Consider the following 121896-nt stretch of genomic DNA (forward strand, 5'->3'; position numbering starts at 1 on the left):
AAAAACAATCAGGGCCTAACAAGGGGCAGCATATCAGAGACATATTATTGCAAAGGCTGGGAAAGAAGGATGTTTGGTGGCAGGTGTTTTTCCATATACTGTAGAAGGGCAGAGAAAGAGAGAATACATGTAAGAGGAGAATAATGAGATTAGTGCCTGGAGATCCTCAAGAACAGGAAACTATAGTAATAGTGTGAACTCGTTTTCACATTTAACTCTCCGAAAACCCTAAATGCCAAATTCTAATACTATCCCCATTTTATGGAGGAAAGAAACTGAGACGCAGAGAGGCCAGTTAACTTCCCCCAGACCACAAAGCAAAGTTAGCAGCAAGTCAGGAATTTGAATCTGGGTCTATTTAGTCAGAGTCTACATTCTTCTCCACCTTGCTGTACTACTCTTCTAGCTCTTGGTAATGCAAGGAAAGCAGGAGATTCAAAGGAATTTAGGAAAGCAATGAGGGAATGTGAAGAAAATGTACTGGCAAAACGTCAGGCTGGGTGCAGTGGCTCACGCCTGTAATCCCAGCACTTTGGGAGGCCAAGGCAGGCGGATCATGAGGTCAAGAGATCTAGACCATCCTGGCCAACATGGTGAAACCCGGTCTGTACTAAAAATACAAAAATTAGCTGGGCGTGGTGGTGGGTGCCTATAGTCCCAGCTACTCAGGAGGCTGAGGCAGGAGAATCACTTGAACCCAGGAGGCGGAGGTTGCAGTGAGCTGAGATTGCACCACTGCACTACAGCCTGGTGACAGAGCAAGACTCCATTAAAAAAAAAAAAAAAAAAAAAACTTCATCCCTCCAGTTCTTGAGTAAAAATTTATGTAAATGTTTCTTTGTGTTTGATTTTTTAAAGTCTTTCCAAAACTGTTATCTTATACCACAGTAATAAAGCATAAAGATTCTTGGCCTGGTACAGTGGCTCACACCTATAATCCCAGCACTTTGGGAGGCTAAGACAAGAGGATCACCTGAGGTCAGGAGTTCTAGACCAGCCTGGCCAAAATGGTGAAACCCCGTCTCTACTGAAAATACAAAAAGTAGCCAGGTGTAGTGGTGGGCACCTGTAATCCCAGCAACTCAGAGGCTGGGATTACAAGAATAGCTTGAACCTGGGAGGCAGAGGTTGCAGTGAGCCGAGATGGCGCCATTGCACTCCAGCCTGGGCAACATAGTGAGACTCTATCTCAAAAAAAAAAAAAAGAAAAGAAGCAAATAAATAAATAAAACAAAGATTCTTAAGTAATTTTATTTAAGGGGCTTATTTGCAAAAGTCAAACTTCAAGTACTAGTTTATACAGTCACTGAAATCTCTTTGGAGATGATGATTCCTATTTCCGCTTAAGAATTAGCTTTTGGGCCGGGCGCGGTGGCTCACGCCTATAATCCCAGCACTTTGGGAGGCTGAGGCGGGTGGATCACGAGGTCAAGAGATCGAGACCATCCCGGTCAACATGGTGAAACCTCGTCTCTACTAAATAATACAAAAAATTAGCTGGGCACGGTGGCGCGTGCCTGTAATCCCAGCTACTCAGGAGACTGAGGCAGGAGAATTGCCTGAACCCAGGAGGCGGAGGTTGCGGTGAGCCGAGATCGCGCCATTGCACTCCAGTCTGGGCAACAAGAGCGAAACTCCGTCTCAAAAAAAAAAAAAAAAAAAAAAAAAAAAAATAGAATTAGCTTTTGGTTTATTAATGAAGTATTTTTTTAATGAGCTTAATATAATCAGAAAATGTGTCTCTAAGTCTTTAGGAAGAGAGTCATGATTTTTCTAGAATTTTATATTTTCTGCGTTAACCATTTAAAACCACAGTTATTCAACTAAAATAAATTTCATCTGTGAAAACGTCCATATGGTATCATTGTATATGAAGTTGGACCCACACTGCCATCTGCTGTGTCAAGATTAGGTTTAAAATCACCCACGTAAACTGGGTTTAAGAAATCCAAAATATATATTTATATATGGAAAATTTGTATTACTTTGCTTCTTGGAAAATGAATGCAGGGGAAAATATGTACTTGCAGTTATTTATTTCAACTCATCTTAGCAGTGTGGGGAGGAATTGCATGTGTGTGCGTGTTTTAACATGAACTATTTCGGAGACACAAAAATGAATATAGTATAACAGAACTTATGTTTCCACCATCTTTAACAAAAAATGAATATTATCAATGCCATTGATACTTGCTGGCTTTGTCTCCCTGGTCTCATTGTCACCCAAGAAAATTATCCTCATGGTTGTCATGTTTATCACCAAGAAAGCCTTTCACAGGCAAATATGCCTATCTAATAGGTAAATGTGTCCACCTTTTATTTCTGTGTGCTTTATTAAGATTGACCAGTGAAGAAGTTTCCATGCTAACAACTTCACCCTGGAGAATTAGTGGAGAGAGCTCTATTCCAAAACAGTCCTGTTGTTCCCAGGAGGATATTTCGCAAATTTAAGATTCAGAGATCTCCACATAATCTCTCCTTGGTTGCCGCTTAGCCTTATATCAATCATGCTGTTCCCTTTCTTTGGTATGTCTATGATAATATGTAAATTATAAGCCCCCATTGTCCCATTACAGGTTCCTGTGGGGAGAAAAGTATTCTAGAGAGGGAAAGCTAAAGAAGAGGCACAGAAATGAGAGAGAATAGTAAGTATATTTGGGGAAGAGTAAGTAAACTGTCATAGCTGGAGCATCAGGGGTTAGGGGAAATAAAGATGGATTTCTAGGGGCTGGGAAAGCCACTGTGCCATTGACAGAATGAAGGGAAATGGGACCACAAGAGTCATGTTGGAAAAGGACAGTACATGTAGTATTGTCTCTGATGCATTCAAGGTGATGCCACACAGCCATGCGAGAACTGGCAACTGCAACGGGAGATTGCATAGGTGAGGAGAGAAGTAGAAACCGGGAGTTTCAGAGCCACCCTTAAAATCCTTACAGAAATCAGAGTTCAAAGAAGGTAAGAGAGAGGTTGAGCAGTCAGAAGTAGGGCCTGGGAGAAGAGCAGGGGCCACGGGTAGTAGAAAACAAAACTAGGGAGTCAGTCATGAGATGCTGCAGTATATCCCACTACAAATTACAAAAATGCACATACTACAATTCTCCCCAGCATCTGACCACTCTTGCTAACTATAACTGAAATCTCTTTCTTTTTGGTCTTATCTTATAAATGCCCTTCTAATCATGAACCTGAATAAAGACAATTCCAGGAAGAAAAATACTGAGCCAGAGACACCACACCATCTGCAATCCAGTTCCCCATCTCCTTCAACACTTTTATGTAAGAATAAACTCGTTTAAGGCCAGGCATGGTGGCTCACACCTGTAATCCCACCACTTTGGTAGGCTAGGGTGGGAGGATCACCTGACGTTAGGAGTTCAAGACCAGCCTGGCCAAAATGGTGAAATCCTGCCTTTACTAAAAATACAAAAATTAGCCAGGAGTGGTGGTGGTCACCTGCAATCTCAGCTACTGGGGAGGCTGAGGCAGGAGAATCACTTGAACCTCGGAGGTTGCAGTGAACAGAGGTCATGCCATTGCACTCCAGCCTGGGTGACAAGAGTGAAACTCTGTCTCAAATAAATAAATAAATAAATTAGTTTATTTATTTTATTCTTTTTTAAATTTTTCTTTCTTTGTGGCTCTGGCATAAACTAGTTTAAATGTATATCACTTAGGCTGGAAAGAAGACAGAGGATAGCACCAAAGAGGAGCCTACAAGGTCTAGGTTAAAGGGCTCCAGAGAAAGCCATCTCAGATGGTATTGCTAAACAGAAATCTTAGACATATTGGTGACAGACTGCATCTTTCTGAGTCAGGATTCTGTGCATGAGGTGGTGTGTGTGTGGGTGGGTGGTGCAAGGAATGGGAGACGAGGAAAGCTGGAGAACTCCAAGCCTTTCAAAACTCAAAAGCAAATCCCAAAATTTGTTCATCTCTATAGATTTCAGTTAGAGCTGGGGACTCAACTCTTATTGGGTACTGTACTGGAAAGGAGGGGTGCTTCCTGGAACAAGTACAGTCATGTATCCCTTAATGATGGAAACATTCTGAGAAATGCCTTTTATGCAATTTTGTCATTGTGTAAACATCATAGAGCATACACAAACTTAGATGACACAGCCTATTGCACACCTAGGTTATCTTGTATCGCTATCGCTCTGACCAGCATTGAATATGAGGACCATCATTGACTGAAATGTGGTTATGTGACACGACTGTATATGCATTAGTTTTGTTACTGCTTTAATAAATTACCACAAATTTAGTGGCTTAAAACAACACAACTTTATTATCTTATTGTTCTGTAAGTCAGAGGTCTGATGTGGGACTCACCAGGCTACAATCAAGGTATTGGCAGGGCTGAATGTCTTCTGGAAGCTCTAAAGGAGAATCCATTTCCTTGCTTTTTCCAATTCCTAGAAGCTACCCACTTTCCTTACCTTGTGGCCCCTTTCTCTATCTTCAAAGCCAACAATGTAGCATCACTTTGACCGTCTTTGCATTGTCATACTTCTTTCTCTGACCTTCTGTTTCCCTCTTTCACTTTTAAGGACACTTGTAATTACATTGGGCCTACCCAAATTATCCAGGATAATATCCCTATTTTAAAGTGGGTTGATTAGCAATCCTAAATTCATCTGCAACCTTAATTCCCCTTTGCCATGTAAGGTTAAATATTCACAGTTTCCAGGGATTAGGATGTAGACATTTTTGGGGGCATCATTATTCTGCGTGCTGCAAGGTGTTTCCATGTACGTTGACCTGTCATAAACACAATTAATTGGTGGCACAATTCATTTTCCTCATAGGTACATGTGTTCACCTTTTACTTCTATGTGTTTTATTAAGACTGACCAGAGAAGTCTCCAGGCAAGCCACACGTTATCCTGGAGAGTTCATGTAGCGTTCTATTACAACACCTTTGATCTCAAGAAGATTTTCCCCAAATTTAAGAGTCAGGATTGCCCAGCTAACCTCTCCTTCATTGCTGCTAAGTCTCATACCAACCATGGTGTTATCTTTTCTTTGGTATGTCTAAGTTAATATATAAATTATGAACTTCTGTTGCTGCATTACAGGTTCGAAAGTAGCATTTTTCCATTTTATATGATTTCTTTTCTAGCAGGCAGTTATTGGTTTATGGCAATTTTTAGGTATCTTCCTTTCAACAGATATTTATTTAGAGCTTCCCATGTGTTAGGCTTTGGGAGGAATACAGAGCAAGGGCAACATGTCCCTGCTCTCAGAGATTATACTCTAGTGGATATTCAGGGATAGTCGCACTGGACAACAAATGGTCTATGGAGGGAAGTGCAGAGTACTCCCTGGATTGGGGGAGGGGTCTAACCCAGAGAGGGAGACAGTACGGGAGGCTCCCAGGAAGATGTGACATCTCAGCAACGACCCTGCAGAACAAGTTGCTCAGGTGAGGGGCACCCTGAGGAACAGCATTTCAGCAAAGAGAAATAGCTCCGGGAGGGCAGGGATTTTGTCTGTTTTGGTTATAGATTTATCCCTTGTGCTGAAACAATTTTGGGGACACATTAGACACTCAATAAAATATGTAGAATAAATGACAATGCAAAGGTGGGAGATAGGAACAAGTGTGGCTACATTTGAGGAAATGAAAGATCAATGTGTTAAGGGGGCAGCGGTGAGAGGTGAAATTTAAAAGGTCAAGATGGGACTCATCAGCTTGTTAAGCCCTTTGTGCTTTGTATCAGGAGCAACAGGGTTTGTTTGTTTGTTGTTGTTGTTGTTGTTGTTTTTGAGACGGAGTCTTGCTCTGTCACCCAAGCTGGAATGCAGGGGCACGAGCTCAGCTCACTGCAATCTCCACCTGCCGGGTTCAAGCAATTCTCCTGCCTCAGCCTCCAGAGTAGCTGGGATTACAAGTGTGTACCACCACGCCTGGCTAATTTTTTGTATTTTTAGTGGAGATGAGGTGTTGGAAATAGATGCTTGTGCCACAAAGAAAAATTAGCACTGAGACAAAGGATCTTTCAGCAACGCAATTTTTACTTCCTGAACGGCAGGAAAGGTACTCTCACTGGCCGTTGTGCCACGTCATCGTGCCACAAACACAAAGAACAAAGGAAAATACATAAATTTATTTCTTATGCATTTGGCGTCATCCTTACTGCTGTGTCTGATCTCCGTTGGCTGGAGTCAGACCTCACAATCTAAACTAAACCCTGATTGGCTAACAACTTAAAACTTTTCTAAACAGGTTAAAGCAGTGGAGAGCTGGGACATGACTGTGAGCACACCCAACACAGATATCTTGGTTAAAGTACAGGGACATAAAGTGTACTATGTGCCTGTACACGTAGCATGTCTTTTAACAGCTACATAGGACAGGGCTTAACAAAGTTATTAGCATACTTATTCTTTAACAAGAAAAGAAACTTTAAAAAGGAATTTTTTACTTCCTACACGGGGTTTCACCATGTTAGCCAGGATGGTCTCAATCTCCTGACCTCATGATCCACCTGTCTCAGCCTCCCAAAGTGCTGGGATTACAGGTGTGAGCCACTGTGCAGCACACAGAATTTTTTAATTATTGGGAGTTTTTTCTTTTGATAGACTGTTTTGTAAGAGCAATTTTAGGTTCACAGCAAATTGAACGGGAAATACAGAGATTTTCCACATACTTTCTGCCACTTCTCCAACCTCCCTCTTTGTCAACATCCCCTACTAGAGTAGTACATTCACTACAATAGATGAACTTATACTGACAAACCATTCTTTCCCAAAGTTCATAGTTTCCATTAGAGTTCACTCTTGCTCTTATGCATTTTATGGGTTTGGGTGAATAATGACATGTTTATTAGTCCATTTTCATACTGCTGTAAAGAACTGCCCAACACTGGGTAATTTATTAAAAAGAGAGAGAGGAGGAGAGATTTCATTAACTCATAGTTCAGCATGGCTGGGGAGACCTCAGGAAACTTACAATCATGGTGGAAGGTGACAGGGAAGTAAGGCACTCTCTTCACAGGTGAGCAGGAAGGAGGAGTGCCGAGCAAAGGGGGCAGAGCCCCTTATAAAACCATCAGATCTCATGAGAACTCACTCACTATCACAAGAACAGCATGGGGGAAACTGCCTCCATGATTCAACTACCTCCACCTCGTCTCTCCCTTGACACATGGAAATTATGGGTATTATGGGGGTCACAATTCAAGATGAGCACCTAACCATATCAACATGTATCCATTCTTGTAGTATCACACAGAACAGTTTCGCTGCCCTAAAAATCCTCTGTGCTTTGGCAATTTATCCCTCCCTCTTCAAATCCCTGGCGATCACTGATCTTTTTACTGTCTCCATAGTTTTGGCTTTTCCAGAATGCCATATAATTGAACTTATACAGTTTGTAGCCTTTCCAAATTTGTTCTTTCACTTAGTAATATGCAATTTACATTTTCTCCATTGCCTTTTCATGGCTTAATATCAAGCTCATTTTTTCTTAGTTCTGAATAATATTTCATTGTCAGAATGTGCCACAGTTTATGCATTCACCTACTGAAGGATATCCTGGTTGCTTTCAAGTTTTGACAATTATGAATAAAGCTGCTATAAACATCCGTTTTGTAGGTTTTCCCATGGACATAAGTTTTCAACACCTTTGGATAAATACCAAAGAATGCAATTGCTGGGTCATGCACACAGTAAGAATATGTTTAGTTTTGTAAGAAACAACAAATGCCAGGTGCAGTGGCATATGCATGTAATCTCAGCACTTTGGGAGACTGACACAGGCAGATCTCTTGAGCTCAGGAGTTCAAGACTAGCTTGGGAAAAAATTTTTGTATTTTTTGTGGAGATGGCAAAAGCCCATCAGGAGGCTGAGGTGGGAGGATTTCTTTCTTAAGCCCTTAGGAGGCTGAGGTGGGAGGATTTCTCGAGCCCCGGAGGTCAAGGCTGCAGTGAGCCACGGCCGGGCGCGGTGGCTCACGCCTATAATCCCAGCACTTTGGGAGGCCAAGGCGGGTGGATCACGAGGTCAAGAGATTGAGACCATCCTGGTCAACAAGGTGAAACCCTGTCTCTACTAAAAACACAAAAATTAGCTGGGCATAGTGGTGCGTGCCTGTAGTCCCAGCTACTCGGGAGGCTGAGGCAGGAGAATTGCTTGAACCCAGGAGGTGGAGGTTGCGGTGAGCCGAGATTGTGCCATTGCACTCCAGTCTGGGTAACAACAGCGAAACTCCGTCTCAAAAAAAAAAAAAAAGACTGCAGTGAGCCAAAATCATGCTACTGCACTCCAGCCTGGACAACAAAGTGAGACCATATCTCAGAAACAAAAACAAAAAATGCAAAGAAAATCACCAAAATGTCTTCCAAAGTGGCTATACCATTTTGCATTCTCACCAGCAATGAATGAGATTGCAAACTCACCAGCACTTGGTGTTATCAGTGATCTACAGTTTGACCATTCTAATAGGTCTGTAATAGTATTTCACTGTTGTCTTATTTTTGCATTTCCTAATGACAGATGACATATAGCATCTTTCCATATGCTTATTTGCCATCTGTATTCAGCATAGTTTTTGGTGAGGCATTCAGCAAGTTCTTTGGCCCATTTTCAAAACTGGATTATGTTCTCATTGTTGAGTTTTAATATCTTTTTGTATATTTTGAATAACAGTCCTTTATCTGATATGTCTTTGGCAAATACTTTCTTTTAGAATGTGGCTTATCTTTTTATTCTCTTATTAGTGTCATATATAGAACAGAAAATTTTAATTTTAATGAAGCCCAGCTTATCAATTCTTTCTTTGATGGATCATGCCTTTGGTGTTGCACCTAAGCAGTTATCATCATATGATGTTAGCTGTAAGCTTGTAAAAAAAAAAAAAAGTTATCACTTTGGGAGGCCGAGGTGGGCAGATCATGAGGTCAAGAGATCAAGACCATCCTGGCCAACATGGTGAAACGCCACCTCTACTAAAATACAAAAATTAGCCAGGCATGGTGGCATGTGCCTGTAGTCCCAGCTACTCGGGAGGCTGAGGCAGGAGAATAGCTTGAAGCTGGGAGGCAGAGGTTGCAAGGAGCCAAGATCGCACCATTGCACTCCAGCCTGGCACCTGGAGAAAGAGGGAGACTCTGTCTCAAAAAAAAAAAAGTTATCATCAAACTCAAAGTCATCTAGATTTTCTCCTATGTTTTCTTCTAGGAGTTATACAGTTCTGCATTTTACATTTAAGTCTCTGTTCTATGTTGAGTTAATTTTTGTGAAGAGTGTAAGGTTTGGGTCAGACTCAAATTTTTGCATGTGGATATTCAGTTGTTCCAGCACCATCTGTTGAAAGGTAATCTTTTCTCCATTGTATTGCCTTTACTGCTTTGTCAAAAACCAGTTGACTGTATTTATGTGAGTCTATTTCTAGGTACTCTATTTTATTACTCTATTTGCCTACTCTTTCACTAATACCACACTGTCTTAATTACTGTAACTTTATAGTAAGTCTTGATGTTGGGTAGTGTCAGTCCTCTGACTTTGTTCATCTTCAATATTGTTTTGGCTATTCTGGGTCTTTTGTCTCTCCATATAAACTTTAGATTCAGTTTGTTGATAGCCACAAAATAACTTGCTGGGATTTGGATTGACATTGTGTTGAATCTATAGATCAAGTTGGGAAGAACTGATCTCTTGACAATATTGAGTCTTCCAATCTATAAACATGGAATATCTCTCCATTTATTTAGTTCTTTAATTTCTTTCACCAGAGTTTCATAATTTTCCTCATAGATATTTTATACATATTTTGTTAGATCTATACTAAGTATTTCATTTTTGGGGCTGCTAATGTGAATGGTATTGTGTTTTTAATTTCAGCTTCTATATATTCATTGCTGGCATACAGGAAAGCAATTGACTTTTGTGTATTAACCTTGCATTCTGCAATGCTTCTATCTATACTCACTTATTAATTCCAGAAGGACTTTTTGTGCCTTCTTTCAGATTTTCTACATAGACAATTAAGGCAACTGCAAAGTTTTATTTCTTCCGTCCCAGTCTGAATATTTATTTCCTTTTCTTGTTTTAGCTAGGACTAAGGCTAAGTCTTAGGATTGGCTCAGACTTCCAGTGTGATGTTGAAAAACAGTGATAAGAAGGGACATTCTTGTCTTGCTCTTGTTCCCGATCTCAGTGGAAAAGCTTCCATTTTTTCACTGTTAAGTGTGAATATTAGGCTCTAGAGGATTTAAAAAAAAAAAAAAATAGAGATGGAGTCTTACTATGTTGCCCAGGCTGGTTGCAAACTCCTAGACTCAAGCAATCCTCCTGCCTCAGCCTTCCAAAGTGCTGCGATTACAGGCGTGAGCCACCACACCCAGTCTCCAGGGGATTTTTTGTAGACATTGTTTATCAAGTTAAGGATGGTCTTCTATATTGAGAGATTTTAAGCAGCAGAGTGAATTAAGCAGATTCATATTTTAGAAATCATTCTAGCTACAGGCTCATGCCTATAGTCCCAGCAGCACTTTGGGTGCCTGAGGTGGGAGGATTGCTTGAGGCCAGGAGTCTGAGACCAGCCTGGGCAATATAAAGAAACTCTGTCTCTACCAAAAAATGTTTTAAAAAATTAACCAGGAATAGTGGTGCATGCCTGTAGCCCTAGCTGCTTGGGAGGCTGACACAGGAGGATAATTTAAGCCCAGGAGTTTGAGGTTACGGTGTTACGATTGTACCAATGCAGTCAGCCTGGGTAACGGAGAAAACCTGGTCTCTTAAAAAAAAAAAAAAAAGGAAAGAAAGAAAAAGCAAGTGTTGGGGTGAAGAAATTAGAACCCTCATATACATTGCTGGCAGAAATGTAAGATGCCTCAACCGCTATGGAAACAATTTGGTATTTTTCTCAAAAAGTTAACCATAGAATTACCATGTGACCCAGTAATTCCACTCTTAGGTGGATACCAAGAAAACTGAAAATAGAGATTCAAACAGATACTGTACACCACTGTTCACTACAGCATTATTCACAATAACTAAAAGATGGAAACAACCCAAATGTATATCAATGGATGAATGAGTAAACAAATTGTGCTATATACATAGAATGGAATACTATTCAATCATAAATAGATATGAAGCTCTGATACATACTACAACATGGATGTACCTTGAATAAATTATGCTACATGAGAGAAGCCAGACACAAAAGGACAAATATTGTATGATTCCACTTTTATGACATGAAATATCTGTAACAGGCAAATTCCTAGAGACAGAAATAAGATGAGAGGTTTCTTAGGACTGAGAGGAGAGGAGAATGGGAAGTTATTGCTTAATGGGTACAGAATTTTTATTTGGGGGTATTAAAGAGGTTTTGGAAAAATATGCTGGTGATGTTCCACCACATTTTACCATGGAACTGTCTCTTAAAAATGGCAAAAAATATGAATCAAGGACCAGAGATCCAAAAAAAAATTTTTTAATAAAAAAATTTTAAAAATTAAAAATTAGAAAGAAAATGGCAAAAAATAGCCAATTTTAACACATATATTACAATAAAAAATAAGTTTGTCAAGCATTTAATAATTAATGCCTTTTTTTTTCTGAGAAGAGTGTGTGTAAAGATACTTAACCAAATGTAATGTGTGATCCTTGACTGGCTCTTAATTTCTAAATAAAAAGCCTATAAAGTATTCTTAGGACAAGTGGGGAAAATTAAATAGGTAAGGGAGGATACTATCACGAAATTAATTATTTTAGGCATAATAATGATACTGTGGTTATACAGGAGAACTTCTATTCTTAGGGATACATGCTGCAATGTTAAGGGGTTATTACAATGTCTGTAACTTGCAAATGGTGACCCAAAAAAGGGTGTGTGTGTGTGTGTGCGCGTGTTTAAGTGTTATGTCTGTAACTTACTTGCAAATGGTGACCGAAAAAAGGGTGTGTGTGTGTGTGTGTGTGCGCCCGCGCGTGTGTATGTGTGTGCGCGCGGTCTCCGCCACCAAAGCCTTAGACTCGTAAGCCAGGTCAGGCCAAATTCCGCTGTGCGCAAGGTTGGGGGCTAACTCAGCCTTCGCCCCTGGAGCCCCGGGCCAACTCAGCGGACGCGCCAGCATGCCCCATCCTGATTGGTCCACTTGCCAAGGTCGCCGGCATCCCTGTATCCAATCGGCGTAGCGCTTGCTGAGCGGCGGCGGCGGCAACCGACGTACACAAGGAGCTTTAGCTTTCTGTGGAGAGTGTGCGCGGTTGGGCCATGAACTTGGGGTAAGCTGGGGAAAGGAAAGTGGTCGTCAGCGGAAAGTGGGGCGTGTGTGCATGGGTTGTCCCTTGGAGTCTTTAGCGGAGAGCGTTCCTGACCTGCGCCGCCGAAGAGGGGCAGAGCCCAGTTCTCGGGTGGAAGAGCGAGGCAGACCTTACGTTTTCACTTAATGACTCGCGCATTAAAACTGCCTGTGATCCCCTTTTCGGCCTCTTATTTACCTCAGGATGGGGAGGGAAAGGAGGTGTGGAGGAAAGGAGAGAAATGACAAGGTAGTTAAAGGAAGCGTGGCGGCTTTTGGGGAGTACTACTGACCAGGCCCCATGTTCTTTGCCACCCTGTTTTTGGCGTCTTGCAGAATGTTGGAGCGCCCAGATTAGTTTTAGGCCCACGAGGAGGGGAACCGAGGCTTCTCAAAAAATCGGTGTACTACCAGTGCCTAACACCTAGTAGGCGCTCTTTAAGTAGGATTGAATAAATATAAAGGACTGGTTCATGGTCTTCGTCACTTGGAAGTTTGGTATTTTAAGAAGATGAGAAGCCACCAGACTCAGACTTAACTACACATCGTTCAGCAAATGTTATGTTTTAGAATCTGGGGATATGGAAATAAATAAGATGGTGTGTCCCTTAAGTAGATTACAGTGCAGTGCGTCACAGAAGATACTTTGCCACTCAAGGTCTTTTATTTCTTGGTAACGTTTCACCAACGTAATCATGAACTGTTCGTAACCCTGCAATAGGGAAACCCGTAAAACCTATTCTTTCCAGTGTTTTATCTTTAATAGTTAAGTTGCGGTAAATTGATTTCCCCTACCTGAGCAACGCCGCAAATTTCGCGTTCCTAATCACACCTTTCCCAGCCTCTCTCTCCCTTGACTGGCTTGCTGGATTTAATTTTCTCTCTCTAAATTATGGACTGTATGTATGGACTGCCGTTTTTGTTTTCAGTGGAATTTTTATTTAGGACCTTAACAGATTGGTTCAAGTTTTGTTGGCAGTGCCTACTGTTACTTTATGCCTTTGCTTTTGACATGCATATATAAAGCATAATACTAAATGTCAATATGTATTATTTGAAACATTCAAAGTGGTACTCTTTGCTCAAGCATTTACTAACCTTGATGGTATTGCTAATAGACAGTTTCAATGCCTCAGCACTCCATAGAATGTGCTAGTCATGAGTTCATTATGAAACTAATGAATTGTGTTTAAATATATCTTGCTCCTTTAACTTATGTGAGGAGTTTTGGTAACAGCATTATTTTTTCCAGTCTAGAGTTATAATGTGTTAAATGGGATGATAACTGAATTTATTGTTTACCAATAACAAAATGAGGTTTGGGTTAATGATAACAATGCTTGTATTATTGAAGAGTTTAAAGAAGAATTTTCTTCCTGTAGTTGTTGGTTTTATCTTGGATTGCAAAACATTTTTTTTTTTTTTTTTTTTGAGACGGAGTCTCGCCTCCCAGGTTCAAGTGATTCTCCTGCCTCAGCCTCCCAAGTAGCTGGGACTACAGGCACGTGCCACCACGCCCGGCTAATTGTTCGTATTTTTAGTAGAGACGGAGTTTCACCGTGTTAGCCAGGATGGTCTGGATCTTCTGACCCGCCTCAGCCTCCTAAAGTGCTGGGATTACAGGCGTGAGCCACAGTGCCCGCCTTGCATAACGTTTTTAATTAAAAGACGGGTTCGACGTGTACAAGACTCCTGCATAAATTCAAAATAATGGATTTATTGTCAAGGTTCAATTAGACATTTCTGTCTATTTAAAATGTTGTGGTTAAAAATGACAGACAACTTTCCTTTTTTATTGCAGAGATGGTTTAAAGCTTGAAACTGAATTACTGGATGGAAAAACCAAGCTAATATTGTCTCCATATGGTATGTTTTGTTACAGAAATCTGAAATGTTAACTTTTAAATTCATACATTAAATTTATATTAGTTCAGCAGACTTTTTGCTTGTAATAGAGTGATATTTAAATATTTTGAAAAAAACTATTTCCCCAACCTCTTTCAATTTACTTCTAGCCAAATCAGATTACAACACTGCTTACTGCTGTCAGTATTCAGACTCATAATATTTAATGTGCCAGTATATTGTGTGTTCATTATATTTGCATATACCAAATATCCTTGTTGCCTGACGAGTAATACAAGTGAAATTTATTTAATCATGTTCTTTGCATCTAAAGAATGTATAATTTGAGAAAAGTTCATAGTAAGACCACAGTAAACTGCTAAAGTCACTTTTAGTATTCATTTTTAAAGTCTGTACTTTGGTAGCTTCTCCTTTGCATTTTTTCTGTTTATAGTTTTAGCTTGGAAGGATAAAAAACAAAATTGAAATAGAAGTAAATACTTGAACTGCATTATAAAAGAATACTCATGCAGGATCTAAAGGTAATGCTTTCGAGGATAATGTTGCTAGCTTAAAATCTTACAACAATATTAATTACAGTTTTCTTGCATGACCACCTTAGTATGTTTTTGGTGGATAGTTTAGTAATTTCTTTTTTCTTTTGTAGAACAGAAATCAAAAATTTCTGTGAAGGTAAGCCATATGACTTTGACCTGACCTGTTTTCAAATGTAAAATGCTGTTTTCTTTACAGTGGTTAGAAAATAATTCCTGGGAAATGTCAGGTGTTCTAAGGGATTTGGAATTTAGTGAGAAGTTATTATTTTCTTGTTTTCAGATTGTTCCTTTCACAGAAATGAATCATTTTAGGTTTTAAAGCCCAATAGAACCTCTTTCTCTAGATAAGTGTTATCCAGTAAAGCGTCTGTGTTAATGGAAGTGTTCATCGATAAAATCAATACCATCGAATATGGAAGCCACTAGTCTAGTCATGTGTAGTTATTGAGCACTTAAAATGTGGCTAGTGTGACTGAGCAACTGAATTTCTAATCTCCTTTAATTTTTAATTTAATTTAATGGACAATGGACTGTACTGGACAGTGCAGCTCCAGAGATCTTCAAAAAATAAATATTCAGACTTTAAACAAAAATGCTCTTTGTTTTCATATTCAGATTCCATTTGCCCACACCAAAGGGGAAATTCACAAATTCTAGCATACATTTAGCTTTTTCCTTTAAAAGGTTGCACTTGAGCTTAAGGATAATTTTCCTTTTAAGTTACTTTCCCTTATCAGGAATCTATTGTGCTTTTTTCCTACAAAATACATTATCACTTTGTTTATTTTAATTTTTGAGTCAGAGTCTCACTCTGTCACCCAGGTTGGAGTGTAGTGACATAATCATGGCTACAGATCTTCCTCCTTCAGCCTCCTGAGTAATTGGGACCATGTGCATGAGCCACCATGCCTGGCTAATTTTTAAAATTTTTAATAGCGATGAGGGTCTCACTATATTGCCCAGGCTGGAATTATCATTTAACAGCTTTTTTGAGGCTGGCTGTTGTGGCTCATGCCTATAATCCCAGCACTTTGGGAGGCTGAGGTGAGTGGATCACCTGAGGTCAGGAGTTCGAGACCATCCTGGCCAATATGGTGAAACCCTGTCTCTACTGAAAATATAAAAATTAGCCAGGCATGGTGGCACGTGCCAGTAGTCCCAGCTACTTGGGAGGCTGAGGCAGGAGAATCACTTGACCCTGGAGATGGAGGTTATAGTGAGCCAAGATCACGCCACTGTACTCCAGCCACAGAGCAAAATTTCTTCTCAAAAAAACAAACAAAAAAAAAACAACTTTTTTTGATACTTTTGCTTTTCTTGCTACCTTATTTCTTTTTTAATTTTTAGACTAATAGCAGTAGGAATTTCTCTTCTCCTCTTCCATAACTTACTACAGCACCCTTTTCTTTTATCTTTGCAATGTTTTAAAAAGTCTTTGCTTGTCTGTGGATAAAACCCAGTTTGAATGATATAGCACTTTGCCCTTCAACTCTGAGCCCTCAATGGCTTTACTTGCAGGTTTAATCAAGGTGAAGAAGTTGCTGGAATACCCAGCATATCACTCAATAAATGGGTGAAGATGATCAGAACAATTCCACAAGCTACATATAAAAACTGTTCTCTCTCTGTGTATATAGTTATATACCTTGTATGCTCCCCTAATCACAGACTACAGATTGTATGTTATTCCTAGCCCTTCCCTATTAAAAATTGCAACTAACTGCTGTCATATGAATCACATTCACAAATACAGTGGCCTTTATCAAGTTCCTAGATGAACAACTGTTTGTAATTGTTGATTTTTATCTTCTTCAGGCTGATTTGTTACAGAAGCCACATTTGTGAAGATATTTCATTTTCATTTTAACCAACTCAGAACATCTGAAGATCCCCTTTATAGGCCTATAATAAACAGAATTACTAGTCTTGGATTTTTGGTAGGGCTATAATAAAGTTACTAGTCTTGGAGTTGTGATTACTAGACTTAAAATTCTATCAGCTGTCTAGAGGTATTTTAGAATTTTTTTTTAGAGTAGCACATTCTCAACTGATGTTGAGCCTAAATTGTTTACTGCCTTAAAGAAAATTGTTTGGGTTTATCCCCATAGCATTTGGGACTTCAAAATACTGATGCAACCTAAGTTTCCCTTCTGTATTGATTGTTTTCAAGAAGTTTCTCTTCCCATATTTATAGAGGTTACAGAGATCCTCATTTCTTTTTTGTTCTTCATAGACTATAAACACCAGAATCAGTATTTTCTTCTTTTTTTGTTTTGTTTTTTAGTTTCCCAAATCTCACATTTCTGCAGTTATATGTTGAATTCTCTTTTCTGCAAGTTATTCATGAATTCTCTCTGCATGGTGCTTTTCTTTGTTCCTTCTAATGGGGGAAGCTCCTGAGTTACTAAAACACCCACAGGTCTCAGTTTTTTCTCATTTCCCACTGATTGAATTATTGTACTCTCCATAGTGCGTTCTTTAAACAGCTGAACTCTATCTCATCATCAAGTTTAACATATTTGTGATCAGAGTGCTTTCCTAATTCGGTCTAAATCTCTGCATTTTTTTTTTTTCTTTTTTGAGACAGGCTCTCTCTTTGCCCAGGCTGGAGTGCAGTGGCACAATTATGGCTCACTGTAGCCTCAACCTCCTGGGCTCAAGGAATCCTCCTGCTTCAGCCTCCCAAGTAGCTAGGACTACAAGCACATGCCTGCACCACCACACTCAGTTAATTTTTTTGTACAGACGGGAGTCTCCCTGTGTTGCCCACGATTGTCTCAAATTCCTGGGCTCAAGTGATCCTCCTGCCTCAGCCTCCCAGAGTGCTGGGATTGTAGGTGTGAGCCACTATGCCCAACCTTTCCTACATTTTTTCTTCAATCTGTGGTAATGAAGTAAACATGGTTACTAGCCTAATTTCTTAGGCGTATAGAAAGAGAAATGAAAAAAATGCAGATAATCCAGTGTCATAAGTAATTTATTAAAATAATGGATTCTAAAACTCTTACACTTAGTCTCAAAGACTAGAAATATAAAACAATAAAAAAAATTTATGAGTATGTCTACATGTGAGAATCAGTGACATTCTAAAAGGTATTTGTAATACTAGTGCTAGATAGCACACTTTATATATATGTCTTTTTTGAGATGGAGTTTCACTGTTGTTGCCCAGGCTGGAGTGCAGTGGCATGATCTTGGCATACTGCAGCCTCCGCCTCCTGGGTTCAAGTGATTCTCCTACCTCAGCCTCTCAAGTAGCTGGGATTACAGGTGCCCACCATCACACCTGGCTATTTTTTTGTATTTTTTTTTTTTAATAGAGATGGGGTTTCACCATGTTGGCCAGGCTAGTCTTGAACTCCTGACCTCAGGTGATCCACCTGCTTCAGCCTCCCAAAGTGCTGGGATTACAGGCATGAGCCACCGCACCCGGCCTACATTTTATATTTTAAAATGTTACTTTTCTCTGATCTGGCCTTGATATCTTGGTTCCATATAAATTGTGAAGTAGCTGATATTAAACAAATACATTGAACATTGGCTTTATAATGTGAAAAATGGCTGGGTGTTAAGGCTCACGCCTGTAATCCCACCACTTTGGGAGGCTGAGGCAGGCAGATCACCTGAGTTCAGGAATTCAAGACCATCTCGACCAACATGGTGAAACCCTGTTTCTACTAAAAATACAAAAATGAGCCAGGCATGGTAGTGGGCACCTGTAATCCCAGCCACTCAGGTGGCTAAGGTGGGAGAATGGCTTGAACCTGGGAGGTGGAGGTTGCAGTGAACCAAGATTGTGCTGGTGCACTCCAGCCTGGGCAACAGTGAAATGCTGTATCAAAAAAAAAGTTAAAAAAAATTTTTTAATTAAAAAAGAAAAGAGGTAATGTGGGTGGTATAATCTAATGGCATTAGATTCAAAGCTGGAGTATAATGGAGATGTCCTGTAACAACTATAAAGTTCTTCTGTATTTATTATCTTGAAGTAAGATAACTTCTAGTTGTTGATGAAGATTTGTAACTATTAAGAGTTAATTTCTTATGGTTATATTACTTAAATAGCAAAATGGAAAAAAGTTTAGAGGACTGATTTATCACAGATCATATTTGTGGACAGTTCTAAAGAATAACCTTCTGGTGTTTTAACAGATGGGAAATAAGACCAAGATTGCAAAGTGTCCTTTAAGAACAAAAACTGGACACATTCTAAAATCAATTGGGAGTGAAAAACTTTTGCAAAAGAAGACAGTTGGTTCAGAAACATCACAGGCAAAAGGTGAAAAAAATGGAATGACTTTTTCATCCACTAAGGATTTATGTAAACAACATATAGATAAAGATTGTCTTCATATCCAGAAAGATATTTCACCTGCAACTCCTAATATACAGAAGACTAGAAACACCATAAATACATCTCTAGTAGCAAAACAGAAGCCTCACAAAAAACACACCACGGCTGAAAATACGAAGAGCAGTTTGGTGTGTCTAACACAAGACCAACTACAACAGATTTTGATGACTGTAAACCAAGGAAACAGATCTCTTTCCCTGACTGAGAATGGAAAGGAGGCAAAAAGTAAGATTTTCCTAAAGTTTTAATGAATTTTAATTTTTTTCAATGTGTTTTAGAATATCAGATTCATTGGGTTTTATGTAACTTTGACTCTTAAATTCTAATTTAACATGTCAATCTATTAAAATAATTGTTCTTTTAGAGGACTTTTTCTAATATGCAAAATTATTTTTATAGTTGTGCCATATTTTAAGATTAGTGTTCAGAATAATTAAGAAACCCAGTTTCCGTGGACTTTAGAAAAAAATGTTAATACAAAAAACTATTATACATATTTTAGAATACAGGAGGCTTTACTCATATTTAAAATAGTTATAGGAAACATGCTTTAAAAAAAAAACCATTATGGTATTTCCAGTGAAAATTAAGGAAACCTTACTATGACTATTTGACTTGAGTTGCTGATAAACATTGCTTTCCTGGCCCCTGCAGTTACTCTTCCTGTCCCTCATTCCATGCTAAGGATTGGCAGTACTCTTTTTTTTTTTTTTTGAGACGGAGTTTCGCTCTTGATACCCAGGCTGGAGTGCAATGGCGCGATCTCGGCTCACCGCAACCTCCGCCTCCTGGGTTCAGGCAATTCTCCTGCCTCAGCCTCCTGGCAGTACTCTTTTTAAAAAACAAGGTTAACACAGATTTGGAAGGATCAGTAGAGTGTTTCATGCTTTCTCTTTCACAAGTCCTGGCATTGTATTGTGTTTTTAAAAGCCTTCTAATTTCCACTTTGGGATAAGGAATTGTGAATATTAGGACAATAGAAATAACTAAAATTTTATTAGGCAATAGTGAAATAAATAAAAAATTAACAGTTCACATGGAGAGGCCCTACAAGTGGTTTGGGGGCCCAGTAACTCCTGTGTATTCCCATGATACTCCAGATGGAATTATTTACTCTCTTGTTAAAGCTTATTCTTGGTAAAATGAGAGAGCTGGATTTTGTCTCTAAGGCTAAAATTCTAGCAACAACCTGCTTATCAGGCATAATGAGAGATCATATCAACAAAGTTAAAAGCAGAATTTGCCTAAGGAGGTAGACCTGCATATTAAGTCTTTATCTTCATTGTAAGAACTAGCACATTCAAAAGAAATCAGAACAGTTTTTGAGCCAGCATGTGAGCCCTCTATAAAACATTTGATTTAGATATAGCTAGGGCATAGAGACAGTTCATGAAAAGGTTTTCCACTGATTTCACAGCTAAATAAGAAAAATAACATCAAGGATAATGAGTATTTATCAAGATATTTATATTCTCCTCTATATTGTGATTTGTGTTATGATTTTTATTTTTAAAAGCATGTTGGCAAGAGGAAATAGAGATCTGTTTTCTGTTGTTGCTGCTTTTTTTCTTCCTTGATATAAGAAATTGTATGGCTGTGGTCATGAGCAAGCTGTTTAACCTCCGGACTTTAGTTTTCTGTCTCTCTTTTTTATTTTTATTTATTTATTTATTTTTTGAGACAGGGTCTGGCTCTGCTGCCCAGACTAGAGTGTAGTGGCACAATCTTGGCTCATTGAAACCTCTACCTCTTGGGATTAAGCCATCCTCCCACTTCAGCCTCCCGAGTAGGTAGGACTATAGGCTCATGCCACCACACCTACCTAATTTTTGTATTTTTTGTAAAGACAAGGTTTTGACATGTTGCCCAGGCTGATCTCGAACTCCTGAGCTCAGGCAGTCTGCCCGCATCAGCCTCCCAAAGTGCTGGGACTGCAGGTGTGAACCACTGCCCACCCCGCTTCCTTTTTTTTTTTTTTGACAGGAAGGTAAACTTAATACCCACCTCAAGGATTGTTGTGAGAGTTAATTTAAGTAATGTATAAGACATGTAAGAACTACATAGCAGTATGCCAAGTATTATAATGAATATAATTGAGTGTTAATTTTAAAACATGCATCTTACCTCCTAGGTCAATATAGTCTACATTTAAACAGTATTTCTAATCAGCCAAAGGATGAGAACATTATGGGATTATTCACAAAAACCGAGATGGTTTCATCTGTCCCAGCTGAAAATAAATCTATTTTAAATGAATATCAGGAGACATCTAAGCAGTGTGAGCAAAAAATTGCCATGTATGTAACTCATATCTGTTATTGTGTGGTCATCTTTGGAATATGGTTTTGCTTTTCCTTGACTTGCATGTGAAATAGTTACTCAAAATACTTAAAGGTACTTAAAAGCTTATTAATATTTATGGAGTCAATTGTGTAGAAATGTATGATATAATTTCTATTATCTTTTGTGTTTTGCCTTAGAGAGAGTGAATGGAAACCAGCTGATATATTCAGTACTCTGGGGGAAAGGGAACGTGATAGAAGTTTGTTAGAAGCAAAAAAAGCCCAGTGGAGGAAAGAGCTAGGTAGGTAACTCTTATGCCTTTTATTATAATTTTGTTATTGTTGTTGTTATACTTTTTATTATAGCTTTGTTGTTGTTTTTGAGACAGAGTCTTACTCTGTTGCCCAAGCTGGGGTGCGCGCCATCTCAGCTCACTGTAACCTCTGCGTCCCAAGTTCAAGCGATTCTCTTGCCTTAGCCTCCTGTGTAGCTGCGATTACAGGCACCTGCCACCATGCCCAGCTACTTTTTGTATTTTTAGTAGAGATGGGGTTTCACCATGTTGGCCAGGATGGTCTCAATCTCTTGACCTCATGATCCGCCCACCTTGGTCTCCCAAAATGCTGGGATTACAGGCATGAGCCACTGTGCCCGGCCTATAATAGTTTTATTAGCTTAAAGAATATGTATTGAGGCCAGGCACGGTGGCTCACACCTATAATCCCAGCACTTTAGGAGGCTGAGGCATTCAGATCATGAGGTCAAAAGATTGAGACCATCCTGGACAACATGGTGAAACCCCATCTCTACTAAAAATACAAAAACTAGCCAGGCATATTGGTGTGCCCATGTATTCCCAGCTACTCGGGAGGCTGAGGCAGGAGAATCACTTGAACCTGGGAGGTGGAGGTTGCAGTGAGCCAAGATCGTGCCACTGTACTCCAGCCTGGCAACAGAACAAGACTCCATCTCAAAAAAAAAGAAAAAAAGAATATGTTTTTGAGGATAAAGTTTCGAGGCCAAGGGAAAACTTCCCTTTTGCCCTCTGAAAGTTTTCTGAAAAATCAACTGAGAAAAGACAAATTAATAAGAGGGATACAAATTTATTAACATGCACGGAAGTTTTACAAAATTTAAAAACTAAAAGAAATGGCTAGGTGGCTGACACTTGTCCACCATGTTGAGGTTATAGAAAGAATGGGGGTTGGAGCGTGGCAAAACAGGTTATGGGAGGGGGAGAAGAGGCAACCTGGCCAGTAAAAGTGGTTTTATTATGTACATGAGACCTCAAAGGTAGTAGCCCTCAGAGAACAGGTGATAAATGTTTCTTTCAGACCTTTGAAGATGTCAGACTCAGTTAATTTATCCTAGATCTGGACGAGGGAGAAACCTGAGAAAGCCTGGCTGTATTGATGCAGGTTTTCTCTACAGATGCAAATCTTCCTTACAAAAGACAGCTTTGCATGGCTACTTCTGTTTGCAGGCCCTCTGAACAGCCATCTTGAAATATGTCAAATAAATATATTTTGGGGTAAAACATTGTAGTTTCCTTTAAAGTACAGTTATCCCTCAGTATCCATGAGAGATTGGTTCCAGGACTATTCTCCCACTTCAGGGTACCAAAATGGATGGATGCTCAAGTCCCTTATATAAGATGATGTAACATTTGCATATAATTTATGCACATCCTTTTATAGACTTCAAATCATCTCTAGATTACTTAATACAATGTAAATGCTGTTGTTCAGGAAATAATGACAAAGAAAAAAGTCTGTACATGTTCATTATAGACACTACCATCCTTTTTTCTCCCAAATGTTTTCAATTTGTGGTTGCTCGAATCCATGGATGTGGAATCCATGAATATGGAGGGTCTACTGTATATCTTTTAGTATGATTTTATCAAAAGTCTTGTTTTATAACATTTGACATCTAGAGTAGTTCTCTACAAATGCTTGAGATAACATTGTGGTTTCATAATGCCTTAAGTTGTGTCTTTTTGTTACCCTTAAGTTTGCACCAAAAACATTAATGTCATCAGTATCATTCTGCAGCCCCTGTAAGCTCAAAGATTTGTAAACTTTTTGCATTTCCTGGCAATCCTTTGTCATAATTTTCTATTGCAGAAATCCTATGCGTTTAAGGACAGTTTTACTAAAAACTAATTGATTTCATTTTTTAAAATAACCAAAATAATCTAATTAAGAATAATCATTGTGATATCAGACAGTATATTCTAGACAGAAATAAGCTTATTGCTTTCTTTCAGCTTTGAACCTTATAACAGAAAAATCTATAATTTCTATTAGAGTCTTGAAATTTACTTCCTCAACTAAACTTGGATATCACAATTTGCAAAATGTGTGACAGTAGTTGTATTTCTTAAGAATAGCTATGCTAAAGGCATGAGATGAGCTTCACCCTAGTGGAAAAACCAGGAAGTCTTGTGAGACCATCACTAACTTGGCTGGCATGGATGATTTAGAAAACAAATAAGCAAAGCCAGGTGCAGTGTCTCACATGTAATTCCAGCACTTTGGGAGGCCAAGGTGGGAGGATTGCTTGAGACCAGGGTTCAATATCAGCCTGCTGCAGCAACAGAGTGAGATGCCATCTCTACAAAAAAAGAAAAAGAGATAAGCAGCAGAAATAAGGAGTGAATTGATGCTGGAAGTCAAGTGTGTTAGTCTGTTTTGGGATGCTGAAAAGGAATACCAAAGACTGAGTAATTTATAAAGAAAAGAGATTTATTTGGCCCATAGTTTTGCAGACTGTGCAAGCATGGTATCAGCATCTGCTCAGCTTCTGGTGAGGCCTCAGGAAGCTTTTACTCATGGTGGAAGGCAGAGGGGGAGCAGGCATTGTACATGGCAAGAGAGATGCCAGGCCCTTTTAAACAACCAGCTCTCGTGTGAACTGACAGAGTGAGAACTCACTCATCACCCCAAGGGGATGGCACCAAGCCATTCATGAGGGATTCACCTCCTGTAACCCAAATACCTTGCCTTAGACCCCACCTCCAACATTGGGGATCATATTTCAACATGAGATTTGAAGGAGACAAATATCCTAACTGTGTCATCAAGGTAAAAGAAGAATGAGGAGATTAAACTTATGTTAGCAGTATCAGAAGGTTTGGCAGTCTGATGTGTGTTTATATCACAATTTCAGCTTTAAATATTTTCTTTTAGCACATTACACATCAAAATGCAATACCAAATGTCTGAAATAAGAGGGAACTACTTGAAAATGACTGGAGTATTTTATGCTTTAATCAGTTTTTTTGTTTTTTGTTTGTTTGTTTTGTTTTGAGACGGAGTTTTGTTCTTGTTGCCCAAGCTTGAGTGCAGTGGCGTGATCTCAGCTTACTGCAACCTCCACCTCTTTGGTTCAAGTGATTCTCCTGCCTCAGACTCCTAAATAGCTGGGATTACAGGCACCGGCCACCACACCCAACTAACTTTTTGTATTTTTAGTAGAGTCGGGGTTTCACCATGTTGGCCAGGCTGGTCTCGAACTCCTGACCTCAGGTGATCCATGTGCCTTGGCCTCCCAAAGTGCTGGGATTACAGGCGTGAGCTACCACGCCCAGCCTTATGCTTTAATTGTTTTAAAATCAGTTTACTTTTTTTTTTAACTTGTCTTAGTAGAGCACCTCTATTTAAGTCATGCTTCTAGTAACATTCTTGGAATTTAAATTTTTTTTTTTTTTTTAATTTTATTTATTTTTTTGAGATGTAGTTTCACACTGTCGCCCCTGCAGGAGTGCAGTGGCACAATCTCTGTTCACTGCAGCCTCTGCCTCTGGGATTCAAGTGATTCTCCTGCTTCAGTCTTCCGAGTAGCTGGGATTACAGGCGTCTGCCACCACGCCTGGCTAATTTTCTGTAATTTTAGTAGAGAGGGGGTTTTACTATGTTGGTCAGGCTGGTCTCAAACACCTGACCTCATGATCCACCCGCCTCGGCCTCCCAAAGTGCTGGGATTACAGGCATGAGCCACTGCGCCTGGCCCTGGAATTTAAATTTATACATCATTGAATTTTGTATTTAAAGAATTGTTGTTGATTGGGGGTTTAGTTTTTCGGGGTTTTTTTGTTTTTTGTTTTTTTTTTTTTGAGATGGAGTCTTGCTCTGTCATCAGGCTGGAGTGCAGTGTGCAATCTCAGCTGACTGCAACCTCTGCCTCCCAGGTTCAAGCAATTCTCCTGCCTCAGCCTCCCCAGTAGCTGGGACTGCAGGCATGTGCCACCGCACCCAGCTAATTTTTATATTTTGAGTAGAGACGGGGTTTCACCACGTTGGCCAGGATGGTCTTGATCTCTTGACCTCATGATTCACTCGCTTTGGTCTCCCAAAGTGCTGGAATTACAGCTGTGAGCCGCTACGCCCAGCCGGGGGTTTCTTTTTGACTGTATCTGTCAGATACAGGGTTTTATGTTTTTTACTTGTCAGCAATTAAGAAATAATAGCCAACATTTATTGAATATTTACTTTGTGCCAAGCCCTATATTGAGATAGGTACCATTATTATACCTAACTTATAGATGGAAGAACCAAGGCTTAGAAAGCTTACCAGCAGTTTGCTCATGATCACATAGCTAGGAAGTCGTTGAACTTGAATTTTAACCCATAGTTCTCTACTTCAGAATTCTAGCTTTTAATTCTCTTAATAATAATTGAATAAACATTACAGGAAATTAGAACCTAATGGTAATTAACAAAATATAAGTTATTCAATAAAACTACTCCTTATTGATAATTGTTATAATAAAATTGTACCATATTTAACTTTGGTTCTGATTAAATTTTTACTTATTCTATGTCCCTAAAAAGTTATTCTCTACTTTATAAGTTAATCTCCTTCCTAAAAAAGAGTTTTGATTAGATCTGTGTTGGTATCTACATTCTTTAAGAAGGTCATGATTTGTTTACATCATTCTTTTTTTACAGTTTTTGTATATTTTTTTAAAAAGGACATTATTTACAGATGAACAGGTTGCTTTAAAGAAGAAAGAAAAAGAAGTGTCTGAAAAATGGAATGATCCTTGGAAAAAATCTGAAAGTGATAAAATAATATGGGGGAAACTTCAAATTCTTGACCAATCTAGGGTAAGACATCTTAATTGCAGTTTTTAAAATGCTAAGCAGTGTTCATATTATAGAATTTATTTTTAAAGCTTATTTATTTAAAAAAAAAAAAAACAACTTTTTTTGATACGGAGTTTCTCTCTTATTGCCCAGGCTAGGGTGCAATGGCACAATCTCAGCTCGCTGTAACCTCCCTGGGCTCAAGCGATTCTCCTCCCTCAGCCTCCTGAGTAGTTGGGACTATAGGTGCTCGCCACCAGGCTGGCTAATTTTTTGTATTTTTAGTACAGATGGGGTTTCATAACATTACAGGCTGGTCTGAAACTTCTGGCCTCAAGTGATAACACCAAACTCGGCCTCCCAAAGTGCTGGAATTATAATGAGCCACCATGCCTGGCCTATTTTAAAAAAACATTTCATATTCTTGGGTTTTGCTTTTATTTTGTATGTGTGGTTTTTTTTATAAAAAGAAACAGGGTCTTGCTCTGTTACTCAGGCAGGAGTGCAGTGGTGCAATCATAGCTCCCACAGCCTTGAACTCATGGACTGAAGGGATCCTCCTGCCTGCCTTGCAAGTGGCTGGTACTACAGGTGTATGCCACCATGCCCAGCTAATTAAAAAAATTTTTTTAGAGACAGGGTATCACTGTTTGGCACAGGCTGCTGTTAAACTTTTGACCTCAAGCAGTCCTCCCACCTTGGCCTCCTGAGTAGCTGGGATTGTAGGTGTGAGCCACTGGGCTTGGCTCATATGTTATTTTAAAACAGTGTTATTTTTAATTTAATTATGACCTCAACTGGCCTCTAATTACATTCTGTATGTTGTTAGGTGAATGTAGAGGCTCCCAAGCACCTCCTTTATAGTCTTATAAAAGAGCTCTGCAATTTTTGAAATGAATACAAAACTCTGCCACTAACTATATGTAAGTGTTTAGTTATCAAATATACACCTATGCCAAGTGTTCCTGTATAGTGCTTAGGTGATTTTTAAGTTTTATCTGTAGTTAATTTTGGGTAAAGAATCAGTGTCACTGTTTTTCTATTTGTTTTTACTCTTCTGCTAGCTCTTCAAGCATTCTATCACAGTCTCCTAGTCAGGTTATGGTGGTCCAAGCTGATGAGCATTCACTACTTAGAGCTAGTCAGACTTTAGAGGTAAGTCCTAAGTGTCAGTACTGTGGATATTTAAACCTTTTAATATTTGACCTCTATATAGCCTGTTTTCCTTGAAGGGGCGAATCTTAAGTCTTCCTTATTTTTAGCCATCAGTTAATTTTTACTTGAGTGTATTATGCTTCATTCGCCTTCATTTCTTCTTTGCATTTATTATCCCTTTCTTCTTGTGAACATTTACATTTTAGCAAATGTATTCTGAAAATAATGCAGTAACTTAAAGGGCTGATTCTCCTAAAGGGATGATTCTGGTGGTAGAAATGTTTGGCATTGTGGCCTAATTAGGTAAATTTCTTATAGAACCCCTTCAAGTTAAATTTTTTGCACGGCTGTCTATTCTGCTTCATGTAGAGCTGAGTTGCCTACATTGATAATTTTGCATGAACAAAAGGACTGAAATCTGAATTGCATTTGCCCACAATCCCAAAAGCACTTTGACTGAAAAGGTAATAAGCTTGTCTTGAGAGAACTCATTTTGGAAAATTCTGTAGCTCTGGGTGATGATTTTAAGTGTGTAAAGTTTAGAAGTTGTATGCAGACACCACTAAAAGCTGTAGCTAAAACTAAGTTTTCATGAAGTTGGTGAGAATCAGTTTTTGGGTTATTTTCATTTCAACATCAGGATAAAATATCTTTAATGCTAAAAATGTTAAATATTTTCAGTTGCCAAATTTTCAGTTGAAATGTCAATATATAATTATTTCTTAATTTGCATGGATTTTTAGGTCATTTATTATCTGGGGGTAATCCATACCATAGTTGTTAATGCAAGTAAAGAGCCATTTGAGGTGACTTTTAGGTTTTAAAATATTTTGTATATATTTTTTAATGATGGTATTTGTCAGCTGAGGAAATGACGAGTCTCATGAATTTGGAAAGGAGAACTTTATTTCTCATCATCAGTTGCAACCTGCAGCATAGCCATTCTGATAGGCTGGGAAGCATAGCCTTTGGCCAGCTAGGAGCCAGAAACTTCAAGGAGCAGAGAAGGTAACAGGAATTTATGCTGAGTGAAGTGGCTGAATATAGTATTTAATAAGCTATAGGAGGAATCATGAATGCTTAGGAAAGGAGAAACACCCATGCACAATTGAGTTTTATGCCCCTTCATGGGTCCCATGTACAAAAAATGACAGCATTAGCATGATCCAAGGGTAGAGTTTTCAGCCCTCTAACATCAAAAAGTGAAGCAGAAGACACACAAACCTTTTGGCCAGAAGCATCTGGTGGTTAGCTGTCACATGAGAATAAGCCGTGTGCATTGGCTCTTTGGGAGGCTGAGGCAGGTGGATTTCTTGAGCCCAGAAGTTCAATACCAGCCTGGGCAACAACATGGTAAAATCCCGTCTGTAAAAAAAAATAAAAATAGCTGGGTGTGGTGGCATGCATCTGTAGTCCCAGCTACTTAGGAATCTGAGGCAGGAGGATCACTTGCGCCTGGGAGGTTGAGGCTGCAGTGAGCCGTGATTGTGCACTTCAGCCTGGGTGACAGTGAGACCCTGTCTCAAAAAAAAATTTGGGGGAGAGAGAATAGGCTCAAAACATATTTAGGAAACCAGTTTTTATGTAGGGGAAGTCTCAGGTCAATAATAGGGAGATAGAGTGAAAAAGTCAGTGAGCCTGGGAATAGAGGCTTCTTTCTTTAACTGTACATAGGACTTAGAGGGAATGCTAGAAGAAAGGTCAAAACACAGCACCTGTTACAGTGTCTTGTGTTATACACAAATATACCTTACTCTGCTTCGACTAAATGCACACAGTTAAAGTAAACCAAAAGAAATGCAATTGTACCTACTACCCTCTCCGTATCTCCCACTCCCATGTTTTGCATTCTTCTAACTGAATGCACGTTGGGAGAGATTTGTGAAAAAGAATATAAGAATAATTTAAAGGCTTTCCCAGTCAATGACAAAAATGAAATCCTGGTAAATGGTTGTGGCTTTATAAGATATCCTTGAGTAAGAAAGACTAACTTGAGAGATCTGATTGTTCAGTTAGCTTAGGGTTATAAATATATATAAAACATTTTGAGTGTTTTAGGAATTTTTAAGGGTAATTTGACTTTTGTCTAATACCTGAATAATTTGCAGTGCCACTACACTAAAATACGGAATCAGATCTGCTTACATCAAACTTAAACAGATACACAGCATTCTAAGACTATTGAGTTACCTTGTTGAAATTTTTCTTTAGGGAGTTCAAAGGGTCCATTTACAATTCAGGGGTGTCCAGTCTTTTGCTTCCCTGGGCCACACTGGAAGAAGAAAAATGGTCTTGGGTCACACATAAAATAAACTAACACTGTGATAGCTGATGAACTTAAAAATTGCAAAACAATTCATAATGTTTTAAGGAAGTTTACAGATTTATGTTGGGCCTCATTAAAAGCTGTCCGGGGCCATGGGTTGGACAATGCATGTTTTTCTTTTCCCATTTTGACCTCTGAAACATTTCTAGAGGTAGAAAAATTGTTAAATCATTTACCTAAAGGTAATGTTCCTTTTGAAGTGATTGTTTTAGGCTTAAGTAAGTTTGATGATTTTTAATCTATTTAGAATTTAGGAGGACTTGAGATATTAGGATCTTTCCTTTTTGTATAATTATTTCTTCTGATCAAACAGTTGGTTTTAAACTATGAGCTTTGTGATATTTTCTGGTAAAAGCAAGGGAAGAAAGTAACATTGTGAGGTATATTGCAATTGTAGGATTCTGTCAAACCATTTTTCTTATGTCCTGCAGTTATTTCATGTAACGAAGTGTTTTGTTGCTTGCCTCTCATTTCAGAACAATTTGAGTAGAATATGTTTTTCTTCCTTTTTTAAAAGAGTATCCTAAACTCATCAATTAAAGTGGGAGCAAGCTTTTATGCTGTTTTCATTCTTTATTTTTCCTTAAGATTCAAAGACTTATTCTGGACACAGTATATTTTTCTTACTGAAACATCATAGGCTGTGATAGAGCTGTAGTAGCAGAAACTGAGAAGACAGGGTCTCCTAGAGAGAGACATGATTCAATAGGGAAAGCCTCTTGCTCTCATACATCTTTCTATATTCTTGTTCTTGGTCCAGAGGCAATATTTGTTGTATTCCAAAGTCAAATGTAAAACAATATTCATCTGTTTTCAATTGTTAATAACTCTTTCAGCCTCTAAAGGAGACTTAGAATTTTGAGGAAAAAAAAAATTTTTTTTTTAAGACAGCATCTCACTCTGTTGCCCAGGCTGGAGTGCAGTGTCATGATCTCGGCTCACTACACCCTCTACTTCCCAGGTTCAGGTGATTCTTGTGCCTCAGCCTCCCAAGTAGCTGGGATTACAGTCATATACCACCATACCTGTCTAATTTTTATTTTTTTTAAGTAGAGATGGGGTTTTGCCGTGTTGGCCAGGCTGGTCTCAAACTCCTGGGCTTAAGTGATTTCCCCGTGTCAGCCTCCTAATAAGCTGGGATTACAGTCATAAGCCGCTGCGCCCAGTTGAATTTCAAAAGTCTTTTAATTGTTTTGGAGAAAGAATTTTCTGTTTTTCATTAGAAAATGTCCTTTCCTTACACTTAGATATCTTATTATATCTCTCTGCTAATATATTTAAAATATAGTTCTGAGAATCAGAATGTATCTACTTAATTCTTTGTTTGAGTTCAAATTTGTTTGAAGTTATTGCTCCTCTTACAGATATATGCCTTACTGGATTAAATCTATATGAATTACTTTGGCAAGATTTGCAAATATTAAGTGATTAGAAAAAGATAACTTTAGGTGGCTTTTATGACTGTTTTTTAGGAAACAGTACTGCTGGAGCACCCTTTCAGTGGTGTGAAACAAGAACTGCAGAGAAAATGGATTGAAGAGTTGAATAAGCAAATAGAAAGTGACCGTCAAAGAAAACTAGAGGAAAAACTTACATATTCAAAGGTAACTTACGAGGTTTTATGGCTATAAAAGAAAAAGATAATAATATTAAAGTCTTAAAATCAGAAGTATTCTGAAACTACTTGACAAGACCAGAATATTCAAGTTATTCCACATTTGCCCATGTGAGCCTGTTTTCATTGAATGCATTGTGTGACATTGCATAGATTCTTAAAACATTTTAGAAATTCCCTAATTCTTTGAATTGCTCCAATTTTTGAAGCTAGTTTTCTATATGTATATGGACTCTAAACAGAGTACAATTTTGTAAATTTTTATGATGCTTATTCTGCTCTAGGTGACTTTTAGAAATCACTTGGTTGTCATTTAGAATTATACATGAGAATAACTGGAAAAATTCTTAGCACTTCTTATTTGTCATCATTAGGGTGAGGAACATGACAGATGGGCATTGCACTTTGATTCATTAAAGAGTTATCCTGGTTCTCAATCTCAACTGTCCTCTCGGTCAACATACAAACAACCTGAGTACTTCTGTGTCTCTCCTGACACTCAGGAGCTGGCTGATGTCAGCAGTGTTTGTACACCTACAACCGGAAGCCAGGTTGAACCTTCAGAGGAGGAGCATATAGCAAAACCTATTAGGGATGTGGTTATGGCAAACAGTAAGAAAACAAAGTAAGTTCGTGCTTATGTATTTATTGATTTTTAAGAAAATCTGTATGCTTTAATAAGAGTGTTATGTCTAATTGGTTTCAGGTTTGGTATTTGTCTTTGAAATAGAAATGATTAGTAGATTTATCCCAAACAAAAATGATTTAGCTTGTTGAATCTACCTTTTTGGGGTTTTGAATAGCTAACATATGTATCTTGCCAGCTTTCTTCGTTCTATGACTGCCCTCTTGGACCCAGCTCAGATTGAGGAACGGGATAGACGACGACAAAAACAGTTAGAGCATCAGGTATGGCATTGTTAAACATTGTTCTTTACCTTAATAAGTAACAGTCATGTTGAACATATACCTAAGTAAGTGGAAATTTAAATTCTGATGTAAACTTTACAGCATAGGTACTGTCCAGTCGTGGCACAAATCCAATTCCTACCCCAAGTGGCATTGTAATATTAGAATTATGCTTATACTGAGAACCCAACAGTATCACATACTACAGCCACCTGCCTTCCAGTAGATAAGGTCTTGAATAAGTTGTATATGTGAATTTGTATTGTCTTAGGTTAGTATTGAGGTTTTTTTTTTTTTCATCAATTTACTTCTCCTGGGTTCTGTTTAAGATGATAATTCATTCTTTGAATAGGGATTGAACTAGAATTATGACTAAGAAATCTAAGCATAATATAAGAAAGGAGGCTAAAATTAAAATTTCCTCTCCTGATTTTAGCCTAGTGCTAAAGGGACTTTAATATCTGCATAATTCTTCAAATCCTTTGATATATGAATTTGGCATCATTACTATTACTCTTAGTGAGCAGACATTTGTAGAACATCTGCTATTTACCAGGCACTATGCTAAGCACTGAGATTATTTCTTCAATTGTTTTTTAATATCGTTTCCTCCAGTAGCCCTCCTAGCGTTGAAGAAAAGGCATGCAGAACTTGACAGTACAAGTGGGAGATGGGACAAGTGCATTGGAAACTTGACATTTCCACTTTACTTTATAAATAATACTTTCAGTATGCTGATAAAAATTCTACAGTCACCAAACATGCTTCTTGGATTTTAAAAATTGATATATGTTTTATATATTTATAGGAAACATATGATATTTTGTTATATGTGTAGAATGTGTAATGATTAAGCCAGAGTATTCTGGTATCTATCACCTTGAGTATCATCTCTGTTTTGGGAACATTTCAAGTTTACTAGCCAATTTGAAATATATAATACATTGTTGCTGACCATAGTTACCTTAGTATGCTATCAAACGTTAGAACTTAACTCCTTTCATCTAACCATATGTTTGTATCCATTAACCTACCTCTCTTGATCACCACCACCTCCATACACACCCTTCCCAGCCTTTGATACCTGTCATTCCACTCTTTAGCTCCTTGAGACCTTCTTTTTTAGCTCCAACATATGAGTGGGAACATGTTTCTTTCTATGCCTGGCTTATTTCACTTAACATAACGACCTCCAGTCCCATCTGTGTTGCTGTAAATGACAAGATTATATTCTTTTTTTAGGGCCAAATAGTATCCCATTGTGTATATACCACATTTTCTTTATCCATTTATTCACTCATGGACAGTTAGATTGTAAATAGTGCTACAATTGACATGAGAATGCAGATATCCTTTTGATACACAGATTTCATGTTCTTTGGATAAATATCCTGTACTGAGAGTGCTGGATCGTATGGTAGTTCCATTTTTAGTTTTTTGAGAAATCTCCGTACTGTTTTCTATAGTGACTGTATTTATTTACATTTCTACTAACAGTGTATCAGGATTACTTTTTCTCCACATCCTTGCCAGCATCTGTTATTTTTTTGTCTTTTTGTTTGTTTGTTTTTGAGACAGAGTCTTGCTCTGCTACCCAGTCTGGAGTGCAATGACATGATCATGGCCCACTGCAGCGTCATACTCCTGGGCTTAAGCAGTCCTGCTGCCCCAGTCTCCCCAGTAGCTGAGACTACAGGCATGTGCCACCGTGCCAGGCTAATTTTAGTTTTTCTCCTTTATAGAGACACAGTTTCACTATGTTGACCAGGATGGTTTCGAGTTCCTTGCCTCAAACAGTCCTCCAGTCTCAGCGTTCCAAAGTGCTGGGATTACAGGAATGAGCCACCGGGCCCAACGTTTTTGTCCTTTTAGTAATAGCCATTCTAACTGGAGTGATACGATATCTCATAGTGGGTTTGATTTGCATTTCTGTGATAAGTAATGTTGAGCATTTTTTCATATACCTGTTGGCCATTTATATGTCTTCTTTAGAAAAATGTTTATTAATGTCCTTTGCCCACTTTTTAATAGAATTATTTAGGTTTGGATGGGTGGGTGGGTCGTTGTGTGTGAGTTTCTTATGTATTCTGGATAGTAGCCCCTTGCTGGATGAATAGTTTGCAGATATTCAAACTACTGAATATGCAACCTACTGAGTATTCAAACTACTGAATATTCAGACTGGGGGACATACTGTCTCTTTACTCTGGTTATTGTTTGCTTTCCCATGCAGAAGCTTTTTAGTGTAATGTAGTCCCATTTGTTTGTTTTTGATGCCCATGTTTTTGAGGTCTCAGCCGTAAACTTTCCTTACACCAGTATCCTGAAGTGTTTTCCATATGTTTTCTTCTAGTAGGTTTACAGTTTTGGGTCATATATTTAACTATAATCCATCTTGAATTGTTTTTTGTTTTTGTTTTTGAGGTGGCATCTCACTCTGTTACCCTGGCTGGAATGCAGTGGGGTGAACTCGGCTCACTACAGCCTCTTCCTCCCAGGTTCAAGTGATTTTCCCTCCTCAGCCTCCTGAGTAGCTGGGATTAGAAATGCATGCTACCACACATGACTAATTTTTTTTTTTTTTTTTAAGTACAGATGAGGCCAGGCTGGTCTTGAACTCCTGACCTTAAATGATCCACCTGCCTCACCCTCTCAAAGTGCTGGGATTACAGGCATGAACCACCACACCGGCCCTTGAATTGTTTTTTGAATATGGTGAGAGATAAGGGTCCAGTTTCTTTCCTCTGCATATAGATATCCAATTTTCCCAGCATTATTTATTGAAGAGTGTGTGCTTTCTCCAAGTATGTTATTGACACTTTTGTTGAAAATCAGTTAGCTGTAAATACATGGATTTATTTCTGGATTCTCTATTCTGTTCCATTGATCTGTATGTCTGTTTTTATACCAATACCATGCTGTTGTGGTTACTATAGTCTTGTAATATATTTTGAAGTCAGGTATTATGATGCCTTCAGGTTTCTACTTTTGATCTAGCTTGATTTGGTTATTACACCTCCTTTTTTGTTTCATAGAAAATTGAGAATTTTTTTTGTATTTCTGTGAAAAATGAAGGTGGTATTTTAATAGAGATAGCATTGAATTTGTAGATTGCTTTGGGCATAATTCTTCTGATCCATGAACATGGGATGTCTTGCCATTTGTTTGTGTCCTCTTTAATTTCCTTCATCTGTTTTGTAGTTTTTTTGTGAAGAAATATATAATCCCCTTGGTTAAATTTATTCCTAGATATTTTAAATTTTTGTAGCTATTGTAGGTGGAATTGCCTTCTTTATTTCTCAGCTGGTGTATAGAAATGCTACCGATTTTTGTATATTGATTTTGTATTCTGCATCTTTACTGAATTTATTGATCAGATCTGAGTTTTTTTATGGAGTCTAGGTTTTGTTGTTGGGTTTTTGTTTTGTTTTGTTTTTTGTTTTTTGTTTTTTTTTAGATGGAGCCTTGTTCTGTCGCCCAGGCTGGAGTACAGTGGCATGATCTCTGCCCATTACAACCTTTGCCACATGGGTTCAAGCGATTCTCCTGCCTCAGCCTTCCAAGTAGCTGGGACTACAGGCGTGTGCCACCACACCTGGCTAATTTTTGTGTTTCTTTTTTTTTTTTTTTTCCGTAGAGATGGGGTTTTGCCATGTTGGCCAGGCTGGTCCTGAACTCCTGGCCTCAGGTGATCCACCCGCCTTGGCCTCCCAAAGTGCTGGGATTACAGGCATGAGGCACTGCGCCAGCAGAGTCTAGGTTTTTTAAGGTACAAGATCACAGCATCAGCAAAAGGGACATTTTGACTTTGTTTTTTGTTTTGTTTTGTTTTGTTTTGTTTTGTTTGTTTTGAGACAGCTCTGTCACCCAGGCTGGACTTCAGTGGCACAATCTTAGCTCACTGCAACCTCCACCTTCTAGATTAAAGAGATTTTCATGCCTCAGCCACCCAAGTAGCTGGAATTACAGGTGTGTGCCACCATGCCTGTGTAATTTTTGTATAGGGAACATTTTGATTTTGTCTTTTCTGATTTAGGTGCCTTTTATTTATCTTGACTGGTTGCTCTGGCTAGGACTTCTGTTGCTATGTTGAATAAGAATGGTGAAAGTAGGCATCCTTGTTTTTAGTTCTTTGGGGAAAGGCTTTCAGCTTTTCTCCATTAAGTATGATGTTAGCTATGGGTTTGTCATTTACAGTCTTTATTATGTTAAGGTATATTCCTTCTGTGCCTAGTTTGTTGAGAGCATTTATTATTAAGTGATGTTGAATTTTGTGAAATGTTTTTTCTTGTCTACTGAGATGATCATACAGTTTTTGTCTTTTATTCTGTTGATGTGATGTATCACATTGATTGATTTGTGTATGTTGAATTCTCCTTGCATCCCTGGGATAAATCTCACTTGATTATTGAGTATTAGTTTTCTCATGTGCTGTTGGATTGAGTTTGCTAGTATTTTGTTGAGAATTTTTGCATCTGTGTTCATCAAAAATATTGACCTGTAGTTTTCTTTGTTCTTATTTGTTGTGTCCTTCTCTGGCTTTGGTATCTGGGTAATGTTGGCCTCACAGAATGAGTTAGGGAAAATTCCCTCTTCTTTGACTACTTTGGAATAGCTTGAGAATAATTGGTTAGTTCTTTGATAGTTTGGTAGAGTTCGTTAGTGAAGTTGTCTGGTCCTGGACTTTCCTTTGTTGGGAGGCTCTTTACTACTGATTCAGTCTCATTACTCGTTATTGGTCTGTTCAAGTTTTCTTATTTCTTCCTGATTCAATCTTGATGGCTTGTGTGTGTCCAGGAATTTTTCCGTTTCTTCTAGGTTTTCCAGTTTGTATGTAGTTGTTCATAATAGTATCTGATGATCTCTAGTATTTCTGTGGTATCAGTTGTAATTTCTCCTTTTTTATTACTGATTTGATTTGTGTCTTCTCTCTTTGGTTCTTGGTTAGTCTAACAAGTCGCTTATTGGTTTTGTTTATCGCTTGTTTTTTGTTTTTTGAGACAGAGTCTTGCTCTGATGCCCAGCCTGGAGTGCAGGGCCACAATCTCGGCTCACTGCAACCTCCACCTTCTGGGTTCAAGTGATTCTCCTGCCTCAGCCTCTCAAGTAGCTGGGATTACAGGTATATGCCACCACACCTGGCTAACTCTTTGTATTTTTAGTAGAGACAGGGTTTCACCAAGTTAGCCAGGATGGTCTCAATCTCCTGACCTTGTGATCCACCCTCCTCGGCCTCCCAAAGTGCTGGGATTCCTGTATTTAGCCCACTTTTTTGATGGGATTGTTTTTTTCTTACTTGAGTTTGTTGTAGATTCTGGTTATTAGTCTTTTTCAGATGTATAGATTGTGAAGATTTTCACCCACTCTGAGTTTATTCTGCTGAGTGTTCATTTTGCCATGCAAAAGCTCTAATTAGATCCCAGCTATTTATCTTTGTTTTTACTGCATTGGCTTTTGGGTTTTTGGTCATGAAATCCTTGTCTAAGCCAACATCTAGAAGGGTTTTTCCAGTGTTACCTTCTAGAATTTTTATAGTTTCAGGTCTTACGTCTTTAAATCCATCATGAGTTGATTTTTGTATAAGGTGAGAGATGAGGATCCAGTTTCATTCTCCTATGTGTGGCTAGCCAATTATCCCAGCACCATTTGTTGAAAAGGGTGTTCTTTCCCCACTTTATGTTTTTGTTTGCTTTGTTGAAGATCAGTTGGCTATAAGTATTTGGTTTTATTTCTGGGTTCTCTATTCTGTTCCATAGGTCTGTGTGCCTATTTTTCTACCAGTACCACACTGTTTTGGTGACTATGGCCTTATAGTATCGTTTGAAATCAGGTAGTATGATGCCTCCAGATTTCTTCTTTTTGTTTAGTATTGCTTTGGCTATGTGCGCTCTTGGTTCCATATGAATTTTAGAATTGTTTTTTCTAACTCTGTGAAGAATGATGGTGGTATTTTGATGGGGATTGTGTTGAATTTGTAGATTGCTTTTGGCAGTGTGGTCATTTTCACAATATTGATTCTACTCATCCATGAGCATGGGGTATGTTTCCATTTTCATCTGTGATTTCTTTCAGCAGTGTTTTGTAGTTTTCCTTATGAGGGTCTTTCAGCTCCTTTGTTAGGTATATTCATAAGTATTTTATTTTTTACTTTTTGCAGCTATTGTAAAAGGGGTTGAGTTCTTGATTTGATTCTCCGCTTGGTCGCTGTTTGTGTATAGAAGAGCTACTGATTTGTGTACATTTATCTTGTATCCGGAAACTGCAGAATTCTTTTAACAGTTCTAGGAGCTTTCTGGAGGAGTCTTTAGGGACTCTGAAGATAAACAGTCATATCTTCAGCAAACAGGAACAGTTTCACTTCCTCTTTACTGATTTGGATGCCGTTTATTTCTTTCTCTTGTCTGATTGCTCTGGCTAGGACTTTCATTACTATGCTGAAGAGGAGTGGTGAGAGTGGGCATCACCTTGTCTTGTTCTTGTTCTCAGAGGGAATACTTCAACTTCCCCATTCAGTCTTATGTTGGCTGTGGATTTGTCATAGATTCCTTTTGTTACATTAAGATTTGTCCCTTGTATGCTGATTTTGCTGAGGGTTTTAATCATAAAGGATGCTGGATTTTGTCAAATGCTTTTTCTGCATATATTGAGATGATCATGTGATTTTTGTTTTTAATTCTATGTGATAATTACATTTATTGACTTGCCTATGTTAAACTATCCCTGCATCCCTGGTATGAAACCCACTTGATCATGGTGTGTTATCTTTTTGATATATTGTTGAATTAAGTTAGCTAGTATTTTGTTAAAGATTTTAGCATCTGTGTTAATCAAGGATATCGGTCTGTAGTTTTCCTTTTTGGTTGTGTCCTTTCCTGGTTTTGGTATTTGGGTGATGCTGGCTTCACAGAATTAATTAGGGAGAGTTCCTTCTTTCTCTATCTTGTGGAATCGTGTCAGAAGGATTGGTACCATTTCTTTTGACTGTCTGGTAGAATTCTGTGAATCCATCTGGTCCTGGACTTTTTTTTGTTGCTAATTTTTAAATTACCGTTTCAGTATCATTGCTTGCTATTGGTCTGTTCAGGGTATCTAATTCTTCCTGATTTAAGCTAGAAGGGTTGTATTTTTCCAGAACTTTATCCATTTCTTCTAGGTTTTCTAGGTGTTCATAGTAGCCTTGAATGAGCTTTTGTATTTCAGTGGTGTCAGTTGTCCCATTTCATTTCTTAGTGAGGTTATTTGGATTTTCTCTATTTTGGTTAATCTTGCTAATGGTCTATCAATTGTATTTATCTTTTCAAAGAACCAGCTTTTTGTTTCATTTATCTTTTATATTTTTTTGTTTCCATTTCATTTGGTTCTGCTCTGATCTTGGTTATTTCCTTTCTTCTGCTGGGTTTAGGTTTGGTTTGTTCTTGTTTCTCTAGTTCCTTGAGGTGTGACCTTAGATTGTCTTTTTGTACTTCTTCAGACTTTTTGATGTAAGTGTTTAGGGGTATAAACTTTGCTCTTAGCATCGCCTTAGCTGTATCCCAGAGGTTTTGATAGCTTGTGTCATTATTGTCATTCAGTTTGAATAATTTTTAAATTTCCATCTTTATTTCGTTTTTGGCCATTGCTTATTCAGGAGCAGGTTACTTAATTTCCATGCTTTTGTGTGGTTTTGAAGGTTCCTTTTGGAGTTCATTTCCGTTTTATTCCACTGTGGTCTGAGAGAGTGCTTGATATAATTTCAGTTTTCTTAAATTTATTGAGGTTCGTTTTATGGCCTATCATATGGTCCATCTTGGAGAAAGTTCATGTGCTGTTGAATAGAATGTGTATTCTGTGGTGGTTGGATGAAGTGTTCTGTATATATCTGTTAGGTCCATTTGTTCCAGGGTATAGTTTAAATCCATTGTTTCTTTGTTGACTTTCTGTCTTGATGACCTATCTAGTGCTGTCAGTGGAGTATTAAAGTCCCCCACTGTTATGGTATTGCTGTCTTTCTCATTTCTTAGGTCTATGGTAATTCTAAATTTGGGAGCTACAGCGTTAGGTGCATATATGTTTAGGATTGTGATGTTTTCCTGTTGGACCAGACCTTTTATTACCATTATATAATGTCCCTCTTTGTCTCTTTTTTTTTTTTTTTTTGAGACGGAGTTTCGCTCTTGTTACCCAGGCTGGAGTGCAATGGCGCGATCTCGGCTCACCGCAACCTCCGCCTCCTGGGTTCAGGCAATTCTCCTGCCTCAGCCTCCTGAGTAGCTAGGATTACAGGCACACGCCACCGTGCCCAGCTAATTTTTTATATTTTTAGTAGAGACGGGGTTTCACCATGTTGACCAGGATGGTCTCGATCTCATGACCTCGTGAACCACCCGCCTCGGCCTCCCAAAGTGCTGGGATTACAGGCACGAGCCACCGCGCCCGGCCTCCTCTTTGTCTCTTTTAACTGCTGTTGCTTTAAAGTTTGTTTTGTCTGATAATAGTTATCCCTGTTCGCTGTGAGTCCTTATGTGTTAGGTGAGTCTCCTGAAGAGGGCAGGTGGTTAATTGGTGAGTTATCCATTCTGCCATTCTGTATCTTTTAAGTGGAGTGTTTAGGCCATTTACATTCAATATTAGTATTGAAATGTGAGGTGCTGTTGCATTCATCATGCTCTTTGTTGCCTGTGTACTATGGTTTTGTTTTTTAACTTGTATTTTTGTTTATAGGTCCTGTGTGATTTATGCTTTAAAGAGATTCTGTTTTGATGTGTTTCCAGGATTTGCTTCAAGATTTAGAGCTCCTTTTAGCCATTCTTGCAGTGGTGGCTTTGTAATGGTGAATTCTCTTAGCATTTGTCTGAAAATGACTTTATCTTTCCTTCATATATGATGCTTAGTTTCGCTGGATACAAAATTCTTGGCTAATAATTATTTTGTTTGAGGAGGCTGAAGATAGGGCCCTAATCCCTTCTGGCTAGTAGGGTTTGTGCTGAGATATCTGCTGTTACTCTGATAGATTTTCCTTTATAGATTACCTGGTGCTTCTGTCTCACAGCTCTTTAGATTCTTTCTTCCATCTTAACTTTGGATAACCTGATGACAGTGTGCCTAGGCAGACTAGGCAGAGATTTTTTTGTGATGAATTTCCCAGATGTTCTTTGTGCTTCTTGTATATGCATGTCTAGGTCTCTAGCAAGACCAGGGAAGTTTTCCTTGATTATTCCCCCAAATATGTTTTCCAGGCTTTTAGAATTGTCTTCTTCCTTACTCTTTTGTCTTTGTCGGATTGGGTTAATTTGAAAACATTGTCTTCGAGCTCTGAATTTCTTTCTACTACTAACTCAGTTATATTGTTGAGACTTTCCAGAGCATTTTGCATTTCTAAAAGTGTGTCCAGTTTCTTGAATTTTTGTTTTTTCTTTAAGCTATCTATTTCATTGACTATTTCTCCCTTCACTTCTTGTATCATTTTTTGGATTTCATTGCATTGGGTTTTACCTTTCTCTGATCCCTCCCTGATACGCTTAATAACTAACTTCCCAAATTCTTTTTCAGGTAAACTTCTTCTTGGTTTAGATTCATTGCTGGTGAACTAGGATGATTTTGCGGGGAGTGTTGACAAGCCTTACTTTGTCATATTACCAGGGTTGGTTTTCTGGTTCCTTCTCATTTGGGTAGGCTCTGTCAGAGGGAAGGTCTAGGGCTGAAGGCTGTTGTTCAGATACTTTTGTCCCACAGTGTGTTCCCTTAATGTAGTACTCTACCCCTTTTCCTGTGGATGTGGCTTCCAGTGAGCCTGACTGCAGTGATTGTTGTCTCTCTTCTGGGTCTAGCCACCCAGTGAGTCTGCCTGGCTCTGGGCTGGTGCTGGGAGTTGTCTGCACAGAGTCCTGTGATGTGAACTACGAGTCTGTCAGCCATAGATACCAGCGCCTGTTCCGGTGGAGAGGGTGCAGTGGACTCCGTGAGAGTCCTTAGCTTTGGTGGTTTAATGCTCTATTTCTGTGCTGGTTGGCCTCCTGCCAGGAGGTAGCACTTTCCAGAAAGCATCAGCTGTACTAGTGTGGAGAGGGACCAGCCAAAGCAGGTACCCTAGAACTCCCAAGATTATATGTCTTTTGTCTTCTGCTACCAGGGTGGATAGGGAAGGACCATCTGGTGGGGGCAGGGCTAGGTGTGTCCGAGTTCAGGCTCTCCTTGGTTGGGTCTTGCTGCAGCTACTGTGGGGTATGGGGGTGAGATTCCCAGGTCACTGGAGTTTTGTACCTAGGAGGATTACGGCTGCCTCTGCTGAGTCATGCAGGTTGTCAGGGAAGTGGGGGAAAGCCGACAGTCACAGGCCTCACCCAGCTCCCACGCAAACTGAAGGGCCGGTCTCACTCCCACCGTGCCACTCTTCACCCCCAACAGCCCGAGTCTGTTTCCAGATGGGGAGGGAGTGTCGGACTTGGAAAACTTGCCCAAAGCTTTCCGCCTCCCAGCTAAGAAAGCCAAGGGCTTTAGTTCTTCCCCTGCCTATGAAGTTTGCAAGCTGGATTCATACCCTCCCCAGAGTTCTGGCCAGGAGGCTTCTCGCCTCATTCAAATTGTTACAGAGTTCAGCTAGAGAAGTCCTTCTCCCTGTGGAGTTTTACCCCCTGCTCCTCTGGCCACCCTCTTGATGGATCCCTGTGGTGCGAGGCAGGGATGGGCTGCTTGGGAATCCAGCGAGCTCCCAGTGTCTTTCTGCTACTTCCTCTACCCCTGTATCTCACTCGGCTCTCTAACTTGACCCAGCTCCAGGTAAAGTTGGGAACTTCTCCCACAAACAGACCTTCAGCTTCTCCAGTGAGGGTGTGTGTTCAGGAGAGAAGGGTCTCCCTTTCCAACTTCCACGGTTGGGGCACTCACAGTATTTAGGGTGCCTCCTGGGCCCTGTAGGAGCACTCTGCTTCCTTCAGAGGGTCTGTGGATGCTCATGATTGTTGATCTGTTCTTGCAGTTGATCTGGAGCTAAAATTCACAGTGCAACCTCCACATGCTGCTCTGTCTGGAGTGCAGTCTAGTCCTACCTCCCATCTGCCATAATCCTCAACTCCTGTTTCCTTGTTCTTTTATGTTTTCTGCATTCTTACATGTTGATAATCTGTGTGTCTGGTATAATGATCACTTCTTCTGATTTTTTGAATTTGCTTTCATAGGGGAGAACATTTTCCTGAAGGTTTATCTATGATGGTGGTTGGGTAGGCACTTTGGCTTTGATCCTGGGTACATGCAGGAGTGTAGTCTCTGTAGGCTTCTTTTGGCTGAAAACAGTATCCGTGGTATCTGTAATTTCCTTGATGGCTTAGGGTGCGGTTGTTAGTGGAGGCTGTGGTAAAGTTTTGCTGCGAACTGGGGCACCAAGTAGACCAGTCTTCAGGATGCAGGGTGGTAGCAGTAGGCTGAGTATGCCTGTCCTTGGGCCCCAGGGCTGTATACACTGGCACCAGTGGTAGCAGGTCCAGCCAGGCCAATTATTGGGCTTCTAGATGGCTGGCTCAGGTGCTGGGAATGGCAGGAGTAGGGTGGGTGAGTAGGTTTTCAAGCCACTGGGCAGGAAACATGGGCAATGGTAGTAGTAGTAGTGGGACAGCCTTCTGGGATCCTAGCAGTCAGCAGTGGGTGGTGGTGGCAGTGGCTATGATGGGCTGCTTGGGCCAGTCCCCAGACTTGCAGGTAGTATATGTGGGTGGGTGCCAACTATGGTGGTAATGGCAGGTTAATTGGGCCCAGACTCTGGGAGGAGTGCTCAGGTGCCAATGGTGGTGTCCTGAGTAGAGCAATCCCCAGATCCCTGGACCATGTGCTTGGTTACTGATGAAGATAAAGCAAGGCTGAGCAGGCCTGCCCCCAGGTTCACAAGGTGTTGTATGCAGGTGCTGGCTGTTGTAGGCAGGGGTGGGATGATTCCTAGGCCACCAGCAGAATGCTTAGGTTGAGGGTGGGTTTGCTTTCAGTGAGTTACTCTGGCAGATGGTGGATGTCAGTGGGGCTTTAGGGATGTGGAGATGCAGGGGCTGTTGGGCTCCAAGGCAAGATACTGTCCACTAGCGGCTGGGCTCACAAAATAGTGCCATGCTGCAGTTCCTTAGGTCTTCGGTGTTTGTGGGACCTAGTGTGAGCTCTCTTGAGCAGTGCTTTCATGTGGTCTACAGGTAGCAAGCACCTTGTTAGTCTTGGGACCCATGAGGGTCAAGGAGCTGTTCGGTGGTGGTTAGGATTATAGGAGTCCTTGGTGGGAATGTGGATTGCCAGGGAATGCTCACTTACCCTTTTCCGCTATTAGGCAGCCTCTGTAGACTCCCAGCTAATCCTATCAAGACAGGCGGCTGTGCCTCCTTCCTTGCTTATGATGCTTCCTGTCATTTTGAATTCCAGTGTTCTGTGTTAGATCTACGCGATATAGGATTGTCTACTCATTATTCTGGTTCCCCTCTGTGGAAGAGGTGAGCACCAAATGTATCTAGTCAGCTATCTTTAGGTCCTTCCTGCTTCACAGATTTTTATTTTTGACAGTAATTTATGTGATTGCTTATGACTAGAAAGCCATCACTGCCCAGGTAGAAGAGAAGCACAAGAAGAAGCAACTGGAAGAAGAGCAAAGAAAGAAGGAAGAACAAGAGGAGGAGCTTCGCTTAGCACGGGAGCGTGAAGAGATGCAGAAACAGTATGAAGAAGACATACTTAAGCAAAAACAAAAGGAAGTAGGTATTTACATTCTAATTGTAACTTTGGGGTTTTTTGTTTGTTTTCATTTTTGTTTTTGAGGCAGAGTCTGCCTGTTTTGCCCAGGCTGGAGTGCAGTGGTGCACTCATAGCTCACTGCAGCCTTGACCTCCAGGCACCTCAGTCTCCTCAGTAGCAGGGACTACAGGCATGTACGACCACATTTGGCTAATTTTTTTGTTGGTGTGTGGAGACAGGGTCTGACTATGTTGCCTAGGCTGGTCTCAAGCTTTTGGGCTCAAGCAACCCTGCCACCTCACCCTCCCAAAGTGTTGTGATCACAGGGGTGAGCTACCATGCTTGGCCTCCTGATTGTAACATTTTAGAATAAAAATGGATATATTTTTAAATGAAAAATAACCAGAAGTTGAACATTTCTATGTATTTTTAAATTATGAAGCAATGTATGGAAATGTCAGACCTTCACATAAAATTAGGAAAGAGGGAAGCTTGAGAAAGTTTTGTTATTTCACATGATGTAGTTCTCAAATGTTACATTGGTTTGGCTTTTTCTGTTGAGGATGTCAAGATGAATTATTACAGCACAAAGCAAGTTACCTATGTGCTTCATTTTTATCTACTCCTAGTTTCTATGCTTTATTTCTAAACAGTAATTACTATATCAATAATTATTCTAAGTATATTAAGAGAAATGATTGGCCATTCTATCAGTATCCACCTATGAACAGAAACATCTATTTGCAGAATAATTGGCTGGGATTGATAATAGAATTTGTGAATGTGTTAGGGATCTCTGTGTTAAATGGCCTTTTTAGAAAGTAGATACCTGGTTGGCTAGGGGAACCGTAAGTGGTACAGATAAGATAGGTATGTGTGTTGGTGATAAGTGCCATATTTGAGCTAACCTGACAAAAATATTCACTTGCTAAAGATTTAAAGGTTTAAAGTGTAGAACACTTTAAACATTTTCTTGCTTTTTGCTGCATTTTTCCCACTTGGCAACCTTCACTCCAAAATTGGCTGGTAAAGGGACACATGGTCTGGGTTCCAGTTTCGTTGAGTTGAATAGGCTGAGCCAGTTACCCCTATGTGATAACCATACATGAGGAAATCAGTGAAGCATTATTTGAATCGCAAGAAGTGGTCGTAAACCTTGTGTTTTACCTTTTAAAATTGATTTTTAAATTAACAGTACAGTTTTTAAAACTTTGAAAAATTTAGTTTAAATTTCAAATGGGTAAAAAGAGTTCTTTTATTTGTAATTGAATATAGCTGTAGAAAAAGATGTTAAAATGTAAGCCCTAAAAGGGCAGGAACTTTGCTTTGTTGACCATTCTACCCTTAGTGCCTGACACATAACCTAGCTTAGAAAGTGTTTACTGGGAGGGAATAGTCAAGTCTTTGTATGTTTAGTAATTGTAAAGCTTAGAAAGTGTTTACTGGGAGGGAATAGTCAAGTCTTTGTATGTTTAGTAATTGTATTTAATAACACATCAATATTGACAGGAAATCATGACTCTCAAGACAAATGAGCTGTTCCAGACAATGCAGCGAGCGCAGGAACTGGCACAGAGACTAAAACAAGAACAGAGAATCCGAGAATTGGCGCAAAAGGGACATGACACTTCTAGATTGATTAAAAATCTTGGTGGTAAGAGCTTAACCAGAATTTCGTAATATTTTTAGAAGGTGATTTTAAATCCCTTTTATCCTTGCTTGGAGACAAGGACTCATTCTGTTGTCCGGGCTAGAGTGCAGTAGTGTGATCACAGCTCACTACAACCTCATAATTTTTGTAGACATGGAATCTCACTTTATTGCCCAGGCTGATCTTGAACCCCTGCCTTCAGATGACCCTCTTACCTTGGCCTCCCAAAGTGTTGGGATTACAGGTGTGAGAGTCACTGCACCCAGCCTAAATGATTGTCTGTTTTTAGTACCTTTAATATACCTATTAACTAAGTATTTTTGTAGGAATTTCCAACCTTAAACTAGTGTAATTTTATAAAAAGGAATGCTTACTTGGAAAATTGCTATAAAAGCAGAACTAAATGTTAAGATGTGTTAAACAGTATTAAAATAATAGGTAAAATGTGTACTTTTTGTGTCTATTTTTACAGAGAACAATTATTACATTATCTCCCTAATCAGTAACTGATAGGGAGATCAGTTACTGATAGGAATTTGTAAATTCAGTAACAGATAGGAATGCGGGTAACTTTTTGTAAGAATATTTAGGCTAACTCTCCTAAATTTTTATTGCAGTATTCATTGTAATTAAGTGAAAAATAATATATTTAGTTGCTGCTATACTTTTATTACTATTCCTTAAATGCTGTTTTATCAGTCAGTTTCTCTTTGCCAGTTGATACAATACAAATGGAATATAATGCATCTACTAACATTTCAAGTTCAAGACATGATTCTGATGAAGTCAGTGGTAAAATGAATACATGTATGAATTCTTCGACGTCTCCTAAGAAGGATACTGGTGTGCAGACAGGTATTTGTGTAAAAATTGTGGTTTGATTTAAAATTTACTTAGTCATAATTAAAACTATTAGAATTAAGTTCAACTTAAAAGCTCAAAAATTAATGAAATTTGAGGTTTTCAGTAAGAGGTTACAAAATAAAGGGGTAACAGCTTTGTTGAAATATGTCAGCTAGGCGCCGTGGCTCATGCCTGTAACCCCAGCACTTTGGGAGGCCGAAGAGGGCAGATCACAAGGTCAGGAGTTCGAGACCAGTCTGACCAACATGGTGAAACCCTGTCTCTGCTAAGAAATATACAAAAAAATTAGCTGAGCATGGTGGTGTGTGCCTGTAAACCCAGCTACTCAGGAGGCTGAGGGAGGAGAATCTCCCTTGAACCCGGGAGACAGAGGTTGCAGTGAGCCGCGATCATGCCACTGCACTCCAGCCTGGGCAACAGAGCAAGACTCTGTCTCAAAAAAAAAAAAAAAAAAGTCACATACCACAAAATTTACCCTATAATTTGGTGTTTTTTGGTATTCAATTGTGCAACCATTACCACAATTCTAAAACATCACTTTAGAAGGAAACATTGTACCCATTACTTGTTACTTTCTATTTCCCCTTTCTCCTCCAGTTAAGGTTCTGTCTCTCAATATTTTTGCATGTTCTGGAGATTTCATGTAACTGGAATTAGACCACATACAGTCTTCTCTGTCTGGTGTTTCTCTTAGCATGTTTTAAGGTTCATCCCTGTTGTGGCATGGGTCAGTACTTCATTTTTGTCACTGAAAAAGTATTACATTTATAATACCACATTTTGTTTATTCATTCATGAATTGAACATTTGGGTTATTTCCACTTTTTGCTTTTATTAATATGTTGCTATGAACATTCATATATAGATTTTTGTACATGTACAATTTTAGTTCATTTGAGAGAAGAATTGCTGAGTCATGAATAACAGGTACTCTGTGTTTAGCATTTTTGAGGAAACACCAAACTCTTCTCCAAAGCACTGGGTACCATTTTACATTCCACCATCAGTGCATGTGGGTTCTGATTCTCTATATCCTTGCCAACCATTGTTATTCTACTGGTTGTGAAGTGGTATTTTATGTAGATGGTTTTGGTTTGCATTTCCCCAGTGACTGATGATATTGAGCATCTTTTCATGATTATCTAGAATGGTCAATTCATAGAAATGGAAATCAGAATGGTGGTTGCCATTGATGGGAAGAATGAATATAGAGTTTCAGTTTTGTTGAAAAATAATGAAAGAAAAAAGTCTTAAGAGGGCAATAACCTATAAAGTTATTTAATGTTTTGGGGGGAAATTATTTAAAATAGAAAATTTTGTTTATAACTTTTAAAAATCATTTGAAACCTTTTTTTAGATGACTTAAATCTAGGAATATTCACCAATGCAGAATCACGCTGTGGATCATTAACAGAGAGGGACATCACAAATGGTTCATCTCCTGAGATGTCGGTGGAACTTACTCGACAGCTTAGCACTAAGAAAAACAAGCAAGAACTAATTCAGGATAAAGGAGACAACTTAGAAAAAGAAAACAATCGATATAGTGACCAGTATAATCAGTTCACAAGAATAGAGAAACAAACAAAACACATGAAGAAATGTCTTAAAAGGCCCGAATGGAATATAAATAAGCCACCTAAAAGGTATATTCCAGCATCGGAAAAGTACCCTAAACAGCTTCAAAAGCAGAGAGAAGAAAAAAAAGTGAGGAGGCAGATGGAATTGCTTCATTTGGTAGAAAAAAAAAATCCTGAGCACCTCTCTCAAAACAGAGGCATTTCACCAGAAATTCTTCATTCATCTCATCAAGAAACTGAGTCAAAGTTCAGGTGGCATCTAGTCAAAAAGGTAAAAAGCTCTTCTATCTTAGAAGTGCTTTTAAACATGTGTTGATGTTTCTAGATTCAAAACAGTTTCTCACATGCATGCTTTAATAGGATGTTCTGATCGAATTTGTTTTAGTTTACATTAGGGAACAGCAAACTACATCCCATGGGTAAATCCAGTCTGCTTCCTGTTTTTGTAAATAAAAGTTTTATAGGAACATATCCACACTCATTCTTTTATGAATTGTCTGTGGCTGACTTCACACAACAGACTAGCAACAGAAACCATATGGCCCACAAAGCTGAAAAAGTTTATCAAATGCTTTACACTTACACACCTTCTATAGATGAATGCTATGTATTCAAATGCTCCTTTAAAATCCTTGTTTATAGTCCATATAGACAGAGGTCAGTTTGGGAGATTAGGAACTACTGGATTAGTCTGACTCTGGAAAAATACCTAAATCTCTCTATTCTATTCCCCAGTACCTGTTACTCAAATATTACCCTCAGATTACTGAAACAAGTAGCCCTAAAAATATTTGCGGGGACATGTTTTATCTGCATGTATCTGTCCATCTTTTAGGAAGAAGAGCCTCTGAATATTAACTCATTCAGCAAGGAAAGGTAGGTATGCATCAGATTAATTCCATAGCTATTCAGTGCTTTCTGTGTGGGACAAAAAAGGGTCTCAATATCTGGACAATATCAGGCATATAATAAGTAGGTATAGGTAGAGAACTGTAAGAAAGGGTGTGGCTTCCAGGTGACGGTTAGAGGTTTAAGAGATAGGGTGGCACTTTAGCTGGAGCTTGAAGGCCCTAGTTGGACTGGGCCTAGGCAGGAATGTAGATAACATTTACTTTTATCTCTAGACTTAGCTAAGTGATTTTGATATTCCAGGTATGTCAGAATAGGCATTCTGCTTTGATTGGGAGGAGGGATTGCAGGGGGCGGTGGCTGGGAAGAAATGACTGATAAGGACAATGAGAAATTCAGTCAGCTAATGAGACATTTAGAACCATTATTACAATCTTTATTTTGTCTTTGTGCATGAACCAGCTGGTTTAGTTGTCTCAGAATGGGGCTGTAAAAACAAGTTCCTTTCAGTAGGTGAGTACATTATCGTATGGTGAATTATCTAAGGAGAAACAGTAGGCTGAGATTAACCAAACCAGCAGTGATCCTCAGGATCTAGCAATTAAATTTCTCCCTTGTGCTATGGTACACATATCATAGCTAAAAACACAAATGATCCCATTCTGTTCCCATTTTACAGAACAGTATTATAGAACTCAGGCTTCTATGCATATATTCTCAAAGGTATTAGAGGTATATTAAGAATAAAGTGAAAGGAGCTGGGTATGCTGGCTCACGCTTGTAATCCCAGCACTCTGGGAGGTTAAGGCAGGTGGATCACCTGAGGTCAGGAGTTCAAGACCAGCCTGGCCAACATGGCAAAATCCCGTCTCTACTAAAAATACAAAAACTAGCCGGGCACAGTGGCATGCACCTGTAATTCCAGCTACTTGGGAGGCTGAGGCAGGAGATTTTGCTTGAACCCAGGAGGTGGAAGTTGCAGTGAGCCAAGATGGCGCCACTGCACTCCAGCCTGGGCAACAGAGTGAGACTTTTGTCGGGGGTGGGGGGGAGGAATAAAGTGAAATATGATTAAAGAGATGTGCTTGCACTTTGATTAAGGCTACTTTTTTTTTTAAAAATAGGTCTCAATCATCACCAGTTCCAACAGTGAAAAACATAAGCCAACAAACTCAGAATACTTTACACTTACCACTAAAAAACAGTAGCTATCAGAGAGAGAATTTGATCTCGGGAGGTAATCAAACAGAATTATCACCTGGGATTTCTGAATCGTTCCATTTTATTCCCTATGTTCGAACAAGTGAGATCTATTATCTTGATCCAGATGCACCATTGTCTAGACCTTCAACTCAGGACTCTCAGTACCAGCATTCACAAAGTAAGTAAATAGAAGCATTCTAACTGTAAAAATTGAAGACCCAGGTGAACCTCCAAGTTTAAATTCCAAATTAGTAATTCCTGCCCTTAGTTCTAGAAAGTTTTACAATGTTTGCCCCTGGAGAGATGGAAAGAACTTTCTCTTGAATATGTCTTAAATTTGCTTAGTACTTGCCTAGGATGCAAATTTACTAACTCCTTAGAATATAATAGCACAGGGCTATGTCATTTTACTAATGTATATTGACGGACTTGTTACCTTCATACTTTCATCTGGCTTTAGACTGTGGCCAAGAACAACAGCTACTTGATTCTGACTGTGTCAGGGATCCACTTCTTAATCCTAACTTGGTGAAAAACAGGGATCGACAGCAAGCAATCCTTAAGGGACTTTCAGAACTGAGACAGGTATGAGCTTTTTAAAGTGTAGATGTGACTGTTCTTTATGTGTGGCCTGAGCAGGCAGGAGGGGAACGTGTTGAATGGCTGTTTTAAGTTACTTTGGTGCACCCAGGTTTTAAGAAAAATATTTCAGTTCCTATACTTTAGGCACAAATAAAATGGGACTTTCCTTGGATTTGCTTTTAAATTGCCATCTTTGAATATTTCTTTTCAGTACAAAATCATGAGACAGTCCTAAAATTAAGCATTTTATTAAGTAAAAAAATGCATACATTGGAATGGCAAAACATCAATAAGGCCTAAAACAAAAAATACAGTTTATTAAAGCATTCTTAGCAATGTGGCCCACGCTTTTTAAAAAATTGACGTGTTGGCAGTGTTTAGAATAGATTGACATATATCCCAAATAATTCAGTATGAAATTATACATACAACCTTACTCACCAGACTACTTTTTCTCCCAAACTATTGTGACTTCTCATTATTTTGCTCTTATTAATAAAACAGGTAACATCCTTATTTGTTTGATTCACTATACTCTTTGTACTTGGAGAATAAGCTGTGTTATTTATTTCAGAAGTGCCCTTTTCCATGTCATCATATACCAATACTCTGTATTTCAAAATGCTGACTCAGATGTTTTCCCTCTACAGAACTAGTCCCCACTTTGGCCTGTTTACTCATTTGAAGACAAACAGGGTTACTAAGAGGAGTTTACAGAAGTTATTTCTTTAGAGTGACAAAATGTTAATTTACTTCATGCCTAGTGGAGACAAAACTTGTGGGACAAAGAGGAAGGACTATGATGTACCCATTTACCCACCAATATAGTGCCCAGTGTTTTTTCAGCAGGTCCCTTCTATTAACCTAAGATTAGGATAGTCAAGATAAACAGTGTTGTTAAGGAAGACTCCTTCAGTAGCTGAGAGCACTTGGGGGAGCTGGTGAGGGAGAGGGGATGACTTCATTTACCCCCATAGTTATGGAGACTTGATTTTAAGCTAAAAATATAATCTTCCAAGTATGTGGTAGCTATATCCAAATAAGGTGTTCTAGTACAAGCATTTCTGAAGAAATTTTTGAATGACAAAAAGAATTTTATCCTAAGCACTATGTTTTCCAAGTAAATAGAATTCTAGTTTAACACAATATTGTAAGTCATGTGTGCACATTTTACTAACATATATCAATGTGATTTCAGGGCCTTCTCCAGAAGCAAAAGGAGTTGGAAAGTAATCTCCTGCCTTTAACTGAAAATCAAGAAGAGCACTTTGGTTCTTCATTTTAAATGTAGAAAATCAAATCCTGCACATTTGATTTGTGTCTTCCAAATTAGAAAATGTGCTCACTGGCTCAACTGTATTTTTCAAATAATAGCCTAGATTTATTTATTTATTTAATGCTTATTAAAAAAACTTCTACATTATGTAGTAAAATGCTGTACTTGTTTTATACAATAAAACAGATACTTTTTTGTAAAAGCTTAGAGTTTAAAAAAAAAAAAAAGATTGTTCTGCTCTGTCACAACCTGGGTTTTGAAGCCCTATAAAAATACTTTCTACTTACCTTAATATAGTAGTCTGGAGTTCCTGACCTCCTAAAACAGTGTTCTTTCACACTTTTTAGGTAACTTATTAACTGAAATACCACTCATGCATTTGTTCTACAGTGCCAGAGTTCTAACTTATTAACATGTCTAGACCCATAATTTTTACTAAAATAACACAAATTCAGTTTAGGCTCCTGTGGAAATTTTCTTTCTTTTCTAAATCCTGCTTTTATGACATTTATAGATTTGCAATTTTCAAAAACATTTAACAAGTTAACATCATTAGTAACAAGTTAGTAATTTTAGTATTAGAGGCAGTAGTTAGGAATAGATAGGGGTTTGAAAGCTATCTCAACTGTATCTTTCTAGTATAGCACTAATGTGTTCAACAAATGGTAATTACCACTAAGACCACCTCAGATATATTTCCATTATACTTCCATTTTGCTAAATCTAATTTAAAAATCAAATTGTTCAATGCCTTTGATAAACAGAAGCCTATCTTTTGAAATATAAAATTTAATTAAATCAAGGATTGCACAAGTACTGAAAATTTTAATTATCCAGTACTCTCAGTTACCAGAATTATTTTAGCAATAGGCAGGTAGTTTTTACATGACATGACTAAGCCTAGAGATAAATAATGTGTCCTATGTACATAGTTTATTATCTAAATGAAACTGCATTGTTTGTTTGTTAGATAAATGAGGTATTGAGCCAAAATCCTGTAAATATTAACATTACTATTACTGGCTTATACCTGTGTAAAAACACAATACAAAAGCCTAATAACTTCAGTAAAAGTAGTTTGTATCAGGTGACATTAGAGGAAAAGAAGTAAAGCCTTTGCTGTTTACCATCCTCCTGCAAGCATCTGATTTTACACATAAAACGGGCTTCAATTTGAAGCCTAAATACAGGTAACATACAAAAGTAAAACTTAGAAGTGCCAACATGAGATAATTCAAGTACAATATATGTTAAAAATATATATTTATTTCAATTTTTAGATGCTTTAACTGTTACAGACCATCATGATTTAAATAAAAAAAAAAAATTTAAGAAAGAACAAGAACCTTTTGTTTAGAGAATGAAATATAAATTGTTAATAAACAAAAAAAGTCCACAACAATCTATTTAGGAAAAGTTACTATAGTTACTTCTCTTTTGAATACGGCCTGGAAGAATCACTTTTTCCCCAACTTAAGGGAGGTGGAGATTTATCTCTATCCAAGCTTTGAGTATAAGTAGTTAAGAAGTAATTTTCATTTTCTTGAGATTGACTTGATGAATGGGTATATGGTGTCCCCAAAAATGTCTGGTGAGTGAGAACATTAAAATAACTAAACTGATGGGACATATTTAATTGACTATGATAAACCTGAAAGTTACTATATGAATCTTGTTCTGTTGAATTGCTGTTCTCTCCTTCAGAGCATACTATATCAAAAGAAGTTCTCTCTTCAGAATCAAGATAAGTCTTATCTTCTAATAAACTGTTTTGCACGTCAGGAGACGATTGCAACTCAATTTGAATATTCTTTTTTTGATCTGTTCCACGTGATCCTTTGGTCTCTTTCGCCCATATTTCTGAATGAAAATTGCTGCATACTTCTATATGTGAGATTTCATCCCCTGAATCCAGAGACATATCCTCTTCATCCTTTTCATCGTTTTCTAAAAGAGCTACATTTAAAAAACAAAAAGTCCTCCTCTATTGAAATACACAGTTTGTTTAAGTTTTAAAATTATACACTACTCACACAATATAACGCGTCAGGGTCTGCAAGTCCACAATCCCTTAAAGCTTGGTCTTCTGCCACAAGTTCACTTAGTCACAACACTCACACTAGATGTGAATGTCCAGATAATCCGATGCTAAAAGCTTCTGCGAAATGTGTTCACGTTTAATGTTGGGAAATCCCAACTCCCAGCTCCAAAGGGGTTAATGTCAAAACAGCATCTAAAGTTATACGGTAATTCAGTATTTGACAAGACAAATATAAAATAAAATTTTTTGACATCTAGCTTCACTGGATTACTAAACTGGTTAGCACTACTGAATGATCATCTCTGCTTTTATTCATCAAAAATAAAAGTACATCTTTCATTTTACATAGAACCTGGAACCAAAGCAGAGGCCATTTCACGAAAGACTAAAGCTATGACAGCCCTACTATCTTGCAGTTAAATTGCTTTATACATGTGGGAGATCTAGTAGCTCAATGCTAAATCACCATATCTGGTTCCCTACCTTTTTAATATAACCACTTTGCTGACAATAGTAACCTAACCAATAATGCTTACAAACCCTCAAAGACAAAATGCATACTCCATAGTATGCATTGTCTACAATATAGATGGAAATGTATATTCTATAGTAACTAACAATTTACACTGACTACAGTATAATGAGCAGATCTTGTGCAAGCTAAGTATCAGAACAATAAATGTCTTGAAACTTTCCCTATGGCTGTTTATACTGAGGTGAGTGGTTTCAAAATAGTCATTTCATTATTTGATAACAGAGCAAAACCATTCCTCTTTTTCTGTCTGCCTAAAAGAAAATGAAAACCACTGAAAAGTTACCTGACTGCGACTCAAGATTCTCATTAGCACCAAGCAGTGGAAGGTTTTCTTCTGTGATTGAGTTGTGATACCCCACAAGATTTTTAAAGTTTTGCATGAAGTCTTCAGCAGTTGCAACCACTATTCCATTATCTGTATAACTGGAAAGCATCTTGATGTTCTTTTCTAAGAAAAAAAAGTTTCATGTATGAAACACTTAAAAATATAGACAGCCCCCAGCCCTCACAAAATCCTTTCCTTCACATTTTCAGAATCAGCTTAGCAATACCCACCATAGCCCCATAAAATCTTTTTATTCACATTCCTATATTCATAGTAGAAAGCTCAAGAGTGCTCTCTTTACCTGTTAAAAAGACTATGTGTCGTTGCTGTATGTTCTGAGCCTGGAGTCTGATAAGGCAATCCAATTCTGGAGCATTTCGAGTTTGTGAATCACAATTGTGGTATGACAAAATTTCAACCAGATGTTTCTTCTGATAGACATTCAGAAGCGTCAACAGACTTAGAGCTTTAGCATTCAATCTGTAAAATTAAGCAGTTCAGTATCTGGATCTGTACTTCTAAAATTTAGTATGGAAATTTCTGCTTTAGATTAAATTTCTTCATTGAGGCAACTAATGACAACTGCACTGCTTTAGCTCTCTCCCTGATGTAGGGGTGTGCTTCTTTGGAGAGAAGGAAATAAGTCCAAGGATTTATTGGTCACAAGGTCTCAGGGCCAGCTCTACAGCTTAGGCTAAAATCTCAGCAGATTATTCTACTTACTAAAGTATGATTACCTTTATTAATTTTGAACTTTAATGAAGGACTTAAAAGGACAAAGTATAAATCCTTCCTTCAAAAAATACAATCTATGGGCTGGGTGTGGTGGCTCACACCTATAATCCCAGCACTTTGGGAGGCCAAGGCAGGTGAACACCTGAGGTCTGGAGTTGGAGACCAGCCTGGCCAACATGGTGAAACTCCGTCTCTACTAAAAATACAAAATTAGCCGGGTGTAGTGGTGCATGCCTGTAATCCCAGCTACTTGGGAGGCTGAGACGGGAAAATAACTTGAACCTAGGAGGTGGAGGTTGCAGTGAGCTGACATTGCACCATTGCACTCCAGCCTGAGCAACAAGAAAAAATATACACACACACACTATTATGGTTCTAAGCTATTTTTTTTTTTTTTTGAAACAGAGCAATACTCTGTCACCAGGCTGGAGTGCAATGGCGCCATCTCGGCTCACTGCAACCTGTGCCTCCTGGGTTCAAGCAATTCTACCTCAGCTTCCTGAGTAGTAGCTGGGACTACAGGCGCATACCACCATGCCAGGCTAATTTTTGTATTTTTAGTAGGGACGGGGTTTCACCATGTTGGCCAGGCTCTATCTCCTAACCTCGTGATCCACCCACCTCAGCCTCCCAGTGTGCTGGGATTACAGGCGTAATCCACCGCACCCAGCTAAGTTACTTCTATATTGCAAGGCACAAGGCGACAAGTGGAGATAAACTTTTAAAAGTGAATTGCTACAAAGAGCTAAATACTAAAAAATTAAGCCTGAATTTTCTGAACATTGTACCATGAAACGTCATATTTTAAGAAATAAAATTTGGTGCTTAGTTTAAGAAAATAATGATTGACACAATGTAAAACAATTCTTTTAACTAGAATTCTTCATATCTTTTAATGTGTAAATACATTTTATAGACTCTACTAGTAGGACATAGTATCCCAAATGTGTTTAATTCCATAATCATTTATGGAATCTCTCAAGTGACTAGTGTTCCAAAGATCACAATTGGAGAAGTGACTTCCATGCATGTTAGAAATTACCTGTATTTACATGAATTGATATCCTAATCACAAATCACTTCACCAAGTCAAGATTAATCCTTGTCCAAATACGTGTAATTTTATTAGCTACCTGAAGTAGTCCTCAGCTGGGAGAGGGTCTGATCTAGTTGGCACATACAGTTCAGTTAAAAAAGAAAAATTGCTAGCCGGGATCAGTGGTTCATGCCTGCAATCCTAGCACTTTGGGAGGCCAAGGTGGGTAGATCACCTGAGGTCAGGAGTTCAAAACCAGCCTGGCCAACATGGTAAAACCCCATCTTTACTAAAAATAACAAAAATTAGCCAGGCATGATGGCGGGTGCCTCTCATCTCAGCTACCTGGGAGGCTAAGGCAGGAGAATCACTTGAACCCAGGAGGCAGAGATTGCAGTGAGCCCAGACTGTGCCATTGGCACAGTAGCCTGGGCTACTAGAGTGAAACTCCATCTCAAAAGAAAAAAGGAAAATGCTGATCATTCAATTTGGATCATTACTCTAAATCCACAAATGGTAAAGATTAAACCAATTTTACCTATACATATAACTACAACTTCCTCTAAAAGGCTAGAATAATTCAGTCTCTATACTCCATTATGGCTAGCTATGGACATCTGTTAAAAATGAGCAACATCCATAATCTACAATCATGGGAAGAGAGAAATGTGAGTACAATATTTGTTTCAAATCTTACCTGCCTAGTTCCTTTAGTTTTTTCTGAAATTTACAGTGGACTTTCCATTGCCATTTTCCTTCTGGAGTACTAAGTTCTTCAAGGAATGTCAAAAAATTTTTAAGGTTCTCTGTTAGAGATAATGAAGTTCATTTTTAATTCAGTAAATAACAATTGTTCCATAAGTGAATTATGAAAGAAATGCTTTTTCATATTATGTAGAAACACCTACTTTCCTATGTACTGTTTTCCTATGTACTAAACTTCTAAGAATATAATATCTACACATAAAAAAGAACATGTTGATGGCAATAATAGCAGAAGTGATTCAACTACAGCAGGAGCAGAGATCCCTGCTTTACACCAGATTTAGAGGAAATTACTGGTCAAGACTAAAGGAAGGGGAAAGAAATTTGAGGAACAAAAGCTCAGGAAAAGACTGAATGGCAGAATAAATGGACAGTACATTAAAAAGTATGAGTCAGAAGAGGAGTTACATGCTCAAAAGAACATCATCTTACCAACTGTGACAACCTCTGGATTTAGAATTGATTCATCAGATACGATAAAACCTCCAGATACAAATAGTTCATTGTATGTGTGATTTTTAACATCATCCAGGCTATCAACACCAGCAAAACTAACACAGGGGAGCTTCTTTAAAGTCACCAAGCCAGGTATCTGTTTAAATCCCAAAATAAAAAGAGAAAAGGATAGATGAGGGGATGAACTGATAGACTTTAAGTGTGAAGGACCCTACAAGAAGTCTAACAGAATGCACTGTGGCTCATCTGTATTAGTGGATTGCCTCTGGAAAGCCACACACACAAATAATATTTCCAACATAATTTCCCAATCTATAAATCAACATTTAGGTACTGGGACCTACCACTAAGGAAAAGGAGCTTACAATAGACCTGAAAACACAAAATGGACAAAAGCTGACCTGTCTGTAACCTCTGACTACAGTCAGAATTCAGATGAAGGCAAACTATCAGGAAAGGCATCAAAGGTGTAGGTTGTGAGACAGACTCCTAAGACTAGATGGGATACCTCGAAATTTAAGGGAAAGGGGGGCTGGTTTGGCAAAGATGGAGCACAAATAGGTTTTTCCTAAGACATACAAATGAAGGTAACATTTGTAGTCAGTCAGCAGACCCACTGATATTCAAGGATTCGTATTCTTATTAGTCTTGACTACTTGAGTGACAGGGAAGATCTGTGACGTGCAGCAATTTAAAATTTTGCAGAGGTACAAACGAATCCCACAAGCTGATTGATAGATGGGTCCTTAAATTTAATCTCCTTTAAAGCTTATTTTAAAAACACAAGTCTGGCAGATAGTAAGATTTTAAAATAAGAGAGTTTTTAAAACCAAAGTAAGTAATGAATTTGACTTAATAGTCTACCTTGTGAATGAAACCTGCAATGTCTTCATTTTGAATAATAATCAATAGTTTATCTAATTTTGATCTTCTTTCCAAAAACTGTTCTGGATGACATTCTGTATTACCTAATTTGATAAGATAGTCCTGTAAAGAAAACCAAATCAATATTAAAATGCTTTTTTGTAAACAACAATTTAACACCAGAAATGCAGGATAAACTGATAGCTAGCTAACTACTAATAGGACATTATTACAACGAACTTACACTCTAGGAGACCTTAGAGACCATCAAATCCAGTTTTTGTTTTGTTTTGTTTTTTTTGGAGACAGCATCTCACTGTTGCCCAGGCTGCAGGACAGTGGGATGATCAGTTCTTGCAGTCTTAACCTCCCAGGCTTAAGCAATCCTCCTGCCTCAGCCTCCTGAATACCTGACACTAGGCTCACAACACCATACCAGGCCAATTTTTTTTTTTTTTTTTTTTTTTGTAGAGACAGAGTCTCGCTGTGTTGCCCAAGCTGGTCTTGAATTCCTGGGCTCAAGTGATCCTCCTGCCTTGGCCTCTCAAAGTGCTGGGATTACAGGCATGAGCCACTGCACCTGGCCCAAATCCACTTTTCTCTTCTAGATGAGGATTCTAAAGGTCAAGAGCTTCACCAATCATAGTCACAATGTTACAGCATATGCAATCAAAGCCAGCCAAGTAACAGTGTGAGATAACAGAAAAAACAATTAAAGAACAATGGATTAGGCCAGGCTCTTAACCCGGCTCCTTTAGTTATTATAGAGGTTAATGATTAGACTCTAGGTTGCCTGTAGTATCCTATGAGAAACACTTTAAGGCAACCTAGAATTTAGATTATTATTAACCATCCCCTGCCTCCCATTTTCCTTTCCATTCTAAGCAGGCCCCTGGTTATTTGAAGCAGTATTAACTGGGATACTCCTTCAGAGTTTTTAAAAAAAAAAAAACAAAAAAAAACTTTCACGGCAACCATAGCTCCTTTAATTCACAACAGCTCAAAAAGCATTCATATAAAGCTTGAGTTTGTAAAATGGTATTCACATACTAATTAGCCATTTCTGTCAAGTTTGTGTCTTCAAAGTAGACTCTCCCAACTAACAACTCTTCCTCCATACTAGGGAACATGGTACTGCCTTTCACAGGACACAGGCAGACTTCCATGCAGAGTTCCCTTTGCTCTCTGCTTGCTGGTAGAATCCTGAACACTGAAGCAAACTGCAGGATCCTGGAGGTCACATTCCTTATTTCACAGATTACTACATTTTGTTTTTTGAGACAGAATCTCACTCTGTCGTTAGGTTGGAGTGCAGTGGTGCGATCCCAGCTCATGCAACCTCTGCCTCCCGGGTTCAAGCGATTCTCCTGCCTCAGTCTCCCCAGTAGCTGAGACTACAGGCACATGCCACCATACCCGCTGATTTGTGTATTTTTAGTAGAGACGGGGTTTTACCATGTTGGCCAGGATGGTCTCGTTCTCTTGACCTCGTGATCCACCCACCTTGGCCTCCCAAAGTGGTGGGATTACAGGCTTGAGCCACCGCGCCTGGCCCCACAGATTACTTTTAACGTCAACACAGCTGGTCAGACAGCCATAATCAAAACCCAGCTTGCCTGACAACCAGTCTAATGCTCTTTCAACAGCTGCCTAAAGTGTTATCCCAAAGAGGATGATGATGTGCTAAAGCAGCATCTTCTACACTGATTTTTATCTAAGCTCTGGAACTTTTGGGCAGATCTTAGACCAGCTTACAGTTAATGAAAACATAAATTACCACCTGACAGGCCTGCTAATTTTTAATCAGTCTTTTTACATTAAGAAGCTTTAAGTTTAGCCAGGGTCGGTGGCTCACGACTGTAATCCCAGCACTTTGGAAGGCCGAGGCAGACACATCACGAAATTAAATTATCGAGACCATCCTGGCCAATAGGGTGAAACCCCGTCTCTACTAAAAATACAAAAATTAGCTGGGCATGGTGGCATGTGCCTGTAGTCCCAGCTACTCCGGAGGCTGAGGCAGGAGAATTGCTTGAACCAGGAGGCAGAGGTTGCAGTGAGATGAGACTGCCCCACTGCACTTCAGCCTTGTGACAGAGCCAAATAATGCTCTTTTATGCTATATAAAGTAAATAACAGAAATATGACTTGTTCTATGCCAGAGTAAATTAAAAGCACTATTCATTAGGAAACGCATCTCCTGGGGCCAGGTGCAGTGGTTCACACCTGTATCCCGGTACTTTGGGAGGCTGAGGTGGACAGATCACAAGGTCAAGAGATCAAGACCATCCTGGCCAACATGGTGAAACCCTGTCTCTACTACAATACAACAAATTAGCCGGGCGTGGTGGTGTGTGCCTGTAGTGCCAGCTAGTTGGGAAGATGAAGCAGGAGAATTGCTTGAAATGGGTAAAAGTTGCAGTGAGCTGGGATCACACCACTATACTCCGGCCTGGCAATAGAGTGAGACTCTGTATTAAAAAAAAAGAAAAGAAAAGAAAAGAAAATGCATCTCCTATCCCCTTAATCTAAATGTTATGGTCGGGCACGGTGGCTCATGCCTGTAATTCCAGCACTTTGGTGGGGGCCGAGACAGGTGAATCACCTAAGGTCAGGAGTTCGAGACTCGAGACCAGCCTAGCCAACATGGAGAAACCCTGTCTCTACTAAAAATACAAAAAATTAGCTGAGCATAGTGGTGGGCACCTGTAATCCCAGCTACTCAGGAGGCTGAGGCAGAATTGCTTGAACCCAGGAGGTGGAGGTTGCAGTGAGACAAGACTATGCCATTGCACTCCAGCCTAGGCAACAAGAGCAAAACTCCGTCTCTAAATAAATAAAAATGTCACACAGGTGTGTGTTACAATCCTTTTAAAAAAAGGAGGGTGGTGTGGAGGGAGTTATAGTTATGCTAAGCGCACTGGAAACTGTGCCCAACCTATTCTCTCATCTAGCCCCAAACCAAGATGCAGCTATGCCCCCAAAGAGTACTGTGCTTGGGAACTTGTTGCTGGCCAGTGGGAAAAGTTGAGAAACTCTACATTCAGTCATATAGGGCAAAAATGGAACCAAGGAATTCCTAGAAATCTGATTTCATTTTCCCAAGAAACCATTAGGAATCAGTAAGGAAAGCCCAACTGAGTACTCTGACTCTTGTCATTTCCATGCTCTTCAGGTCTTGACCAAGTTAACGTCACACAAAACATGCTGACCTCAGAGATCTCCAAACTGACAAAAGGCTTAGGATATGTTAGCACAACTGAACTTCTAGGCCACTCTGGGCTATAAAGCTCATGGTCCCTCTGCTTCCTCTAATGAAATTCCAGTCATACTAAGTACATTCCATAAATGAAAGCAGGCATTTATTTAAAAATCCTAGGCATTCCCTTGAGAAATTAAAATGTTCTAATTTAGTATTAATTTTACTAATATTATACCACTAATATAAGTGCTCCAATGTGTTACCATGTACCTACCTACTGTTAACAAACTTACATATCTATGTCTAAATGTATAGACACACAAAAAGGCGTGTGTCTGTGTGTGTTTAAACCAAATATTTGAAATGTTAGTCTGTAGCTTTGGTAGAAAAAATATACCTCACAGTGAGAAATCTTTCATTACTGATGAGTCTTTCAAGATTATCAAGTTTCTTGATCAATAAAGGCTAAAGGGAATGTGACATGGACAGGGTATCAAGAAACACCGAAAGTATATCACTCGGCCAAGACTGGGTGGTTTTGTTTTTCTATGTGGTTGATCAAACACCATGAGATAAACCCTGGAAACTTAACTTTTCCTGTGTTTTTCCCTCCCTTTCATTAAAAATCCAAGGAACATTTAAAACCTTCAAACCAATATGTGCATAATGACACTATAAAACAAGATTCTAAATTCTAACATATTTAGATCACAGGTTCTGAATTTACTTGGACTTACCACTCTTTTTATTCCACCCTGAGTTGAATTATGAAAATATACAGTCAACTTTTATTTTGAGACAGCTTTGCTCTTGTTGCCCAGGCTGGAGTGCAATGGTGAGATCTGAGTTCACCGTAACCTCCACCTCCTAGGTTCAAGCAATTCTCCTGCCTCAGCCTCCCAAGTAACTGGGACTACAGGCACCCACCACCATGCCTGGATAATTTTTATGTGTTTTTAGTAGAGACAGGGTTTCTCCATGACGGTCAGGCTGGTCTCGAACTCCTGACCTCGTGATCCATCCACCTCGGCCTCCCACAGTACTGGCATTACAGGCGTGAGCCACCGCACCCAGCCTATTTTATTTTTAGAGACAGGATCTCACTCTGTCACACAGGCTGAGCACAATCATAGCTAACTCTAATCTCGAATGCCTGGGCTCAAGTGATCTCCCCACTTCAGCTTCCCAAGCAGCTGGGACTACAGCCAAGTGCCACCACGTCTAATTTTTGTTATTACTAAGAGACCAGGTCTTGTTATGTTGCCCAGGCTAGTCATAAACTCCTGGCCTCAAGCAATCCTCCTGCCTCAACCTCCCAAGTTTTGAGATTACAGGTATTAGCCACCATGCCTGGCCTATGGTAAACATTTAAACATAAAACACTTACATTTTAAACAGGTCATACCAACAAGAGAAGTTTGTACAGCATTACTATTACCTTCTCGTTTAGTTACCTTTATTTCTTTACAGAGCACACTCTCTTCTTCTTCATGAATATAAAATTTCACAGTATTTTTCTGGACATCTTTCATGATTTTAACCAAACTATTAAATACTTCAGGTTCTAACTGGCTTATAAAATTTGAAAGAGCTGGTTGAGCAGAAATGTTTACGTCACTGGGGGATTTTGTTGTTTCTTCTACCAGTTCCCGGGCCATATCACCAGGTACAGTATGATCACAAGTCACCATTAACTCTGTGGCATGTTGAGGCTGGTTTATTTCTACTTCAGTTAAACTCGAAGCGGAAGTGGAATGCTGCTCATTAGAGTTGGTGTCTTTCAAAGGATCACTACACAGTGGCTCAGGGAGATGTTTATTGTTGAAGTCACTTGAGGAAACTGGTATGACATGCCTTTCCAGAGGATTCAATGCTATCTTTGCACCAGAATCATTAGGACTGACTGGTGGCAAATTCCCACCCTTGGCTGATGCTTTAATAATAATAGTATTTAGCTTCTCATGCAAACCATCCACAAACTCCTGCACACCAGCTTTGGAAGTCTTAGAATATATGAACTCGGAAAGCCGTTTCATCTTCTCTTGTGTTGAAAAGACAGGTGTGGAAACTCTACTGATATATGAAACATTTTTTTGCTTCAAAATCTCTTCTATCTTCCTAGAAAAGATATTGTACTCTCCTAACACTGTCCTCTCTGTGGTTTCGCTCACTGCAGGCGGCTCTGCCTCTGCTGCTGGCACACACTGCTCCTCCACCTGACCTGTCAACACGTCATCCTCAGTGGTGCCCTTTAGTGTGTCTGTAAATGGAGAGGATGGAAACTGGTAATCAGAACTTCTCTGTCTATTTATTACCCGGGGGTCGTTAGGAAAGGCCTCCTGTGGTGGCAGACACACCAGTTGTTCTTCTGGTGATTTCATACCTATACAGGAAGAGTTCATTGTTATAACAGCAATCCAAAAAGACAACATATGAAAACACAAACTCAAATTGGGGGAAAAAAAGAGTTAACACACATTTAGAACTAATTATATATTGGAAGATAAAATAAAATCCTCAAATTCTAGTGTGAATTATATTCCCTATGTGCCCTACCGGGATGGCCCTTAGAGTTGTGGCTAATGTTAACAACTCTGCTATTTTCTTTGCTTTCTTTTGAAGTGCTCAAGCAAGCACCAATTTGGCATCAATATAAATTAAGTCATTGGCTTATTTCTGCTTCCCTACCATTCTGTAAATCCAAGTTTAATACACGTTTTAATCAAGATGGTCACCTGCATCAGTTTGCTTGATCCCTGTATTTATTCTCTGCAAAAATAATTACTACAGTAATGCCCCCTTAGTGAGAATTCTGAGTGTAAAGCAATTGTAAGAATATCAAACAGAAATGCTGTGGGAATAACTCCAAGTTAAAAGTTGCATCTAGAATCTAGAACAATTAATTTTATCGGCTTTCAGACTTGTTCTCACTTATGAGATTGCTAAGTAGATTTTCTGTAATGTCAGGGACTTCATTTTATCAGTAAATAAAAGGAGCAAAATTAGAAAAGAACATATTTCACTGCTGCACACTTTTGATAGTCCTTTCATAAATATTTTCCTTTTGTTTGGACATAATTCTAAAAGAAGATAGCTTTAATCTCATTTGAAACAAAGAGGTTAGATGATAGTAATGGGACTAAAACCTTTCACTCTTGACAAATAGCCCAATCTACAAGTTCATACTTTCCCCCAAGAAGTCCTAAATTCAAACAGTGTATTGTTGAAACTACATCTGAAAAAAGGACCCCTAATTCCATTTTTAAGAAACAAGGTAGGGCAGGGCTCGGTGGCTCACGCCTATAATCCCAGCACTTTGGGAGGCCGAGGCGGGCGGATCATAAGGTCAGGAGATGGAGACCATCCTGGCCAATATGGTGAAACCCCATCTCTAATAAAAATACAAAAAATTAGCTGGGTGTGGAGGCGCATGCCTGTAATCACAGCTACTCAGGAGACTTGAGGCAGGAGGATCACTTGAACCAGGGAGTTGGAGGTTGCAGCGAGCTAAGATCGTGCTACAGCACTCCAGCCTGGTGACAGAGCAAGACTCTGTCTCAAAAAAAAAAAAAGAAAGAAAGAAATAAGAGAAAAAGTATATTTAACTTCAATTTATAGTAGTGTTATATTTTAGGAAAAGACTAAAACTCATGATCTTTGCTTAAAAGACCTACACAATTTTACTCGCTAAAAAATTACTAATTTTCCTTAAGTCTTAGCCAACATTTCCTAACAAATTGCTGCTGTTGTATAGGAAATGGTTCCTCTAAATCACAAAGTCCAGGTATAGGTAGCTTTCAAACCTACAGTAAAGATTTTGCTTACACTCATCACACTTTTCTAAAGGTTTAAATAGTCTAATTAGCAGTCAGCTTATGACATTCTCTATCAATCCTGGTGGTTATCAGGAACCAGTACAACCATTAACTATTGCAAAGGAAATTTGTCAGCAGAGTAAAAAGACCCAAAGCAGGTCTATAGGCAGAAGTGAGAGGGGAACAAAATATCCAACATGCTAGGGTAAGAATTAGAACTGTATGAAATTGATAAATCAGAAAATCCAAGTTCCATAAGATAATTAGGAATACTAAATGTCCAGAATATCCTTCTTAAATCTGCAACATTAAAATGTGGTTTAGTACACATAAAGTGTCTGGAAGGATACACAAAAAATTGGTAACCATGGCTAATATATGGGTAAGAATCTTAAGTGTCCCAAGCTAGGGGTAGTGTTACTTTCTCAAATATTTTTGTACTTCTTGAATTATGTACCATGTCAAATATCTGATATATTCAAAGAAAAAAAATGTGAAGTGCATCCATAAAACATATGGGCTGGGGAGAACTACCTGTAATTTTTAAACTTCTGAATTATTTGTTAGCCTTGGGGCCTATGTTGCCCAGCCGGCGTTGAATTTCTGTGCACAATTCCTCCTGCCTCAGCCTCCCCAGTAGATGGGACTCAGGTGCATACCACTGCACCCAGCTATTTATTACTTTAAATGAAACAGTTGCTCCCAAAATGTGCAGCTAAATATCAAACCAGCAAGTTTATTCCTGAAGAGCTATAGATAATTTTTTTTTTTTTTTTTTTTGAGACGGAGGCTTGCTCTGTCACCAGGCTGGAGCGCAGTGGCACAATCTCTGCTCACTGCAACCTCTGCCTCCCAGGTTCAAGCGATTCTTCCGCCTCAGTCTCCTGAGTAGCTGGGACTACAGGCACGTGCCACCACGCCCACCTAATTTTTGTACTTTCAGGAGAGATGGGGTTTCATCATGTTGGCCAGGATGGTCTCAATCTCTTGACCTCATGATCCGCCTGTCTCGGTCTCCCAAAGTGCTGGGATTATAGGCGTAAGCCACTGCACCCAGCCTATAAAAAGAATATTTTTAGCCTGAAATATAACTTATATCCACATGGAGAATTTTCCATAATTAAAAACCTCTAAACCAAATAGATTCCTTTATAAACTATAAATAATCACAACCTAATTTTGTTTTGCACAAATTTCCCTGTATGATTTTATTAAGGATGTAACTGGTCAGATGCGGTGCTCATGCCTGTAATCCCAGCACTTTGGGAGGCTGAGGCAGGCAGATCACCTGACACCAGGATGGTCTCGATCTCCTGACTCCATGATCTGCCTGCCTCAGCCTACCAAAGTGCTGGGATTACAGGCATGAGCCACCTCGTTTTTTTTTTTTTAAACTTACTGTCATTAAATAATTGTAGTATTTTAACTTTTGAGTAGTGAGTTCTCTAAAGGCAGCATCATTCGGATGTCAACACTTACTAGCTTACAAAATATGAAAACAGTATCCTCAAATAAGACGAACGCAGGTGCTGATGTAGCATTCTGAAGCATAAGAAAGATAACTACTATTCTTAATGAGAAAAAGAATTACTGATAGATGCATAACATAGATGACTCCCTGACATAATATTGAGTGAAAGTACCAAACACGAGAGATGACATGAGTAGGCTCTACCCTAAGTTCAAGAGCAGGCAAAACTATGTATGGTAAAAGAAGTCAGATTAGCGGTTACTCAGGAACAGGGAGAGTACTAACTGGGAGAATGTGGAAGAAAATCTAGGGTGCTAGAAACATTCTATATCTTGATTTGGGTGGTGGTCGTACATATGTAAAATTTCAAAAAGCTATATAATCAAGAATTGTGGCTGGGTACAGTGGCTCACTTGAGGTCAGGAGTTCGAGACCAGCCGGCCAACATGGTGAAATCCTGTCTCTACTAAAAATACAAAAATTAGCCGGCATGGTGGCACATGCCTGTAATCCCAGCTACTCAGGAGGCTGAGGCAGGAGAATCTCTTGAACCCAGGAGGCAGACACTGCAGTAAGCCAAGATCATACCACTGCACTCCAACCTGGGCAACAGAGCAAGATTCTGTATTTAAAAAAAGAAGAAGAAGATTTATGAACTTTCCTTTATGTTATATATCTGTTGTTCATGATTTCTTTTTTTTAAACCATTTTTTTCCTAGAAGGAGCTGGTAAAGATTTTCTTGAAGGAAGCTAGTAATTAAAAAAACAAAACAAAACAAAAAAAACCTCCCAAAGGAGTTACTATAAAGATGTAGCAAAAAAGTCACTTAGCATTTCTTTCAAATAAAAAAACAACACTTTGATTTCTGAGTCAGATACAACAAAACTGAAAGAAAATATTAAAAAGATCACCACCAAACTCTAAGGAAGAAAACAATTCCTATGATCATCTGCAGAGAAGCTGAATCCACCAAGCTCAAAGATTATCTCCTAGGTACCCACTGCCAACTAGCTAATCAGTAATATCTGCAATTGTTTCTAGAATCCAAGTTTCTTAATCTGTTATATAAACTACCTGCAGATATTAGCTTTACAATCAAAAGAACTAGGTTAAAAGACTATGAATAGTATACCTAAAAGATAAATGGCTTCCCCTCCTATTTTTTTTTTTTTTTTAATTTAAAAAAAAGAAGGCCAGGTGTAAGGTCTCAAACCTGTAATCCCAGCACTTTGGGAAGCCAGGAGTTTGAGACCAGCCTGGCTAACATGGTAAAACCCCATCTCTACTAAAAATACAAAAATTAGCTGGGCATCGTGGCATGCACCTGTAATCCCAGCTACTTGGGAGGCTGAGGCAGAATCGCTTGAACCTGGGAGGCAGAGGCTGCAGTGAGCCAAGCTCACGCCACTGCACTCCAGCCTGGGTAACAGAGCAAAATTCCATCCCAAAAAAATATAAAAAATAAAAAAAGAAGAGTGTTTTTCATATGATATAAGATACCCTGCACAAATGGTTTAGGAATATATTCTGGTCTTCCCAAATTATAAGATAGACTCTACTATGGGTGAAGAAAACTTAATCTATGTAAATATTCAGTGACTTCTTTGAACACCTTTATAATAAGAATATTGGATACAAGTAATGATTTACATATATATATGGTATTGTCCAAATCTTCTGTAATTAAAAAAATTTAAGTCAATGCCCTATTGATGGATTACCAGAAATGCAAGTAGCAATTCTGAAGAAGGGCACACTGGGAAGAAAAGCAAAGCAAGCCTTCTCACCTGGTGTTTGTTTCTCACCATGTTTCCCCAGCTGGTCTTCTGGGCTTCTTGCATTCCCTCCTGAGGGAAAGCATCCATTAGACTCTCTTCAGACATCAGTGATACCTACTTTTTTTGTTTGTTTTTAACTGTGGTTCAGAAGGAAGTGATACCTACTAAGCACCTGTCAGACAACCCCAACTGGTAACAAACGGAAGCATTCCTTCTGCCTAAAATAAACTGAAGGGTCATACCACTGATGATGGAATATAAACCCTAATTAAAACACTGTTAACTTCAAATGACCCTCAACACCAAGTATGAAGGCATCTAAATAAGAAATGGTTAGGATAACCATCTTGTATCAACTACTTCCCTATTTTGTTTCTTTCACTCAAGCTTATGTTTCAAGCTCATAAAACAATACTAGGTTTAGGTTCCCTCTATCATCACCTACAGGCCTCTTGCCCTCTAGAAAGCTATTAAGTAGAAGATGGTGCTGAAGCCCATGGGAACTCATCGAGTTTTAGAAATTCTTCTCAGAGTCCTTGGAGGTTTCAGTAAGTTCTAGTCTAATTCATAGGCCAGTCTACTTTGTAACAAAAAGTTGTTTGTTGTTGCTGTTGTTTTTAAAAGGTTAAAGATGTAGGACTGGAAAAGATGTATGCCCTGAAAATATTCCCAAAAAATGTTTAGCTAAGGTAAGTGAATAAGAACTTGGAATATTAAGAGTATGTATTCCTTATGGAAAAGCCCTTTGCTGTTCTGAAAGAAAAAAAAGGAGTATGCATTTATATGTGTGTATGTGTGTGTATTTGCACAGAGAAATTAGAATGCTACCCCCAAAAAATGATAATCTTTCAACATTTGCTAAACTCTATTGGCCTCATAATTCAATAACATTTACATTTGGTCATTCAGATCATTCTCTAAGATAATCCAATTTATTTAAGATAATCCAATATTAAGAAATCAAATTTCTAAAAAATGAACCTTAACATTATCACTTATTAGATGACAGCCTGTTATGGTGAAGTTTAGTAAGTTTGAGAAGATGCATTTAATTGGTTGTTCAAAGAGCAGACCATTTTACCTCTGTAGCTATCTCACCTTATCAGAAACTCAGTTTCTGCCAACAGTCTTCATTAGGCAGTCTGCATGCTAACTCCACAGACAGTGTGTCTTAAATCCCTGTTTTTAATAAGCAGTTTTACAGGTGCTTGCTGACGCTTACCAAGAACAGCAACACTCAGTGATGAACATTGCATTACTCAAAATAAGACACTGAAGATGTCAGTGCCAAGTAAGATGAAGGAGCTAGTGACCCAAGAGTGAAATCCAGAAAAGATACAAACCTTCAGGAAACTGGTCTCTGAAGTAAAATGAAGCAAACCCAAGTCCAAGTATACTTTCCTTACCTGTAATTGGAATCAGTTTCCAATGTATTTCAGTCTCTTCAACATTATTTGACTTAGACTGTTGTCTACGAAATCCATGTTCAATGGGAACACTGGGACACAAACTGCAGTCTTCAAAATTATTCACGCTAATTAAATTTGGATCCTAAAAATCAAAGTACACACTCAATAGCTTTCTTTTCAATTTCTTTTAATGTCAAGAATAAACTATTTTTTTCACAGTAGATTCAAGTGCTTCAATCTAAACATTACAAAAGAGTAAAATAAACATGGTTAAGTTATAATACTCTAGTCTCAAAATTAAAACATAACTTTTCCCTCAAAACCTAACTTTATGTTTTTTTTTCTTTTTTTTTCTAACTTTATGTTAATTTAGAACAAGGATTGGTAAGCTTTTATGCTAAAGTGCCAAACAGTAAATATCTTAGGCTCTGCAGGCCAGACCCTCAAGCCTACCAAAGGCAATACCTAAACAAACAGACATAGTTGTGTTCCAATAAAACTTTAGTTATAAAAATGGGTAGTGTGGGCTGGGCGCAGTGGCTCATGCCTGTAATCCCAGCACTTTGGGAGGCTGAGACAGGTGAATCACAAGGTCAGGAGTTTGAGACCAGCCTGACCAACATGGTGAAACCCTGACTCTACGAAAAATAGAAGAAAACTGGTTAGCGTGGTGGCGCACGCCTGTAATCTCAGCTATTCGGGAGGCTGAGAATCACTTGAACACAGGAGGCAGAAGTTGCAGTAACCCAAGATCATGCCACTGCACTCCAGCCTGGGCAACAGAGCGAGACCCCATCTCCCAAAAAAAAAAAAAAAAAATGGGTAGTGTGCTAGGTTCGACCCATGCCCCACGCCTCATCAACTTTGATTTAGAGTACAAAAGATACCAGGAATACAGGTTGGTTCCTCAGTGCCTACCTTACATACCCCAATAAATAAGCCTCCTACTATTCCCCAGTGATGCAGCCACTACTTAGGGGAGATAAGGCTACTTCTCAGCTACAAATCAGCACTCTAAACACATCTTATAAATACACTGGAAACTCTAATAAGCAAGTCTGAGAGTCACTTCAGAGGTAATCCTAAAGGCTACTTAAGTTCCATTCCTATTTGCATAAGAAATACCAAGTACCTAACTTTGTTACACTGGTGTACTGAGATGATATCCTCATCTGTCTCATCTTTGGGTTCTCTGTTACTGCCAGCAGAAAGCCAATGCTTTGAGAATTCAACTTTATTATGAAACAATAAGGAATTAACTCCCAATAAGCCACTTCTGACAAATAAATTGTTCTGCCTTAGCTTTATCACAGCAAGTAAACTTTAGACAATATATTAAGCCTCTAAGCAGGAAGGAAAACAACTATTTCAGCATTTATCTCTTTGTAACAAGGAATAACTTAAGAAGTACCATCCTAGATAGGCAGCTTTACTCAAAAATGCATTTTATTTCTTTTTCAAAGAAAAAATAATTCCCTGAAGCATACTCCCAACACCTCTTTCACACACACACACACTCAAAGATAACCAACAGATGCATGCTTACTTCTTTCAAATGTAGCTTATGGTCAGTGCCCACTTCACTGGTAGAAACAGAATACTTAGATGCTGTATCAACTTCTAGTAACAAGCTCTGAGTACCCTTAAAATGAGCATTTTCAATTTTTGCACAAGTAGGCTTCTCATATTCTTTCTTATCTGGGGTAGAGTTCAACTCATACTCATGTTTTTGCCTCAGCTCTTCATAGGCATCATCAGTGCTCAATCCTAAGGCTTTGTTGACTGTGTCTGTCAGAGATGCATCAGAATGGCGCGCATTTGCTAGTGTTTCTGATAACCAATTAAACAGCCTATGGATGTCAGCAACGCCAGAGTTACAGGTATCCTGCTGCTGTCGCCTCAAGTCAGCATCATGTCCAAGTAAGCCAATAGGCTGTGGAGACGCTGAGAAAAAGAAAAGAAAAGGCATTGGTTGAAGTTAAGTTTAAAAGCCAGCATAAAATTTTTTAAATCAAATATACCTAAAAAAAATTATCATAAAGCATTTATGGTCAGGAACTCAATCAAACAATTTGCTTAGATTTTACAAATATTACCATCACTTACTTCATAAACATAATTGTAAAATTTTACACATAGGTCAAAATTCCTATTAAAGTTTAATTCTCATTATAATTTAAACATTCTATCATAGGAAAATAAGCTCATGTATCAAGTTTTAAATATGCGTAAGAATAACTCTACCATCAAAATCTCAAAGTCAACCAGGTACTTACCAAGAGATTAAACATTTGTACTTGCTATTTTGCCAATTGTTAAGATTATATGCATATTACACTACGCTACTAAAAAAAATTACTTAAATTTGATTTCTATCTTCTCCATACCTATTATATTTTATCCTAAAAGCATTGGCTGACATACTTAAAATCTACACCTTATCCTAAATGACAAGATTACTTAAATTCATAATGAAGCTAGGATATTATAGATATAAAATTATCCTGAAGAAATCTCCACCAAATTTACATCAAGAACAAAAAGCATTATGAGAGGAAACACGTTAAGACATAGTTTCATGCATGCACTATAAATGTGTATAATCTGTAATAACCAATATATTTTAAAACTTGCAAAGGGAGCAAACATTCAGAAAGTCACATGCTTTAACACTGGGGCAGGGTAGGGATTGGGTGAAGCCTGAGTTAAGATTTCTAATTTAAGAGTATAATGTACCACAACAAAAATAAATGTCACAAACAAAGGAGTGCATACTGTATGATTCTAGTTATATAAACTTATAGAGCCAGCAAAACTAATCGATAAAGACAAAAAGCAGATCAGTGGTGGAGTGGAGTGAGCTACATAACAAAGGAACACAAGACAACATATACAAATGTTCTATATATTGAAGTGGTGATTACACAGCTGTCAAAACTCATCAAACTGTGCACTTAAGTAGGTACACTGATATAAATTATACCTCAAAACAGTTTATATTAAAAGTTATAAGAGGTGGTGTGAATGGGTTAGGAGATTATCTCATAAAATGAATGGGTTCACCACCAAATCAAGATCAGAGTGTTTTAAAAGTTTGACTACAATCTTGAAATCTCTACCTTCAGAAACAAAGTATGCAAAATGACTTAAAAAGAAATAAGTGAGAAACACCTGGAAATGTAAGTCTGATAATCACTAGCTTTAGTTAACCTATATACCCTTCTTCCCCTGCCTCATTTCTCGTTTGGTGTACTATAATTAGTATGGCTTTCTCATCATTCTAATTATTGATGAAGCCTGAGTTTTACCCACAACTATGTTTTCACATACACAGAATTAGTCAGTTACCAACAAAACAAAAACAGTGCCAAAAAATAAGTATCTTATTTATTGAGTGCATACTATGTGCTCAGTGACAGGAAATACAGCAGTTTGTGAACAATGCTTTGGAGTTAGTCAGAACTGACTTCAGAATATGTGCCACTAACTTCATAACTTTTGGTAAAGTTACTTATCTGAGATGCTTTTCTCATCTGCAAAATTAGGATAATAATGCCTACCACTCAAGAACTATTAATATATGAGTTCATATACATAAAGCACCTAGCACACAGTAAACAAAACTTTCAAGACACATGTCAACAAGATAAGACAGTACGTGTTATCAAGTGCAAACAGGTTGAGCAAAGATTGCAAATCCAGCATAAGCTAAAGGAGGAGACCATTAAGGAGAACAGACAGAAAGCTGAGGAGAAATCTGAACTGCAAAGATACAAGGCTTGAAAGAAATGGAAGTTACTTAAGGAAAAAAAAAGAGGGAAATGAAAGACTGACCATGACATACTCTAGGCAAAGAGAGATGACCCTGAACCGAGATCTGTGAGAGAAGAGTGGAAAACAGAGCTGGACATGGCTGGTCTATAACAAAGCCTTAAAAGGCAGGTATGTAAGATGAGATTGGTAGCAAATTAGCAAAGCAATATTGAGACGAACATGATACTGAAATGGGTGCAAGAAAGTTTAAGTCAGGAAGGCCACCAAAGAGATAAAGAACACGGACAAGGAATAACAACATTGGAAGAAGAAAGAGATACACAGGTCAACTAAAGAAAAAACCATGACAGTTACTGCAGAGAACAGTAATGTCAAACAGAACTTTCTGTGATAATGAAAATGTTCTCTGTGCTAATACAATGGTGTGGCTGTTGAAATGTATTTTTATTTCATTTTAATTTAAACTTAAATAACACCACATGGCTAGTGGCTACCATTTTAAATACTGTAAGAATAAAAGAAGTAAAAGGAGAGCAGGGTAGGCGTGTTGGCTCACGACTGTAATCCCAGCACTTTGGGAGGCCGAGGCAGGCGAATCACTGTGGTCAGGAGTTCAAGACCAGCCTGGCCAATATCGCAAAACTCCATCTCTACTAAAAATACAAAAATTAGCCAGGGATGGTGGCACGTGCCTATAATTCCAGCTACTGGGGAGGCTCAGACAGGAGAATCATTTGAACACATGAGGCAGAGGTTGCAGTGAGCCGAGACTGCTCCACTGCACTACAGCCTGGGTGACGGAGTAAGATGGTCTCAAACAAAAAAAAGGAGAGCAGGAAAGTAAAAAGTGAGGATACAAATACAGATTGCTAAGAGACCAAAAGTGTAAAAAGACACTGATCTGACTAACCTAAACTATAACACACTGAATTTGAAGAGACAAGTATAGTTGCTCAGTAAAAAAACATAATACTCAGTTCTGCCATAATCACTCAGAGGAGCAACAGCAGCACAAAAAGTGGAGTGTTATGTCAGCTTTCCTTGAATGCAGAACTCCTTTTGTGCTTATGAACTAGTAGTGTTAAGATGTTAAAAATCTAGATAAGTGTCTTAGCTGACTTGCAATATTGACAAACACACTTAAAACAAGCGCTTTACATGTCTATCTTTCTCTGTCAACTTAAAACAACACAACACAAAGGTAATTAAAAAGAACAACAAAAAAAGAAAAACCAAAGATATTCCTGGATTGTTGGGGAAGAATATGTATATGCATATTTTATTTTCAAATTCAGAAGGTTCCTTTTCATTAAGCAACAGCCTAAAAGATACCAATATTCTAATATTACACTTTTTCAACTATAAAAATAAAGGAATATAAAAGGAGAAGACCTCTGATTAGCATTATTATGTTAACCTAAACCAAACAATTTAGAAATCTGATGTACCAGGGCAGGAGTTGGAAAGTATTTCCTGTACTGGGCCAGAGAGCAAATATTTTAGGCTTTGTGGGCCATATACTCTCAATGCCAACTCTGCCACTACAACATGAAAGCAGCTATATACACATAAATAAATGGGCATGGCTGTATTTCAATATAACTTTCTTTACAAAAATAGTGGACAGGCTGAATTTGGCCCCTCTACTATAGGAAAGAACAGAACTACTTTATTTTTGGTTGTTATAACAACAATCTGATATTTTACCTTCATACAGATGGCAGTTTTCAGATAAATGACTGGTTTTGGCGAGCTTTCCCATATTTTCAGGTAGATCCTCAAGCTTCCTCTTCAAGACAGTTTTGCTTCTCTTATCTTCTGTGTCTGAGTCCCCACCCACATTCTTTTTCCTACACTGAATTAAATTAATCAATTCTTTGACTCTATCCTTATCATAATCCAAAGAATGAGATGACCTTTGCTTTGCAGATATAACTGTTTCACCCCTTGAGTTATTTCGTTTTCCAAATTTCACTTTTGTACCATTCATTTCTTCTTCTTGACCTTCATAATCTGAAAGTGGACTAAACTGTTGAAGTTTTCTATTTTCTTCAAATAGTTCTTTTAATCTACAAATAGGTAACTGATATACTTCAGGCCGAAAAATATAGGCATGCAAACAGGTATCAATATGGGATTTATTTCTAGGAGCTGAGTATAAGAATTTTTTATCATCTAATCGTGAATCATATGGAAACATAATAAACTCTCGTTTACCTGAACCAAAACCTCGCTTAAAAAATTCACTTACATACTTTTCAACAGCAGAATGAAAATTTATAGTGCTTATATTTTTGAATTCCTTTCGACACTGAATCAAAGCAAACTGTAAAAACTGAGCTATTTTTAACACATCTGGCATGCTCTCATGCCTCTCCTGTGGTGCTGCATTGGTTGAACCTTTTTGTGCTGTAAATAAAACAAACAAAAAAAAGCAAACCATGTTAGCGATCAAGAAACTAATCAAATACAGATCTAAATATTGCCAAAGAAGTGTAAAAACATTTATACATTAATGTTGAACCAAACGCGTATATACCCTAATACATATATATAATATAGCAAATATATGAATAGCATGCTTCTCAAGTCCAGGATCCTAAAACAGCCCAGTAAGAAACTAAAACAAATCAAAGAGCAGAACACATTTTTAAAGGAAAAAAATCACCCACTCATTGAAGATCTCACTTCTATTGCCCCTAGGAAATTCAAATAGAGGCAAGCAACATGTAAGAAGACATAAAAAGACAGAACAAGATCTGAGGCTCCAAGCAAAACAGTCCTGCATTGTCATCCCTTCCTCTTATAAAGTAGTAACTAACTTCACATGAACAGATATTCAGAAGCTGAGTAGCCACAATTGAGAAACTCATCCTTGAATCCAACAGTGAAATCCATTAGTGGATACTTTATCTTAATACATAGTATTAAAAGTTCATTCTTAGAAAAGGTGAGTAACAAATCTTGTCTAACATCAGCACCAAAAATTTATATTAATTTTGGATGGCCTAATATTTAACCTTGCACATGATGTTTAGAGTCACTAAAATTTGAATGCAAAACTGAACAAAGCTAAAAAATAATCATATAAAACTCTCATAGGTTGAGCACAGTGGCTCATGCCTGTAATCACAGCACCTTGGGAGGCTGAGGTAGCTGGATTACTTCAGGCCAGGAGTTCAAGAACAACGTGGACAACATAGTGAGACCGTGTTTCCACAGGGAAAAAAAATAATAATAATAACTTAGCTAGGTGTGCTGCCACACGCCTATATCCCAAGCTACCAGACAGGCTGAGGCAGGAGGATCACTTGAGCCTAGGAGGGAAGGCAAGACTGTATGTAGTGAGCCATGATCACACTGCTGACTAGGAAATAGAATGAGACCTTATCTCTAAAATAAATAACCCTCATAACTAAGCTACAGTACTGTAACAATTATAATCAAACTTTATAAGAGCACTGATAAACACAACTTAATTTTTCATAGTTAAAAAAAAATCGTCAGCCAGGCACAGTGGCTCATGCCTGTAATCCCAACACTTTGGGAGGCCGAGGCAGGTGGATCACCTGAGATCAGGAGTTCAAGACCAGCCTGGCCAACATGGTGAAACCCCATCTCTATTAAAAATATAAAAAATTAGCCGGGCATGGTGGTGAACACCTGTAATCCCAGCTATTCAGGAGGCTGAGGCAAGGGAATCGCCTGAACCCAGGAGGAGGAGGTTGCAGTGAGCTGAGATCAGACCACTGCACTCCAGCCTAGGCAACAAGAGCAAAACTCTGTCTCGAAAAAAAAAACTGTCATATTGTTTGTGTTTTACATTGCTACTACCTCTTACCCCCCCAGTATTTCCTGAAACATAATATAAGAAAGACAAAATGTTTAGTGAGTTATCTGGAAAATTTCAATAAAATGTTAAGTGTCTATAAGCAACTAGATTTAGATATTCATAGAACTTACAAGTAACTATGCTTCTAGGTTCTTGAAATAGAAACAAAGCATGTAGGACTCGAGACTTGGCGGTCTGATATTCTAAAAAACAGAAGCCAAAGTCATTAGCAATGTGTCTTAACTAAATAAAGTTAAGAAAGAATTGTAAAAATTAAAGAGAGACCACCTACCATATGGAGAAACCATCTGACAAGGAGAGAGAAGAAAAAGGTATCCTCGGTCTCCCAAAGGTTTAACAAGAACCTGCATTTTGAGGGGAAGGAAGAAGTTGTATCTGCTTTATTATTACTTACCACAAGGCAGACACAGAGCATTTTCTACCGATTGTGAAAAAAAACGTTCTTAATCATCTTTTAAGGAAAAATATTGCTAACGAATTATGTAGCTCTTTCTACCAAGTCTGCTGATTAACAGGATTCCAATCAAATGAAAATTCCTTGGTTTTCATAACATTAATGTGAAAATGTTACTGAAAGAGCTCCCCTAACTGTAAAACCAATATGGTAATTTTTCCCTCAAGCTAAAATACAAGGACCAAACTAAAGACTTCAAATATTTTCTTCATCAATTCAAAAGACATATTTATTAATGGCCAAAGTAATGTGCTAGATGCTAGATATAAAACATGCTTTGAAATGCTGCATTGCAAGAGTTCAGACTAACTGCAAACCCAATATGTTGCCATAATCTAATTCCACGCATATTATATGAATGAAAACTTTTCACATGTAAGGCAATTTGCCCAGAGATAACCAAAAACAAGCAACACAAGATCCCTGATCATAAGAAGTTTATAATTAGGTAGAAAGGGTAACACAAGAAATATCAATAATTACATAAGACAGAAAAGTTCCCTAAGAGATTTACAAAATAATGGGAATGGAAAAATACAGTTTATGGTAGTAAAAGATGATCAAGAAAGGTTTACTCAAAGTGTATCAAAAGTGGATTTTGAAGGATGGGTACAATGACAAGAGCCTGAGATTGTGGGAAGGGCATTTCAGTAGAGGCAATATCATGAGCAAAGGTGAGTTATGATGGACAGTTTACGAACATCACAGTATTTATCACTGGCAGCAGGATGAGGACAGACTAGGATAAATGTATTAGACAAATCTGGAATGAAAGATCATGGGTTAGCTGTAAACAGACCAGAAGCCAGGTTAGCCAGGAATGTACTTTAGAGTATACCCCTTTGAGCTAGTCTTTCCTTAAAACAACAACAGTAACAAAAAAGACTTGACAGCACTGTGCATGAGGCGGAAAAACAATCCAACGCAAAGAATTTATTTTAGGGGCTACTGCAATAGTTCACAATGTTTTCGGTAAACGAGAAACTGAGCATGGCAACTGAACACAAAAGGATACCTAAGTTATGAAAGAAAACTTGTACTACTTAAATTCCTATTAAAATAATTCCAGTAAACAACATCTGTATAAAAATGAGTAATTCGGGGACAAAAAGTAACTGTGCTACTAACTCACATTTAATAAAAACATTGTTTGAACATTCAAAAATAAAGTGGTATTGTATTTGGGGGTTTCAGGTAGTCTTAGTTGACTGACTTCCCCAGGGTCAACTTCTCTCCTTCAGTTCAATCTATGCCAAACATGACTCTTTGATACCTGATGCTCACGGAGTTTATTTTAGTGGAAGCAGGCTGGTGGCATGGGCCAGATAAAGCAAGGGGGTCAGATGACCAAATGACTAGGAAGGTCTCCAACTGAAGACCATTCTAAACTTTGGGGCATCTTTGCCCATTTTTATTCCCAGTATTCCATGAGGGTCAGTTACCAGGTCTTTCTTTCATAAAGGAAGTTTAAATATTCTTCTAAGGGTAAACTTTGTTTTAACGTTTCTAAGAGTTACATCTGTGCTGAGACAGCCTTGTTTCCTAAAAATCCCAGCGCCAAGGTTGGAAATCCTCATGCCAGGTTATATCATACTGCCAACTGACATATAATATTGGCTCTGCAAGACATTTAACTGGGTCTTATGGCTACCATTTATAGCCATGCTAAGTCTCTTGCAGTATACTACAAATGGACATTGGTACCTGAAAAAATTTGTTTCAGACACAAACACTTTTATCCAAAATATTTTAGATAACATACTTCTTTTAATATTTTGCCCAAACTCCCAGTTGATGAAATAAAAAGTTAAGAAGCACAAGTAAAATTTTCATGTTTTGTGCTCACTGACGAAAACCAACTAGATGCCTTTAACCTCTCACTCCAAATACCAGGTTTTATAAATTCTACTAGTAACCTAAAGACTCCTTTGCTTTTAGGGGTCCCAATGTTTCCAGAAATCCATGGAGTAAAAACAATCTATAATCAGAAACAACACTAAGGCAAACAGAAACCTTTAGCAGTTATATCTGTGTGGCTTCAGCCCAACGAAATCCATTTAACTCTGAAGGAAAGAAAAATCCTGGAAATTGTGCTCCTCTTGGCTCTAATTTAGCTGTTTGGTTATTCTTACAAAAAAAAAAAAAGTATTAATCCAATCTGTGGATTTTTTAATTAGTTTATTCTACTATTTTAAATTTCCAGATAACATTAAAGGCATTATGGCACCCCTCACCCCTGCAAAAAAAAAAAGGCATAAACACAGGTACAGTGGGCCAGGCATAGTGGATCACACCTGTAATTTCAACACTTTGGGAGGCTTACGTGGGAGGATTGCTTGAGGCCAGGAGTTCAAGACCAGCCTGGGCAACACCACAGCAAGACCCCATCTCTATAAAAAAATTTTTTTAAGTAGCCATGTGTAGTGTCATGTGCATGCAGTCCTGGCTACTTGGAAAGCTAAGGAGAGAGGAGGATTAACTGATCCTGAGAGTTCAAGCTCCGACTGTGCCACTGAACTTCAGCACTTCAGCCTAGGCAACAGAGTAAGTCCTGTCTCAAAAAAAGCAGCAGCATAGAAGGAAATAAGCTATACTAAGTGAGATTCAGCAGGAAAAATAGATTCAAACACTCAAAGGCTGAAAATTGAAATTATCAAATGCAAAATGTAAAATATCCATTACGAAATGTTTAAAGACATAAAATAATTGGAAGAATTAAAAACATTTTCACACAATATAATGTTCATAGCACCATTATTCATAGTAGCCAATAAACAGAAACAACTGATAAAAGAACAAGCAAAATGTGGTATTATCTATACAATGAAAGAATACTGGGCCATAAAAAGGAATAAAGTTCTGATATATGCTACAACATCAATAAGCCTTGAACATTATGCTCAGTGAAAGAAGCCAGACACAGAAGGCCACATACTGCTTGATTCTATTTATATAAAATATCCAGAACAGATAAATTCATAGAGACAGAAGTAGATTAACGGCTGTTAGGAATTGGGAAAGGGGAATGTACAGTGAATTCTGAGATGAAAATGTTTCAGAATTAGAGTGTTGATGGTTGCACAAGAGTGTGAACCTACTTAAAAAAAAACATGGAATTATATATTTTAAAATGACTAAAATGGCTGGGCCTGGTGGTACACACCTGTAATCCTAGAACTTTTTGAGGCCGAGGTCAAGACCAGCCCAGGCAATATGGCAAAACCCCATCTCTACAAAAAAATACAAAAATTAGGCAGGTGTAGTGGTAAGCACCTGTAGCCCCAGCTACCCAGGAGGCTGATGTGAGGATCACTGGACCCCAGAAAGTCGAGACTGCAGTGAGCCAGAATCGCACCACTGCACTCCGGCCTACATGACAAAGCAAGACCCTGCCTATTAAAAAAAAAAAAAAAAAAAAAAAAAAGGCCAGGCATGGTGGCTCATGCTTGTAATCCCAGCACTTTGGAAGGCTGAGGCGGGCAGATCACAAGGTCAGGAGTTTGAGACCAGCGTGACCAACATGGTGAAACCCCATCTCTACTAAAAATATAAAAATTAGTCAGGCATGGTGGTGCGTGCCTGCAAGCCGAGCTACTTGGGAGGCTGAGGCAGGAGAATCACTTGAATCCAGGAAGCGGAAGTTGTGGTAAGCCATTATCACGCCACTGCACTCCAGCCTGGGTGACAGAGCTAGACTCCATCTCAAAAAAAAAAAGACTAAAATGGTGAATTTTATTTCACTTAAAAAATATTGGAAAAGAATACTAGAATATGCACCTCCTAGAACTGTGCCTGGCATATAATACTTACTCACTAAATACTTCTGAAAGAATTAACAAGAACCTGTTATAAAATATAAAGGCTGATCCAAAAAAATTCAAATATAACTTTTAAAAGTAAAAAAATCCCCTGTGAAATTAGAAACACAATAAATAAATAAAGCAACAAATGAGACACAGCCAAAGATGGGATTTTTAAACTAGAAGACAGTTATGATGAAGTTACTTAGAATGCAGCACAGGGAAACAAACATATGGAAAACGTAAGACAAGGTTAACAGACATGGAAATATGCCTCTTCACAGTCCTAAAAGACAGGCTAGGCCAGGTGTGGTAGCTCACGCCTGTAATTCCAGCACTTTGGGAGGCTGATGTCAGTGAATCAATCACCTGAGGTCAGGAGTTTGAGACCACTGGTCAACATGGTAAAACTCCGTCTCTACTAAATATACAAAAATTAGCCAGGCATAGTGGCACACATCTGTAATCCCTCCTACTCAGGAGGCTAAGACAGGAGAATTGCTTGAACCCAGGAGGTGGAGTTGCAGTGAGCCAAGATTGTGCCACTGCACACCAGCCTGGGCGACAGAGTAAAATTCCGTCTCAATAAAATAAAACAGGCTAAAGAAAATGAGGGAGAAGTACAATAAAAAAGATAACTAATTTTCCAGAAAAAAAGATACAAATCCACAGATATGAAAGGAAAATATATACAAAGCTGGATAAACAGAAATCTACACCTAGATAATTGCTAAACATCAAAGACCAAAAAAGAAAAAATTTTAAAAGCAGCTAGGGGGTGAAGGACCCACAAAGGAACAATTAGACTGAGAGTTGACCCCTGACCCCTAAACAAAAATAGGAGCCAGAAGACATCGCAGCATAGTCCAAGTGCAAGAAAATAGCTGTCAACCCAGAACTGTGTACCCAGCATCCAAAATCATAGATTATAAATTTTTCTCAAACACAGAAGGAGCATGTGCAAAACCTGACCACATAGATCTTAAAGTCTCAACAAATTTCAAATAATCACCACCTGTTCTGATTACAATGCAATTAGAAATAAAAAAAAAAAAAAGAGGGGTGGCGAGCGTGGAGCCAGGCGCTTTGGAGCCGACCCCGAGGCTCTGTGGCACTCAGTCGGACCCAGTCGCCCAGGCACCGCCCGCGCCCCGCGGTCGGCCACCACTGTCTCCTGGGCTGCCCAGAGGAGCCAGCTCCGAGCATTCCCCACGGAGGCCACTCCTCGGGGCCAGGAGCGGGGAAGAGAAGTGCAAGTGCGAGAGACCCGGGATCCCAGCGCAGCCTCTTCCCGCAGCCCAAACCACCATGACCCTGAACACTTCAACAAGGGCCCTTCCTACGGGCTCTCAGCCAAGGTCAAGAAGAAGATTGCTTCCAAGTATGATCATTAGGCAGAAGAAGATCTTCACAATTATAGAAGAGGTGACAGGCATGAGCACTGGCCCCAACTTCCAGCTGGGCTTAAAGGATGGCATCATACTCTGCAAACTCATAAACAAGCTACAGTCAGGCTCAGTGAAGAAGGTCAACGAGTCCTCATTGAACTGGCCTTAGTTGGAGAATACTGGCAACTTTATTAAAGCTATTGAGGCTTATGGAATGAAGCCACATGACATATTTGAAGCAAATCATCTTTTTGAGTATGGAAACATGACCCAGGTTCAGAGACTATAGTGGCTGTAGCAGGTCTGGCTAAAACAGAAGGATTCCATACAACCATTGACATTGGAGTTAAGTATGCAGAAAAACAAACAAGATGTTTTGATGTAGGAAAATTAAAAGCTGGCCAAAGTGTAATTGGTCTGCAGATGGGAACCAACAAATGTGCCAGCCAGGCAGGTATGACAGCTTATGGGACTAGGAGGCATCTTTATGATCCCAAAATGGAAACTGACAAACCTTTTGACCAAACCGCAATTAGTATGCAGATAGGCACTAACAAAGGAGCCAGCCCCGCAGGAATGTTAGCACCAGGTACCAGAAGAGACATGTATGATCAGAAGCTAACATTACAGCCAGTGGACAACAAGACAATTTATCTACAGATGGGTACCAACAAAGTTGCTTCCCAGAAAGGAATGAGTGTGTATGGGCTTGGGCAGCAAGTATACGATCCCAAATACTGTGCTGCTCCAACAGAACCTGTCAAATCACAACGGAAGCCAAGGAACAGGAACAAATGGTTCAGTAATCAGTGATAGTGATTATCAGGCAGAATACTCTGATGAGTATCATGGCAAGTACCAGGATGACTACCCCAGAGATTACCCATATAGCGACCAAGGCATTGATGATTAGATCCACACAGAAGGAGCTCAGTATTTAGTTCATTGTTTTTATTCAGTGAGGACCAAGCTAGCCTTGAGTAATTTTTATCTTGTCTTCCTAAAACACTATTAAGCTTATTATATTTTTAAGAAAAATTGACTTACATTCCTTTTTCTGCTTCTTCCCTCAATAGTTGCCTTTTAGTGCCATAACAGTGAAATCCTACAGCATAACCAATAACTTGCATATGAAGTAAAAAGGAATACTGTGAAAGAGGAATACTCTTGTACAGCCAGTTCTTTTATGCAAAAATCTATGCATTTTTACAATCTTACATTAAACTGGTATTTTCAAACAAATTTTTTTTTTTTTTTTACAGTTTGGTGTATCTGGTTTCTATATGGAAGACTAAACTCATGCCTGTTGCTAAATGTGGTCTTTGCCAACTAAATCTAAGATGCAGCATTTTAGAAATTCACATATCAATGTTTCTACAGTATTGTTTGCTAATTTTTAAATAAAGTCATGATCAGTGTGCATCTGTGATTATATGTGTACTCATTCTCCTACGTAGCGGACAAGATATTTCCAGAGTGGTATTTCTAAAGGAGCATGTACAAAAATGGCCTGTAGACATTTAGGTCTGGGTGTGCATTTGCTCTTCCTGTTTGTGCCAATGTATCAATGTAGAGTTGCTGTCTTCTTCAACTGTATTTATTGCTGTATTTCTCAGCAAAACTTATCCCATTGTATTTTTTATAAATTTTTTTGAACATTAAAAAAACAGAAAAAAGTATCCCTGTATTTCCCTATACATGTACCTCTACATCATATATCAAAGTAAAAAAAAATGGAAACTAAAAAAATTTCTTAGAACTGAGTAATGAAAATACTCCACATTAAAACATGAAATGCAACTAAAGCAGTACTTACAACTAAGTATTTATTGACCATTTTTCTGACTTAAGATAGAAATAGCAAAATAAATCTCAAAAAAGTAAAAGTTGGCCAAGCTTGGTGACTCACCCCGGTAATCCCAGCACTGTGGGAGGCCAAGGCAGGCAGATCACTTGAGCCCAGGAGTTCAAGACCAGCCTAGGCAACATGATGAAACACTATCTCTACTAAAAACACAAAAATTAGCTGGGTGTCATGGCACATTGCCTGTAATCCCAGCTACTCGGGAGGCTGGGGCAGGAGAATCACTTGAACTCAGGAGGCAGAGGTTGCAGTGAGTTGAGATTGTGCTACTGCACTCCAGCCTGAGGGACAAGAGCGAAGCTTTGTCTCAAAAAACCAAAACAAAACAAAAAAGACAAAGATGGTATAAGAAAGGAAAATTGGAAGTCAATCTCATTCACCATCACAGATTCAAAACTCCTACTAAACAAAAGCCAAACCCCACTATTTACTTTAAAAGCTGTGGTGGGGGCAGGGGAGTAGTTTCTATACAAGCAATGTAGGGGTAGTTTAATATTGGAAAACTAAGGCCAGACACAGTGGCTCACGCCTGTAATCCCAGCAAGGTGGGAGGCCGAGGTGGGCGGATCACCTGAAGTCGGGAGTTCGAGACCAGCCTGACCAACATGGTGAAACCTCATCTCTACTAAAAATGCAAAATTTGCCAGGCATCGTCGCGCATGCCTGTAATCCCAGCTACTCAGAAGGCCGAGGCTGGAGAATCACTTGATCACAGGAGGTAGAGATTGCAGTGAGCCAATTGTGCCACTGCACTCCAGCCTGGGCAACAAGAATGAAACTCCATCTTAAAAAATACATATTGGAGGCCGGGCGCGGTGGCTCACACCTATAATCCCAGCACTTTGGGAGGCCGAGGCGGGTGGATCACCAGGTCAAGAGATCGAGACCATCCTGGTCAACAAGGTGAAACCCTGTCTCTACTAAAAATACAAAAATTAGCTGGGCATGGTGGTGCGCGCCTGTAATCCCAGCTACTCAGGAAGCTGAGGCAGGAGAATTGCTTGAACCCAGGAGGCGGAGGTTGCGGTGAGCCAAGATTGCACCATTGCACTCCAGTCTGGGTAACAACAGCGAAACTCCGTCTCCAAAAAAAAAAAAAAAAAAAAAAAAAAAAAAAAAAATATATATATATATATATATATATAGAAAAACTATAAATGTAACTCACCTTAGTAAGTCTACAGAATAAATACCATGTGTGACGGTTAATTTTTCTTTATTTTTTTGAGAGAGTCTCGCTCTAACACCAGGCTGGAGTGCAGTGGCGCAATCGTGGAACAATCTTGGCTCACTGCAACCTCTGCCTCCTGGTTCAAGTGATTCTTCTGCCTCAGCCTCCTGACTAGCTGGGACTACAAGCATGCACAACCATGCCTGGGGAATTTTTTTTTTTTTTTAGTAGAGACGAGGTTTCACTATGTTGGTCAAGATGGTCTCGCTCTCTTGACCTCATGATCCACCCACCTCGGCCACCCAAAGTGCTGGGATTACAGGCGTGAGCCACTGCGCCCGGCCATGATGGTTAATTTTTTATGTCAACTTGAGTGCCCAGGTATTTGATCAAACATTTTTCTGCATGTTCCTGTTTAGTTATTTTTGGATAAGTTTACAATCAATAGACTGAGTAAAGCAGGGTGCCCTCCCTATTGTAGGTTGGCCATATCCAATCAGCTGAAGGCCTAAATAGAACAAAAGGCAAACTCTAACCCACAAAAGAAGAGAATTCCTCCTGTCTGCCTTCCAAGTTGGGATGTCAACTGTTTCCTGCCTTCAGAATTGAACTGAAACATTGGCTCTTCCTGAGTCTTGACCTGCCAGCCTTAGAACTCATACCATTAGCAGTCCTGGTTCTGGCACCTGCATACTCAGACTGAAACTATACCGTTGGCTCTCCTGGGGCTCCAGCTTGCTAACACAGATATGATCTTGGGACATGTCAGCCTCCATAAATGTGTGAGCCAATTCTTTACAATAAATCTCTTTTTACATACCACCCCCGCCATACACTAATGGTTCTGTTTCTCTGCAGAACCCTAAAACACTGTGTGACCAGCTTGATAAATCCAACCCCCAACCCAAAACAAAAACGATCTGTTAAAATTGAAAATCCATTCATGGTTAAAAAATAAAGAAGCAAAGTTTAAAACATAAAAAACTACTGTATACTTCTACTTAATGGTAAACTGTAATAAATATTTTTTTTTCTTTAAATCAGGAAGGCAAGAATGACCACAATCACCATTTTTATTCAGCTTCTTACTACAGATGCTAGACTGCACATTAACATGGGAAAAAAATAATATATATTAGTTTCTTATCTGCAGAGGACATGTTCCAAGACCCTCAGTGAATATCTGAAACAACAGATAGTAACAAACCCTATGTATGCTTTTTCCTATATATCCACATACCTGTAATAAAGTTTAAATTTTAAATTATGCATACTAAGAGATTAACAATAATTAATGAGGATAATGAGGGACTACTATAAAGACTAGAGGAAAACTATAAAACCAATATTCCTTCCAGATAATAAATTCTATATAGAAACCCCAAAAAATGGACCAAAATGTATACACATTATTCAAATTTCAAATTAATCTGCATTAAATAAGTATGTAAATATCAAGTGCATTTCTATATATACAAGAAACAGAAAATGTACTAACATGGAAAATACTATTTACAGACCAGGCACAGTGGCTCACGCCTGTAATCCCAGTACTTTGGGAGGCTGAGGTGGGGAGATCACTTGAGGTCAGGACTTCAAGACCAGCCTGACCAACATGGTGAAACCCCGTCTCTACAAAAACTACAAAAAAATTAGCCATAGTGACACAGGCCTGTAGTCCCAGCTGCTTGGGAAATTGAGGTAAGAGAATGCTTGAACCAGGAGATGGAGGTCTCAGTGACCTGAGATCGCACCACTGCATTCCAGCCTGGGTGACAGAGACACTGTAACAAAAAAAAAAAAAAAAAAAAAGTATACTATTTACAAAAGCATCAAAAAAAATAAGATACCTAGGGATAAATCTAATAATAAAAATGAGTAAGACTTGTATCCAGAAAATTCTAAAACTCTATTATAAAGAAAGACAGAGATGGCCGGGCCAGGTGGCTCATGTCTATAATCCCAGCACTTTGGGAGGCCAAGATGGATGGATCACCAGGTCAAGAGTTCAAGACCACCCTGGCCAACATGATGAAACTCCCTCTACTAAGAATACAAAATTAGCCGAACATGGTAGCAGGCGCTTATAATACCAGCTACCCAGGCTGAGGCAGGAGAACTGTTTGAACCCAGGAGGCAGAGGTTGCAGTGAGCCAAGATCGCACCACTGCACTCCAACCTGGACAACAAAGCAAGACTCCATCTGAAAAAAAGAAAGAGAGAGAGACATAATCTCATTCATAGATAAGTCAGTATCATAGGTTAATTGTCTCAAATTTGATCTGCAGATTGGGGATGGGGGGTGAAGAAAGGGACCTGATAAGCTGATTTAACATTTTTTGAAAAAAGCAAGTTGATTCTTTTGAAAAAAAAAAAGCTAAATCTCAAATAGCAAAACACTCCTGTAGTTCCTCACTTAACATCATCAACAGGTTCTTTGAAAATGCAACTTTAAGCAGAATAACACATAATGATACCAGTTTTACCATACACGGGAGAATATGCAAATTCCACACAGATAATGGCCCTAGCTGAGAACTGATTTTTTTCTTATCAATGTTAAAATGACATAAAACAAAATAATGTTATTCAAGGAACTGTTGCATATAAAAAATACTTAAGTGTCAAAGGCAAAACTGTAAAGTGCTCAAAAGAAAATACAGGCCAATATCTATATGACCTAAACACGAACAGTGCTTGCCATTCAACTGCATTAAAATTTAAAAATGGCCGGGCGAGGTGGCTTATGCCTATAATCCCAGCACTTTGGGAGGCCGAGGCAGGTGGATCACGAGGTCAAGAGATCGAGACCACCCTGGTCAAAATGGTGAAACCCCATCTCTACTAAAAATACAAAAATTAGCTGGGCATGGTGGCGCAGCCTGTAGTCCCAGCTACTCAGGAGGCTGAGGCAGGAGAATTGCTTCAACCCAGGAGGCGGAGGTTGCAGTGAGCCGAGGTCGCGCCATTGCACTCCAGCCTGGGTAATAAGAGCGAAACTCCATCTCAAAAAAAAAAAAAAAAATTTAAAAATACCTGTTCTTCAAGAAACACAATGAGTGAAGAAAAAGGTAAGCTGCAAATTATGGGGGAAAAACTGTGTTGCATGCATAACTATTAACATCCAGAATACAGATAAAACTCCTCAAATTAGTAAGAAAACACAAGGTATTCAAAGAAAAAACATGCAAAAGACATGAACAGGCACTGAACATCACAAGAGACGAATTTATTTTAAATTTGTATCTTAGGAAAATACAAGCTAAAATCACAATACTATTTACCTTCTAGACTGGCAAATTTTTGTCAAAGTCTGACTATACAAACTCAAGTACTTGTGAGTACACAAATCAATGGCAACTCACTGCTCCTGGGGGTTATAAATTGGTACAACCACTTAAAACAATACATTACCCTATAAAATCATTCATGTGCATATATTATGATTCAGTAATTCTACTTCTAGAATACCTTAGAGAAAATCTTGTACGTGTGCAATACGACATACATAAAAGAAGGTTCAAAGCATAGATAATATTCAAATTTAGGGGATATCTCTTTTTGGTTTTTCTTTGTTGTTGTTGTTTTTTGAGATGGAATCTTGCTCTGTTGCCCAGGCTGGAGTGCAGAGGCGCAATCTCCACTCAATGGAACCTCTGCCTCCCGGGTGCAAGGGATTCTCCTGCCTCAGCCTCCCGAGTAGCTGAGACTACAGGCGCATGCCACCACGTCTGGGTAATTTTCTGTATTTTTAGTAGAGACGGGATTTCACCGTGTTATCCAGGATCTCCTGACCTTGTGATCTGCCTGCCTCAGCCTCCCAAAGTGCTGGGATTACAGGCATGAGCCACTGTGCCTGGTCAAATTTAGGGATATACCTTTTTTAATATATATATATTAAAGTCTGCTTTAAAAATTAGCTTACCACCAACTATTAATAAAATATTGGCCTGTAATTCCAGCACTTTGGGAGGACAAGGCTGCGGATCATGAGGTCAGGAGATAGAGACCATCCTGGCCAAGAGAGTGAAACTCCGTCTCTACTAAAACACAAAAAATTAGCCAGGCGTGGCGGTACACGCCTATAATCCCAGCTTCTCGGAAGGCTGAGGCAGGGGAATCACTTGAACGAGGAAGCGGAGATTATAGTGAGCCAAGATCACCCCACTGTACTCCAGCCTGGCAACAGAGCAAGACTCCGTTTCAAGAAAAAAAAAAAAATCAATATAATCTTATTTAGTTTATAATCTTCCTGGGTGAAAAGAAAACCTCCCTGGATTTCTAAGTACTATTACAAAAAGTCCTAGCCTTCTAATATAGAAAAACGTATCCCAGCCTGGCCAACATGATGAAATCCCGTCTCTATTAAAAATACAAAAATTAGCCAGGCATGGTGGCAGGCACCTGTAATCCTAGCTACTCGAAGACTGAGGCAGAGAATTGCTTGAACCTGGGAGGTGGAGGTTGCAGTGAGCCGAGATCACACCACTGCACTCTAGCCTGGGTGACAGAGCAAGACTCCGTCACAAAAAAAAAAAAAATGAAAGTATATGATATAAAGATAAGGGAATGTTTGTTTGCTTTCATATGCCCCACAAATATTTTACTCTTCGCATACCTTAAGATTTAGATCTGTAGCCATTTATCTAGTTAATTGCTCTGCTCCACAATAATAAAACTTATTTTATCTCCCTGAGAGCATGAGGTGGGGTAGAACTAAGAGATTACAGTACAGGCCAGGCGTGGTGGCTCAAGCCTGTAATCCTAGCACTTTGGGAGGTTAAGGCAGGCAGATCACCATGTCAGGAGTTCAAGACCAGACTGGCCAACATGGTGAAACCCCGTCTCTACTAAAAAATACAAAAATTAGCTGAGCATGATGGCTCATGCCTGTAATCCCAGCTACTTGGGAGGCTGAGGTAGAAGAACTGCTTGAACCGGGTCCCAGGAGATGGAGGCTGTAGTTAGCCAAAATCACGCCACTACACTCCAGCCTGAGCTACAGAGCAAGACTCCATTTCAAAAAAAAAAGAGAAAGATTACAGTACAGACAGGTTCCTAGGTTAAGTCTCGAGGTGCCAAGAAGACTGTGGAGGTCTCCGTAGGTATTTACATTTCAATGAGGAATGAGTTCCCAAGATTTTGGAAATGTCTCTTGTTCCAAGAAGGCTAAATGGCTCCTGGAGAGATTTTACTTATATACCCAAGAGTTGGAGTTAATATTTATAACATTTCAAAGAGACACATTCAGGATACGTGGGAATAGCTGCCTCTTCCCCTATAGAAGCAAAGAGAAATTATTTGTCCCCATCTCTTACCTACATAGCATGCAGCTACTCAGGACATGTGGCCTAGGCCTGCATGCCACAGGGAGTAAAGACTAGGGCAAAGGAGGGCCAACATATTTTTACTTACTGTGAGGTATTCACAAAATCTGTCTCTGATTCAGAATACCTTCTGTGCATATCCTGGACAAAAGTAAAAACTCAGTATTCCTCAATGCACCGCTCATTATCAAGAGAACTATGAAGAAAGTAGCTATAGTTAGAATAATCCCCAGTGAGGCCTGCTGGAAAAGGAATAGCTACACAAAATTCCTAGGTACATTAGATTCTGGGAGTATATCCTTATGGAATGCTAGCACCCTTCAAGAGCTAGGATTTTACTTTACTTCTTGATTCTGGAAAGACCCAGTCCTCCATGAACATAATGTAACACTTGGTCAGGTAAGGAACAAAATGCCACCATCTTTTCTATCCTGATCCTCACTATCAGTAACTGAAAAGATATTGTAATTTTCTGATAAACGCCTCATTGTCCAAATCCTCAATACTCACTCTTTGAAACACAAATAGATTTGAGTAACTCAGTATCCAAACCTACCATCTCAACTTTCACTTTCTGAACTCGGGAACTGAATAGATTTGATCATGAAGAATACTTGCATTGTAGTCAGGCTTTCAGAGGAAAACAAGCAATGTAATATAAACATAAAATTATGTTCATATGCAGTAAGAAAGAAAAAAAGAAAGGTCAGGTGCAGTGACTCACGCCTGTAATCCTAACACTTTGAAAGGCCAAGGCAGGTAGATCACTTGAGGGCAGGAATTCGAGACCAGCCTAGGCAACATCATAAAACCCCAACTCTACTAAAAATATAAAAATCAGCTGGGCATCATAGCGTGTGCCTGTAATCCCAGCTACTCAGGAGGTTGAGGCAGAAGAATCGCTTGAATCTGGGAGGTGGAGGTTGTGGTGAGCAGAGATTGCATCACTGCACTTGACTGGGCAACAGAAGGAGACAAGAAAGATGGAAAGGCTAAAAGGAAGCCAGAAAGGAAGGAAGGCAGGCAGGCAAAGAAAAGAGAGAAAGTGTGTGTGTTTGTGTGTGTTTTCACGTCAAAGACCCATAAGGGTTTTATAACTCTGCCTATAGGTTTTATGTGCAATCTGACTATCCCATCTACAAACAAGAGACTGATTAAGCACATATATATGAAAATAATTAAAATTCTATGCAGCCACTAAACACGAAGTTGCAGGTTCTAAAACTCAAAGTTATTTCTGCCATTTGACTACCTGGAAATTGAGGCTCAACAAAGTGAGAAATAAAAAGCCAACTGTTGAAAAACTTGTATTAAATAGCACATCTGTGCAAAAATGTTATATCCCTCTTTCCTGGAACTTCCGACCAACATTTAACAAGACGAAAAAAACCTTGGAATAGCCACTTCCCTTCTCTACAACCACCTCCTTGCCTTTAGCTAAACCACACATATTGGCATTACATTCATTTTCCATTCACTTCTCTACCCATCACAATCTGATGTTTGATCCAATCCTTCTACCCAAACTAGATACACTTCAGTATCTATTAAATTGGATACCTCAAAAATATCCCATAGATCAGTCTCTTCTTATATTATTACCTTTCTCATCCAACCCACCATCACCTTCTAATGTAATAGTTTCTACTTCATCTCCCCTCTTCAATTTATTCTCTACAGAGTAACGTAATTTTCAACAAGATCTTACCTTGCATACACTTTCAAAGTTTCAACGCACTCCCTTGAAAATCCTTCAAAATCTGCTGCTCTTAGGATCAAGTCCAAACTTCCAAACATTTGAACACTGTCTGAATGACACTGTATGACACAGATCCCTATTACTTTCCCCACAACTCTAGTGTTATCTCTTCAACCTCACCAAGGTTTATTTTTGTTTTTGGATTTTCAAATATGGAACAAACCACATCTATGTGAATAACTCTATCACTCTGTAATACAGGATAAAAGACTCTCTTTGTTTACCGAACCGTATTATATATCCTGTGTAAGAAGACGATATTCAAAAAATATATGGTGATGACCACATTCTTAATCACAAAGTATAATAAAGATATTCCATGAGGGTCGGGCACAGTGGGTGGCTCACGCCTGGAATCCCAGCACTTTGGGATGCCGAGGCGGGCAGGTAACAAGGTCAATGGATTGAGACCATCCTGGCCAACACAGTGAAACCCTCTCTCTACTAAAAATACAAAAATTAGCTGGGTATGGTGGTGCACACCTGTAATCCCAGCTATTCGGGAGGCTGGGGCAGGAGAACTGTTTAAACCCAGGAGGCAGAGATTGCAGTGAGCCAAAATTACACCATTGCACTTCATCCTAGTGACAGTGCAAGACTCCATCTCAAAAAAAAAAAAGATATTCCATGAGAAAGACTCGTCTGCAGAAGCTACGGAACCATGGACCAAAGAAAAAATACCATAAGCCACAGTAAAACACTGTTAACTAAACAGTAGCAATAGACACCTCGTGGTACTTTCAGAGGCAAAAATAAACTGAAACACTAATTAATCACACATTAATATGCATATTTATAATAAAGAATGAGAAACATTAAAAAATCTTTCACTCACAAGTTTTTCTCTCTCTAGTTTTTGCAGTAAACTCTCCATGTTACTTCCAATTCTTGTCTTTTCTACAACTTCATAAAGGCTGCAATACATTCCATTCTTCAAAACTGACATAAGAAAAAAAATACATAGTAAGCATCCAAATCAAGTTCACTTCTAATGTGTTTTAATAAAATTAAATTATCTTACCTTCATTTGGACCTAAGTATGTTTCCTTATAAAACAGTGCTGGAGGGATTTTCTGTTTCAGATGATCAATACTCATAACTGATTCAACATCTAACTTCTCAGGTCTGAAAGAAAATTTAAAAAGCATGGTTACCTTACTTGTATTTTTAATTGTAGCAATCTTAACACATACACAGAAAAGTATACTTGATGGAAAATAGAAGAGCCTATCTACTAATATCTCACCTGTTCTAAAGATTTTTTGTTTTGCTTGTCACAGTGTCTCACTCTGTTACCCAGGCTGGAGTATTTTTAAAGATTAAAAATCTTTAATCTCACCTTAAAGATTTTTTTGTTTTGTTTGCAACAAAAGTCTCATTCTATCACCCAGGCTGGAATGCAGTGGCACAATCACAGCGCACTGCAGCTTCAACCTCCTAGGATCAAGTGATCCTCTCACCACAACATCACAAGTAGCTGGGACTATAGGCATGTGCCACCATGCAAGTGTAATTTTTTTTTTTTTTTTTAATTTGAGACAGGGTTTCACCATGTTGGTCAGACTGGTCTCGAACTCCTGACCTCAGGTAATCCACCCGCCTCACCCTCCCAAAGTGCTGGGATTACAAGCATAAGCCACCATGCCCAGCCGCAAGTATAACTTTTGTTTTGTTTTTTTTTGTAGAGACAAGGTCTCTTTATTTTACTCCGGCTAGTCTCAAATTCCTGCTCTCAATTGATCCTCCCACCTCAGCCTCCCAAAATGTTGAGATTACAGGAATAAGCCACTATGCCCAGCAGTAAAGGGGATTTGATACTGGAAGTCCAGATATATACATAGGTAGATAGCTAGCAAGGTAGTATTTCCAATCTTCCATCCTTAAGCCAGAAACTAAAAGACTGTCATTTTATTAAGTACAATTGAAGCATAAACTGTTAATCTTCACACATTTATGAAGGCCCACAATGATAGAAGCAAAAGATTTTACACCTGGCCGGGCGCAGTGACTGCAGCCTATAATCCCAGCACTTTGGGAGGCCGAGGTGGGCAGATCACAAGGTCAAGAGATGAAGACCATCCTGGCCAACATGGTGAAACCCCGTCTCTACTAAAAATACAAAAATTAACTGGACATGGTGGTGTGCGCCTGTAGTCCCAGCTACTCAGGAGGCTGAGGCAGGAGAATTGCTTAAACTCAGGAGGTGGAGGTTGCAGTGAGCTGAGATTGTGCCACTGCACTCCAGCCTGGCACCTGGTGACAGAGTGAGACTCTGTCTCAAAAAAAAAAAAAAAAAAAAAAAAAAGATTTTACACCTTTCTACACCAACATATGCTGTATAAAACTGAAAACAGCCTGTATTGTATATTTTAACTACCCAATTAAAGCTCTTCCCAAGAAAGAAGTGGTAACTTTTACATCTATTATATTAAAAATGCTAAATTTAAAATATTTATCTACTTAGGATAAAACTGAAAAATTATATTTAAGATTTAAAATCACTAAGAAAAAGTTTTACGTCAGGCATGGTGGCTCACACCTATAATCCCAGCACTTTGGGAAGCCGATGCAGGAGGATCACCTGAGATCAGGAGTTCAATACCAGCCTGGCTACCATGGCAAAACCCTGTCTCTACTAAAAGTATGAAAAAAATTAGCTGGGCATGGTGATGGGTGCCTGGAATCCCAGCTACTTGGGAGGCTGAGGCAGGAGAATCACTTAAACTCAGGAGGCGAAGGTTGCAGTGAGGCAAGATTGTGCCATTGCACTCCAGACTGGGTGACAAGAGCGAAACTCCGTCTCAAAAAAAAAAAAGAAAAAGAAAAAGTTTTATATTGTAAATGTATTGACTCAAATCAAGACAGAAAGGTGGAGGACTCACATTGTCAGATTACCTAATTTCAAATCAACCTTTTAAAAAACAAACCAACATTTATATTTAAGTTCTTATGAACCAAAATAAAATTTAAATTATGAAAAAGAAAAGGGCTCAAGAAAGTGATAAAATTAGCAAGCACAAACTGCTCTCTTCTTATACTTACAGTTTGATAGGCAAAAAAGCACGAGTGGCTGACCTCAGAGAAATATAACACAAAAGTTTTCCTTTATTTAAAAGCTGTCCTTTCCACAAGGTATAGTTATATTTATCTAAATAAAAAGAATAATGACACAGCTTAGTCATTTGGCAGCCCAGAGAAGTGAGAGCACATTTATTAGAAATGAGAAGGAAAATATCTAGAAACAAGGTTTAAGTAGGAAAAAAAAAAAAAAAAACAGTGACACTTCTACACTGCTATTTACAGAAGAGTTCAAATATTAGGTTTTTCATTTCAGGTATTTTTTTCCCCCTACAAAATCATTCCAGGTGCAAACAATAACAAATTTATCTGTCTAAATGTCATTATCAGAAAGTTGTGGAACAAAGACAAGTAATTATTCATCTCTTATTTCCCCCAAAACACTGTATTAGATTTGGTTAATTATATGAATGCCCACAATGTCCTGTATCTTCTACTCAGTATCTTTTCATTACAAAAAAACTTTAAAATAGGCTGGCTGCAGTAGGTCACACCTGTAACCCAGGAGGCTGAGGCCAGTTGATCACTTGAGGTCAGGAGTTCAAGACCAGCCTGGCCAACATGGTAAAACCCCATCTCTACTAAAAATACAAAAAATTAGCCATTGTGGTGGCGGGTGCCTGCAATCCTAGCTACTCAGGAGGAGGCTGAGGCTGGAGAATCGCTTGAACCCAGGAGGCAGAGGTTGCAGTGAGCCAAGATAACGCCACCAAACTCCAGCCTAGGCAACAGAGTAAGACTCCATCTCAAAAAAAAAAAGAAAAAAACTTTTAAAATAGTTTAATGTCAATGCTACTTTCAATCTTCTCTAATTCTCTCCTAAATCCTATACCTCTGGTGAATTTAATACTTTTAAAAGGCTGAGTTATGAAACCTTTTTTATTTTTTACCTTTTTCAATTAAGTACTAAAAACCTTTTTATCTATTCACAGTAGAAGATTTTCAAAGATCTTATGCTTATACAACCAAATGCTGATGCTACATTATAACACATAACTTTTTTCATACTCTGCAGATTTTCATTATAAAAATAATACAGTGCACTTATTAATCTTTTGCTATATGTACTTATTCTTTCCATTTATAAAACTAAGGAAACATAAATCTCTTACCTATGTTTCTATCTGCATTAAAGCTGTTAGATCTACAAATTTTTTAAAAGAAAAGAAAACATTACTCATTGGTAACACAAAAATTAACATGTAAGACTTTGATATAAGTGCAATTTTTAATGGCATACTACACTTAAGTTCTTTCCACCAGGTAGGAAGAACAAAGAAGTTACTCATTAAAAATCTAATAAATCCAAGTCTTCTACTAAGAGAAAACAGAAGTACTTACTTTGCTCAAATTACCACATTTTCCCAAATTTAAGGAAGTTGTTTTTTCAAAAAATGTTAATCAAGAGAAATAGTGTCCACCAAAGTCTCTTGTCAATATTCTGGTGACAACATTAGAAGACATGACCTCAATATATATTTATATATTAATTCATCATAAAATAAGTATGTACTAAGCTCCTATTATTTACCAGGCACAATTCTAGATAATAGAATTATAGAGATAAACAGATCAAAGTTCCAACCTATATAAATCTAATAAGGAAGACAGAAAATGATATACAACAGATCATGATGGTTTTAAGTGCTATAAAAAGAGACATAAGGGTATAGAGATTAAAAAAAAAAACAAAAAAACAGAAACCTCAATGATCAGGAGATACCTGAAGAAATGTAGAATGAATTATGCAACTTATTGGGGAAAGAGAGAGAACAGCAAATGCAGAGGCCCTGAAGCAGGAGCATTCATGGAGTATTCAAGGTACAAGGATGGATGTTCAATCAATGCTCCTTTGAAATGATATGGAGGTCAAGAGATGAAATCAAAGAGGAGGCCAAGAGATTAACAGTCATTATTCCTGGGGGTATGACCTCATAATTATAAAGTGCTAGATGTCTTTAAAGACCACTTATGAAAAACAATAATAGTGAAGGTATATATGTCATGGGGATCATAAATTTAAAGCAACAAAAGTGAAAGCCACAACTGTCTTGACACTATGTCAGCTGGTACCTGTGGCTATGAGGGTTTCCAAGGATTATTCACCTACATGAAAAAAGGACCGTATCTCCAACAACTTAAACGGAAGAGAAGACAGTTTGATCTGGAAAACTGACAAAGAGGTCAACCCTAAAAATGTACATATGTTTTATGATGTATGGTTTTAAAACACCAGTATTTCTAAATTAATACATATCATACATGACTTCAAATATGTATAGATACCCAAAGTAAAAATGAGCAGACATTTGACCATCTCACCTACATCCCTATAAATTTACTTATTCCATTTGGCTAAAACATTTTTAGAATCACCACATGGGGAAAAATGGTAACTGCTTTCTGTTTGGTCACCTTATACTAGAGCTTATAAGAAATATTCAGTAACACAGGAACAGAAAACTAAAAAAAAAAAAAAAAAAAAAAAATCATCAGGCCAGGTGTGGCGGCTCATGCCTATAATCCTAGTGCTTTGGGATGCCAAGGCAGGAGAATTGCTTGAGGCCAGGAGTTTGAAACCAGCCTGGGCAACATAGCAAGACCCATTTCCACAAATAGTAAAAATAAACCAGACATGATGGTGAATGCCTATAGTCTCGGCTACTTGGGAGGATCACTTGCGCCCATGAATTCGAGGTTGCAGTAAGCTATGATCGCACCACTTTACTCACTCCAGCCTGGGCAAAAGAGCAAGACCTTGTCTCTAAAGAAAAAAAAAATCAATGGTCCTCAACACTGGCTGAAAATCAGAATCACCTGGAAGCTTTTAAAAACTACTAATGCCTTGACTACCCACTAAATATCTGATTGGTTTGTGGTGAGGCATGAGCATCCTTTGTAGAAGCTCCCCATTTCCAAGAATGCTAATACACAAAATCTCACTTTTAAAAACTGCCACTTAACTACAAAAACCTTCATTTCTAAGGAAGAGATTAACCAAATGAGGTTTAAATTTTAGCTTGTATTTCCACATGGTAAACTGTCTGTTCTTTGAACTGACTGTTTAAAAGTCATCATAAACACAACAGATTTCAAAGTAACTTGAAGGGAAATTTTAAAAAAGAAAATGAGAAAGAAACAAAGTGGTCCTCTTAACTCAGTAGTGCAGGATATGTAGAAGAATATCACTGTGGATGATGTCTAAAACTCCTAAGTCTTACCTTGATGAAGGTACAAACTTCAGAGTTTGTATATCATCTTTGTAAGTAAAAGACACAACTGCATATGGACAAACATGTCTTGGTCTTCGCCTTAGCTCATCAAAGCCATACTCATAAAAATAATACTAAAAATAAGAAAATGCAAAATTAACTTCTTTAAGAAGGCAAGGTGAAACCTTATATTTATATGCCTGATTTCTGAGAAATAGAAACCATATATGCACCTCTGACAAAAAAATTTCTTTAAGCTTTACTTGCCAATTTAACTAAAATAATTTGTACTTTGTATTCATTTTGTGATATAAAATATTCTCCATCTAAGTGCATCAGATCCCAGGGTATTACTAAGTATTCCAAAAGTTTACTTCTGAAGAGCTGAACACTGGGAACATGGAACAAACTTCCCAATAAAAATATTATAAACAGAGCCTAAGCTCCAGGTCAGCTCAGAATAGCCAATGTAATACAAAAAGCAAAATACCAAGGACACAATCTCAACTAAACCAAACTACGGTTTTGCTATTTCAGAAGAAAAACACATCTGGGCTCCAACTGCAAAGTAGCAAAGGAAATATGGAAAAGAATACCAACCATAGGTGACAAAGGTAGCTGACCCTATTTCCATTATCCATTAGCCTTTCCCCTTCACCCCTTCACCACATTCAGTATACTACAGTTTTATAACTTGCAGACTAGTAATTTTCACTTTAAGAGTGCGTGAGTTTATGAACACAGCAGTATTGTCCTACAGAGTTCATTCCCCTGGGAAAATATTTATTTCAATAATGTTGTTATTGCTCTAAAAATGCCTGGAGATTGTTTTGAAACATAAGGGCAGTTTGCAAGTCCTTCTAGAAAGATAACTATCTTACATGTATACTCCACATCTACCAATACTGCTACTGTCCAGAGGGTAATCAAATAAGTCAGTTCCAAATGACTCTGGTGAATATAATTTTTGCTAAAAGCCCACAACAATAGGTCTTAAAATTTCATTTTACATAAATAAAGCAAATATTAAAGAAAGAACATTTCTGGGGAAGTTAACATTACTACTTTGCACCAACAGTCCATTTGGCTACAGACATTTTTTAAATGTTAAAAAGAACAGGTGTCGGGTGCAGTGGCTCATGCCTGTAATCCCAGGACTTTGGGAGGCTGAGGCAGGTGGATCACCTGAGGTCAGGAGTTCAAGACCAACCTGGCCAACATAGTGAAACCCTGTTTCTACTAAAAAAAAATACAAAAAAATGGCCTGGCGCAGTGGCTCAAGCCTACAATCCCAGCACTTTGGGAGGCCGAGGCAGGTGGATCACGAAGTCAAGAGATCAAGACCATCTTGGTCAACATGGTGAAACCCTGTCTCTACTAAAAATACAAAAATTAGCTGGTCATGGTGGCATGGGCCTGTAGTCCCAGCTACTCGGGAGGCTGAGGCAGAAGAATTGCTTGAACCCAGGAGGTGGAGGTTGTGGTGAGCCAAGATCACACCATTGCACTCCAGCCTGGGTAACAAGAGGGAAACTCCATCTCAAAAAACAAAAAAAAAATTAGCCAAGTGAGGTGGCAGGCGACTGTAATGCCAGCTACTCTGGAGGCTGAGGCAGGAGAATCGCTTCAACCAGGGGGCAGAGGTTGCAGTGAACCAAGATCATACCACCGCACTCCAGCCTGGGCAACAGAGGGAACTCCATCTCAAAATAAAGTAACAAAATACTAATAATAAAAAAATAAGAATAGAGAGGACGAAGGAGGATGATCACTTCAGCCCAGGAGTTCTAGACCAGCCCAGGCAAAATAGTGAGATCCCTACCTCTATTTAAAAAAACAGAAACAAAAAACCATTGCTTTAAAGTCAAACTTCATATAAAAATATAACACTAAAGTTCATTAAATGTTACTTTTATATATGTGTAGTTTAAAATATGTCAGTAATATCTGAATAAGACTTAAAAATTCTAGGTTTGCATCTTTAATAATGTTAATAAAGACAGAAAATATCTATCAAATTGACAGTACAAAATGTTATGAATTAAGGTATTGCAAGAGGTTTCAACTTTACCTTGAAAGATGAGTAATATCTTATTAGGCAGGAGATCTTTCTAGGCCAGGAAACACCAAGGTTTCAAAATGAAATGAAGTGTGTCGAGGGCAATGATCATACAAAAACCAGGCCACAGTCTACTGGCAGAAAGAGCTAGACTAGGTAGTCTATAAATATTACCCTATAATCCTGAAGAGCCACTGTATGTTTTTGAGACATCTCAGAAAACACTGAATAAACAGCAGCTATAGACACTGGAGTCTGAAAGTGATACACAGAAACCAGAGTCTAGTGGTGTAGGGACAGAGAGAACTGAAAGGACAACATTTTAAAGAATCTGGTAACAAACAGATATGAGGTCCTAACATTACAACAGATCAGGCACCTACCTGAGTAAGCTCATAGGCTCTGTAAGCCAAAAGCGATGTAACTCGATTAGCATTCTTTGACACGTGACATTCATGCTTTGGTGTGGGATCCAAAGCACTTTTATTCAACATAGATTCCAAACTTTTTACACCCATGGGGTCATATATACTCTTTATTTTACCCTAAAATAGAGAAAACCTTTTAAGTATGTACCTAAACCTAATTGTTGACTATACAACATTAATGTTACGGAATACTTCTTTGAATATAATTAACTATACTAACCACTTTTTCCCTTTAATATCACAGAACGGAGGAGAGCAGTGGCTCACGCCTGTAATCCCAGTACTTTGAGAGGCTGAGGCAGGCAGATCACCTGAGATCACGAGTTCAAGACCAGCCTGGCCATCATGGCAAAACGCTATCTCTACTAAAAATACAAAAATTAGCCAGGCATCATGGCACATGCCTGTAATCCCGGCTACACAGGAGGCTATGGCAGGGAGAACTGCTTGAACCAGGGAGGCAGAGGTTGCAATGAGCAGAGATCGTGCCACTGCACTCCAGCCTAAGTGAGACTCCATCTCAAAAAAATAAATAAATATCTCACAGAACACTTTTACTAAATTTGAAGCAGTAAGAAAAAGTTAATCACCAAAAAAAACCATCATTTGAACTTGTTTAATGAAAAGCAAGTAAATAGAAACGCCATTCACAATACTCTTCACTAACATAAATTACATCACCAACATATTACTCTCTACATTCCTTTCTTTGGAAAGGAAAACAAACTCTGAAGTACTGTTAGCTTAGATCAAAGATGGCAAATAAACCTTTCTCAAAAGTATCTTTACCTACTAAACACTAGCAAGCATCAACTTTTAATCAATCTCCTAAAGATTTAGCATCATCTAAAAATTAAAATCCAAATGAAATTTTTTAATATGTGAAATGTATAAGTTTAAATACCTTCATTATTTTAAAAATAACAACATCACCCGTTGCCCCAGTGTCCAAAGGATTTGCTTGTAATAAATCAGCATACCTAGAAAGATAGACACCTAGAAAAGAGGAAAAAATTTGAAAAACTGATTACATTTTTCAAAATCACTAGCACTAAAATAAGACATTTTTAAAAAGTTATCCTTGATCAATCTGAAGTACACAAAAATCAGAAACAAAAGATACAACTGATTTTACATTTCAGAACCTATGACTAGTCTCTTTTTCTGGGAACATAATAAAGCATACATTAATTTAATAAGAACTCCAGGGAAATTACATGAGATAATATATTTTTAGACAGCAACTTAATAGTAGGTATTCTTATTTAAAAAGAAAAAAACATTACCCATGGAAGGAATGCCAAGAATTGTTATTTTGGACTGACCCACATGTAATCCTTTTTCACATATGCTTTGAACCTAAGTTTAAAAAAAAAAATCACTTCATATTGCAATCATAGTAACATTTAAAACATAAAAAGATAATTTTATAAACTTGTTTTAAATAAAATCAAAGCTTCTAAACGATATATAATTCTAAATCACAAAAATCTTACATATATGCTACTTTATATTAATGTGGAACTGACTGACACTTCTCAAAATAATCATGTCTAGAATCCATTTTTATTTAACTGTTTTAGAGACAGAGTCTTGCCTCTGCCCCCTAGGCTGGAGTGCAGTGGCATGACCTTGAATTCTTGGGCTCAAGTGATCCTCTCACCTCAGCCTTCCAAGTAGCTAGAACTACAAGTGCTCACCACCATGCCTGGCTACTTTTTTTTTTCTTTGAGATGGAGTCTTGCTCTGTTGCCCAGGCTGGAGTGCAGTGGTGTGATCTCGGCTCACTGCAACCTCTGCCTCCTGGGTTCAAGCAATTTTTCTGCCTCAGCCTCCCAATTAGTTTGGACTACAGGCGCATGCCACCAACCTGGCTAATTTTTTGTATTTTTAGTAAAGACGGGGTTTCACTGTGTTAGCCAGGATGGTCTTGGTCTCCTGACCTCGTGATCTGCCTGCCTCATCGTCCCAAAGCACTGGGGCATTATAAGAATGAGCCACCCCACCCAGCCCTGGCTAGTTTTTTAATCATTTTTTCTTTATGCCAGGTGTGACAGATACTCTTAACTCCTGTCACTCAATATATATATAGCCATTACTTTTCAAAGAGATTTAGAACCAACAAAATGTTATTCCACCTAAACATCTTCAATTAAAAGGAAACAAAATAGGCCAGGCATGGTGGGTCACACCTGTAATACCAGCACTTTGGGAGGCTAAGGTAGGCAGATCACTTGAAGTCAGGAGTTCAAGACCAGCCTGGTCAACATGGCAAAAGCCCAACTCTACTAAAAATACAAAAAAAAAAAAATTAGCTGGGCATGGTGGTACATGCCCATAATCCCAGCTACTCAGGAGGCTGAGGCATGAGAATCACTTGTGCCTGGGAGGCGGAGGTTGCAGTGAGCTGAGATCACACCATTTCACCCAGCCTGGGTGACAGAGTAAGACTCTGTCTCCCCTGTCAGCCAAAAAAGAAAAGGAAAAATGGTTCCAGGCACATACATATAATCAACAACAGAGAAGAACAATATAAAAGATAATCTTTCCAATAAAGAAAAATGGCCAGGTGCAGTAGCTCACGCTTATAATTCCAGCACTTTTGGAGGCCGAGGTAAACGGATCACTTTAATACAAAAATTAGCTAGGCATGGTTGGCATGCGTCTGTAACCTCAGTTACTTTGGAGGATGAAGCAGGAAAATCACTTGAACCGGGGAGGTGGAGGTTGCAGTGAGCCGATATAATGCCATTGCACTCCCGCCTGAGTGACAGGGCAAGATTCCACCTCAGAAAAAAAGATAAAAGAGAAAAGTATTAACTATCAAGCACATTCTAGAGGAAGAAAATAGGACCAGAGAAAAAAAACTGAGTACATTTGAAAAACAAATTACAAACAATAAACTTTTGCCCCATTAAATCATGTATTCTACTTACATATCAAAAAAGGTCTATAAATGTCAAGTATATTGATGAATAATCACAAAGTTAGTAACTTACAATGGAAACATCCTCAAATCGTTTTTTATAAAATGCATTAACTCACCTGGTAGCGATCAACCATCAGAAATGCATAGGATTCTGAAAGTTCCTTATCTAAACGACCATCAAACTTCAGTTCTCTTCGCTTTTCTGTAAACTAAATGAAATTAAATTTTTAACAACTCCTTAGCATGTGATTATGTTTTTCAAGCTACGAGTTTTAGATTTTTTTTTCCCAAGAAATCGCAAACCTACCAAAATGGAAAAATAATCCCTCTCTATATTCTCTGTCCTTCAGTTCTTCCCCTATTTTAGTTGGCTCTTTATATACAATATAATCAAATAAACATCTATTGCTCATCAATCTTAACTAAATTTCTATTATAATTTTACAACATTACAACTCTCCCGAATTATAAATCTATGCTTATTGCTGTATCTTCCATTCTACTTAACATAGTACACTGCATCCAATAGGTAGTTTAATAAATCTGCTGAATGACCAACTTCTAGACTATAAACTCAATTAAGACAAGAAAAATGTTTCTTTTCTCTGTAACTGTATTCTCAACGCCAAGCACATAAGATGTGCTCCATACATATTTACAGGACAGAAGAGTGACTTCATCTTAGTAGTAGAAACTATAAGTTATCCTAAACTTCTGGCTTTCCTATCTATAAAATAGATATGCATTTAAAATATAGAATATCTGACATTTTATATTCAGGCTATTACTGTTCTTCAATAATATAACTTATGAATCTTCAGACTAAATTTTTGTATAAACTTAACAAATAATCTCTATGTACCATGAAGCCACATCAAACTACTAAGATTTTAATTTTCTCTGGGATCCAGTAACACTAATGCCCTTTAGGGAACCTTTCAAAATTAAATCCTGGTCCCACCTGGTTAAACAAATTGTAAAAATAAAAAATTCGTATTTCAGGTCCATTAGGAAAGCATTATACATCAAATATTTTGAAATATCTACACCTGCTGGCTTTTCCTAAATCCAAACTCAAATATTCCAATTTTTACACGAAACTCAGTTCACTGTCTAACATGCTCAACTGTTCCTGTTTGAACTTTTTCACTAAGAATATCCACTAACGATATTATCATAATATAGCCACCAGGCAATAATGGTGGAAAAAATTGAGCATACCCTAAAAACAAACACACACACATATTTGATTTCATTAATTACCTTCCAATTTAAGTATTTAATTAACATGTACTACCCTCAAAGAGCAAAAGCCCTATAATTTACAATTTATTTATTTACTTATTTATTTGAGACAGAGTCTCGTTCGATTACCCAGGCTGGGGTGCAGTGGCTCGATCTCAGCTCACTGCAACCTCTGCCTTTCGAGTTCAAGCAATTCTTATGCCTCAGCCTCCCAAGTAGCTGGGATTACAGGCATGTGCCCCAAGCCTAGCCAATTTTTGTATTTTTAGTAGAGACAGGTTTCACCACGTTGGCCAAACTGGGTCTCAAACTCCTGGCCTCAAGCAACCCACCCACCTCGGCCTCCCCAAGTGCTAGGATTACCGGTGTGAGCCACCACGCCCAGCCAAATTTACAATTAAACCATTAAATAGTAAGCTAACCCTATACTTAAGATTTTCAGTAAAGAAGTTATTTTACGTAAGTGCATATTAATAATTTAACACAGCAGATAAATGTAATGCTACAGCAACAATATTTGGGGAAAAAAGAGATGCCATTTAAAACTTGTTTTCCCGGCCAAGCGCAGTGGCTCACGCCTGCAATCCCAGCACTTCGGGAGGCCAAGGCAGGCAGATCACGAGGTCAAGAGATTAAGACCATCCTGGTCAATACGGTGAAACCCTATTTCTACTAAAAACACAAAAATTAGCTGGGTGTGGTGGCACTCACCTGCAATCCCAGCTACTCAGGAGGCTGAGGCAGGAGAATTGCTTGAACCCAGGAGGCAGAGTCTGCAGTGAGCAGAGATTGTGCCACTGCACTCCAGCCTGGCGCCTGGTGACAGAGCGAGACTCCGTCTCAATAAATAAATAAAAAAAAAACAAACTTGTTTCCCTTTGTAATTTGGTTCTCCTAAAAATTTTAGTATTTCTAGAGAAAATTTTTTTCCCAGGCCGTTAACTGGTTCTAAAAACAGTCTTACAATAAGTAGTTTAAAACATACCTCCTTTTCCAAAAGCTCATTGTGTATCAAGCAAGCACGTTTGTAGTTAAAATTTGTTACTGAGGTTGGTTCAAGGTAAGATGAATGGAGAATATTTACAACATCTTCAAATTCTCGAGAGCCTGGAGTTAATGGCTGGAAAAGTGCTAAAATAAAAAAACAAACATTTTAAATGTTTAACATTACTCCATCTTAAATATAGCTTCTTATGTTTTTGTGTGTTAATGTAACCTTAACATGAAAAAAGGCATCAAGGCTATCTTACTTTGTGACATGCAAAACAGATACTTATTAACTCACTGAAAAAAAATTAAAACTAGTTAGCTACATATACCAGGTTCCTTCAACAATAAGGATCTGGCATTACATACACAGACAAGGAGGTTGCAATTTTGCAAACCTAAGGCATGCTATATTAGGCAACCTAAATTGCTTAAAGACTCTTAAAAGAACCTGAGTTTACAGTCAACTTGTCTCAGCTCCTATTTTGTTACACTAAAGATGTCTCAGACTGCGTATTTCACCAAACTAAATATCTATACCATGTATGAGAGCATAAAAACATTTAAGACATTACTTGAAGTAACAAAATATTCTTGGTTACTGACACACTGGTCTTTAAGTTTAAAAAAAGGGCCGGGCACGGTGGCTCACGCCTGTAATCCCAGCACTTTGGGAGGCTGAAGCAGGCAGATCACAAGGTCAAGAGATCGAGACCATCCTGGCCATGCTGAAACCCCATCTCTACTAAATATCCAAAATTAGCCGGGCATGGTGGCACACACCTGTGGTCCCAGCTACTCGGGAGGCTGAGGTGGAAGAATTGCTTGAACCCAGGAGGCGGAGGCTGCAGTGAGCCGAGATTGCGCCACTGAACTCCAGCCGGGTGACAGAGCAAGACTCCATCTCAAAACAAAAAAAAAACAAAACATTTTTTGATGGCTCATGCTTATAATTCCAGCACTTTGGAAGGCCAAGGAAGCAAGACTGCGTGAGCTCAAGAGTTCGAGAGCAGCCTGGGGAACACAGTGAGACCCTGTCTCTACAAAACATTTAAAAAAAAAAAGGTGGCGCATGCCTGTAGTCCCAACTACTTGGGAGGCTGAAGCAAGAGGATCTCCTGGGCCCGGAAGTTTAAGGCTACAGTGAGCCATGTTCATGCTACCACACTCCAGCCTGGGAGACAAGAGTGTGACCATGTCTCAAAAAATAAAAAATAAAATGCTGCACCCACATGGTAGAACATTTAATATAACAACTTAGTAAAATGGAAACATCTGGAGCTTTGGAGTCAAACCTCAACACAAATACCAGACCTAGCATTACTGGCTTGGAGTAAGGTGCTGGGTAAAGTAATTACTTATATAGCTCAGTTCTCTCAAATGTAAAATGACAAACTCCAGCTACCCTAATGACCACTATATGCCACATGCCATACATGAGACAAAACATGGAAAAAGCTCTCAGCATAGCATCCAATGCATCATTTAAGACTGTTAAGTTTTTATTCTCCACATACCCAACCATTCTACATCCCACTTTTTTTTTTTTCAGAGTTTCACTCTTGTCGTCCAGGTTGAAGCAATTATCCTGCCTCAGCCTCTCGAGTAGCTGGGCTTACAGGAGCCTGCCACCACATCCAGCTAATTTTTATATTTTTAGTAGATATAGAGTTTCACCATGTTGGCCAGGCTGGTCTCGAACTCCTGACCTTAGGTAATCCACCTGCCTTGGCCTCCCAAAGTGCTGGGATTACAGGCGTGAGCCATTGCGCCCAGCCCCCACTTATAAAATATTTAAGTCAAATATCCAATTTGTTCTTTTGAATTACTGGTCTAGTAACCTCAAATTTCCATCTTATGCACAAAATATTTTAATTTATTAATACGCCTTAAAGACTATACATATACATATTTCCCCAAATCAAAAAGGAACCACTTTTCATTGTAGAGAGAAGTACTTGTAGAAACTATGTTATTCTCTATTACCTTAATTTCTTTCAAGACACTACTTAGTAACAGTCAACAAATGTCAGTCAAAATAGCTCACTACTGCAAACATAATGCTCCACTTGTACATACTCCTAAACGTAACAGATGCAGCCAACTTTTGTCTTTTCTATACATGATTATTAGACTTTAAAGAACATGTCAAATGACAGACCCATTCATCCATTCATTTACCAAACCATGTATATATTACACAAGTATCTGTAAAAATGTAGTTTTCAATGGCACAGTGTGTACAAACAAATGGTTACCACTACTTTGGAACTGTACACTAAAAAATTGGTCAACATACTTACAGTAATGCAATAAAAAAAAAACAGGAGTAACCTCAAACAAGTACTCAAATAGAACAAGACTACTCAACACAAAGTGCCCTATAATCAAACTTGTAGCAGATGAATATAATTCAGTAACCTACTGATTATAAGCTCCATGAGACAGAAACTGTTATCTGTCTTGTTCATCACTCATCTTTCCCATATCCCAGTAGCTAGCCCTGTGAGTGCTAGCCCTAAAAATATTGAACAGTTGAGTGAAGAAAATGAGAAACTCTGTCAAGAGCTTTAAAAATAGTAACAAATATATTCTACTACTAAATGATTGCTATTTAAAAGTAAGACTCATTGGGAGGCCGAGGCGGGTGGATCACGAGGTCAAGAGATCAAGACCATCCTGGTCAACATGGTGAAATCCCGTCTCTACTAAAAATACAAAAAATTAGCTGGGCATGGTGGCGCGTGCCTGTAATCCCAGCTACTCAGGAGACTGAGGCAGAATTGCCTGGACCCAGGAGGCGGAGGTTGCGGTGAGCCGAGATCGTGCCATTGCACTCCAGCCTGGGTAACAAGAGCGAAACTGTCTCAAAAAAAAAAAAAAAAAAAAAAAAAAAAATTAAGACTCATTCACAAATTCGACAATTCAGTAACATACAAAACACAAATGAAAGCTCAGAAGAGGGTAGGAGACATACATTGTCTTAATTCAAACCTGTGTTACAGAATGTAGGACAAAAACATCTTATCTTTATGATGATTGTCCCCAATTAAATTGTGAAGAACTTGGCAAGGAAAGCAGCATGTGGAGGTCTTTACAGGCTTTCACATTCAAAGTGGGCCAAGCATGATTTTAAAAGTTGGGTTTGGCCGGGCGCGGTGGTTCAAGCCTGTAATCCCAGCACTTTGGGAGGCCGAGGCGGATGGATCACGAGGTCAAGAGATCGAGACCATCCTGGTCAACGTGGTGAAACCCCGTCTCTACCAAAAATACAAAAAATTAGCTGGGCATGGTGGCGCGTGCCTGTAATCCCAGCTACTTAGGAGGCGGAAGCAGGAGAATTGCCTGAACCCAGGAGACGGAGGTTGCGGTGAGCCGAGATCACGCCATTGCACTCCAGCCTGGGTAACAAGAGCGAAACTCCATCTCAAAAAAAAAAAAAAAAAAAAAAAAAAAAGTTGGGTTTTACACACAATTTTGTTTCTAAACTAACAAAATGACTTCAGGTATCTAAAATGTACACAAAAAATGTATCACATGGCTTCCAATTTCTATGAAATTTTAGTCTACATAAGAGAAATTTTCATTAGTTAAGCTACCCCAACATAATTTCTGCCATTAATGTAAAGTAAAAAATTACTCAAATCATAAATCTGCATAAAAGTTCACATACTGGCCAGGCGTGGTGGCTCACGCCTGTAATCCTAGCACTTTGGGAGGCGGAGGTGGGTGGATCACCTGAGGTTAGGAGTTCAAAACCAGCCTGGTCATCATAGTGAAACCCCATCTTTTTTTTTTTCAGGCCTTTTCCATTTAATAACAAAAACAATCTGTACAGAAAACCCAAAGGCAACCACATAGCATATGTAAAATGTGCAAATACACTTTAAAATGCAAGTTATTCTATAGCATCTGCAAGATAGAATTTCATAGTAATTAAGGAATCTACTTCATTCTAACTTAACAGTCTTTTGCTTGTATAGCCAATGCAAATCTACAAGGCACAACTTAGCGCTGATGCTACAGTGTGAAACACATACCCTCAGATTATTTATTTGAAGATATTAAAATAATATCATGTTTATTATTTTTTAATGAGTCATGAGCTCATTTCTAAAGCTTCATAAAGCATTACGATGATAACATATATGTGGTCAGGACAAGCTGTTCCCTGAACTTAAAAGGTGAAGGACAAGACTCTATACTGTTATCCTGTATTAAAAAAGAAATATACATATATATACACAGACACCCCATATCACGGACAAGAAACTTCCCATAATCCAAAGGGAGGCCATTTCCTTATTAGCAAAGGTGTGCATTACAGTATTTCATGACAGTTAAAAATTACACACTTACCACCTGTTTTGGTCCATCTTGCTACAAAAAGACACTGAAGTAGACAATTTTCTTCAGTAAGGTAAAGACAATGTCTAATTTAGAAAATCCTCCTCTTGAGATTGCACAGTGAAAGGTATCATTTAATTAAATATAAAAGCTTACTACCTTTTTTTTTTTTTTTTGAGATGGAGTTTTGCTCAGTCACCCAGGCTGGAGTGCAATGGCAAGATCTTGGCTCACTGCAACCCTCACCTCCCGGTTCAAGTGATTCTCCTGCCTCAGCCTCCCGAGTAGCTGAGATTACAGGCACCCACCATCATGCCCAGCTAATAAAAAGTTCACATACAAATTATTCTCAAAGTACTTAACATTTCCAGTTCACTCTAAAGCAATGTCCAAGAGTCATATCCAATGTACTAAAGACAACAGCTAGTAGGAAAAAACTTCCTGCAAATGAAAAGGCATTTGAGTTCTAACAATAAATATCTGTGTCCTAATAACTTTGTATTGCAAATGCCTCAGTGGCCTCATTAGTTAGGCCAATTATAATTTCTCACTTTTTCTGGTGATAATTTCTACAATAATAAAATTATGCTATAACGATTTTTAAGAATTTCAAGTCAACTTGCTGGAAAACTTAAGTTCCTGTTCTCAATGTACATTCTCTGGTAGTCTATTTTATGTCCTCAGAGGTCGCTTAACATTACATGCATCTTGATGAATGTATCCTGTCACTCCTTTTAAAGAAAACAGATGGGTCACTATTTGAGGTAGTAATAATAAAACAACCCTGTGTCTATCCAAATAGGGAAAGCATTACATTTATGAATCATCCATTTCACTAAGGGACTCAGTATTCAATATACTGTTGTCTAGATTCTGACAGTTATCGTTTAACCATTAGTGGTTAAGTACTACCTTCAATACTGTACTAAGAGCTTTACATGTATCATCTCAATCACCCAAACAACCCTATGAAGTTCAATATGCCCATTTCTCAACTGCAACTGAAACAAGTAGCAGTTGAGTTGGTCCAAGGTTACAGGGTTAATCAATGAATCAAGCTGCTAGGACTCAAATTCAAGCGATCAGTCTCCCTATCTCATATCCTGAAATATAAGATGTGTTTGTATGGGTATAAGATGTACAATGTCCAATCATGTCGAGCTGAAAAAAATCATGGCTTCCTCATTTTATAAAGTAGAAATCATATAGAAAACTTAGGCACAAGGAGGGGTGAACCTGCCCAGGTCGGAAACAGAGCAGGTCAAAACTCCCGTGCTGATCAGTAGTGGGATCGCGCCTGTGAATAGCCACTGCACTCCAGCCTGGGCAACATAGCGAGACCCCGTCTCTACCAAAAAAAAAAAAAAAAAAAGAAAAAAAAGAAAGAAAACTTAGGCATAGGAAGTTAGCTATAAAAGAACAAAGAGGCCTGATGCAGTGGCTCACACACCTATAATCCCAGCACTTTCGGAGGCCAAGGCAGGCAGATCACAAGGTCAGGAGATCAAGATCATGCTGGCTAACATGATGAAGCCCAGTCTCTACTAAAAATATAAAAATTAGCTGGGCATGGTAGCGCAGGCCTGTAGTCCCAGCTACTTGGGAGGCTGAGGCAGGAGAATTGCTTGGACCAGAGGTTGCAGTGAGCAGAGATCATGCCACTATACTCCAGCTTGGGCGACAGAGATTGTTTCAAAAAAAAAGAAAAAAAAACAAAGAATTTGGTTCTAAGACCACTCTTTCTATACCCTCTTGTCTTCTCTCAAATCTCTTAATTTTTTCTGATTTTAATTTTCCTGCAGAGACACTAGGGCCAAGAGTCGTAATAATCTTTTTTTAAAAAAAAGGTTAACAGTAGCAAAAGTTCTTTCACACATTAATGTGTAATTTTGCTTATTTAATAAATTTCCATTAAATGCCTGTCAGAAAAACAGCTGAGTTGACTACTGATCATACAAGGTTTCCCTATCGACAAGCTATTTATAGATGCATTTTACAAGACTGAAAAACACAGATTTAGAAGGGCACTTGGAGACTTATAATTCAAATGAAGAAACTGACAGTACCATAGAATAGCAACTGGAATCACATTTCCTGACTTTTAGCCATACTATCATCAAATATTTATTAGATTATACAAAACATACTCAAGATTTGAAGGTCATATTTAGGCAGTAGGCAGAGATATAATTTAAGTAATCAAGCAGTAGCTTTGTTCCTTAAGCAAAAGAACATCTTCAACATGCACGGTGGCTCACGCCTGTAATCCCAGCACTTTGGGAGGCCAAGGCAGGCAGATCATGAGGTCAAGAGATCAAGACCATCCTAGCCAACACAGAGAAACTCCCGTCTCTACTAAAAAAAACACAAAACGTGGTGGCAAGTGTCTGTATTTGCAGCTACTCAGGAAGCTAAGGCAGGAGGATCGCTTGAACCCAAGAGGAGGAAGTTGCAGTGAGCCAAAATCCCACCACTGCACTCCAGAAAAAAAAAGAAACATCTTCATCAGTTTTACCAATTTGTTTACTGTTAACGATTTTTTGTATTTATGTATTGCAAAAAACATCATAAATACATAAATTTTGTATATATATGTATACACACACACACAAGCTAAACCTAAAAGATGGACCACTCCTATCAAAACATACAAATGGGGCTGGGCACGGTGGCTCACGTCTATAATCCCAACACTTTGGGAGGCCAAGGTGGGCAGATCACTTGAGGCCAGGAGTTCGAGACCAGCATGGCCAACATAGTGAAACCCCATCTCTACTGAGAATACAAAAATTAGCTGGGAGTGGTGACAGACACCTGTAATCCAAGCTACTCAGGAGAGGCTGAGGAAGGAGAAGGCTTTGAACCCAGGAGGCAGAGACTTCAGTGAGCGGGGATCACAACACTGCACTCCAGCCTAAGCGACAAGAGTGAGACCTCATCTCAAGGAAAAAAAAAAAAAAAACACAAATGGGTAATATGAAGTCTAAATAAACAGTTGTCTGATTTAAAGTAATTCATGGAAGACGATGAAATAATTATCAAGAAGCAGCTGGGGATCTGAAATTCTCTCTGAATTCATAGCTGATGTCTACTGGTATTAATGATTATAATACAACCACTCTCCATTCATTTGTTCTTCACAGTTAAGATCTTTTTTAAAAACCACTTTTCTTCAGTCTAAAAAAAATTAGCACAGACAATAGGAATAGGTGCTTCATTGCTAAATCAACAAGGCTGAACATAGTGTATAGTTAGGAATGAATATGCTGGCAGGAATCAAGAGCATACAAATATGAAACAATGATTTTTGAACTGAGGATAGGTCAAAGTAAATTTTACCTCCATTGCTTTGCTATTATGTACAGAGAGATCTATTGCTCTCAGAACCCAATCCATACACAACTAATGAAATACCATGGATATTTCCTTAATAATGAGACTTGGCTCCAATAGCTTCAAAAAGACAAGTGTAAATTTTGTTGGGGAAGATGGAGGTTAGGAAAATTAGTCATTACTTCTGGACTAAACTAGTTTGGAAACTTAGTGTACGAGAACAATTAATTTTTGAGACTCCCTTGCACGCTACAAAAACATTAAACATTTTCCAGAAAGTGAATCATCACTACTCCATTTCCCAAGAACTTTGGAGGGAAAAATTACATCAAATGCAATTACCAATTTTAATTTACTTTTGATGACTTACTAGATTTAAACAAAGCAATAGTGAAACATCTACCAACAAAATGCCAATTCTACCATTTGGTTAAATGTAAGAATTGGTCAGGCGCAGTGGCTCACACCTGTAATCCCAGCAGTTTGGGAGGCCAGCGGGCAGATCACAAGGTCAGGAGTTCAAGACGAGGCTGGCCAACATGGTTAAACTTTTCAGTATCAAAGGTTCTATTGCATTCATATTTTAACACGGCAGACCTTTTCTTGTTACTGCTTTTCCCGTGAAAAGACCAGGCTGGCCAACATGGTGAAACCCCGTCTCTATTAAAAATACAAAAAAAAGCTGGACATGGTGGCGGGCGCCTGTAATCCCAGCTACTTGGGAGGCTGAGACAGGAGAATCGTTTCAACCCAGGAGACGGAGGCTGCAGAGAGCCGAGATTGTGCCAGTGCACTCCAGCCTGGGTGACAGGGTGAGATTGTCTCAAAAAAAAAAAAAAAGTAAGAATCATGCCTCAGCCAATAAATAGTAATACACACATCGAAAACAGTAAAAATTTATACCTTTCCAGATAAATAGTCAATCTGTCAGCACCAATCAAATGTCAATAGTTAACATAATTTCTGAATGTCAAAATTCCCCAAGGATGAAAATGTACTAAATATTTCTATATTTAATGGTGGGAGGGTGGGGGGAGACAGTTTTTGTTACAAACGGTTCAGGTCAAAAGCAGCTAACTTAAATCCTTAGGTTATAAAAAAAAAGAAAAATCTTGCTACCCAGTTTGAATAGTGGTAAGAAGTACTCCACAGCTATCTTCAAATTCCAACTCCACCACTTATTAGCTGTGTGACCTTGGGCAAGTTACCTAACCTCTCTAGTCTCCTCATCTGTAAAATGGGAATAGTACCTACCACAAAACACTGTTGAGATTTAGTCAATGTATGTAAACTGCTTAGAACAATGACCACAACTTTTTAGGTACTATACAAGTGTTTGCCAGTATCATTATTCAATTACAATTGCAGTTATTTTGGATGTCATACTATTGACAAGACCAAAAAAGGAACTGAGTCAACAAGTTATAATTGCATAGTAGTGACCTTTAAGGCATTAAAACAGTCAAGTCCTAATCTTGAATTTCATGGGAAAAGCAGTCACAAGGTCTGCCATATTAAAATATGAATGCAACAGAACCTTGATACTGAAAAGTTCAAGCAGACATACCTATTGAAAACTATCTAATATTCACGATAAAAATACTTAGATGACCACAACTAATAAAACCTAGCCAAATCCTATACGAAGTGATACCTTTACCTTTAGAGCCTTCCAAGAGACGATGTTGGGGGGAAGAGTGAAACTAGCAGCTTCACTATTAGTTTATGATGAATATTTTTTTTAAAATAAAGTTGAACTTATGTATTAAATTCTAACAAGCACTAACTTCTCTCAGCTTGAACAGGATAAAATTCATAGTGGTAAAATAGCTGCTTATTTAATTTTTTAAAGTTCTATTTAAGTCGCTACTTTACTATTTGAACAGCTGGTGATCAGGGCATAAATACTTACACAAGTTAAAAATTGCTCATTTTCACTAAACATGAAAACATCCACTGTGATATATTTTCCCTATTCACAAGTTTTGTCTCTAAGTAAAAATGGAAAATACAAGTTTTACCCAAGAGGTACAAGACTATGGGGGAAAAAGCTAGGTTTATGTTTTCTAATCTCTCAATTATTTCCACTTTTAGTGTGTTCAACTGAAGTCTATTTTACAGCAATCTCTGGATTTATCTAACTAAAACACACACACACACACACACACACACACACACACACACACACAGAGACAGTGCCTTTCCAGTTCCTACTGCCTTCCCACATTTCAAACCAAATTTTAAGGATTTCTAGGCCAATTTTCTGGTCCTAACAAACAGAAAAAAGTGTATCATGGTTTGTCCATATTCTTAAGCACTTAAAACTTAAAAAAAAAAAAAAAGACTTCAAACGGCTTTTATTACGCTGTGAACAAAAAAATAGTTCGACCTCCTACCTCATAACCAGAGCCCATTTAAATGTACTTCCAACCTATTCTCTAACAATTGATAATTTATGCTGGGAACTTTTCTCATACAGACTATAATCATACATTCTCAAATCTTAACACACCAAAAGAATTGACAGTCTTGACCTTTAAAAGTATCTTTCTGAACCCCGTATTAACTCAAAAGATATTTCTAGAAACAGTCCTCATGCTAACCTCCAAAGGTTAACTTCCATCTTTGTCAACGTGGTTTCTCACACCAAGTATTTTCTTGGCTTTGTCATCCAAACAGAAATGAACTTTATTTGTATCTTTCCGATAAAATGCTCAAACAATTCCAGTAGTGCAAGTGGAATTGGTTATGCTTATGGAAAGTCAGTATAATGCTACAGCCAAGATTCTATAACCAAGAAATGAAAAAGCTTTCCGTAGGGGGAAAAAAATCCTATTATTTTCCAAAGTAAATAATGAAAAACCTAACCACACAGTAGGGCAAAAAGGAAGTTGTCTAAATCCAGAATATCCAAAATTTACTGGACAGTTAAAAAATACCCCAATAACAAAAAAAGATACTAATTTTGATCTTCATTAGAAATTTTGACTCCATATTAATATGGTATTAAGATTTTTTTTAAAGTACATGTAATTAATGTAACTGTTCCCACATGGGTTCCAAAAACTAAGACTGGACTTTTTTTAATCTGAAGTTCTACCATCTAGAAGACCAACTTGGTGACTCTTGGGGATAATATAACTTCTCATAAGTTTTCCATTGGGAAATTACTGCACCAAGAACCTACCTTGCCATTCTTTTCAAATATAAGAAAAACCATATTAAGTTCGGACTTAAAAAGAGAGAGATCTATTTAATCTAACGCTTCAATAACAAGGGGGAAAAATCTACATGGAAATGAAGTGTGATGGAAAATAGCAGTGTGCATGGATCACATCTACTAATGAAGATTTCTAAATAAGGGAGGACGCTGACATCAAGCACATTTCAAGTAGACACACAGAGCTGAAGAACTTCCACAGGGAGAAGCACTCTTGGTCCTCAGAACGCAATGGCCTCGGAGAAAGCCCCAGAATCCATGGCCAAGGGCTATTTCCATAGCGAGACTTCTCAGAAGCATCCTTAGGACACAACAGTTTCTCTGCCTTCGGGGATTGGGAGGGAGGGGCGCCGAGCACCATCTTTCCTCTCTGGGAGTGCAGCCTTACGGACAAGCTTCAAACCTGAGCTACTTCCAACTTCCACGGGGAGGGGGAGCAGGGGAGCGTGGTTCCTCCGCTTTCTCTTGCAACAAGCGCGGCAGCTGGGCGGCCGTGGCAGTGAGGGGAGAGGCGGCCGGCGCTGCATGCGTGTTTACGTGTCTCGGATGGGTGTGGGAAGAGGACATAGAAAGGTTCTAATGAAAAGATGGAAGGGGGAGGGGGAGAGAGAGAGAGAGGGGTTGAGGAGAAGGGGAGGCACCACCTTTCTTTTCTCTGCTCTTCCTGGGGATCTGAAAACTCCTCCTAACAGGCCTTTCGGGCTCTTCGGGGCCTCTGGGCAGGGCGGCCGCGCCCGCCTCAAAGGATTCCTGACGCTGCTCGTGGCTGAGGCTCTGAGCGGCCTCGGCCCCCGCTGTCTCCTCAGGCCCAGCGCCGCTGCCAGGTTCCGCGATGCTGAGGAGGCGGAGGCCGCCGCCGCCGCCATTTTGTGGGGAGGACTCAAGCTCCGGAAGCGCCTGCTTCATCTCGTCGTCTCCGCGGCCGCCACTTTCCCAGCTCGAGTCCGTCGGCGGAGAGGCCTCAGTCTCCACAGCAGTCGCCATCGCGCCGACGTGAGGAGCTCCGGGAAGCTTCTGCCCACAAGGTCGACGAATGTTGGGGGAAGGGGCGGCAGGCAAGTCTCGCCTCCGAGCTGCTCTCAGCCCACCCACCCCCTGTCCCCCGTTGCCTCGGGCTGCGCTCCCGACCCGGCAGCCTCTTGGGGGCTCCGAAGCGGGCACCCCAACCGTGCTGCCCTGTCCTCGGAGCCGCTCCTCGCTGGGGCAGTTCTTCTGCCTTCCCCCGCCACTCAACGTGCGCGCGTCGGGGCCGAAAGGGGGCGGGGCTACCATGGGTCTTTCTACCAATGGGAGCGCGGCACCCGCCTCCGCGCGTGCGGATATACCGCGCCGGGGGGCGGAGTTTGGGGTTCCCGAGCCCGCCAAAAGGGGCGACCGCAACGCCAGACGAAGGCCTCGACGCCGCAGCAACGGCCTGCGGAATGCGTGGGCTCTGTGGCAATACGCGAGTTCCCGGCCTGCACTGGGCCCGCGCTGGGCCCGCGCTGCAGGCGAGGGAGACGGGCTTGGCCTCATCCTCGGAGCACAGGCGTCGCCCATTTGTGGGCAAGACTCTTATCCCTCTGCGCACGAGTTATCTCGGCCCAAAGGGGCTGCAGAGCGGTGGATTCAGGACGATCTCGGTTTTATGAACGATTTGCATGTGTACAAAGACCTAGAAAGGAGATAAGAGAATGGGCCACGCCGTAATAGCCTGAAAACCTCGGGGGTCTCTGCGACCTGCTATTCTCACCAGATCTTGTATCTTTATGATACATGACTCGCCCCAGGCCTTCTCTTTTATCTCAAAGGGTGTGACCCAGAGTCGCAGCTCCGTATGTCACAGCTCCACCAAACACTCTATACCTGAGATCCTCTGATGGGACTTCACAACCTAGTGTTAGCAGGATTTGGTTCTCAGTTTGAGAGGAGGAGGCTGTTAACTACTTAACATTACTTAAGTAGTTTTCCATTTGGTCCCCTCCCCCTGTTTTCCTATAGTAAACGTATAGCAAAGAAAAAATAAACTTTTGCGATCACATTAAAAAATGTAAAGCAGGTAGTCGCCCTTCCATAAAGGGAACAACTTGATAGTTAAGTGAAAAGCCCTTTACATGGTAGTTTCTACCTTGTCAATATAAGAAAAATACGGTTTTTCTTATATTTGAAAAGAATGGCAAG

At 38.8% G+C, this 121896-nt stretch overlaps 2 protein-coding genes and 1 pseudogene across 11 annotated transcripts; 2 read left to right on the top strand and 1 right to left on the bottom strand.

Moving 5' to 3' along the window:
- Nucleotides 1-12143: 12143 nt before the first annotated feature.
- CCDC66 (coiled-coil domain containing 66) lies at nt 12144-54881 on the top strand. 6 transcript variants are annotated; one of them, XM_012460785.3, is made up of 18 exons: nt 12155-12244; nt 14063-14127; nt 14774-14799; nt 18813-19239; nt 21146-21311; nt 21495-21598; nt 26287-26408; nt 31341-31472; nt 31858-32108; nt 32308-32392; nt 44929-45090; nt 46580-46724; nt 47439-47576; nt 48943-49436; nt 50001-50041; nt 51139-51395; nt 51678-51802; nt 52998-54881. In XM_012460785.3, the coding sequence occupies exons 1-18, from the start codon at nt 12234-12236 to the stop codon at nt 53082-53084; spliced, it is 2838 nt and encodes a 945-aa protein (XP_012316208.1). In that variant the 5' UTR covers nt 12155-12233; the 3' UTR covers nt 53085-54881. The 6 variants fall into 6 exon arrangements, with proteins under 6 accessions (XP_012316209.1, XP_012316208.1, XP_012316212.1 ...); XM_012460789.3 differs by having other exon boundaries at nt 51319-51395; XM_012460786.3 differs by lacking the exon at nt 14774-14799 and having other exon boundaries at nt 12144-12244.
- Nucleotides 52032-120814, bottom strand: TASOR (transcription activation suppressor). 5 transcript variants are annotated; one of them, XM_012460784.2, is made up of 24 exons: nt 120381-120813; nt 108835-108980; nt 106721-106813; nt 104962-105034; nt 104580-104671; nt 103631-103792; nt 101198-101322; nt 99089-99120; nt 97941-98046; nt 95920-96023; nt 95734-95837; nt 79407-79479; nt 79246-79317; nt 76990-77691; nt 73055-73452; nt 71506-71650; nt 70109-70168; nt 64489-65294; nt 59833-59955; nt 58945-59104; nt 58445-58553; nt 56278-56456; nt 55935-56099; nt 52032-55031 (listed from the first exon to the last, which is right to left on the bottom strand). In XM_012460784.2, exons 1-24 carry the CDS (start codon nt 120718-120720, stop codon nt 54502-54504), a joined length of 4899 nt encoding a protein of 1632 aa, XP_012316207.1. In that variant the 5' UTR covers nt 120721-120813; the 3' UTR covers nt 52032-54501. The 5 variants fall into 5 exon arrangements, with proteins under 5 accessions (XP_012316207.1, XP_064223286.1, XP_012316206.1 ...); XM_064367216.1 differs by having other exon boundaries at nt 64489-65417; XM_012460783.3 differs by having other exon boundaries at nt 54957-55308; nt 120381-120814.
- Nucleotides 84717-85690, top strand: LOC105722937 (calponin-3-like; annotated as a pseudogene).
- Nucleotides 120815-121896: the final 1082 nt, after the last annotated feature.

The sequence above is a fragment of the Aotus nancymaae genome, unplaced genomic scaffold (genome assembly GCF_030222135.1).
Source record: "Aotus nancymaae isolate 86718 unplaced genomic scaffold, 86718_ANA_hifiasm-v0.15.2.pri h1tg000067l, whole genome shotgun sequence".
NCBI classification, from domain to species: Eukaryota; Metazoa; Chordata; class Mammalia; order Primates; family Aotidae; genus Aotus; species Aotus nancymaae.

Bases quoted from the DNA above. Each gene is read 5' to 3' on its own strand.
- CCDC66 (XM_012460785.3), top strand. The intron at 45,091-46,579 runs GTAGGTATTTAC...CAATATTGACAG, and splicing joins TTAAGCAAAAACAAAAGGAA to GAAATCATGACTCTCAAGAC. The intron at 51,803-52,997 runs GTATGAGCTTTT...ATGTGATTTCAG, and splicing joins GACTTTCAGAACTGAGACAG to GGCCTTCTCCAGAAGCAAAA.
- TASOR (XM_064367216.1), bottom strand. From the start codon at position 120,720: ATGGCGACTGCTGTGGAGACTGAGGCCTCTCCGCCGACGGACTCGAGC. The intron at 106,814-108,834 runs GTATGTTTTAAA...AATTTCATTTAG, and splicing joins ATGAGCTTTTGGAAAAGGAG to TTTACAGAAAAGCGAAGAGA. The intron at 73,453-76,989 runs GTAAAATATCAG...TCTTTTTCTCAG, and splicing joins AAACTGCCATCTGTATGAAG to CGTCTCCACAGCCTATTGGC.